The 121,896-nt window shown below is 41.0% G+C and overlaps 2 protein-coding genes across 3 annotated transcripts; one reads left to right on the top strand and one right to left on the bottom strand.

Annotated features, from left to right (window-relative positions):
- Positions 1 to 16,521: 16,521 nt before the first annotated feature.
- Positions 16,522 to 17,356, bottom strand: LOC139758860 (proline-rich protein PRCC-like; the record flags this gene model as incomplete). The annotated part of the gene is given in 4 exon segments (XM_071680725.1): positions 16,522 to 16,556; positions 16,559 to 16,687; positions 16,690 to 17,007; positions 17,053 to 17,356. Coding segments are annotated over 4 exon segments (786 nt in total), but the record flags the coding sequence as incomplete, so codon positions are not given.
- A 31,215-nt stretch (positions 17,357 to 48,571) lies between these two features.
- LOC139758844 (uncharacterized) lies at positions 48,572 to 105,082 on the top strand. 2 transcript variants are annotated; one of them, XM_071680699.1, is made up of 2 exons: positions 48,572 to 48,619; positions 100,920 to 105,082. In XM_071680699.1, exon 2 carries the CDS (start codon positions 102,341 to 102,343, stop codon positions 104,585 to 104,587), a length of 2,247 nt encoding a protein of 748 aa, XP_071536800.1. In that variant the 5' UTR covers positions 48,572 to 48,619; positions 100,920 to 102,340; the 3' UTR covers positions 104,588 to 105,082. The 2 variants fall into 2 exon arrangements, with proteins under 2 accessions (XP_071536800.1, XP_071536801.1); XM_071680700.1 differs by having other exon boundaries at positions 48,595 to 48,613.
- Positions 105,083 to 121,896: the final 16,814 nt, after the last annotated feature.

Below are 121,896 nucleotides of genomic sequence, written 5' to 3' on the forward strand. Positions count from 1 at the left end.
GGCCATGCAACCAGTCAGCATGATTCCATGTTGATACGCCTATCATGTGCCACTCTGTGTGCTTGGTAGAATAGAATAAAGTAGATTAGAATAGAACAGAACAAAATACAATAAGATAGCATTGGTCTACTTACTCATATTTTTGAAAAAAGTACGGAGCAGACTTTGGTCATGACATTATTAAATATGATTTTTGATTTACATTTGAGAAAGTAAATATAATGAGGTATTAGCAATATTTACATTTATTTCTTACAATAATTCATCTACATATACAAAACGCTGTTCTCAATAAGAGCGATAACTTAGTAAAAATACTTACATGATTACTTTCCATTAATGATTCAACTAATTTGGTCAAGATATGTGATAGATTGCATTATACTTATTTCGTAAACTAACGACATAATTATCTTTACGCAGATATAACAAATGATAATCATCACCCAAAACATCAGCATCACATTTTCTGTAAATTCGAGTTACCAAATTCATTTAGTTATCAAAATAAATATCAATCAAATGATCTTTTGACATTACTTCAACTACCTTTCTGAACCAACATGGATAGATAAGTGATATCTGGTGAATACCTCACATCAGACACACCTCAGTCATCACCATTACCTCACATCAGACACACCACAGTCATCATCATTACTTCACATCAGACACACCACAGTCATCATCATTACCTCACATCAGACACACCACAGTCATCATCATTACCTCACATCAGACACAGCTCAGTCATCACCATTACCTCACATCAGACACACCTCAGTCATCATCATTACTTCACATCAGACACACCACAGTCATCATCATTGCCTCACATCAGACACACCACAGTCATCATCATTACCTCACATCAGACACACCACAGTCATCATCATTACTTCACATCAGATACACCACGGTCATCATTACCTCACATCAGACACACCACAGTCATCACCATTACCTCACATCAGACACACCACAGTCATCATCATTACTTCACATCAGACACACCACAGTCATCATCATTGCCTCACATCAGACACACCTCAGTCATCATCATTGCCTCACATCAGACACACCACAGTCATCATCATTACCTCACATCAGAGACACCACAGTCATCATCATTACCTCACCTAAGACACACCACAGTCATCATCATTACCGCACATCAGACACATCTCAGCCTTCATCATTACCTCACATCAGACAAACCTCAGTCATCATCATTACCTCACATCAGACACACCACAGTCATCATCATTACCTCACATCAGACACACCACAGTCATCATCATTACCTCACATCAGACACACCACAGTCATCATCATTACCTCACATCAGACACACCACAGTCATCATCATTACCTCACATCAGACACACCACAGTCATCATCATTACCTCACATCAGACACACCACAGTCATCATCATTACCTCACATCAGACACACCACAGTCATCATCATTACCTCACATCAGACACACACATCAGACACAGCACGGTCATCATCATTACCTCACATCAGACACACCACAGTCATCATCATTACCTCACGTCAGACACAGCTCAGTCATCATCATTACCTCACATCAGACACACCACTGTCATCATCATTACCTCATATCAGACACACCACAGTCATCATCATTACCTCACATCAGACACACCACGGTCATCATCATTACCTCACATCAGACACACCACAGTCATCATCATTACCTCACATCAGACACAGCTCAGTCATCATCATTACCTCACATCAGACACACCACTGTCATCATCATTACCTCACATCAGACACACCACTGTCATCATCATTACCTCACATCAGACACGCCACAGTCATCATCATTACCTCACATCAGACACACCACAGTCATCATCATTACCTCACATCAGACACACCACAGTCATCATCATTACCTCACCTAAGACACACAACAGTCATCATCATTACCTCACCTAAGACACACAACAGTCATCATCATTACCTCACCTCAGACACACCACAGTCATCATCATTACCTCACATCAGACACACCACAGTCATCATCATTACCTCACCTCAGACACACCACAGTCATCATCATTACCTCACATCAGACACACCACAGTCATCATCATTACCTCACCTAAGACACACCACAGTCATCATCATTACCTCACCTCAGACACACCACAGTCATCATCATTACCTCACCTCAGACACAGCAGTCATCATCATTACCTCACCTCAGACACACCACAGTCATCATCATTACCTCACATCAGACACACCACAGTCATCATCATTACCTCATCTCAGACACACCACAGTCATCATCATTACCTCACATCAGACACACCACAGTCATCATCATTACCTCATCTCAGACACATCACAGTCATCATCATTACCTCACCTCAGACACACCACAGTCATCATCATTACCTCACCTAAGACACACCACAGTCATCATCATTACCTCACCTCAGACACACCACAGTCATCATCATTACCTCACATCAGACACACCTCAGTCATTATTATTACCTCACCTCAGACACACAACAGTTATCATCATTACCTCACCTAAGACACAGCACAGTCATCGTCATTACCTCATCTAAGATACACCAGTGTCATCATCATTACCTCACCTTGAACACACCACAGTCATCATCATTACCTCACATCAGACACACCTCAGTCATCATCATTACCTCACCTTAGACACCACAGTCGTCATCATTACCTCACATCAGACACACAACAGTCATCATCATTACCTCACCTCAGACACAGTACAGTCATCATCATTACCTCACCTAAGGCACACCACAGTCATCATCATTACCTCTCCTCAGACACACCACAGTCTACACACGTGTATGTATATACATGTGTATGTGGGTTGGTTGGGCCGTTCTTTCGGCTGTTTCCTTGCGCTACCTTGCTAACGCGGGAGACAGCGACAAAGCAAAATGAATAAATGAATAAATATATATACATATATATATATATATATATATATATATATATATATATATATATATATATATATATATATATATATATATATATATATATATATATATATATATATATATATATATATATATATATATATATATATATATATATATATATATATATATAGTGATGGGTGATTTGAATGCAAAGGTGAGTAATGTGGCAGTTGAGGGAATAATTGGTATACATGGTGTGTTCAGTTTTGTAAATGGAAATGGTGAAGAGCTTGTAGATTTATGTGCTGAAAAAGGACTGGTGATTGGGAATGCCTGGTTTAGAAAGCGAGATATACATAAGTATACGTATGTAAGTAGGAGAGATGGCCAGAGAGTGTTATTGGATTACGTGTTAATTGACAGGCGCGCGAAAGAGAGACTCTTGGATGTTAATGTGCTGAGAGGTGCAACTGGAGGGATGTCTGATCATCATCTTGTGGAGGCTAAGGTGAAGATTTGTATGTGTTTTCAGAAAAGAAGAGTGAATGTTGGGGTGAAGAGGGTGTTGAGAGTATGTGAGCTTGGGAAGGAGACTTGTGTGAGGAAGTACCAGGAGAGACTGAGTACAGAATGGAAAAGGGTGAGAAAAATGGAAGTAAGGGGAGTGGGGTAGGTATGGGATGTATTTAGGGAATCAGTGATGGATTGCGCAAAAGATGCTTGTGGCATGAGAAGCGTGGGAGGTTGGCTGATTAGAAAGAGTAGTGAGTGGTTGGATGAAGAAGTAAGATTATTAGTGAAAGAGAAGAGAGAGGCATTTGGACGATTTTTGCAGGGAAAAAATGCAATTGAGTGGGAGATGTATAAAAGAAAGAGACAGGAGGTCAAGAGAAAGGTGCAAGGGGTGAAAAAGAGGGCAAATGAGAGTTGGGTGAGAGAGTATCATTAAATTTTAGGGAGAATAAAAAGATGTTCTGGAAGGAGGTAAATAAAGTGCGTAAGACAAGGGAGAAAATGGGAACTTCAGTGAAGAGCGCAAATGGGGAGGTGATAACAAGTAGTGGTGATGTCAGAAGGAGATGGAGTGAGTATTTTGAAGGTTTGTTGAATGTGTTTGATGATAGAGTGGCAGATGTAGGGTGTTTTGGTCGAAGTGGTGTGCAAAGTGAGAGGGTTAGGGAAAATGATTTGGTAAACAGGGAAAAGGTAGTAAAAGCTTTGCGGAAGATGAAAGCCGGCAAGGCAGCAGGTTTGGATGGTACTGCAGTGGAATTTATTAAAAAAGGGGGTGACTGTATTGTTGATTGGTTGGTAAGGTTATTTAATATATGTATGATTCATGGTGAGGTGCCTGAGGATTGGCGGAATGCGTACATAGTGTCATTGTACAAATGCAAAGGGGATAAGAGTGAGTGCTCAAATTACAGAGGTATAAGTTTGTTGAGTATTCCTAGTAAATTATATGGGAGGGTATTGATTGAGAGGGTGAAGGCATGTACAGAGCATCAGATTGGGGAAGAGCAGTGTGGTTTCAGAAGTGGTAGAGGATGTGTGGATCAGGTGTTTGCTTTGAAGAATGTATGTGAGAAATACTTAGAAAAGCAAATGGATTTGTATGTAGCATTTACGGATCTGGAGAAGGCATATGATAGAGTTGATAGAGATGCTCTGTGGAAGGTATTAAGAATATATGGTGTGGGAGGCAAGTTGTTAGAAGCAGTGAAACGTTTTTGTCGAGGATGTAAGGCATGTGTACGTGTAAGAAGAGAGGAAAGTGATTGGTTCTCAGTGAATGTAGGTTTTGCGGCAGGGGTGTGTGATCTCTCCATGGTTGTTTAATTTGTTTATGGATGGGGTTGTTAGGGAGGTGAATGCAAGAGTTTTGGAAAGAGGGGCAAGTATGAAGTCTGTTGTGGATCAGAGAGCTTGGGAAGTAAGTCAGTTGTTGGTCGCTGATGATACAGCGCTGGTGGCTGATTCATGTGAGAAACTGCAGAAGCTGGTGACTGAGTTTGGTAAAGTGTGTGAAAGAAGAAAGTTAAGAGTAAATGTGAATAAGAGCAAGGTTATTAGGTACAGTAGGGTTGAGGGTCAAGTCAATTGGGAGGTGAGTTTGAATGGAGAAAAACTGGAGGAAGTGAAGTGTTTTAGATATCTGGGAGTGGATCTGGCAGCGGATGGAAACATGGAAGCGGAAGTGGATCATAGGGTGGGGGAGGGGGCGAAAATCCTGGGAGCCTTGAAGAATGTGTGGAAGTCGAGAACATTATCTCGGAAAGCAAAAATGGGTATGTTTGAAGGAATAGTGGTTTCAACAATGTTTTATGGTTGCGAGGCGTGGGCTATGGATAGAGTTGTGCGCAGGAGGATGGATGTGCTGGAAATGAGATGTTTGAGGACAATGTGTGGTGTGAGGTGGTTTGATCGATTAAGTAACGTAAGGGTAAGAGAGATGTGTGGAAATAAAAAGAGCGTGGTTGAGAGAGCAGAAGAGGGTGTTTTGAAATGGTTTGGGCACATGGAGAGAATGAGTGAGGAAAGATTGACCAAGAGGATATATGTGTCGGAGGTGGAGGGAACGAGGAGAAGAGGGAGACCAAATTGGAGGTGGAAAGATGGAGTGAAAAAGATTTTGTGTGATCGGGGACTGAACATGCAGGAGGGTGAAAGGAGGGCAAGGAATAGAGTGAATTGGAGCGATGTGGTATACCGGGGTTGACGTGCTGTCAGTGGATTGAATCAAGGCATGTGAAGCGTCTGGGGTAAACCATGGAAAGCTGTGTAGGTATGTATATTTGCGTGTGTGGACGTATGTATATACATGTGTATGGGGGTGGGTTGGGCCATTTCTTTCGTCTGTTTCCTTGCGCTACCTCGCAAACGCGGGAGACAGCGACAAAGCAAAAAAAAAAAAAAAATATATATATATATATATATATATATATATATATATATATATATATATATATATATATATCATACAAAGCTCCAACAGCCAGGATCGAACCTGGGACCCCTTGTGCAAGAGGCCTCTTGCACAAGGGGTCCCAGGTTCGATCCTGGCTGTTGGAGCTTTGTATGATATATATATATATATATATATATATATATATATATATATATATATATATATATATATATATATATATATATATATATATATATATATATATATATATATATATATATTGTTGAATGTGTTTGATGATAGTGGCAGATATAGGGTGTTTTGGTCGAGGTGGTGTGCAAAGTGAGAGGGTTAGGGAAAATGATTTGGTAAACAGAGAAGAGGTAGTGAAAGCTTTGCGGAAGATGAAAGCCGGCAAGGCAGCAGGTTTGGATGGTATTGCAGTGGAATTTATTAAAAAAGGGGGTGACTGTATTGTTGACTGGTTGGTAAGGTTATTTAATGTATGTATGACTCATGGTGAGGTGCCTGAGGATTGGCGGAATGCGTGCATAGTGCCATTGTACAAAGGCAAAGGGGATAAGAGTGAGTGCTCAAATTACAGAGGTATAAGTTTGTTGAGTATTCCTGGTAAATTATATGGGAGGGTATTGATTGAGAGGGTGAAGGCATGTACAGAGCATCAGACTGGGGAAGAGCAGTGTGGTTTCAGAAGTGGTAGAGGATGTGTGGATCAGGTGTTTGCTTTGAAGAATGTATGTGAGAAATACTTAGAAAAGCAAATGGATTTGTATGTAGCATTTATGGATCTGGAGAAGGCATATGAAAGAGTTGATAGAGATGCTCTGTGGAAGGTATTAAGAATATATGGTGTGGGAGGCAAGTTGTTAGAAGCAGTGAAAAGTTTTTATCGAGGATGTAAGGCATGTGTACGTGTAGGAAGAGGGGAAAGTGATTGGTTCTCAGTGAATGTAGGTTTGCGGCAGGGGTGTGTGATGTCTCCATGGTTGTTTAATTTGTTTATGTATGGTGTTGTTAGGGAGGTGAATGCAAGAGTTTTGGAAAGAGGGGCAAGTATGAAGTCTGTTGTGGATGAGAGAGCTTGGGAAGTGAGTCAGTTGTTGTTCGCTGATGATACAGCGCTGGTGGCTGATTCATGTGAGAAACTGCAGAAGCTGGTGACTGAGTTTGGTAAAGTGTGTGAAAGAAGAAAGTTAAGAGTAAATGTGAATAAGAGCAAGGTTATTAGGTACAGTAGGGTTGAGGGTCAAGTCAATTGGGAGGTGAGTTTGAATGGAGAAAAACTGGAGGAAGTGAAGTGTTTTAGATATCTGGGAGTGGATCTGGCAGCGGATGGAACCATGGAAGCGGAAGTGGATCATAGGGTGAGGGAGGGGCGAAAACTCTGGGAGCCTTGAAGAATGTGTGGAAGTCGAGAACATTATCTCGGAAAGCAAAAATGGGTATGTTTCAAGGAATAGTGGTTCCAACAATGTTTTATGGTTGCGAGGCGTGGACTATGGATAGAGTTGTGCGCAGGAAGATGGATCTGCTGGAAATGAGATGTTTTAGGACAATGTGTGGTGTGAGGTGGTTTGATCGAGTAAGTAACGTAAGGGTAAGAGAGATGTGTGGAAATAAAAAGAGCGTGGTTGAGAGAGCAGAAGAGGGTGTTTTGAAATGGTTTGGTCACATGGAGAGAATGAGTGAGGAAAGATTGACCAAGAGGATATACGTGTCGGAGGTGGAGGGAACGAGGAGAAGAGGGAGACCAAATTGGAGGTGGAAAGATGGAGTGAAAAAGATTTTGTGTGATCGGGGCCTGAACATGCAGGAGGGTGAAAGGAGGGCAAGGAATAGAGTGAATTGGATCGATGTGGTATACCGGGGTTGACGTGCTGTCAGTGGATTGAATCAAGGCATGTGAAGCGTCTGGGGTAAACCATGGAAAGCTGTGTAGGTATGTATATTTGCGTGTGTGGACGTATGTATATACATGTGTATGGGGGTGGGTTGGGCCATTTTTTTCGTCTGTTTCCTTGCGCTACCTCGCAAACGCGGGAGACAGCGACAAAGCAAAAAAAAAAATATATATATATATATATATCCATGAGGATAGGGGAGAAAGAATACTTCCCACGTATTCCCTGCGTGTCGTAGAAGGCGACTAAAAGGGAAGGGAGCGAGGGAGTGGAAATCCTCCCATCTCATTTTTTTTTTAATTTTCCAGAAGAAGGAACAGAGAAGGGGGCCAGGTGAGGATATTCCCTCAAAGGCCCAGTCCTCTGTTCTTAACGCTACCTCGCTAATGCGGGAAATGGCGAATAGTATGAAAGAAAGAAAGATATATATATATATATATATATATATATATATATATATATATATATATATATATGTATGTATATATAGATATATATAGATAGATATGAGATGCTCTGTGGAAGGTGTTAAGAATATATGGTGTGGGAGGCAATTTGTTAGAAGCAGTGAAAAGTTTTTATCGAGGATGTAAGGCAGATGTACGTGTAGGAAGTGGGGAAAGTGATTGATTCTCAGTGAATGTAGGTTTGCGGCAGGGGTGTGTGATGTCCCCATGGTTGTTTAATTTGTTTATGGATGGGGTTGTTGGAGAGGTGAATGCAAGAGTTTTGGAAAGAGGGGCAAGTATGCAGTCTGTTGTGGATGAGAGAGCTTGGGAAGTGAGTCAGTTGTTGTTCGCTTATGATACAGCGCTGGTGGCTGATTCATGTGAGAAACTGCAGAAGCTGGTGACTGAGTTTGGCAAAGTGTTTGAAAGAAGAAAGTTGAGAGTAAATATGAATAAGAACAAGGTTAGTATGGTTGAGGGTCAAGTCAATTGGGAGGTAAGTTTGAATGGAGAAAAACTGGAGGAAGTGAAGTGTTTTAGAGATCTGGGATTGGATTTGGCAGCGGATGGAACCATGGAAGCAGAAGTGAATCATAGGGTGGGGGAGGGGGCGAAAATCCTGGGAGCGTTGAAGAATGTGTGGATGTCGAAAACATTATCTCGGAAAGCAAAAATGGGTATGTTTGAAGGAATATTGGTTCAAACAATGTTGTATGGTTGCGAGGCGTGGGCTATGGATAGAGTTGTGCGGAGGACGGTGGATGTGCTGGAAATGGGATGTTTCAGGACAATATGTGGTGCGAGGTGGTTTGATCGAGTAAGTTATAATAGGGTAAGAGAGATGTGTGGTAATAAAAAGAGTGTGGTTGAGAGAGCAGAAGAGGGTGTTCTGAAATGGTTTGGTCACATGGAGAGAATGAGTGGGGAAAGATTGACCAAGAGGATATATGTGTCAGAGGTGGAGGGAAAAAGGAGAAGTGGGAGACCGAATTGGAGGTGGAAAGATGGAGTGAAAAAGATTTTGAGTGATCGGGGCCTAAACATGCAGGAGGGTGAAAGGCGTGCGAGGAATAGAGTGAATTGGAACGATATGGTATACCGAGATCGATGTGCTGTCAATGGATTGAACCAGGGCATGTGAAGCATCTGGGGTAAACCATGGAAAGTTCTGTTGGGCCTGGATGTGGAAAGGGAGCTGTGGTTTCGGTGCATTATCACATGACAGCTAGAGAGTGAGTGTGAACGAATCGGGCCTTTATTGTCTTCCTAGCGCTACCTCGCACACATGCGGGGGGAGGGGGTTGTTATTTCATGTGTGGCGGGGTGGCGATGGGAATGAATAAAGACAGACAGTATGAATTATGTACATGTGTATGTATGTATATGTTAGTGTGTGTATGTATATGTATACGTTGAGATGTATAGGTATGTATATTTGCGTGTGTGGACGTGTGTGCATATACATGTGTACGTGGGTAGGTTGGGCTATTCTTTCGTCTGTTTCTTGCGCTACCTCGCTAACGCGGGAGACAGCGACAAATCAAATAATAATTATATAGTATATTTATATTATTATTATTATCATTATATATATATATATATATATATATATATATATATATATATATATATATATATATATATATATATATATATATATTGGAAAGCATCACAATTTTGCGTGTGATCGAGAATATTCCCATGAGTCCACGGGAAAAATGAAACATGATAAGTTCCCAAGTGCACTTTCGTGTAATAATCACATCATCAAGGGAAACAAAAGAGAGAAATATAAGTCAGTTTATATACAACGAAGAGACGTAGCTAGGATGCAACTTGGTAAACACAGACAACGAGCGTATGATAAACTTATCATTTTACAAATGTTATCAACATTGAAGTTATCTGATGTTATTGTTAGTGATGGTCTATACAAATCAGATAACTGAATTGTTCATAGATTTTTAAAATGATAAATTTATTATATGCTCATTGTCTTGGGCAATCGCATGTTTACCAAATGACGTCGTAGCTACGTCTCTTCGATGTATATCAACTAACTATCATATTTCTCTCTTGTGTCTCCCATGATGATGTGATCATAACACGAAAGTGCATTTGCGACCCATTCGTGTTTCATTTTTTCCGTGAAATCATAGGAATATATATACATATTTATTTTATTTATTTATTCATTTATTTTGCTTTGTCGCTGTCTCCCGCGTTAGCGAGGTAGCGCAAGGAAACAGACGAAAGAATGGCCCAACCCACCCACATACACATGTATATACATACACGTCCCCACACGCAAATATACATACCTATACATCTCAAAGTAAACATTTATATATATATATATATATATATATATATATATATATATATATATATATATATATATATATATATATATATATATTTATATTTATTTTGCTTTGTCGCTGTCTCCCGCGTTTGCGAGGTAACGCAAGGAAACAGACGAAAGAAATGGCCCAACCCACCCCCATACATATGTATATACATACACGTCCACACACGCAAATATACATACCTATACATCTCAACGTACACATATATATAAACACACAGACACATACATATATACCCATGCACAAAATTCACACTGTCTGCCTTTATTCATTCCCATCGCCACCTCGCCACACATGGAATACCATCCCCCTTCCCACTCATGTGTGCGAGGTAGCGCTAGGAAAAGACAACGAAGGCCCCATTCGTTCCTACTCAGTCTCTAGCTGTCATGCAATAATGCCCGAAATCACAGCTCCCTTTCCACATCCAGGCCCTAAAGAACTTTCCATGGTTTACCCAAGACGCTTCACATGCCCTGATTCAATCCATTGACAGCACGTCGACCCAGGTACACCACATCGATCCAATTCACTCTATTCCTTGCCCGCCTTTCACCCTCCTGCATGTTCAGGCCCCGATCAATCAAAATCTTTTTCACTCCATCTTTCCACCTTCAATTTGGTCTCCCACCTCTCCTCGTTCCCTCTACCTCCGACACATATATCCTATTGGTCAATCTTTCCTCACTCATTCTCTCCATTTGCCCAAAAATTTCAAAACACCCTCCTCTGCTCTCTCAACCACGCTCTTCTTATTTCCACACATCTCTCTTACCCTTATATGACTTACTCGATCAAACCACCTCACACCACATATTGTCCTCAAACATGTCATTTCCAGCACATCCACCCTCCTGCGCACAACTCTATCCATAGCCCACGCCTCGCAACCATACAACATTGTTGGAACCACGATTCCTTCAAACATGCCCATTTTTGCTTTCCGAGATAATGTTCTCGACTTCCACACATTCTTCAAGGCTTCCAGGATTTTCGCTCCCTCCCCTAACCTATGATTCACTTCCGCATCCATGGTTCCATCCGCTGCCAGATCCACTCCCAGATATCTAAAACACTTTACTTCCTCCAGTTTTTCTCCATTCAAACTTACCTCCCAATTGACTTGACCCTCAACCCTACTGTACCTAATAACCTTCCTCTTATTCACATTTACTCTTAACTTTCTTCTTTCACACACTTTACCAAACTCAGTCACCAGCTTCTACAGTTTCTCACATGAATCAGACAACAGCGCTGTATCATCAGCGAACAACAACTGACTCACTTCCCAAGCTCTCTCATCCACAACAGACTGCATACTTGCCCCTCTCTCCAAAACTCTTGCATTCACCTCCCTAAGAACCCCAAACATAAACAAATCAAACAACCATGGAGACATCACACACCCCTGCCACAAACCTACATTCACTTAAAATCAATCACTCTCCTCTCTTCCTACACGTACACATGCCTTACATCCTCGATAAAAACTTTTCACTTCTTCTAACAACTTACCTCCCAACCATATATTCTTAGTACCTTCCACAGAGCATCTCTATCAACTCTATCATATGCCTTTTCCAGATCCATAAATGCTACATACAAATCCATTTGCTTTTCTAAGTATTTCTCACATACATTCTTCAAAGCAAACACCTGATCCAAACATCCTCTACCACTTCTGGTAGAGAGAGAGAGAGAGAGAGAGAGAGAGAGAGAGAGAGAGAGAGAGAGAGAGAGAGAGAGAGAGAGAGAGAGAGAGAGAGAGAGAGAGAGAGAGAGAGAGAGAGAGAGAGAGAGAGAGCTGAAACCACACTGCTCTTCCCCAGTCTGATGCTCTATACATGCCTTCACACTCTCAATCAATACCATCCCATATAATTTACTAGGAATACTCAACAAACTTATACCTCTGTAATTTGAGCACGCACTCTTATCCTCTTTGCCTTTATACAACGGCACTATACAAGCATTCTGCCAATCCTCAGGCACTTCACCATGAGTCATACATACATCAAATAACCTTACTAACCAGTCAACAATACAGTCACCCACTTTTTTAATAGATTCCACTGCAATACCATCAAAACCTGCTGCCTTGCCGGCTTCCATCTTCCGCAAAGCTTTTGCTACCTCTTCTCTGTTAACCAGATCCTTTCCCCTAACCCTCTCAATTTGCACACCACCTCGACCAAAACACCCTATATCTACCACTCTATCATCAAACACATTCAACAAACCTTCAAAATACTCACTCCATCTCCTTCTCACATCACCACTACTTGCTATCACCTTCCCATTAGCCCCCTTCACTGAAGCTCCCATTTGCTCCCTTGTCTTACGCACTTTATTTACCTCCTTCCAAAACATCTTTTTATTCCCCCTAAATTTCAAAGATACTCTCTCACTCCATCTCTCATTTGCCCTCTTTTTCACCTCTTGCACCTTTCTCTTGAACTCCTGTCTCTTTCTTTTATACATCCTCCACTCATTTGCATTTTTGCCCTGCAAAAATCGTCCAAATGCCTCTTCTCTTCTCTTTCACTAATAATCTTACTTCTTCATCCCACCACTCACTACCCATTCTAATCAACCCACCTCCCACGCTTCTCACGCCACAAGCATCTTTTGCGCAAGCCATCACTGCTTCACTAAATGCATCCCATTCCTAACCCACTCCTCTTACTTCCTTTGTTATCACCTTTTCCCATTCTGTACTCAGTCTCTCCTGGTACTTCCTCACACAAGTCTCCTTCCCAAGCTCACTTACTCTCACCACCCTCTTCCCCCCAACATTCTCTCTTCTTTTCTGAAAACTGATACAAATCTTCACCTTCGCCTCCACAAGATAATGATCACACATCCCTCCAGTTGCACCTTTCAGCACATTAATATACAAAAGTCTCTCTTTCGCGCGCCTGTCAATTAACACATAATCCAATAACGCTCTCTGGCCATCTCTCTTACTTACATACGTATATTTACGTATATGTATATATTTATATATATATATATATATATATATATATATATATATATATATATATATATATATATATATATATATATATATATATATATATATATATTCCCTGGGGATAGGGGAGAACGAATACTTCCCACGTATTCCCATATATACATATATATATATATATATATATATATATATATATATATATATATATATATATATATAATATATATATATATATATATATATATATATATATATATATATATATATATATATATATGCCCCACCCTATGATCCCCTTCCGCTTCCATGGTTCCATCCGCTGCCAGATCCACTCCCAGATATCTAAAACACTTCACTTCCTCCAGTTTTTCTCCATTCAAACTCACCTCCCAATTGAATTGACCCTCCACCCTACTGTACCTAATAACCTTGCACTTATTCACATTTACTCTTAACTTTCTTCTTTCACACACTTTACCAAACTCAGTCACCAGCTTCTGCAGTTTCTCACATGAATCAGCCACCAGCGCTGTATCATCAGCGAACAACAACTGACTCACTTCCCAAGCTCTCTCATCCACAACAGACTTCATACTTGCCCCTCTTTCCAAAACTCTTGCATTCACCTCCCTAACAACCCCATACATAAACAAATTAAACAACCATGGAGACATCACACACCCCTGCCGCAAACCTACATTCACTGAGAACCAATCACTTTCCTCTCTTCCTACACGTACACATGCCTTACATCCTCGATAAAAACTTTTCACTGCTTCTAACAACTTGCCTCCCACACCATATATTCTTAATACCTTCCACAGAGCATCTCTATCAACTCTATCATATGCCTTCTCCAGATCCATAAATGCTACATACAAATCCATTTGCTTTTCTAAGTATTTCTCACATACATTCTTCAAAGCAAACACCTGATTCACACATCCTCTACCACTTCTGAAACCACACTGCTCTTCCCCAATCTGATGCTCTGTACATGCCTTCACCCTCTCAATCAATACCCTCCCATATAATTTGCCAGGAATACTCAACAAACTTATACCTCTGTAATTTGAGCACTCACTCTTATCCCCTTTGCCTTTGTATAATGGCACTATGCACGCATTCCGCCAATCCTCAGGCACCTCACCATGAGTCATACATACATTGAATAACATTACCAACCAGTCAACAATACAGTCACCCCCTTTTTTAATAAATTCCTCTGCAATACCATCCAAAACCTGCTGCCTTGCCGGCTTTCATCTTCCGCAAAGCTTTTACTACCTCTTCTCTGTTTACCAGATCATTTCCACTAACCCTCTCACTTTGCACACCACCTCGACCAAAACACCCTATATCTGCCACTCTATAATCTAACAAATTCAACAAACCTTCAGAATACTCACTCCATATCCTTCTCACATCACCACTACTTGTTGTCACCTCCCCATTAGCCCCTTCACTGAAGTTCCCATTTGTTCCCTCGTATTACGCACTTTATTTACCTCCTTCCAAAACATCTTTTTATTCTCTCTAAAATTTAATGATACTCTCTCAACCTAACTCTCATTTGCCCTCTTTTTCACCTCTTGCGTATTTCTCGACCTCCTGCCTCTTTCTTTTATACATCTCCCTCTCATTGGCATTATTTCCCTGCAAAAATTGTCCAAATTCCTCTCTCTTCTCTTTCACTAATGATATTACTTCTTCATCCCACCAGTCACTCTCCTTTCTAATCAACCAACCTCCCACGCTTCTCATGCCACAAGCATCTTTTGTGCAAGCCATCACTGCTTCCCTAAATACATCCCATTCCTTCTTCACTCCCCTTACCTCCTTTGTTCTTGCCTTTTTCTATTCTGTATTCAGTCTCTCATGGTATTTCCTCACACAAATCTCCTTCCGAAGCTCACTTACTCTCACCACTCTTTTCACCCCCAACATTCTCTCTTCTTTTCTGAAAACCTCTACAAATCTTCACCTTCGCCTCCACAAGATAATGATCAGACATCCCTCCAGTTGCACCTCTCAGTACATTAACATCCAAAAGTCTCTCTTTCGTGCGCCTATCAATTAACACGTAATACAATAACGCTCTCTGGCCATCTCTCCTACTTACATACGTATACTTATGCATATCTCTCTTTCTTAAACCAGGTATTCCCAATCACCAGTCCTTTTTCAGCACATAAATCTACAAGCTCTTCACCATTTCCAGTTACAACACTAAACACCCCATGTACACCAATTATTCCCTCAACTGCCACAATACTCACCTTTGCATTCAAATCACCCATCACTGTAACCCCGTGTCGTTCATCAAAGCTACTAACGCACTCATTCAACTGCTCCCAAAACACTTGCCTCTCATGATCTTTCTTCTCATGCCCAGGTGCATATGCACCAATAATCACCCATCTCTCTCCATCCACTTTCAGTTTTACCCATATCAATCTAGAGTTTACTTTCTTACACTGTATCACATACTCCCACCACTCCTGATTCAGGAGTAGTGCTACTCCTTCCCTTGCTCTTGTCCTCTCACTAACCCCTGACTTTACTCCCAAGATATTCCCAAACCACTCTTCCCCTTTACCCTTGAGCTTCGTTTCACTCAGAGCCAAAACATCCAGGTTTCTTTCCTCAAACATACTACCTATCTCTCCTTTTTTCTCATCTTGGTTATATCCACACACATTTAAACACCCCAATGTTAACCTTCGTGGAGGATGAACACTCCCTGCGAGACTCTTCTTCTGTTTCCCCTTTTAGAATGTCAAAATACAAGGAAGTGAGTGTTTCTAACCCCCCCCCCTCACATCCCCTTTAGTCGCCTTCTACGACACGTGAGGAATGCGTGGGAAGTATATTCATCAAATAACCAAAGGCAAACTGTGTTTGACGTATGTACTAATTTCAGTTGAAAGGAAACACATTTCTAAAATCCATACTTTACTTGTGTTTGCATTTTTTCATACGATTCTGAGCCCAGTTATTTTCAAGCTCAAGCTCCCGTTCTTTAGTTTGATGAGCAAGGTAAGTAATTTGGTGGTTTTGCTTCTGCTTCTGTGTTGGTGAACCTTCCCTCTTTTTGCTGAATCCTTCTCCTCAGACAAAGCCTTTGCCATCCATTCATCACGTGTAAGCAAAACATCATCAGCACTAACATTTATGATGTTGAGGACTTCACCTTTCCCTCGCCGCTTACCAGCAAGTCTAAGCATTGCCTCTTCATCAATAGCACAGTGGCTTTCCAAAGAGATCTCACTGCTTTGTTGTGACTGAAATACTTCCTGCATTTGTACAGCAGGATATTGCTGGGGATTATTTAGAGTGCTCTCAGAAAATGCAGCAGGTTCTTCAAGTACATTCTTGTGTTCTGTAACAATCTGTGTCGCTGGAGGTATCCTACTAGTGAGCTCTACTTCGAGTACATTGACAATTTTCTCAGAAAACTAATTAGTCGTACTAATATGGGATGGGGATTCTGACAGTGAAAAGAAATCTGGGGATTGTGCAGTGTCTTCGTCATCATCAGAATAATTTTCATCAACATGAGTTACACCCTCTGTCACTGGTTTAGTCTTGGGAGGCTTCTGGGCTGGTACTGACCTTTTAGTAAGGATGTGAGGTACAAGAGAACGTTTTGCTTCCTTAACATATACTTGTTTGGGTTCAGGAAGCAAAGAGATGAGACCTGTTCCTGTTGAAGATGGTTTCAGCTTCTTGCGATCATGCATCTGTTCCTCTTCATCCTCATCCTCATCTGCAAATATATATATATATATATATATATATCCTCAAGCACCTCACCATGAGTCATACATACATTAAATAACCTTACCAACCAGTCAATACAGTCACCCACTTTTTTAATAAAATCCACTGCAATACCATCCAATCCTGCTGCCTTGCCGGCTTTCATCTTCCGCAAAAATTTTACTACCTCTTCTCTGTTTACCAAATCATTTTCCCTAACGCTCTAACTTTGCACACCACCTCGACCAAAACACCCTATATCTGCCACTCTATCATCAAACACATTCAACAAACCTTCAAAATACTCACTCCATCTCCTTCTCATATCACCACTACTTGTTATCACCTCCCCATTTGCGCCCTTCACTGAAGTTCCCATTTGCTCCCTTATCTTACGCACTTTATTTACCTCCTTCCAGAACATCTTTTTATTCTCCCTAAAATTTAATGATACTTCTGAGGATTGGCGGAATGCGTGCATAGTGCCATTGTACAAAGGCAAAGGGGATAAGAGTGAGTGCTCAAATTACAGAGGTATAAGTTTGTTGAGTATTCCTGGTAAATTATATGGGCGGGTATTGATTGAGAGGGTGAAGGCATGTACAAAGCATCAGATTGGGGAAGAGCAGTGTGGTTTCAGAAGTGGTAGAGGATGTGTGTTTCCTTTGAAGAATGTATGTGAGAAATACTTAGAAGAGCAAATGGATTTGTATGTAGCATTTATGGATCTGGAGAAGGCATATGATAGAGTTGATAGAGATGCTCTGTGGAAGATATTAAAAATATAAGGTGTGGCAGACAAGTTGTTAGAAGCAGTGAAAAGTTTTTGTCGAGGATGTAAGGCATGTGTACGTGTAGGAAGAGAGGAAAGTGATTGGTTCTCAGTGAATGTAGGTTTGCGGCAGGGGTGTGTGATGTCTCCATGGTTGTTTAATTTGTTTATGGATGGGGTTGTTAGGGAGGTGAATGCAAGAGTTTTGGAAAGAGGGGCAAGTATGAAGTCTGGTGGGGATGAGAGAGCTTAGGAAGTGAGTCAGTTGTTGTTCGCTGATGATACAGCGCTGGTGGCTGATTCATGTGAGAAACTGCAGAAGCAGGTGACTGAGTTTCGTAAAGTGTGTGAAAGAAGAAAGTTAAGAGTAAATGTGAATAAGAGCAAGGTAATTAGGTACAGTAGGGTTGAGGGTCAAGTCAATTGGGAGGTAAGTTTGAATGGAGAAAAACTGGAGGAAGTAAAGTGTTTTAGATATCTGGGAGTGGATCTGGCAGCGGATGGAACCGTGGAAGCGGAAGTGGATCATAGGGTGGGGGAGGGGGCGAAAATCCTGGGAGCCTTGAAGAATGTGTGGAAGCAAAAATGGGTATGTTTGAAGGAATAGTAGTTCCAACAATGTTGTATGGTTGTGAGGCGTGTGCTATGGATAGAGTTGTGCGCAGGAGGATGGATGTGATGGAAATGAGATGTTTGAGGACAATGTGTGGTGTGAGGTGACTTGATCGAGTAAGTAACGTAAGGGTAAGAGAGATGTGTGGAAATAAAAAGAGCGTGGTTGAGAGAGCAGAAGAGGGTGTTTTGAAATGGTTTGGGCAAATGGAGAGAATGAGTGAGGAAAGATTGACCAAGAGGATATATATGTCGGAGGTGGAGGGAACGAGGAGAAGTGGGAGAGCAAACTGGAGGTGGAAAGATGGAGTGAAAAAGATTTTGTGTGATCGGGGCCTGAACATGCAGGAGGGTGAAAGGAGGGCAAGGAATAAAGTGAATTGGAGCGATGTGGTATACCGGGGTTGACGTGCTGTCAGTGGATTGAATCAGGGCATGTGAAGCGTCTGGGGTAAACCATGGAAAGCTGTGTAGGTATGTATATTTGCGTGTGTGGACGTATGTATATACATGTGTATGGGGGTGGGTTGGGCCTTTTCTTTCGTCTGTTTCCTTGCGCTGCCTCGCAAACGCGGGAGAGAGCAACAAAGCAAAAAAAAAAAAAGAAAAAAAAAAAAAAAAAAATATATATATATATATATATATATATATATATATATATATATATATATATATATATATATATATATATATACATGGTTCTGGAAGGAGGTAAATAAAGTGCGTAAGACAGGGGAGCAAATGGGAACCATGGAAGCGGAAGTGGATCATAGGGTGGGGGAGGGGGCGAAAATTCTGGGGGCCTTGAAGAATGTGTGGAAGTCGAGAACATTATCTCGGAAAGCAAAAATGGGTATGTTTCAAGGAATAGTGGTTCCAACAATGTTGTATGGTTGCGAGGCGTGGGCTATGGATAGAGTTGTGCGCAGGAGGATGGATGTGCTGGAAATGAAATGTTTGAGGACAATGTGTGGTGTGAGGTGGTTTGATCGAGTGAGTAACGTAAGGGTAAGAGAGATGTGTGGAAATAAAAGGAGTGTGGTTGAGAGAGCAGAAGAGGGTGTTTTGAAGTGGTTTGGGCACATGGAGAGAATGAGTGAGGAAAGATTGACCAAGAGGATATATATGTCGGAGGTGGAGGGAACGAGGAGAAGTGGGAGAGCATATTGGAGGTGGAAAGATGGAGTGAAAAAGATTTTGTGTGATCGGGGCCTGAACATGCAGGAGGGTGAAAGGAGGGCAAGGAATAGAGTGAATTGGAGCGATGTGGTATACCGGGGTTGACGTGCTGTCAGTGGATTGAATCAAGGCATGTGAAGCGTCTGGGGTAAGCCATGGAAAGCTGTGTAGGTATGTATATTTGCGTGTGTGGACGTATGTATATACATGTGTATGGGGGGGGGGGTTGGGCCATTTCTTTCGTCTGTTTCCTTGCGCTACCTCGCAAACGCGGGAGACAGCGACAAAGTATAAAAAAAAAAAAAATAAAATATATATATATATATATATATATATATATATATATATATTTGTATGTATAATAGGATAAGAGTGAGTGCTCAAATTACAGAGTTATAAGTTTGTTGAGTGTTCCTGGTAAATTATAGGGAAAGATATTGATTGAGAAGTTGAACGCATGTACAGAGCATCAGATTGGGGAAGAGCAGTGTGGTTTCAGATGTGGTAGAGGATGTGTGGATCAAATGTTTGCTTTGAAGAATGTATGTGAGAAATATTTAGAAAAGCAAATGGATTTGTATGTAGCATATATGGATCTGGAGAAGGCATATGATAGAGTTGATAGAGATGCTCTGTGGAAGGTGTTAAGAATATATGGTGTGGGAGGCAAGTTGTTAAAAGCAGTGAAACGTTCTTATCGGGGATGTAAGACACGTTTACGTGCAGGAAGAGAGGAAAATAATTGGTTCTCAGTGAATGTAGGTTTCCGGCAGGTGTGTGTGATGTCTCCATGGTTGTTTGATTTGTTTATTGATGGGGTTGTTAGGGAGGTGAATGCAAGAGTTTTGGAAAGAGGGGCAAGTATGCAGTCTGTTATGGATGAGAGAGCTTGGGAAGTAAGTCAGTTGTTATTCGCTGATGATACAGCGCTGGTGGGTGATTCGTGTGAGAAACTGCAGAAGCTGACGAATGAGTTTGGAAAGGTGCGTGAAAGAAGAAGGTTAAGAGTAAATGTGAATAAGAGCAAGGTTATTAGGTACAGTAGGGCTGAGAGTCAAGTCAATTGGCAGGTAAGTTTGAATGGAGAAAAACTGGAGGAAATAAAGTGTTTTAGATGTCTGGGAGTGGATCTGGCAGCGGATAGAACCATGGAAGCGGAAGCAAATCATAGGGTGGGGGAGGGGGCGAAAATTCTGGGAGCGTTGAAGAATGTTTGGAAGTCGAGAACATTATCTCGGAAAGCAAAAATGGGTATGTTTGAAGGAATAGTGGTTCCAACAATGTTGTCTGGCTGCGAGGCGTGGGCTATGGATAGAATTGTGCGCAGAAGGGTGGATGTGCTGGAAATGGGATGTTTGAGGACAATATATGATGTGAGGTGGTTTGATCGAGTAAGTCATATAAGGGTAAGAGAGATGTGTGGAAATAAAAAGAGTATGGTTGAGAGAGCAGAAGAGGGTGTTTTAAAATGGTTTGGTCACATGGAGAGAATGAGTGAGGAGAGACTGACCAAGAGGATATATATGTCAGAGGTGGAGGGAACGAGGAGAAGTGGGAGACCAAATTGGAGGTGGAAAGATGGAGTGAAAAAGATTTTGAGTGATCGGGGCCTGAACAAGCAGGAGGGTAAAAGGCGTGCAAGGAATAGAGTGAATTGGAACGATGTGGTATACCGGGGTCGACGTACTGTCAATGGATTGAACCAGGGCATGTGAAGCGTCTGGGGTAAACCATGGAATGTTCTGTGGGGCCTGGACGTGGAGAGGTAGCTGTGGTTTCGGTGCATTATTACATGAAAACTAGAGACAAAGTGTGAACGAATGGAGCCTTTATTGTCTTTTCCTAGCGTTACCTCGCACACATGAGGGGGAGGGGGATGTTTTTCCATGTGTGGTGGGGTGGCGATAGGAATGAATAAAGGCAGACAGTGTGAATTATATACATGTGGATATATGTATATGTCTGTGTGTGTATATATACATGTGTACATTGAGATGTATAGGTATGTATATTTGCGTTTGTGGACGTGCATGTATATACATGTGTTTGTGGGTGGGTTGGGCCATTCTTTCGTCTCTTTCCTTGCTCTACCTCGCTAACGCGGGAGACAGCGACAAAGCAAAATAAATAAATAAAAAAAAAGAAATATATGTACATATATATATATATATATATATATATATATATATATATATATATATATATATATATATATATATATATGTGTGGTGTGAGGTGGTTTGATCGAGTAAGTAACGTAAGGGTAAGAGAGATGTGTGGAAATAAAAAGAGCGTGGTTGAGAGAGCAGAAGAGGGTGTTTTGAAATGGTTTGGGCACATGGAGAGAATGAGTGAGGAGAGATTGACCAAGAGGATATATGTGTCGGAGGTGGAGGGAACGAGGAGAAGAGGGAGACCAAATTGGAGGTGGAAAGATGGAGTGAAAAAGATTTTGTGTGATCGGGGCCTGAACATGCAGGAGGGTGAAAGGAGGGCAAGGAATAGAGTGAATTGGAGTCATGTGGTATACAGGGGTTGACGTGCTGTCAGTGGATTGAATCAAGGCATGTGAAGCGTCTGGGGTAAACCATGGAAAGCTGTGTAGGTATGTATATTTGCGTGTGTGGACGTGTGTATGTACATGTGTATGGGGGGGGGGGGGGTTGGGCCATTTCTTTCGTCTGTTTCCTTGCGCTACCTCGCAAACGCGGGAGACAGCGACAAAGTATAAAAAAAAAAAAAAAAAAAAAAAAATATATATATATATATATATATATATATATATATATACATATATATATATATATATATTCCTAGGCGTCCACGGGGAAAATGAAACACGAATAGTTCCCAAGTGCAGTTTCGTGTAATAATCACATCATCTGGGGAGACAGAAGAGAGCAATATAACAGTCAGTTGATATACATCGAAGAGACGAAGCAAGGACGTTTACCTTATATATATATATATATATATATATATATATATATATATATATATATATATATATATATATATATATATTTTCTTTTTGCTTTGTCGCTGTCTCCCGCGTGTGCGAGGTAGCGCAAGGAAACAGACGAAAGAAATGGCCCAACCCACCCCCATACACATGTATATACATACGTCCACACACGCAAATATACATTCCTACACAGCTTTCCATGGCTTACCCCAGACGCTTCACATACCCCGATTCAATCCACTGACAGCACGTCAACCCCGGTATACCACATCGCTCCAATTCACTCTATTCCTTGCCCTCCTTTCACCCTCCTGCATGTTCAGGCCCCGATCACACAAAATCTTTTTCACTCCATCTTTCCACCTCCAATTTGGTCTTCCTCTTCTCCTCGTTCCCTCCACCTCCGACACATATATCCTCTTGGTAAATCTTTCTTCACTCATTCTCTCCATGTGCCCAAACCATTTCAAAACACCCTCTTCTGCTCTCTCAACCACGCTCTTTTTATTTCCACACATCTCTCTTACCCTTACGTTACTTAATCGATCAAACCACCTCACACCACACATTGTCCTCAAGCATCTCATTTCCAGCACATCCATCCTCCTGCGCACAACTCTATCCATAGCCCACGCCTCGCAACCATACAACATTGTTGGAACCACTATTCCTTCAAACATACCCATTTTTGCTTTCCGAGATAATGTTCTCGACTTCCACACATTCTTCAAGGCTCCCAGAATTTTTGCCCCCTCCCCCACCCTATGATCCACTTCCGCTTCCATGGTTCCATCCGCTGCCAGATCCACTCCCAGATATCTAAAACACTTCACTTCCTCTAGTTGTTCTCCATTCAAATTTACCTCCCAATTGACTTGACCCTCAACCCTACTGTATATATATATATATATATATATATATATATATATATATATATATATATATATATATATATATATATATATATATATATATATATATATATATATATATATATATATATATATCTTACTTCTTCATCCCACCACTCACTATCCTTTCTAATCAACCCACCTCCCACTCTTCTCATGCCACAAGCATCTTTTGCGCAATCCATCACTGATTCCCTAAATACATCCCTCCCACACTCCCCTTACTTCCATTGTTCTCACCTTTTTCCATTCTGTACACCTCCCTAACAACCCCATCCATAGACAAATTAAACAACCATGGAGACATCACACACCCCTGCCGCAAACCTACATTCACTGAGAACCAATCACTTTCCTCTCTTCCTACACGTACACATGCCTTACATCCTCGATAAAAACTTTTCACTACTCCTAACAACTTGCCTCCCACACCATATATTCTTAATACCTTCCACAGAGCATCTCTATCAACTCTATCATATGCCTTCTCCAGATCCATAAATGCTACATACAAATCCATTTGCTTTTCTAAGTATTTCTCACATACATTCTTCAAAGCAAACACCTTATCCACACATCCTTTACCACTTCTGAAACCACACTGCTCTTCCCCCAGTCTGATGCTCTGTACATGCCTTCACCCTCTCAATCAATACCCTCCCATATAATTTACCAGAAATACTCAACAAACTCATACATCTGTAATTTGAGCACTCACTCTTATTCCCTTTGCCTTTGTACAATGGCACTATGCACGCATTCCGCCAATCCTCAGGCACCTTACCATGAGTCATACATACATTGAATAACCTTACCAACCAGTCAGCAATACAGTCACCCCCTTTTTAAATAGATTCCACTGCAATACCATCCAATCCTGCTGCCTTGCCGGCTTTCATCTTCCGCAAAGCTTTTACTACCTCTTCTCTGTTTACCAAATCATTTTCCCTAACCCTCTCACTTTGCACACCACCTCGACCAAAACACCCTATATCTGCCACTCTATCATCAAACACATTCAACAAATCTTCAAAATACTCACTCCATCTCCTTCTCACATCACCACTACTTGTTATCACCTCCCCATTAGCGCCCTTCACTGAAGTTCCCATTTGTTCCTTTATTTACCTCCTTCCAGAACATCTTTTTATTCTCACTAAAAATGATACTCTCTCACCCCAACTCTCATTTGCCCTCTTTTTCACCTCTTGCACCTTTCTCTTGACCTCCTGTCTCTTTCTTTTATACATCTCCCACTCAATTGCATTTTTTTCCTGCAAAAATCGTCCAAATGCCTCTCTCTTCTCTTTCACTAATAATCTTACTTCATCATCCCACCACTCACTACCCTTTCTAAACAACCAACCACCCACGCATATCATGGTACGAGCATCTTTTGCGCACTCCATCACTGATTCCCTAAATACATCCCATTCCTCCCCCACTCTCCTTACTTCCATTGTTCTCACCTTTTTCCATTCTGTACTCAGTCTCTCTTCTTACTTCCTCATACAAGTCTCCTTCCCACGCTCACTTACTCTCACCACCCTCTCCACCCCAACATTCACTCTATATATATATACATATATATATATAGATGTTAGAAGCAGTGAAAAGTTTTTATCGGGGATGTAAGGCATGTGTACGTGTAGGAAGAGAGGAAAGTGATTGGTTCTTAGTGAATGTAGGTTTGCGGCAGGGGTGTGTGATGTCTCCATGATTGTTTAATTTGTTTATGGCTGGGGTTGTTAGGGAGGTGAATGCAAGAGTTTTGGAAAGAGGGGCAAGTATGAAGTCTGTTGTGGATGAGAGAGCTTGGGAAGTGAGTCAGTTGTTGTTCGCTGATGATACAGCACTGGTGGCTGATTCATGTGAGAAACTTCAGAAGCTGGTGACTGAGTTTGGTAAAGTATGTGAAAGAAGAAAGTTAAGAGTAAATGTGAAAAACAGCAAGGTAATTAGGTACAGTAGGGTTAAGGGTCAAGTCAAATGGGAGGTAAGTTTGAATGGAGAAAAATTGGAGGAAGTAAAGTGTTTTAGATATCTGGGAGTGGACCTGGCAGCGGAATGAACCATGGAAGCGGAAGTGAATCATAGGGTGGGGGAGGGGGCGAAAATTCTGGGAGCATTGAAGAATGTGTGGAAGTCGAGAACATTATCTCGGAAAGCAAAAATGGGTATGTTTGAAGGAATCGTGGTTCCAACAATGTTGTATGGTTGCGAGGCGTGGGCTACGGATAGAGTTGTGCGCAGGAGGGTGGATGTGCTGGAAATGAGATGTTTGAGGACAATGTGTGGTGTGAGTAAGTAATGTAAGGGTAAGAGAGATGTGTGGAAATAAAAAGAGCGTGGTTGAGAGAGCAGAAGAGGGTGTCTTGAAATGGTTTGGGCACATGGAGAGAATGCGTGAGGAAAGATTGACCAAGAGGATATATGTGTCGTAAGTGGAGGGAACGAGGAGAAGTGGGAGACCAAATTGGAGGTGGAAAGATGGAGTGAAAAAGATTTTGAGTGATCGGGGCCTGAACATGCAGGAGGGTGAAAGGCGGGCAAGGAATAGAGTGAATTGGATCAATGTGGTATACCGGGGTTGACGTGCTGTCAGTGGATTGAATCAGGGCACGTGAAGCGTCTGGGGTAAACCATGGAAGGTTGTGTGGGGCCTGGATGTGGAAAGGGAGCTGTGGTTTCGGGCATTATTGCATGACAGCTGGAGACTGAGTGTAAATGAATGGGGCCTTTGTTGTCTTTTCCTAGCGCTACCTCGCACACATGAGGGGGGAGGGGGATGGTATTCCATGTGTGGCGAGGTGGCGATGGGAATGAATAAAGGCAGACAGTGTGAATTGTGTGCATGGGTATATATGTATGTGTCTGTGTGTGTATATATATGTGTACATTGAGATGTATAGGTATGTATATTTGCGTGTGTGGACGTGTGTGTATATACATGTGTATGGGGGTGAGTTGGGCCATTTCTCTCTTCTGTTTCCTTGCGCTACCTCGCAAATGCGGGAGACAGCGACAAAGCAAAAAAAAAAAAAAAGATATATATATATATATATATATATATATATATATATATGCAAAGAGAGCATTTTTGGCTTGTTCGTTAACTGATAGGCGCGCGAAAGAGAGACTTTCAGATGTTAATATGCTGAGAGGTGCAACTGTAGGTATGTTTGTTCATAATCTTGTGGAGGCGAAGGTGAAGATTTGCAGTGGTTTTCAAAAAAAAAGAGAGAATGTTGGGGTGAAGAGAGTTGTGAGAGTAAGTGAGCTTGGGAAGGAGACTTCTGTTAGGAAGTACAAGGAGAGACTGAAACACAAAGGACATAAGTGGAGTTGGGGGAGAAATGGGATGTACTTAGGAAAGCAGCGTCGGCTTGCGCAAAAGATGCTTGTGGCATGAGAAGTGTGGGAGGTGGGGAGATTAGAAACGGTACTAAGTGCTGGGATGAAGAAGTAAGATTATTAGTGAAAGAGAAGAGTGAGTCATTTGAACGATTTTTGCAGGGAAATAATGCAAATGACTGGGAGATGTATAAAAGAAAGAGGCAGGAATTCAAGAGAAAGGTGCAAGAGGTGAAAAAGAGGGCAAATGAGAGTTGGGGTGAGAGAGCATCATTAAATTTTAGGGAGGATAAAAAGATGTTTTGGAAGGAGGTAAATAAATTGCGTAAGACAAGGGAACAAATGGGAACGTCGGTGAAGGGGGCTAATGGGGAGGTGATAACAAGTAGTGGTGATGTGAGAAGGAGATGGAGTGGGTATTTTGAAGGTTTTTTGAATGTGTTAGATGATAGAGTGGCAGATATAGTGTGTTTTAATCGAGCTGGCGTACAAAGTGAGACGGTTAGGGAGAATGAATTGGTAAACATAAAAGAGGTAGTAAAAGCTTTGCGGAAGATGAAAGCCGGCAAGGCAGCGGCTTTGGATGGTATTGCAGAGGAATATATTAAAAAAGGGGGTGACTGTGTTGTTGACTACTTGGTAAGGTTATTTAATGTATGTATGACTCATGGTGAGGTGCCTGAGGCTTGGCGGAATGCTTGCATAGTGCCATTGTACAAAGGCAGAGGGGATAAAGGTGAGTGCTCACATTACAGAAGTATAAGTTTGTTGAGTATTCCTGGTAAGTTATATGGGAGGGTATTGATTGAGAGGGTGAAGGCATGTACAGAGCATCAGATTGGGGAAGAGCAGTGTGGTTTCTGAAGTAGTAGAGGATGTGTGGATCAGGTGGTAGTAAAAGCTTTGCGGAAGATGAAAGCCGGCAAGGCAGCGTGTATGGATGGTATTTCAGTGGAATTTATCAAAAAGGGGGTGACTGTATTGTTGACTGGTTGGTAATGTTATTCAATGTATGTATGACTCATGGCGAGGTGCCTGAGGCTTGGCGGAATGATTGCATAGTGCCATTGTACAAAGGCAAAGGGGATGAAAGTGAGTGCTCAAATTACAGAGGTATAAGTTTGTTGAGTATTCCTGGTAAATTATATGGGAGGATATTGATTGAGATGGTGAAACCATGTACAGAGCATCAGATTGGGGAAGAGCAGTGTGGTTTCAGAAGTGGTAGAGGACGTGTGTGTGGATCTGGTGTTTGCTTTGAAAAATGTATGTGAGAAATACTTAGATAAGCGAATGGATCTGTATGTAGCATTTATGGATCTGAAGAGGACATATGATAGAGTTGATAGAAATGCTCCGTGGAAGGTATTAAGAATATATGGTGTGGGAGGCAAGTTGTTAGAAGCAGTTAAAAGTTTTTATCGAGGATGTAAGGCATGCGTACGAGTAGGAAGAGAGGAAAGTGATTAGTTCTCAGTGAATGTCGGTTTGTGGCAGGGATGAGTGTTGTCTCATTGGTTGTTTCATTTGTTTATGGATGGGGTTGTTAGGGAGGTGAATGCAAGACTTTTGTAGAGAGTGGTAAGTATGCAGTCTGTTGTGGATGAGAGAGCTTGGGAGGTGAGTCAGTTGTTGTGAATGTGAATAAGAGCAAGGTTATTAGATACAGTAGGGTTGAGGGACAAGTCAATTGGGAGGTAAGTTTGAATGGAGAAAAACTGTAGGAAGTGAAGTGTTTTAGATATCTGGGAGTGGATTTGGCAGCAGATGGAACCATGGAAGTGGAAGTGAATCATAAGGTGGAAGCCGTGGAAGCCGAAGTGACTCATAGGGTGGAGATGGGGCGAAGTTCTGGACGCGTTGAAAATTGTGTGGAAGGCGAGAACGTTATCTCGGAAAGCAAAAATGGGTATGGTTGAAGGAATAGTGGTTCCAGCAATGTTATATGGATATGAGGCGTGGGTTATAGATAGAGTTGTGAGGAGAGTGAATGTTCTTGAAATAAGATGTTTGAGGACAATATGTAGTGTGAGGTAGTTTGATCGAGTAATTAATGAAAGGGTTAGAGAGATGTATTGTAATAAAATGAGTGTGGTTGAGAGAGCAGAAGAGGGTGTGTTGAAATGGTTTGGTAAGGAAAGATTTACAGAAAGGATATATATCAGAGGTAAAGGGAACGAGAAGAAGTGGGAGACCAAATTGGAGGTGGAAGAATGGAGCGAAAAATATTTTGAGCGATGGGTGCCTGAACTTGCAGATTGGTGAAAGGCTCCATCACATATAAATTGTCAAAATGGTTAGTTTCTTTATTAAGACCTTTAGTGGGTAAGATATCAAGTTTTGATATCATGAACAATGTAGATTTAGTTAACAAACTTAACAATATCAATGTTAATTTTGATTTCAAACTTGTTAGCTTTGATGTTTCCTCACTGTTCACAAAACCTCCAGTTGATGACCTTTTAGAATATTCATTTGATGTTTTCGATGATATTCGTTTAACTGTTTCAAAGTCTATTTCATTGAACTGATAAAATTGTGCATAAAAGACTGTGTATTTCAATTTACTGGAGATTATTATGCTCAATAATTTGGTATGGCAATGGGTAACCCTCTTTAACCTGTACTAAGTAATCTTTACATGGAATTCTTTGAAACAAAATTACTAAAGGATGTCTTACCTTCTATCGGAATTTGGTTTAGGTATGTAGATGATGTTCTTTGTGTTTGGCCAAGAAATGAAAATTTACAAACATTTCTCTCCTTACTTAACAATTTAGTACATTCCATCAAATTTACTGTAGAAAATGAAAATAATGGTATGTTACCATCTTTAGATTGCATGATCCATAGGCAAGTGGACAAGTTTAAGTTTAGCATATACAGATAACCTACCAATGTATGCTCACATATCCATTATTACACATCACAACATGACAGAGTTGAATTATCATCATTTCAATCTGTGTTCCTTAGGGCAATGTATTTTTGCAGTCCAGAGTTTATTGATGATGAGTTTGAGAAGATATATTCTATTGGATCTAAGTAAAGTACCCTAGATCTTTCATCAATGAATTCCTTAAGTTAGCAAAGAAATCATTTCATAGAGTTGAACCCAAACCTCCCATTGACACCAAGAATCTTTTACTTCTCCCTTTTGATGATAATTTTACTTTACTTAAATCCTTTTATGTGAACGTTGCCTTCGGCAACAATGATACTAAAAAGAATATCTTAATCAGGAACTCACCTGAAAATTCTCCTGTATTCATATATAAAGTGCCACGTAGAAATTGTGATAAGTTTTATGTTGGACAGACTGGGAAGGAGCTTTCTGTTAGACTTGACCAACATAAATATAGCTTAAGAACAGGACAAGAATCAAATGCTTTGTTTAATCACGTTAAAATCTACGACCATTGTATTGACTGGAGTAACCTTAGTATTAGTGAAGGACTATACAAATTGGATGACTTTATTGTTGATAAATCTTTTTAAGAATTCCCCTTCTTGTCCACATAATAAGTTTATGATACGATCGTTGCCTGTCTTGGAATATCACGTGTTTACCAAATGGAGTCCTAGCTACGTCTCTTCGTTGTATATCAGCTGACTCATATTTCTCTCTTGTGTCTACCCTGATACTGTGATTATTATACAAAAGTGCCCTTAGGAACTTACCGAATTTCATTTTCCCCATGGACTCTTAGTCAGGGGTTGGTGAGATGACAAGAGTAAAGGAAGGAGGAGCATTACTCCTGAAACAGGAGTTGTGGGAGTATGTGATAGAGTGTAAGAAAGCTAACTCTAGATTGATATGGGTAAAATTGAAAGTGGATGGAACAGATTGGTGATTATTGGTGCCTATGCACCTGGGCATGAGAGGAAAGATCATGAGAGGCAAGTGTTTTGGGAGCAGCTGAGTGAGTGTGTCAGCAGTTTTGATGCACGAGACCCGGTTATAGTGATGGGTGATTTGAATGCAAAGGTTAGTAATGTGGCAGTTGAGGGAATTATTGGTGTACATGGGGTGTTCAGTGTTGTAAATGGAAATGGTGAAGAGCTTGTGGATTTGTGTGCTGAAAAGGGACTGGTGATTGGAAATGGTTGGTTTAAAAAGAGAGATATACAAAACGTATGTGAGTAGGAGAAATGGCCAGAGAGCATTATTGGATTACGTGTTAATCGACAGGCATATAAAAGAGAGACTTTTGGGTGTTAATGCGTTGAGAGGGGCAGCTGGAGGAATGTCTGATCTGTCTGATCACTTTTTTGTGGAGGCGAAGGTGAACATTTGTAGAAGTTTTCGGAAAAGAAGAGATGTTTTGGAAGGAGGTAAATAAAGTGCGTAAAACAAGAGGACAAATGAGAACATCGGTGAAGGGGGCAAATGGGGAAGAATAATAAGTAGTGATGAAGTGAGAAGGAAATGGAATGAGTATTTTGAAGATTTGTTGATGTGTTTGATGACAGAGTGGCAGATATAGGGTGTTTTGGTAGGGCTGGTGTACGAAGTGAGAGGGTCAGGAAGAATGGTTTGGTAAACAAAGAAGAGGTAGTGAAAGCACTGCAGAAGACGACTGACGGCAAGGCGGTGGATTTGGATGGTATTGCAGTTAAATTTATCAAAAAATGGGATGACTGTGCTGTTGACTGGTTGTTGAGGGTATCTAATGTATGTATGGTTCATGGTGAAGTGCCTGAGAATTGGCGGAAGGCATGCATAGGGCCATTGTACAAAGGCAAAGAGTATGAAGGTGAGTGTTCATTTTCAGAGGCAAAAGTTTGTTGAGTATTGGGAAATTATATGGGAGGGTATTGACTGAGAGGGTAAAGGCATGTACAATGAATCAGACTGGGGAAGAGCAGTGTGGTTTGAGATGTGGTAGAGGATGTGTGGATCAGGTGTTTGCTTTGAAGAATGTATGAGAGAAATACTTAGAAAAACAGATGGATTTCTACGGAGCATTTCTGGATCTGGAGAACGCATATGATTGGGTAGATAGAGATGCTTTGTGAAAGGATTTAAGAGTATATGGCATGGGAGGTAAGTTGCTAGAAGCAGTGAAAAGTTTTCATAGAGAATGTAAGACATATGTATGAGTAGAAAGAGAGGAGAGTGATTGGTTCCTAGTGAGTGTCGGTTTGCGGCAGGGGTGCGTGATGTCTCCATGGTTGTTTAATTTGTTTATGGATGGGGTTGTTAGTAGGGTGAATGCAAGAGCTTTGGAGAGAGAAGAAAATATGCACTCCGTTGTGGATGAGAGGGCTTGGAAAGTGAGTCACTTGTTCGATGATGATACATCGCTGGTGGCTGTTTCGGGTGAGAAACTGCAGAAGTTGGTGACTGGGTTTGGTAAAGTGCGTGAAAGAAGAAAGCTGAGAGTAAATGTTAATAAGGGTTGAGGAACAAGTTAACTGGGAGGGAAGTTTGAATGGAGAAAAACTGGAGGAAGTGACATGTCTAACATATCTTGGGGTAGACTTAGCAGCGGATAGAACCATGGAAGCGAAAGTGATTCCCAGGATGAGGGAGGGGACAAAGGTTTTGGGAGCGCTGAAAAATGTGTGGAAGGAGAGAACGTTATCTCGAGAGCAAAAATGGGTATGCTTGAAGGAATAGTGGTTCCAACAATGTCACACGGTTGCGAGGCATGGGCTATAGATAGGGTTGTGTGGAGGAAGATGGATGTGTTGGAAATGAAATGTCTGAGGACAATATGTGGTGTGAGGTGGTTTGATCGAGTAAGTAATAAAAGGGTAAGAGAGATGTGTGGTAATAAAAAGAGTATGGTTGAGAGAGCAGAAGAGGGTGTGTTGAAATGGTTTGGACACTTGGAGAGAATGAGTGAGGAAAGATTGACAAAGGGGATATATGTGACAGACGTGAGGGGAAGAAGGAGAAGCGGGAGACCAAATTGGAGGTGGAAGGATGGAGCGAAAAAGATTTTGAGCGATAGGAGCCTGAACATACAGGAGGGTGAAAGGCGTGCAAGGAATACATTGAATTGGAACGATGTGGTATACCGTGGTAGACATGCTGTTAATGGATTGAACCAGGGCATGTGAAGCGTCTGAGGTAAACAATAGAAAGGTCTGTGGGGACTGGATGTGGATGAATCTCTATCAACCCTATCATATGCCTTCTCTAGATCCATAAATGCTACATACAAATCCATTTGTTTATCTAAGTATTTCTCATATACATTCTTCAAACCAAACACCTGATCCATACATCCTCTTCCACTTCTGAAACCACACTGCTCTTCCCCAAGCTGATGCTCTGTACATGCCTTCACCCTCTAAATCAATACCCTCCCATATAATTTCTCAGAAATACTCAGCAATCTTTTACTTCTGTAATTTGAACACTCTCTTTATCCCCTTTGCCTTTGTACAATGGCACTATGCATGAATTCCGCCAATCTTCAGGCAATTCACAATGATCCATACATACATTAAATATCCTTACCAACCAGTCAACAACAGAGTCACCCCCTTTTTTAATGAATTCCACTGCAATACCATACAAACTCGCTGCTTTGCCGGCTTTCATCTTCCGCAAAGCTTTCATTACCTCTTCTCTGTTTACAAAACCATTCTCCCTGACATTGTCACTTCACACACCACCCTGACCAAAACACCCTATATCTACCACTCGATCATCAGACATATTCAACAAAACTTCAAAATACTCACTCTATCTCCTCACTTCGTCACTACTTATTATTACCTCCGCATTTGTTCCCTTTACTGATGTTTCCATTTGTTTTCTTGTCTTACGCATTTTATGTATCTCCAAAACATCTTTTTAGTCTCCCTAAAATTTGATGATACTCTCTCACCCCAACTATTATTTGCCGTCTTTTTCACCTCTTGCACCTTTCTCTAGACCTCCTACCACTTTCTTTTATACATCTCCCAATCATTTGCACTACTTCCCTACAAAAATCATCCAAACACCTCTCTCTTCTCTTTCCCTAAAAATCCTACTTCTACATCCCACCACTTACTACCCTTTCTAATCTGCCCACTTCCCACGCTTCTCATGCCACAAGCACATTTTGCACAAGCCATCACTGCTTCCCTAAATGCATCCCATTCCTCCCCCACTCACCCCATTCTGCACTCAATCACTCCTGGTACTTCTTCATACAAGTCTCCTTTCCGAGCTCACGTACTCTCACCACTCTCTTCAACCCAACATTCTCTCTTCTTTTCTAAAAACCTCTACATATCTTCACCTTTAACTTTTTTATACTTGATCACCGTTTCCCACGTTAGTGAAGTTGCACCAGGAAACAGATGAAGGGTAGTGAGTGGTCGGATGAAGAGGTAAGAATATTAGTGAAACAGAAGAGAGAGGCATTTGGACGATTTTTGCAGAGAAATAGTGCAAAAGACTGGGAGATGTATAAAAGAAAGAGGCAGGAGGTCAAGAGAAAGGTGCAAGAAGTGAAAAAGAGGGCAAATGAGAGTTGGGGTGAGAGAGTATCATTAAATTGCAAGGAAAATTAAAAGATGTTTTGGAAGGAGGTAAATAAAGTGCGTAAGACAAGGGAACATATGGGACATCAGTGAAGGGGGCTAATGGGGAGGTGATAACAAGTAGAGGTGATGTGAGGAGGAGATAGCGTAAGTATTTTGAGGGTTTCTTGAATGTGTTAGAAGATAGAGTGGCATATATAGGGTGTTTTGGTCGAGGTAGTATGCGAAGTGAGGTAGTGAAGAGGAAGTGGAAGCTTTGCGCAAGATGAAAGCCGGCAAGGCGGTGGTTTGGATGGTATTGCAGTGGAATCTATCAAAAAGGGGGTGACTGTGCTGTTCACTGGTTGGTGAGGATATTCAGTGTATGTATGACTCATGGTGAAGTGCCTGAGGACTGGCGGAATGCATGCATAGTGCCATTGTACAAAGGCAAAGAGGATAAAAGTGAGTGCTCATATTACAGAGGTATAAGTTTGTTGAGTATTCCTGGGAAATTATATGGGAGGGTATTGATTGAGAGGGTGTAGGCACGTACAGAGCATCAGACTGGGGAAGAGCAGTGTGGTTTCAGAAGTGGTATAGGATGTGTGGATCAGGTGTTTGCTCTGAAGAATGCATGTGAGAAATTTTTAGAAAAACATGGATTGGTATGTAGCACTATAGATCTGGAGAAGGCATATAAAAGAGTTGATAGAGATGCTCTGTGGAAGGTATTAAGAGTATATGGTGTGGGAGACAAGTTGCTAGACGCAGTGAAAAGATTTTATTGAGGATGTATGGCATGTGTACGAGTAGGAAGAAAGTGATTGGTTCTCAGTCAAAGTCGGTTTGCGGCAGAGGTGCTTGATGTCTCCATGGTTGTTTAATTCTTTTATGGATAGGGTTGTAAGGGAGGTGAATGCAAGAGTTTTGTACAGAGGGGCAAGTATGTAGTCTGTTGTGGATGAGAGGACTTCGAAAGTGAGCCAGTTGCTGTTCACTGATGATACAGCGCCGGTGGCTGATTCGGGTGAGAATCTGCACAAGCTGGTGACTGAGTTTGATAAAGTGTGTGAATGAAGAAAGCTGAGAGTAGACGTGAATAAGAGGAAAGTAATTAGGTACAGTAGGGCTGAGGGACAAATCAATTGGGAGGTAAGTTTGGATGGAGAAAAACTGGAGGAAGTGAAGCGTTTTAGATATATGGGAGTGGGTTTGGCAGCGGATGGAACCATGGAAATGGAAGTGATCACAGGGTGGGGGAGGAGGCGAAAGTTCTGGGAGCGTTGAAGAATGTGTAGAAGGCGAAAACATTATCTCGGAAAGCAAAAATAGGTATGTTTGAAGGAATAGCGGTTCCAACAATGTTATATGGTTGCGAGGCGTGGGCTATAGATAGGGTTGTGCGGAGGAGGGTGGATGTGTTGGAAATGAGATGTTTGAGGACAATATGTGGTGTGAGGTGGTTTGATCGAGTGAGTAATGAAAGGGTAAGAGAGATGTGTGTCAATAAAAAGAGTATGTTTGAGAGAGCAGAAGAGGGTGTTTTGAAATGGTTTGGTCACATGGAGAGAATGAGTGAGGAACGGTTGACAAAGAGGATATATGTGTCAGAGGTGGAGGGAACGAGGAGAAGTGGGAGACCAAATTGAAGGTGGAAAGATGGAGTTAATAAGAATTTGAGTGATCCGGGCCTGAACATGCAGGAGGGTGAAAGGCGTGCAAGGAATAGAGTGAATTGGAACGATGTGGTATACCGGGGTCGACGTACTGTCAATGGATTGAACCAGGGCATGTGAAGCGTCTGGGGTAAACCATACAAAATTTTGTGGGGCCTGGATGTGGAAAGGGAGCTGTGGTTTCGGTGCATTATACATGACAGCTAGAGACTGAAGGTGAACGAATGTGGCCTTTGTTGTCTCTTCCTAGCGCTACCTCGCGCACATGCGGGGTGGAGGGGGTTTTTATTTCATGTGTGGCGGGGTGGCGACGGGAATAAATAAGGGCAGACAGTCTGAATTGTGTACATGTATATGTATGTATATGTCTGTGTGTGTGTATATATATGTATACGTTGAGATGTATAGGTATGTATATGTGCGTGTGTCGACGTGTATGTATATGCATGTGCATGTGGGTGGGTTGGGCCATTCTTTCGTCTGTTTCCTTGCGCTATCTCGCTAACGCGGGAGACAGCGACAAAGTATAATAAAAAAAAAAAAAAAAATATATATATATATATATATATATATATATATATATATATATATATATATTCTATTTTTTCCATACTATTCGCCATTTCCCTCATTAGCGAGGCAGCGTTAACAACAGAGGAATGAGCCTTTGAGGAATATCCTCACTTGGCCCCCCTTCTCTGTTCCTTCTTTTGGAAAATTAAAAACGAGAGGGGAGGATTTCCAGCCCCCCGCTCCCTTCCCTTTTAGTCGTCTTCTACGACACGCAGGGAATACGTGAGAAGTATTCTTTCTCCCCTATCCCTAGGTAGGTAAATAAAGTGCGTAAGACAAGGGAGCAAATGGGAACTTCAGTGAAGGGGGCTAATGGGGAGGTGATAACAAGTAGTGGTGATGTGAGAAGGAGATGGAGTGAGTATTTTGAAGGTTTGTTGAATGTGTTTGATGGTAGAGTGGCAGATACACGGTCTTTTGGTTGAGGTGGTGTGCAAAGTGAGAGGGTTAGGGAAAATGATTTGGTAAACAGAGAAGAGGTAGTAAAAGCTTTGCGGAAGATGAAAGCCGGCAAGGCAACAGGTTTGGATGGTATTGCAGTGGAATTTATTAAAAAAGGGGGTGGCTGTATTGTTGACTGGTTGGTAAGGTTATTTAATGTATGTATGATTCATGGTGAGGTGCCTGAGGATTGGCGGAATGATTGCATAGTGCCATTGTACAAAGGCAAAGGGGATAAGAGTGAGTGCTCAAATTACAGAGGTATAAGTTTGTTGAGTATTCCTGGTAAATTATATGGGAGGGTATTGATTGAGAGGGTGAAGGCATGATTGGGTAACGCAGTGTGGTTTCAGAAGTGGTAGAGGATGTGTGGATCAGGTGTTTGCTTTGAAGAATGTATGTGAGAAATACTTAGAAAAGCAAATGGATTTGTATGTAGCATTTATGGATCTGGAGAAGGCATATGAGAGAGTTGATAGAGATGCTCTGAGGAAGGTACTAAGAATATATGGTGTGGGAGGCAAGTTGTTAGAAGCAGTGAAAAGTTTTTATCAAGGATGTAAGGCATGTGTACGAGTAGGAAGAGAGGAAAGTGATTGGTTCTCAGTGAATGTAGGTTTGCGGCAGGGGTGTGTGATGTCTCCATGGTTGTTTAATGTGTTTATGGATGGGGTTGTTAGGGAGGTGAATGCAAGAGTTTTGGAAAGAGGGGCAAGTATGCAGTCTGTTGTGGATGAGAGAGCTTGGGAAGTGAGTCAGTTGGTGTTCGCTGATGATACAGCACTGGTGGCTGATTCATGTGAGAAACTGCAGAAGCTGGTGACTGAGTTTGGTAAAGTGTGTGAAAGAAGAAAGTTGAGAGTAAATGTGAAGAGCAAGGTTATTAGGTACAGTAGGGTTGAGGGTCAAGTCGATTGGGAGGTAAGTTTGAATGGAGAAAAACTGGAGGAAATAAAGTGTTTTAGATATCTGGGAGTGGATTTTGCAGCGATGGACCCATGGAAGCGGAAGTAAATCATAGGGTGGGGGAGGGGGCGAAAATCCTGGGAGCCTTGAAGAATGTGTGGAAGTCGAGAACATTATCTCCGAAAGCCAAAAAGGGCATGTTTGAAGGAATAGTGGTTCCATCAATGTTGTATGGTTGCGAAGCGTGGGCTATGGATAGAGTTGTGCGCAGGAGGGTGGATGTTCTGGAAATGAGAAGTTTGAGGACAATATGTGGTGTGAGGTGGTTTGATCGAGTAAGTAACGTAAGGGTAAGAGAGATGTGTGGAAATAAAAAGAGCGTGGTTGAGAGAGCAGAAGAGGGTGTTTTGAAATGGTTTGGGCACATGTAGAGAATGAGTGAGGAAAGATTGACCAAGAGGATATATGTGTCAGAGATGGAGGGAACGAGGAGAAGTGGGAGACCAAATTGGAGGTAGAAAGATAGTTTGAAAAAGATTTTGAGTGATCGGGGCCTGAACATGCAGGAGGGTGAAAGGCGGGCAAGGAATAGAGTGAAATGGATCGATGTGGTATACCGGGGTTGACGTGCTGTCAGTGGATTGAATCAGGGCATGTGAAGCGTCTGGGGTAAACCATGGAAGGTTGTGTAGGGCCTGGATGTGGAAAGGGAGCTGTGGTTTCGGGCATTATTGCATGACAGCTGGAGACTGAGTGTGAGCGAATGTGGCCTTTGTTGTCTTTTCCTGGCGCTGCCTCGCGCACATGAGGGGGGAGGGTGATGTTATTCCGTGTCGTAGAAGGCGACTAGAGGGGACGGGAGTGGGGGGGCAGAAATCCTCCCCCCCCTTGTATTTTAACTTTCTAAAAATGGGAAACAGAAGGAGTCACGCGGGGAGTGCTCATCCTCCTCGTAGACTCAGATTGGGGTGTCTAAATGTGTGTGGATGTAACCAAGATGTGAAAAAAGGAGAGATAGGTAGTATGATTGAGGAAAGGAACCTGGATGTTTTGGCTCTGAGTGAAACGAAGCTCAAGGGTAAAGGGGAAGAGTGGTTTGGGAATGTCTTGGGAGTAAAGTCAGGGGTTAGTGAGAGGACAAGAGCAAGGGAAGGAGTAGCACTACTCCTGAAACAGGAGTTGTAGGAGTATGTGATAGAATGTAAGAAAGTAAATTCTCGATTAATATGGGTAAAACTGAAAGTTGATGGAGAGAGGTGGGTGATTATTGGTGCATATGCACCTGGGCATGAGAAGAAAAATCATGAGAGGCAAGTGTTTTGGGAGCAGCTCAATGAGTGTGCTAGTGGTTTTGATGCACAAGACCGGGTTATAGTGATGGGTGATTTGAATGAAAGGTGAGTAATGTGGCAGTTGAGGGAATAATTGGTATACATGGGGTGTTCATTGTTGTAAATGGAAATGAAGAGCTTGTAGATTTATGTGCTGAGAAAGGACTGGTGATTGGAAATACCTGGTTTAAAAAGCGAGATATACATAAGTATATATATATATATATATATATATATATATATATATATATATATATATATATATATATATATATATATATATATATATACATATATATATATATATATATATATATATATATATATATATATATATATATATATATATATATATATATATATATATATATATATTATCCCTGGGGATAGGGGATTAAGAATACTTACCACGTATTCCCTGCGTGTCGTAGAAGACGACTAAAAGGGGAGGGAGCGGGGGGCTGGAAATGCTCCCCTCTCGTTTTTTTTTTTTAATTTTCCAAAAGAAGGAACAGAGGGGGCCAGGTGAGGATATTCCAAAAAAGGCCCAGTCCTCTGTTCCTAACGCTACCTCGCTAACGCGGGAAATGACGAATAGTTTAAAAGAAAGAAGAAAGAATATATATATATATATATATATATATATATATATATATATATATATATATATATATATATATATATATATATATATATATATTTCTTGCCGCTGTCTCCCGCGTTTGCGAGGTAGCGCAAGGAAACAGACGAAAGAAATGGCCCAACCCACCCCCATACACATGTATATACATACGTCCACACACGCAAATATACATACCTACACAGCTTTCCATGGTTTACCCCAGACGCTTCACATGCCCTGATTCAGTCCACTGACAGCACGTCAACCCCGGTATACCACATCGTTCCAATTCACTCTATTCCTTGCCCGCCTTTCACAATCCTGCATGTTCAGGCCCCGATCACACAAAATCTTTTTCACTCCATCTTTCCACCTCCAATTTGGTCTCCCACTTTTCCTCGTTCCCTCCACCTCCGACACATATATCCTCTTGGTCAGTCTTTCCTCACTCATTCTCTCCATGTGCCCAAACCATTTCAAAACACCCTCTTCTGCTCTCTCAACCACGCTCTTTTTATTTCCACACATATCTCTTACCCTTACGTTACTTACTCGATCAAACCACCTCACACCACACATTGTCCTCAAACATCTCATTTCCAGCACATCCATCCTCCTGCGCACAACTCTCTCCATAGCCCACGCCTCGCAACCAAACAACATTGTTGGAACCACTATTCCTTGAAACATACCCATTTTTGCTTTCCGAGATAATGTTCTCGACTTCCACACATTCTTCAAGGCTCCCAGGATTTTCGCCCCCTCCCCCACCCTATGATCCACTTCCGCTTCCATGGTTCCATCCAGCGCCAGATCCACTCCCAGATATCTAAAACACTTTACTTCCTCCAGTTTTTCTCCACTCAAACTTACCTCCCAATTGACTTGACCCTCAACCCTACTGTACCTAATAACCTTGCTCTTATTCACATTTACTCTTAACTTTCTTCTTTCACACACTTTACCAAACTCAGTCACCAGCTTCTGCAGTTTCTCACATGAGTCAGCCACCAGCGCTGTATCATCAGCGAACAACTGACTCACTTCCCAAGCTCTCTCATCCACAACAGACTTCATACTTGCCCCTCTTTCCAAAACTCTTGCATTCACCTCCCTAACAACCCCATCCATAAACAAATTAAACAACCATGAAGACATCACACACCCCTGCCGCAAACCTACATTCACTGAGAACCAATTACTTTCCTCTCTTCCTACACGTACTCATGCCTTACATCCTCGATAAAAACTTTTCACTGCTTCTAACAACTTGCCTCCCACACCATATATTCTTAATACCTATATATATATATATATATATATATATATATATATATATATATATATATATATATATGTGTCGGAGGTGGAGGGAACGAGGAGAAGAGGGAGACCAAATTGGAGGTGGAAAGATGGAGTGAAAAAGATTTTGTGTGATCGGGGCCTGAACATGCAGGAGGGTGAAAGGAGGGCAAGGAATAGAGTGAATTGGAGCGATGTGGTATACAGGGGTTGACTTGCTGTCAGTGGAGTGAATCAAGGCATGTGAAGCGTCTGGGGTAAACCATGGAAAGCTGTGTAGGTATGTATATTTGCGTGTGTGGACGTGTGTATGTACATGTGTATGGGGGGGGGGTTGGGCCATTTCTTTCGTCTGTTTCCTTGCGCTACCTCGCAAGCGCGGGAGACAGCGACAAAGTATAAAAAAAAAAAAAAAAAAAAAAATATATATATATATATATATTGTGATATTGTGACAGTGATTGTGTCAGCGTCGCGTCGCCTCGCCGCAGTGTATCGAGACAGACTTCCCCAGAACTTTTTAAAGGGGAAGTAAATGTTTACAGTTGTGTTACTGGAGTGATAGTTTTCATGCATGGTGTTTTGACAAGAAAATAGTGAAGTTGGAGAAAAATGTAGCTTAGACATTGAAGCTTATTGATTCAGTGGTGAAATTGATGAGAACTGCTATTGACGTTTGTGTGAATAAATTGTACATTTCCTTTTCCATAACCAGAGGTTGAACCATTATGTGACGTTCATTTTTTCATTCATTTCAAGCTAAAAGTTTGTTTTCTAAATTGTTTCTTACATTTTTCATATGTATATATATGTATGTGTGTGTGTGTGTGTGTGTGTGTGTGTGTGTGTGTGTGTGTGTGTGTGTGTGTGTGTGTTTATATATGTATATTATCCCTGGGGATAGGGGTGAAAGAATACTTCCCACGTATTCCTCGCGTGTCGTAGAAAGCGACTAGAGGGGACGGGAGCGGGGGGCCGGAAATCCTCCCCTCCTTGTATTAACTTTCTAAAATGGGAAACAGAAGAAGGAGTCACGCGGGGAGTGCTCATCCTCCTCGAAGGCTCAGAGTGGGGTGCCTAAATGTGTGTGGATGTAACCAAGATGTGAAAAAAGGAGAGATAGGTAGTATGTTTGAGGAAAGGAACCTGGATGTTTTGGCTCTGAGTGAAACGAAGCTCAAGGGTAAAGGGGAAGAGTGGTTTGGAAATGTCTGGGGAGTGAAGTCAGGGGTTAGTGAGAGGACAAGAGCAAGGGAAGGAGTAGCAATACTCCTGAAACAGGAGTTGTGGGAGTATGTCATAGAATGTAAGAAAGTAAATTCTCGATTAATATGGGTAAAATTGAAAGTTGATGGAGAGAGGTGGGTGATTATTGGTGCATATGCACCTGGGCATGAGAAGAAAGATCATGAGAGGCAAGTGTTTTGGGAGCAGCTAAATGAGTGTGTTAGCGGTTTTGATGCACGAGACCGGGTTATAGTGATGGGTGATTTGAATGCAAAGGTGAGTAATGTGGCAGTTGAGGGAATAATTGGTATGCATGGGGTGTTCAGTGTTGTAAATGGAAATGGTGAAGAGCTTGTAGATTTATGTGCTGAAAAAGGACTGATGATTGGGAATACCTGGTTTAAAAAGCGAGATATACATAAGTATACTTATGTAAGTAGGAGAGATGGCCAGAGAGCGTTATTGGATTACGTGTTAATGGACAGGCGTGCGAAAGAGAGACTTTTGGATGTCAATGTGCTGAGAGGTGCAACTGGAGGGATGTCTGATCATTATCTTGTGGAGGCTAAGGTGAAGATTAGTATGGGTTTTCAGAAAAGAAGAGTGAATGTTGGGGTGAAGAAGGTGGTGAGAGTAAGTGAGCTTGGGAAGGAGACCTGTGTGAAGAAGTATCAGGAGAGACTGTGTACAGAATGGAAAAAGGTGAGAACAATGGAAGTAAGGGGAGTGGGGGAGGAATGGGATGTATTTAGGGAATCAGTGATGGATTGCGCAAAAGATGCTTGTGGCATGAGAAGAGTGGGAGGTGGGCTGTTTAGAAAGGGTAGTGAGTGGTGGGATGAAGAAGTAAGAGTATTAGTGAAAGAGAAGAGAGAGGCATTTGGACGATTTTTGCAGGGAAAAAATGCAATTGAGTGGGAGAAGTATAAAAGAAAGAGACAGGAGGTCAAGAGAAAGGTGCAAGAGGTGAAAAAAAAGGGCAAATGAGAGTTGGGGTGAGAGACTATCAGTAAATTTTAGGGAGAATAAAAAGATGTTCTGGAAGGAGGTAAATAGGGTGCGTAAGACAAGGGAGCAAATGGGAACTTCAGTAAAGGGCGTAAATGGGGAGGTGATAACAAGTAGTGGTGATGTGAGAAGGAGATGGAATGAGTATTTTGAAGGTTTGTTGAATGTGTCTGATGACAGAGTGGCAGATATAGGGTGTTTGGGTCGAGGTGGTGTGCAAAGTGAGAGGGTTAGGGAAAATGATTTGGTAAACAGAGAAGAGGTAGTAAAAGCTTTGCGGAAGATGAAAGCCGGCAAGGCAGCAGGTTTGGATGGTATTGCAGTGGAATTTATTAAAAAAGGGGGTGACTGTATTGTTGACTGGTTGGTAAGGTTATTTAATGTATGTATGACTCATGGTGAGGTGCCTGAGGATTGGCGGAATGCTTGCATAGTGCCATTGTACAAAGGCAAAGGGGATAAGAGTGAGTGCTCAAATTACAGAGGTATAAGTTTGTTGAGTATTCCTGGTAAATTATATGGGAGGGTATTGATTGAGAGGGTGAAGGCATGTACAGAGCATCAGATTGGGGAAGAGCAGTGTGGTTTCAGAAGTGGTAGAGGATGTGTGGATCAGGTGTTTGCTTTGAAGAATGTATGTGAGAAATACTTAGAAAAGCAAATGGATTTGTATGTAGCATTTATGGATCTGGAGAAGGCATATGATAGAGTTGATAGAGATGCTCTGTGGAAGGTATTAAGAATATATGGTGTGGGAGGCAAGTTGTTAGAAGCAGTGAAAAGTTTTTATCGAGGATGTAAGGCATGTGTACGTGTGGGAAGAGAGGAAAGTGATTGGTTCTCAGTGAATGTAGGTTTGCGGCAGGGGTGTGTGATGTCTCCATGGTTGTTTAATTTGTTTATGGATGGGGTTGTTAGGGAGGTAAATGCAAGAGTTTTGGAAAGAGGGGCAAGTATGAAGTCTGTTGGGGATGAGAGAGCTTGGGAAGTGAGTCAGTTGTTGTTCGCTGATGATACAGCGCTGGTGGCGGATTCATGTGAGAAACTGCAGAAGCTGGTGACGGAGTTTGGTAAAGTGTGTGGAAGAAGAAAGTTAAGAGTAAATGTCAATAAGAGCAAGGTTATTAGGTACAGTAGGGTTGAGGGTCAAGTCAATTGGGAGGTGAGTTTGAATGGTGAGAGGCTGGAGGAAGTGAAGTGTTTTAGATATCTGGGAGTGGATCTGTCAGCGGATGGAACCATGGAAGCGGAAGTGGATCATAGGGTGGGGGAGGGGGCGAAAATTTTGGGAGCCTTGAAAAATGTGTGGAAGTCGAGAACATTATCCCGGAAAGCAAAAATGGGTATGTTTGAAGGAATAGTAGTTCCAACAATGTTGTATGGTTGCGAGGCGTGGGCTATGGATAGAGTTGTGCGCAGGAGGATGGATGTGCTGGAAATGAGATGTTTGAGGACAATGTGTGGTGTGGGTGGTTTGATCGAGTAAGTAACGTAAGGGTAAGAGAGATGTGTGGAAATAAAAAGAGCGTGGTTGAGAGAGCAGAAGAGGGTGTTTTGAAATGGTTTGGGCACATGGAGAGGATGAGTGAGGAAAGATTGACCAAGAGGATATATGTGTCGGAGGTGGAGGGTACGAGGAGAAGAGGGAGACCAAATTGGAGGTGGAAAGATGGAGTGAAAAGGATTTTGTGTGATCGGGGCCTGAACATGCAGGAGGGTGAAAGGAGGGCAAGGAATAGAGTGAATTGGAGCGATGTGGTATACAGGGGTTGACGTGCTGTCAGTGGATTGAATCAAGGCATGTGAAGCGTCTGGGGTAAACCATGGAAAGCTGTGTAGGTATGTATATTTGCGTGTGTGGACGTGTGTATGTACATGTGTATGGGGGGGGTTGGGCCATTTCTTTCGTCTGTTTCCTTGCGCTACCTCGCAAACGCGGGAGACAGCGACAAAGTATAAAAAAAAAAAAAAAAAAAAAAAAAAAATATATATATATATATATATATATATATATATATATATATATATATATATATATATATATATATACGGAAGATGAAGGCCGGCAAGGCAGCAGGTTTGGATGGTATTGCAGTGGAATGTATTAAAAAAGGCGGTGACTGTATTGTTGACTGGTTGGTAAGGTTATTTAATGTATGTATGACTCATGGTGAGGTGCCTGAGGATTGGCGGAATGCGTGCATAGTGCCATTGTACAAAGGCAAAGGGGATAAGAGTGAGTGCTCAAATTACAGAGGTATAAGTTTGTTGAGTATTCCTGGTAAATTATATGGGAGGGTATTGATTGAGAGGGTGAAGGCATGTACAGAGCATCAGATTGGGGAAGAGCAGTGCGGTTTCAGAAGTGGTAGAGGATGTGTGGATCAGGTGTTTGCTTTGAAGAATGTATGTGAGAAATACTTAGAAAAGCAAATGGATTTGTATGTAGCATTTATGGATCTGGAGAAGGCATATGATAGAGTTGATAGAGATGCTCTGTGGAAGGTATTAAGAATATATGGTGTGGGAGGCAAGTTGTTAGAAGCAGTGAAAAGTTTTTATCGAGGATGTAAGGCATGTGTACGTGTAGGAAGAGAGGAAAGTGATTGGTTCTCAGTGAATGTAGGTTTGCGGCAGGGGTGCGTGATGTCTCCATGGTTGTTTAATTTGTTTATGGAGGGGGTTGTTAGGGAGGTAAATGCAAGAGTCCTGGAAAGAGGGGCAAGTATGAAGTCTGTTGGGGATGAGAGAGCTTGGGAAGTGAGTCAGTTGTTGTTCGCTGATGATACAGCGCTGGTGGCTGATTCATGTGAGAAACTGCAGAAGCTGGTGACTGAGTTTGGTAAAGTGTGTGGAAGAAGAAAGTTAAGAGTAAATGTGAATAAGAGCAAGGTTATTAGGTACAGTAGGGTTGAGGGTCAAGTCAATTGGGAGGTGAGTTTGAATGGAGAAAAACTGGAGGAAGTGAAGTGTTTTAGATATCTGGGAGTGGATCTGTCAGCGGATGGAACCATGGAAGCGGAAGTGGATCATAGGGTGGGGGAGGGGGCGAAAATTTTGGGAGCCTTGAAAAATGTGTGGAAGTCGAGAACATTATCTCGGAAAGCAAAAATGGTTATGTTTGAAGGAATAGTGGTTCCAACAATGTTGTATGGTTGCGAGGCGTGGGCTATGGATAGAGTTGTGCGCAGGAGGATGGATGTGCTGGAAATGAGATGTTTGAGGACAATGTGTGGTGTGAGGTGGTTTGATCGAGTAAGTAACGTAAGGGTAAGAGAGATGTGTGGAAATAAAAAGAGCGTGGTTGAGAGAGCAGAAGAGGGTGTTTTGAAATGGTTTGGGCACATGGAGAGAATGAGTGAGGAAAGATTGACCAAGAGGATATATGTGTCGGAGGTGGAGGGAACGAGGAGAAGAGGGAGACCAAATTGGAGGTGGAAAGATGGAGTGAAAAAGATTTTGTGTGATCGGGGCCTGAACATGCAGGAGGGTGAAAGGAGGGCAAGGAATAGAGTGAATTGGAGCGATGTGGTATACAGGGGTTGACGTGCTGTCAGTGGAGTGAATCAAGGCATGTGAAGCGTCTGGGGTAAACCATGGAAAGCTGTGTAGGTATGTATATTTGCGTGTGTATGTACATGTGTATGGGGGGGGGGGGGTTGGGCCATTTCTTTCGTCTGTTTCCTTGCGCTACCTCGCAAACGCGGGAGACAGCGACAAAGTATAAAAAAAAAAAAAAAAAATATATATATATATATATATATATATATATATATATATATATATATATATATATATATATATATATATATATATATATATATAATACATACTTGCTGCCTCTATTCATATAAATATAATCCATTAATCATATAAGATGTAATCCATTAATCATATAAGATGTAATCCATTAATCATATAAGATGTAATCCATCAATCGTATTAGATGTAATCCATTAATTATGTAAGGAGTAATTCATTAATCATATGATATGTAATCCATTAATCATTTAAGATGCAATTCGTTCATCATATTAGGTGTAATCAATTGACCATATAAGATGTATCCCATTGATCATATAAGATGTAATCCATTAATCATATACGATTTTATCCATTAATCATATAAGATATAATCTATTGCTCATATTAGATGTAACCCATTAACCATATGAGATGTGATCCATTGATCATATTAGATGTAATCCATTAATCATATAAGATGTAATCCATTAATCATATTAGATGTATTCATTTAAACATATAAGTTGTGATCCGTAGATCATATTAGATGTAATCCATTAATCATATAAAATGAAATCCAATAATGATATTAGACGTAATCTATTGCTCAGATGTAATCCATTGATCATAGAAGATGTAATCCATTGACCATATTAGATGTAATCCATTAATCACATAAGATATAATTCAATAATCATAGATGTAATCCATTAATCATATTAGATGTAATCCAATAAACATATGATGTGATCCATTGATCATATGATGTGATCCATTGATCATGTTAGATGTAATCCATTAATCTTATAAGAAAGTAATCCATTAATCATATAAGATGTAATCTATTTATCATATTAGATGTAATCCATTGATCATATAAGCTTTAATCCATTAATCATATTGATGTAATTCATTAATCATATGATGTAATCCACCAATCACATAAGATGTAATCCATTGATCATATGAGATGTAATCCATTAATCATGTGATGTAATCCATTAATCATATAAGATGTAATCCATGAATCATTTATTATGGTATATATATTATCATGTTATCTATTAATCATATAAGATGTAATCCATTGATCATATGTGATCTATTTATCATATGTGATCCATCGATGGTATGTGATCATGGCCGACGTGTTTACATTATGGCGTCTCCCACACACGGTACAGGTCAGGGAGTTTCCCTCTACAACTACGTTGTTCACATCTTACAACTAAAGTGTTTTTGTTGTGATTTATGTTTGTTACGTATTATGATGTAACTTTATAAGTGTACAGTGTGATGGACATCCGTCAAATATGTGTATTTATGTCAAATTTGATGAAGTTGTCATCTTGGCGAAGTTGCAGTGTATAGATAACAAAAATCATGTATGAATTTGTCTCAATTACATCAGTAAAGTTGTTGTTTTAGTAAGAACAAATATATATAACATTACCTCAAGCATTTGATACAGACAAAGATGGTTACAGCTCGGAAGAGAAGTGGAAATTATCTAGTAAAATACAAGAAATGGTTAATGTACCAAACCACTAAAAACTATAACTTATCACGACTTACAACAACATTTGGTTGTTATAGTGATGTTGTAAGTGATATATATATATATATATATATATATATATATATATATATATATATATATATATATATAATGAGTGTGTTGTTGCCCATCAAGTTAAAAGTTAGAGGTTAGGTTAGGTTAGGTTAGGTTACATTAATTAAGGTAGGTTAGGTTACTCATTTGACAATAACGAACAAACTTGTTATATGTTTGATAAAATAAACATATAAATTACGTCAACATTATAGTTTAAGAGTCATCATATAAATCTTTAGTCATGAACAACAAACTCTACAACAGATCAAAGTTATATTTACGATAAACATTGTTGAAGTTACGTATAAGATATATATGTGAAGCCTGTGCCCAGCTGGACCTCCCTCCAGGGGGACTGCAGCCACAACTGTTGTATTATAATATTAGTAAGTTGTTGCTTGCCCGGCTCAACACCAGACTTGTATCTTTGTAATATAATCTCACAACAAGCTTGATATATGATCTCACAACAAGCTTGAAATATAATCTCACAACAAGCTTGATATATAATCTCACAACAAGCTTGAAATATAATCTCACAACAAGCTTGATATATAATCTCACAACAAGCTTGAAATATAATCTCACAACAAGCTTGATATATAATCTCACAACAAGCTTGATATATAATCTCACAGCAAGCTTGATATATAATCTCACAACAAGCTTGATATATAATCTCACAACAAGCTTGAAATATAATCTCACAACAAGCTTGATATATAATCTCACAACAAGCTTGAAATATAATCTCACAACAAGCTTGATATATAATCTCACAACAAGCTTGATATATAATCTCACAGCAAGCTTGATATATAATCTCACAACAAGCTTGATATATAATCTCACAACAAGCTTGATATATAATCTCACAATAAGTTTGATATATAATCTCACAATAAGTTTGATATATCTTCCTAGGTATGTTCAGCTCTAAGATTCATGTTGCTTCATTGTGAGGAGATTGTGAAACAAATTCATGAAAATAGATACAGAGAAGCAGTAGTTCAAATTTACTTAGATTGTGATAGCTGACTTGGTCTCGTATAGTAATACAGATGTATTTCATGGACTGTAACACAGTATGTCGGTGGTAATGCTGATGAACAGCATTCCTAATAAGGAGGCAAATTAAATAAGAAGAAATTTAGGTAAAATTAAGATATTAGTAGAAAGTAGTACATTATGAAATTAGGTTAAACAGCATTCAGGTAATGTGAAGTTTTCCTGTGGTAACTATTAAATATAATTCACCCTTCTTGATGTTTACCCATTTCATGCTAGAAGTAACGTAATTAGGTTTATTTTGCTTTCATTGGATGATTTTATAAAGAATCAGTAGACACAAGTTAAAGCTATTGCTTGAATGTTATTGGCTATATTATGTCAAGAAAACATATAAGAAACTCATTAAAGAATCCTTTTACATCACTTGCTAGTTTACCAACACTTTGGCCTTACTGACACTTCAAGCCTAGCCAGCTAACACTTTGACCCCTACTGTTGTGTTCTATATGATATATGAAATGTTCATATAATTTCATATTGATATTATAGTATTGTGGTATTATTGTATATATATTATCATACCTGACTTCTCTCCCACTTCTCACCATTAAAATAACTTAAAACTCAGGCACAGCTTTACCATGAATTTCACGAGTTGTGCCACAATACTGACCCCTCAGAGGAAAGGTGGCCACAGGACAATGTTAGAAATCATAACTCTAGGCCAGTGTTCATTCTAACCATCAGACATTTGCACAACCTCTCTTAGAACATTATACATCGTACTTGATCTCAGTCTCATCAAGTTGCCTGCAAGGATAGTGTTTATCATGAGCAGTCCAGTTCACTCTTCACCCTAACATAACCTTCAAACTTGTGTACAACCTCACCTTTACCTTAGCCACAACATTATACATCACCCTCACCCAACCTCACTCTTAACCTGAGCAGTCCACCTTGCTCATTATCTTAAGATAGTCTTTAAACTCTTACACCATTATTGACAGTCTCTCTCCCTTTATCTTATTTGTGGCAATATGGTGAGGTTGGTGTATATTTTTGGTAAAGCGCAAGTGACTGATGGTCAGGTTAGGGTGAACATTGGTCTGCATTGGTCCCTTTTCATATTTTCCTTTGCACAGCCTCTCCTCCAAAGGGGCCACAAGCACTTCTTCATTGTGGCATAATTGTTAAAGTTGTGTCTTAGTTTGAAGATTATGTTTGTGTGAGGAGTGTGTTGGATAGCTCACTTTCAACTTTATGCACTGTGGCAAGTGGATGGATTTAAGAGTGAGGTTGGGGGTAAGATGGTATATAATGTGACTTAGGTAGGACTGAAGTTGTGCATCAACTTGAAGGTCATGTTCCACCTAATCCTTCCTTGTAAATTGGTAAAGTTAGGAGTGAGGTTGGAGTGATGATGATTACGCACAATTGGTGTGGATAGCATAAGGGTCAGGTTGTATATTAGTTTGAAGGTTATGCTAGGGAAGAGGGAAAGAAGGATTTGTAATTGTGCTATCACCGAAAATAAGAGAGGATGTTATAGAGCTTTAATGGAATGAACCAAGAATAGAGTGGATGAAAGGAAGGATTGTAATACTGAAGTGTGCATGGGTATGTGTATTTACCCCTGTGACTATGAAGTCTGTGCGAGACAAGGATGAAATAGAGCATTTCTGGAGAAATTTCAATAACTGTATATACTGTTTTGTGAAGGAAAGAAAGGTGTGTAGTGGGTGATTTGAATGAAAGGTGGAATGTGATGTAATTGGTGAGATAGTTGGTTAATAGGGAGTGAATGGAGTAAATGAGAATGGAAAGTATCTTGTGTTTGTCTGTGCTGAAAGTTGTTTATTCCTAGCAAACACCGTTTTTCATCACAAGATGATCCACTGGTATATAGGTTGAGAAATAATGAAAGAGAAGATGAAAAGGGTTTGATTGGCTATGTGGCAGTGGATGAAAAGTTGAGAAAGGTTGTGCTATATGCTAGAGTTGTAAGAGGAATCTTTGGAGACTGACTGTTTTGTGGTTCTTGGTGGGGTTAAGATCAGGGAGAAGTGAGATATGGTGTAAAGAATGCAGAGGTAATGTGTTGGCAAGCGAGTTGATTCAGAAAGAATGCAAGTAAGAGTGTGAAAAGAGGGTGTCAGAAAGTTTAGATGGAAGCACTGTAAGTACAGGGATGCTGTCGTATGTGAATGAGGTGTTAAAATTTTAAGAAAGACTGTTAAGTTAGTAGAATTTGGAGTTGGATACTAGGTTGTGAGATATAGGAATTTAAAAGAAAATTCATGATGGACAGATGAGGTAAGAAATGGTATGGAAGAGAAGAGAAAGGCATATGGTAGATTGCTCAAGATTACTGTACCAGTTGAAGTTTGGCAAATGAGGAGAGAATAATATAAGATGTGTTGGCATAATGTTAAGAAGCTAATGGAGGAAAGCAGAGAAAGAGAAGGTGAAGATTTTGGAAGAAAGTTGAGTGAAACATTTAGAGAAAATAAATTATCCCTGGGGATAGGGGAGAAAGAATACTTCCCACGCATTCCTCACGTGTCGTAGAAGGCAACTAAAGGGGATGGGAGCAGGGGGCTAGAAACCCTCCCCTCCTTGTATTTTAACTTTCTAAAAGGGGATACAGAAGAAGGAGTCACGCGGGGAGTGCTAATCCTCCTCGAAGGCTCAGATTGGGGTGTCTAAATGTGTGTGGATGTAACCAGGATGACAAAAAAGGAGAGATAGTATGTTTGAGGAAAGGAACCTGGATGTTTTAGCTCTCAGTGAAACGAAGCTCAAGGGTAAAGGGGAAGAGTGGTTTGGGAATGTCTTGGGAGTAAAGTCAGAGGTTAATGAGAGGACAAGAGCAAGGGAAGGAGTAGCACTACCCCTGAAACAGGAGTGGTGGGAGTATGTGATAGAGTGTAAGAAAGTAAACTCTAGATTGATATGGGTGAAACTGAAAGTGGATGGAGAGAGATGGGTGATTATTGGTGCATATGCACCTGGGCATGAGAAGAAAGGTCATGAGAGGCAAGTGTTTTGGGAGCAGCTGAGTGAGTGTGTTAGTAGTTTTGATGCACGAGACTGGGTTATTGTGATGGGTGATTTGAATGCAAAGGTGAGTAATGTGGTAGTTGAGGGAATAATTGGTGTACATGGGGTGTTCAGTGTTGTAAATGGAAATGGTGAAGAGCTTGTAGATTTATGTGCTGAAAAAGGACTGGTGATTAGGAATGCCTGGTTTAAAAAGAGAGATATACATAAGTATACGTATGTAAATGGTTTGATCGAGTAAGTAATAATAGGGAAAGAGAGATGTGTCGTAATAAAAAGAGTGTGGTTGAGAGAGCAGAAGTGGGTGTTTTGAAATGGTTTGGTCTCATGGAGATAATGAAAGAGGAAAGATTGACAAAGAGGATATATGTGTCAGAGATGGAGGGAACGAGGAGAAGTGGGAAACCAAATTGGAGTTGGAAAGATGGAGTGAAAAAGATTTTGAGTGATCAGGGCCTGAACATGCAGGAGGGTGAAAGGCATGCAAGGAATAGAGTGAATTGGAACAATGTGGTATACCGGGGTCGACGTGCTGTCAGTGGATTGAACCAGGGCATGTGAAGCGTCTGGGGTAAACCATGGAAAGTTCTGTGGGGCTTCGATGTGGAAAGGGAGCTGTGGCTTCGGTGCATTATTACATGACAGCTAGAGACTGAGTGTGAACGATTGTGGCCTTTGTTGGCTTTTCCTAGCGCTACCTCGTACACATGAGTGGGGAGGGGGTTTTTTTATTTCATGTGTGGCGGGGTGGTGATGAGAATGAATAAAGGCAGATAGAATGAATTATGTACATGTGTATATATGTGTATGTCTCTGTGTGTATATATATGTATATGTTGAGATGTATAGGTATGTATATTTGCGTTTGTGGACATATATGTATATGCATGTGTATGTGGGTGGGTTGGGCCATTCTTCCGTCTGTTTCCTTGAGCTACCTTGCTAATGCGGAAGACAGCGACAAAGCAAAATATAAAAAGAAATAACGTATGTAAGTAGGAGAGATGGCCAGAGAGCATTATTGGATTACTTGTTAATTGATAGGCGCGCGAGAGAGACTTTTGGTTGTTAATATGCTGAGAGGTACAACTGGAGGGATGTCTGATCATTCTCTTGTGGAGGCAAAGGTGAAAATTTGTAGAGGTTAGGTTTGTAGAGAGAATGTTGGGGTGAAAAGAGCAGTGAGAGTAAGTGACCTTGGGAAGGAGACTTATGTGAGGAAGTACCAGGAGAGAATGAGCACTGAAAGGAAAAAGGTGAGAACAAAGGACATAAGGGGAGTGGGGGAGGAATGGGATGTATTTGGGGAAGCAGTGATGGCTTGCGCAAAAGATGCTTGTGGCATGAGAAGCGTGGGAGGTGGGCGGATTAGAAAGGGTAGTGAGTGGTGGGATGAAGAAGTAAGATTATTAGTGAAAGAGAAGAGAGAGGCATTTGGACCATTTTTGAAGGAAAATCATGGAAATGACTGGGAGATGTATAAAAGAAAGAGGCAGGAGGTCAAGAGAAGGCTGCAAGAGGTGAAAAAGAGGGCAAATGAGAGTTGGGGTGAGAGAGTATCATTAAATTTTAGGGAGAATAAAAAGATGTTTTGGAAGGAGGTAAATAAAGTGCGTAAGATGAGGGAACAAATGGGAACTTCATTGAAAGGGGCTAATGGGGAGGTGATAACAAGTAGTGGTGATGTGAGAAGGAGATGGAGTGAGTATTTGAAGGTTTGATGAATGTGTTTGATGATAGAGTGGCAGATATAGGGTGTTTTGGTCGAGGTGGTGTGCAAATTGAGAGGGTTAGGGAGAATGAATTGGTAAACAGAGAAGAGGTAGTAAAAGCTTTGCGGAAGATGAAATCCGGCAAGGCAGCGGGTTTGGATGGTATTGCAGTGGAATTTATTAAAAAAGGGGTTGACTGTATTGTTGACTGGTTGGTAAGGTTATTTAATGTATGTATGACTCATGGTGAGGTGCCTAAGGATTGGCGGAATGCTTGCATAGTGCCATTGTACAAAGCTAAAGGGGATAAAAGTGAGTACTCAAATTACTGAGGCATAAGTTTGTTGAGTATTCCTGGGAAATTATATAAGAGGGTATTGATTGAGAGGGTGAAGGAATGCACAGAGCATCAGATTGGGGAAGAGCATTGTGGTTTCAGAAGTGGTAGAGGATGTGTGGATCAGGTGTTTGCTTTGAAGAATGTATGTGAGAAATACTTAGAAAAGCAAATGTATTTGTATGTAGCATTTATGGATCTGGAGAAGGCATATGATAGAGTTGATAGAGATGCTCTGTGGAAGGTATTAAGAATATATGGTGTGGGAGGCAAGTTGTTAGAAGGAGTGGAAAGTTTTTATTGAGGAATTAAGGCATGTGTACTTGTAGGAAGAGAGGAAAGTGATTGGTTCTCAGTGAATGTAGGTTTGCGGCATGGGTGTGTGATGTCTCCATGGTTGTTTAATTTGTTTATGAATGGGGTTGTTAGGGAGGTGAATGTAAGAGCTTTGGAAAGAGGGGCAAGTATGCAGTCTGTTGTGCATGAAAGAGCTTGGGAAGTGAGTCAGTTGTTGTTCGCTGATGATACAGCGCTGGTGGCTGATTCGGGTGAGAAACTGCAGAAGCTGGTGACTGAGTTTGGTAAAGTGTGTGAAAGAAGAAAGCTGAGAGTAAATGTGAATAAGAGCAACGTTATTAGGTACAGTAGGGTTGAGGGACAAGTCAATTGGGAGGTAAGTTTGAATGGAGGAAGACTGGAGGAAGCGAAGTATTTTAGTTATCTGGGAGTGGATTTGGCAGTGGGTGGAACCATGGAAGTGGAAGTGAATCATAGGGTGGGGGAGCAGTCGAAAGTTCTGGGAGTGTTGAAGAATGTGTGGAAGTCGAGAACATTATCTCGGAAAGCAAAAATGGGTATGTTTGAAGGAATAGTGGTTCCAACAATGTTATGTGGTTATGAGGTGTGGGCTATAGATAGAGTTGTGTGCAGGAGGGTGGATGTGCTGGAAATGAGATGTTTGAGGACAATATGTGGTGTGAGGTTGTTTGATCGAGTAAGTAATACTAGGGTAAGAGGGATGCGTGGTAATAGAAATAGTGTGGTTGAGAGAGCAGAAGAGGGTGTTTTGAAATGGTTTGGTCACATGGAGAGAATGAGTGAGGAAAGATTGACAAAGAGGATATATGTGTCAGAGGTGGAGGGAACGAGGAGAAGTGGGAGACCAAATTGGAGGTGGAAAGATGGAGTGAAAAAGATTTTGAGTGATTGGGGCCTGAGCATGCGGGAGGGTGAAAGGCATGCAAGGAATAGAGTGAATTGAAACGATGTGGTATACCAGGTCGACGTGCTGTCAATGGATTGAACCAGGGCATGTGAAGCATCTGGGGTAAACCATGGAAAGTTCTGTGGGGCCTGGATGTGGAAAGGGAGCTGTGGTTTCGGTGCATTATACATGACAGCTAGAGACTGAGTGTGAACGAATGCGGCCTTTGTTATCTTTTCCTTGTGCTACCTCGCACATAGGGGGGGGGAGGGTTGTTATTTCATGTGTGGCGGGGTGGCGATGGGAATGAATAAAGGCAGACTTTGAATTATGTACATGTGTGTATATGTATATGTCTGTGTGTGTACGTATATGTATACATTGAGATGTATAGGTATGTATATTTGCGTGTGTGGACGTGTATGTATATACATGTGTATGTGGGTGGGTTGGGCCATTCTTTCGTCCGTTTCCTTGCTCTGCCTCGCTAACGCGGGAGGCAGCGACGAAGGCAATATATAGAAAAAAAATTATATTGGATTGTGGTGAAAAAGGAGAGAAAAGAATGTAAGATTGATAATGTAGATATGAGAAATAATGAAGGGGAGTATCTGAATCAAAAGGAGGAAATGAAAGGAAGATGGAGGATTTTTTTTGAAGAAATGACAAACATGAATGAAGGGAAGGCAGCAGTTGTTACATGCATGGGTATGGAGGATGAAAGGAAGATAAAAGTGAAGAGAGGAGGTGAATAGGGCAATAATGAGGCTAAAGGTGGGAAAGGCACCTGAAGTGGATGGGATTATGGCTGAAATGCTGAAGTATGAAGGAAAAAGAGGAAGAGAGTGGATGCATATGATGTGTAATTTAATATGGAAGCAGATGATTGTGGCAGAGGAGTGGGTGAAAGTTATTATTGTTCCTTTATTCAAAGAAAATGTACTATGGATGTATGTAGCAGTTATAGTGGAATAAGTCTGTTAATCATACCAGAAAAAGTGTTGATTGATAGTGATGGTAGTGACTAAATGCAGAATAAATGAGAAGAATGGGAATTTTAGAAAAGGTTGTACTGATGAGATTCTTGTGGTGAAAATTACTGGAAAAGTATCTGGCAAAAGGTAAGAAGTTGTATGCAGCTTTTATGGATCTTGAGAAAGCTTAGGGAAATGCTTTATGGGATGTGGTAGGAGGACAACTGTTAGATGGTGTGATAGCCATCTACAGAGTAGCAGATGCATGTGTAAGAGTGGATGGAGAGTTGAGCAGAAGTTTCGGTATATATGTGGGTGTGGATCATGGCTGTGTGATGTTACCATAGCTTTTTAACATATGTATGGATGGAGTGATAAGAGAGGTGAAAGCAAGACTAGGGAAAGGAGGTGCAGAGATGGAGTGTGGTGATGAGGTATGATGGTTAGTGACAGGCCTGTTTATGGATTAGACTGTGTTGTTTGCTGAGAGTGAAGAGGAATTGCAGAAGGTTGTGTAAGCACAGGCAATTGAAGGTAAATGCAAGTAAAAGTAATGTAATTGTGTTTGACAGGAAACATACTGAAGGTAGAGATTTTCCAAAACCATATAGAGCAAAAGAAGAGAGTGTATTAAACTGTTATAGATATGAGTAGAAGAAAAACTGGAAAGGTAAGAGAATTTAAGTATTTAAGAGATATCTTGGGTACGTTTGGTGAGATGGAAGGAGAGATAAGGGAAAGAGCAGTACAGGGTAAAAGAATCATTGGTTACCTTAATCAGATGATGAAGGGTGGAGGTGTAAGTATGAAAGTGAAGAAAGGATGAAGGGACAGCATAATCTTCCCACTTCAGACAAAACATGGACATGGAATGAGTCATAGAGGTCAAGCATCCAGGCTGTGGGATGAGCTATTAGAGAGGAGCATGTGGTATGACTAGGTGGAATGAAGAAAGAAATGACAGGGTGTATATGAGATGTGGTATGTCTGGAAATGCAAAGGGAATTAATTTTGGAATGGTTGAGTTGGTGAAACGTGCTTTGAGGTGGTTTGGGCATGTGGAAAGAATTTGAAGATGGGGAATTTACAAGGGGAGTGTATGACAGTACAATTAAAGGGGTTAGTGTGAGAGGAAGACTACCTTTGACATAAGGAAATAGAGCAGAAGAATACTGGAGGGTGAGAAATGGTGGAAGAATGGATGGACTGGTGCATGCAAGTGAGGCATGTAAGGGTGGGGATAAATGGAGACACTTTTGCCATGTCCACCCCCTGATGAGAATTTTTCGAGGGAAGGGGCATCAGAGATATAATTAGATATATAGCTAGGGGATAGGGGAGAAAGAATACTTCCCATGCATTTCTCACATGTCATAGAAGGCGACTAAAGGGGACGGGAGCGTGGGGCTAGAAACCCTCCCCTCCTTGTGTTTTAACTTTCTGAAAGGGGAAACAGAAGAAGGAGTCATGCGGGGAGTACTCATTCTCCTCGAAGGCTCTGATTGGGGTGTCTAAATGTGTGTGGATGTAACCAAGATGACAAAAAAGGAGAAATAGGTAGTATGTTTGAGGAAAGGAACCTGGATGTTTTGGCTCTGAGTGAAATGAAGCTCAAGGGTGAAGGGGGAGAGTGGTTTGGGAATGTCTCGGGAGTAAAGTCAGGGGTTAGTGAGAGGACAAGAGCAAGGGAAGGAGTAGCACTATTCCTGCAACAGGAGTTGTGGGAGTATGTGATAGAGTGTAAAAAAGTAAACTCTAGATTCATATGGGTAAAACTGAAAGTGGATGGAGAGAGATGGATGATTATTGATGCATATGCACCTGGGCATGAGAAGAAAGATCATGAGAGGCAAGTGTTTTGGGAGCAGCTAAGTGAGTGTGTTATTAGTTTTAATACACAAGACTGGGTTATAGATGATGGCTCATTTGAATGCTAAGGTGAGTAACATGGCAGTTGAGGGAATAATTGGTGTACATGGGGTGTTCAGTATTGTAAATGGAAATGGTGAAGAGCTTGTAGATTTATGTGCTGAAAAAGGACTGGTGATTGGGAATACCTTGTTTAAAAAGAGAGATATACATAAGTGTATGTATGTAAGTAGGAAAGATGGTCAGAGAGCGTTATTGTATTATGTGTTAATTGATAGGCGCGCGAAAGAGAGACTTTTCGATGTTAAAGAGCTGGGAGGGGCAACTGGAGGGATGTCTGATCATTATCTTGTGGAGGCAAAGGTGAAGATTTGTAGAGGTTTTCAGAAAAGAAGAGAGAATGTTGGGGTGAACAGAGTGGTTAGAGTAAGTGAGCTTGGGAAGGAGACTTGTGTGAGGAAGTACCAGGAGAGACTGAGTACAGAATGGAAAAAGGTGAGAACAAAGGACATAAGGGGAGTGGGGGAGGAATGGGATGTATTTAGGAAGCCGTAATGGTTTGTGGAAAAGATGCTTGTGGCATGATAAGCGTGGGAGGTGGGCAGATAAGAAAGGGTAGTGAGTGATAGGATGAAGAAGTAAGATTATTAGCGAAAGAGAAGAGAGAGGCATTTGGACCATTTTTGCAGGGAAATAATGCAAATGAGTGGGAGATGTATAAAAGAAAGAGGCAGGAGGTCAATAGAAGGGTGCATGAGGTGAAAAAGAGGGCAAATGAGAGTTGGGGTGAGAGAGTATCATTAAATTTTAGGGAGAATAAAATTATGTTTTGGAAGGAGGTAAGTAAAGTGCATTAGACAAGGGAACAAATGGGAACATCAGTGAAGGGGGCTAATGGAGAGGTGATAACAAGTAGTGGTGATGTGAGAAGGAGATGGAGTGAGTATTTTGAAGGTTTGATGGATGTGTTTGATGATAGAGTGGCAGATATAGGGTGTTTTGGTCGAGGTGGTGTACAAAGTGAGAGGGTTAGGGAGAATGATTTGGGAAACAGAAAAGAGGTAGTAAAAGCTTTGCGGAAGATGAAAGCCAGAAAGGAATTTATTAAAAGAGGGAGTGACTGTATTGTTGACTGGTTGGTAAGGTTATTTGATGTATGTATGGCTCATGGTGAGGTGCCTGAGGACTGGCAGAATGCTTGCATAGTGCCATGGTACAAAGACAAAGGGGATAAAAGTGAGTGCTCAAATTACAGAGGTATAAGTTTGTTGAGTATTCCTGGGAAATTATATTTATTTATTTTGCTTTGTCGCTGTCTCCCGCGTTAGTGAGGTAGCGCAAGGAAACAGACGAAAGAATGGCCCAACCCACCCACATACACATGTATATACATACACGTCCACACACTCAAATATACATACCCATACATCTCAACATATACATATATATACATACACACACAGACATATACATATATACACATGTACATAATTCATACTGTCTGCCTTTATTCATTCCCATCGCCACCTCGCCACACATGAAATAACAACCCCCTCCCCCCTCATGTGTGCGAGGTAGCGCTAGGAAAAGACAACAAAGGCCCCATTCGTTCACACTCAGTCTCTAGCTGTCATGTAATAATGCACCGAAACCACAGCTCCCTTTCCATATCCAGGCCCCACGGAACTTTCCATGGTTTACCCCAGACGCTTCACATGTCCTGCTTCAATCCATTGACAGCACGTCGACCCCGGTGTACCACATCGTTCCAATTCACTCTATTACTTGCATGCCTTTCACCCTCCTCTATGTTCAGGCCCCAATCACTCAAAATCTTTTTCACTCCATCTTTCCACCTCCAATTTGGTCTCCCACTTCTCCTCGTTCCCTCCACCTCTGACACATATATCCTCTTTGTCAATCTTTCCTCACTGATTCTCCCCATGTGACCAAACCATTTCAAAACACCCTCTTCTGCTCTCTCAACCACACTCTTTTTATTACCACACATCTCTCTTACCCTATTATTACTTACTCGATCAAACCACCTCACACCACATATTGTCCTCAAACATCTCATTTCCAGCACATCCACCCCCCTGCGCACAACTCTATCCATAGCCCACGCCTCGCAACCATACAACATTGTTGGAACCACTATTCCTTCAAACATACCCACCTTTGCTTTCGGAGATAATGTTCTCGACTTCCACACATTTTTCAAGACTCCCAGAATTTTCGCCCACTCCCCCACCCTATGATTCACTTCCGCTTCCATGGTTCCATCCGCTGCCAAATCCACTCCCAGATATCTAAAACACTTCACTTCCTCCGGTTTTTCTCCATTCAAACTTACCTCCCAATTGACTTGACCCTCAACCCTGCTGTACCTAATAACCCTGCTCTTATTCACATTTACTCTCAAACTTTCTTCTTTCACACGCTTTACCAGACTCAGTCACCAGCTTCTGCAGTTTCTCACATGAAACAGCCGCCAGCGCTGTATCATCAGCGAACAACAACTGACTCACTTCCTAAGATCTCTCATCCACAACAGACTGCATACTTGCTTCTCTTTCCAAAACTCTTGCATTCACATCCCTAACAACCCCATCCATAAACAATTAAACAACCATGGAGACATCACACACCCCTACCGCAAACCTACATTCACTGAGAACCAATCACTTTTCTCCCTTCCTCCACGTACACAAGCCTAACATCCTCAATAAAAACTTTTCACTGCTTCTAACAACTTGCCTTCCACACCATATATTCTTAATACCTTCCACAGAGCATCTCAATCAACTCTGTCAAATGCCATCTCCAGATCCATAAATGTTACGTACAAATCCATTTGCTTTTCTAAGTATTTCTCACATACATTCCTCAAAGCAAACACCTGATCCACACATCCTCTACCACTTCTGAAACCACACTGCTCTTCCCCAATCTGATGCTCTGTACATGCCTTCACCCTCTCACTCAATACCCTCCCATATTATTTACCAGGAATACTCAACAAACTTATACCTCTGTAATTTGAGCACTCACATTTGTCCTCTTTGCCTTTGTACAATGGCACTATGCAAGCATTCCGCCAATCCTCAGGCACCTCACCATGAATCATACATACATTAAATAACCTTACCAAGCAGTCAACAACACAGTCTCCCCCTTTTTTTAATAAATTCCACTGCAATACCATCCAAACCCACTGCCTTGCTGGCTTTCATCTTCCGCAAAGCTTTTACCACCTCTTTTCTGTTTACCAAATCATTTTCCCTAATCGTCCCACTTTCCACACCACCTCGACCAAAACACCATATATCTGCCACTCTGTCATGAAACACATTCTACAAAACTTCAAAATACTCACTCCACCTCCTTCTCACGTCATCACTACTTGTTATCACCTCCCCATTTGCCCCCTTCACTGAGGTTCCCATTTGTTCCTTTGTCTTACGCGCTTTATTTACCTTCTTCCAAAACATCTTTTTATTTTCCCTAAAATTTAATGATACTCTCTCACCCCAACTCTCATTTGCCCTCTTTTTCACCTCTTGCATGTTTCTCTTGACCTCCTACCTCTTTCTTTTATACATCTCCCAGTCATTTGCACTATTTCCCTGCAAAAATCGTCCAAATGCCTCTCTCTTCTCTTTCATTAATAATCGTACTTCTTCATCCCACCACTCACTACCCTTTCTAATCTGCCCACCTCCCACGCTTCACATGCCACAAGCATCTTTTGCGCAAGCCATCACTGCTTCCCTAGATGCATTCCATTCCTCCCCTTAACTCCTTTGTTCTCACCTTTTTCCATTCTGTACTCAGTCTCTCCTGGTACTTCCTCACACAAGTCTCCTTCCCAAGCTCACTTACTCTCACCACTCTGTTCACCCCAACATTCTCTTTTCTTTTCTGAAAAACTCTACAAATCTTCACCTTCACCTCCACAAGATAATGATCAGACATCCCTTCAGTTGCACCTCTCAGCACATTAACATCCAAAAGTCTCTCTTTCACGTACCTATCAATTAACTTGTAATCCAGTAACTCTGTCTGGGCATCTCTCCTACTTACATACATATACTTATGTGTATCTCTCTTTTTAAACCAGGTATTCCCAATCACCAGTCCTTTTTCAGCACATAAATCTACAAGCTCTTCACCATTTCCATTTACAACACTGAACACCCCATGTATACCAATTATTCCCTCAACTGCCACATTACTCACCTTTGCATTCAAACCACCCATCACTATAACCCAGTCCCGTGCATCAAAACACTAACACACTCATTCAGCTGCTCCCAAAAACTTGCCTCTCATGATCTTTCTTCTCATGCTCAGGTGCATTTGCACCAATAATCACCCATCTCTCTCCATCAACTTTCAGTTTTACCCCTATCAATGTAGAGCTTACTTTCTTGCACTCTATCACATACACCCACCACTCCTGTTTCAAGAGTAGTGCTACTCCTTCCCTTGCTCTTGTCCTCTCACTAACCCCTGACTTTACTCCCAAGACATTCCCAAACCACTCTTCCCCTTTACCCTTGAGCTTCGTTTCACTCAGAGCCAAAACATCCAGGTTCTTTTCCTCAAACATACTACCTATCTCTCCTTTTTTCTCATCTTGTTTACATCCACACACATTTAGACACCCCAATCAGAGCCTTCGAGGAGGATAAGCACTCCCCGCATGACTCCTTATTCTGTTTCCCCTTTTAGAAAATTAAAATACAAGGAGGGGAGGGTTTCTAGCCCCCCCATTCACGTCCCCTTTAGTTGCCTTCTACGACATGTGAGGAATGCGTGGAAAGTATTCTTTCTCCCCTATCCCCAGGGAAATTGTATTTTATTATACTTAGTTGCTGTCTCCCGCGTTAGCGAGGTAGCGCAAGGAAACAGACGAAAGAATGGCCCAACCCACCCACATACACATGTATATACATACACGTCCACACACGCACATATGCATACCTGTACATCTCAACGTATACATATATATATATATACACACAGACATATACATATATATACTCACACAGACATATACATATATGTATACACACAGACATAGACATATATACACCTGCACATAATTCACACTGTCTACCCTTATTCATTCCCGTCACCACCCTGCTACACATGAAATGAAAACCCCCTCCCCCTTATGTGTGCCAGGTAGCGCTAGGAAAAGACAATGAAGACCACATTCGTTCACACTCAGTCTCTAGCTGTCATGTATAATGCTCTGAAACCACCGCTCCCTTTCCACATCCAGGCCTCACAAAACTTTCCAAGGTTTACCCGGACACTTCACATACCCTGGTTCAATCCATTGACTGCACATCAACCCCGGTATACCACATCGTTCCAATTCACTCTATTCCTTGCATGCCTTTCACCCTCCTGCATGTTCAGGCCCTGAGCACTCAAGATCTTTTTCACTCCATCTTTCCACCTCCAATTTGGCCTCCCACCTCTCCTTATTCCCTCCACTTCTGACACATATATCCTCTTTTTCAATCTTTCCTCACTTGTTCTCTCCATGTGACCAAACCATTTCAAAACACCCACTTCTGCTCTCTCAACCACACTCTTTTTATTACCACACATCTCTCATACCCTTTCATTACTTACTCGATCAAACCACCTCACCTTGCTTATTGTCCTCAAACATCTCACTTTTAGCACACCCACCCTTCTCCGCACAACTCTATCTACAGCCGACGCCTCGCAACCATATAACATTTTTGGAACCACTGTTCTTTCAAACATACCCATTTTTGCTTTCCGAGATAATGTTTTCGACTTCCACACATTTGTCAATGCTCCCAGAACTTTCGCCCGCTCCCCCACCCTATGATTCACCTCTGCTTCCGTGGTTTCATCCGCTGCCAAATTTATTCCCAGCTATCTAAAACACTTCACTTCCTCCTGTCTTTCTCCATTCAAACATACCTCCCAATTGACTTGTCCCTCAACCCTACTGTACCTAATAACCTTGTTTTTATTCACATTTCTCCCAGCTTTCTTCTTTCACACACTCTACAAAACTCAGTCACCAGCTTCTGTAGTTTCTCACCCAAATCAGCCACCAGCTCTGTATCATCAGCGAACAACAACTGACTCACTTCCCTAGCTCTCTCATCCACAACAGACTGCATACTTGCCCCTCTTTCCAAAACTCTTGCATTCACCTCCCTAACAACCCCATCCATAAACAAATTAAACAACCATGGAGACATCATGCATCCCTGCCGCAAACCAACATTCGCTGAGAACCAATCACTTTCCTCTATTCCTACACATACACATGCCTTACATCCTCGATAAAAAACTTTTCACTGCCCCTAACAACTTACCTCCTACACCATATATTCTTAATACCTTCCACAGAGCATCTCTATCAATTCTATCATGTGCCTTCTCCAGATCCTTAAATGCTACATACAAATCCATTTGCTTTTCTAAGAATTTCTCACATACATTTTTCAAAGCAAAAACCTGATGCATACATCCTCTACTGCTCTTCCCCGATTTGATGATCTGTACATGCCTTCACCCTCTCAATCAATACCCTTCGATATAATTTTCCAGGAATACTCAACAAACTTATACCTCTGTAATTTGAGCACTCACTCTTATCCCCTTTGCCTATGTACAGTGGCACTATGCAGGCATTCTGCCAGTCCTCAGGCACCTCACCATGAGTCATACATACATTAAATAACCTTACCAACCAGTCAACAATACAGTCACCCCCTTTTTTATTAAATTCCACTGCAATACCATCCAAACCCACTGACTTGCTGGCTTTCATATTCTACGAAGCTTTTACTACTACCTCTTCTTTGTTTACCAAATCTTTCTCCATTCTCCATAACCCTCACACTTTGCACACCACCTCGACCAAAACACGCTATATCTGCCACTTTATCATCAAACGCATTCAACAAACCTTCAAAATACTCACTCCATCTCCTTCTCACATCACCACTAGTTATCACCTCCCCATTAGTCCCCTTTACTGATGTTCCAATTTGTTCCCTTGTCTTACGCACTTTATTTACCTCCTTCCAAAACATCTTTTTATTCTCACTAAAATTTAATGATACTCTCTCACCCCAACTCTCATTTGCCCTCTTTTTTGCCTCTTGCACCTTTCTCTTGACCTCCTGCCTCTATCTTTTATACTTCTCCCAGTCATTTGCATTATTACCCTGCATAAGTTGTCCAAATGCCTCTCTCTCTTCTCTTTCACTAATAATCTTACTTCTTCATCCCACCACTCACTATCCTTTCTTCATCCCACCACTCACTACCCTTTCTAATTTGCCCACATCTCACACTTCTCATGCCACAAGGCGTGTACAGAGCATCAGATTGGGGATGAGCAGTGTTGTTTCAGAAGTGGTAGAGGATGTGTGGATAAGGTGTTTGCTTTGAAGAATGTATGTGAGAAATACTTAGAAAAACAAACGGATTTGTATGTGGCATTTATGGATCTGGAGAAGGCATATGACAGAATTGATAGAGATGCTCTGTGGAAGGTATTAAGAATATATGATGTGGAAGGCAAGTTGTTAGAAGCAGTGAAAAGACGGGCAAGTATGCAGTCTGTTGTGGATGAGAGAGCTTGGGAAGTGAGTCAGTTGTTTCGCTGATGATACAGCACTGGTGGCTGATTCATGTGAGAAACTGCAGAAGCTGGTGACTGAGTTTGGTAAAGTGTGTGAAGGAAGAAAGTTCAGAGTAAATGTGAATAAGAGCAAGGTTATTAGGTACAGTAGGATTGAGGGTCAAGTCAATTGGGAGGTAAATTTGAATGGAGAAAAACTGGAGGAAATGAAGTGTTTTAGATATCTGGGAGTGGATTTGCCAGCGGATGGAACCATGGAAGCGGAAGTGAATCATAGGGTGAGGGAGGGGGCGAAAATTTTGGGAGCGTTGAAGAATGTGTGGAAGTCGAGAACATTATCTCCGAAAGCAGAAATGGGTATGTTTGAAGGAATAGTGGTTTCAACATTGTTGTATGGTTGTGAGGCGTGGGCTATGGATAGAGTTGTGTGCAGGAGGGTGGATTTGCTGGAAATGAGATGTTTGAGGACAGTATGTGGTGTGAGGTGGTTTGATCGAGTAAGTAATAATAGGGTAAAAGAGATGTGTGGTCATAAAAAGAGTGTGGTTGAGAGAGCAGAAGAGGGTGTTTTGAAGTGGTTTCGTCACATGGAGAGAATGAGTGAGGAAAGATTGACAAAGAGGATATATGTGTCAGAGGTGGAGGGAACGAGGAGAAGTGGGAGACTAAATTGGAGGTGGAAAGATGGAGTGAAAAAGATTTTGAGTGATCAGGGCCAGAACATGCAGGAGGGTGAAAGGCGTGCAAATAATAGAGAGAATTGGAACGATGTGGTATACCGGGGTCGACGTGCTGTCAATGGATTGAACCAGCGCATGTGAAGCATGTGGTGTAAACCATGGAAAGTTGTGTGGGGCCTGGATGTGGAAAGGGAGCTATGGTTTCGGTGCATTATTACATGACAGCTAGAGACTGAGTGTGAACGAACGGGGCCTTTGTTGACTTTTCCTAGCACTACCTCACACACATGAGGGGGGAGGGGGTTGTTATTTCATGTGTGGTGAGGTGGCGATGGGAATGAATAAAGGCAGACAGTATGAATTATGTACATGTGTATATATCTATATGTGTCTGTGTGTATATATATGTATACTTTGAGATGTATAGGTATGTATATTTGCGTGTAGACATGTATGCATATACATGTGTATGTGGGTGGGTTGGGCCATTTCTTTTGTCTGTTTCCTTGCGCTACCTCGCTAACGCGGGAGACAGCGACAAAGCAAAATATGTAAAATATAAATAAATATATATATATATATGTATATATATGTATATATATATATATATATATATATATATATATATATATATATATATATATATATATATATATATAATTTTTTTTTTTTCATACTATTCGCCATTTCCCGCGATAGTGAGGTAGCGTTAAGAACAGAGGACTGGGCCTTTGAGGGAATATCCTCACCTGGCCCTCTTCTCTGTTCCTTCTTTTGGAAAATTAAAAAAAAAAACGAGAGGGGAGGATTTCCAGCCCCCCCCGCGCCCTTCCCTTTTAGTTGCCTTCTACGACACGCAGGGAATACATGGGAAGTATTCTTTCTCCCCTATCCCCAGGGAATATATATATATATATATATATATATATATATATATATATATATATATATATATATATATATATTCTTTTTCTTTCATACTATTTGCCATTTCCCGCGATAGCGAGGTAGCGTTAAGAACAGAGGACTGGGTCTTTGAGGGAATATCCTCACCTGGCCCTCTTCTCTGTTCCTTCTTTTGGGAAAAAAAAGAAACGAGAGGGGAGGATTTCCAGCCTCCCGCTCCCTTCCCTTTTAGTCGCCTTCTACGACACGCAGGGAATACTTGGGAAGTATTCTTTCTTCCCTATCCCCAGGGAATAAATATATATATATATATATATATATTTTTTTTTTTTTTTTTTTTTTTGCTTTGTTGCTGTCTCCCGCGTTTGCGAGGTAGCGCAAGGAAACAGACGAAAGAAATGGCCCAAACCACCCCCATACACATGTATATACATACGTCCACACACGCAAAATATACATACCTACACAGCTTTCCATGGTTTACCCCAGACGCTTCACATGCCTTGATTCAATCCACTGACAGCACGTCAACCCCAGTATACCACATCGCTCCAATTCACTCTATTCCTTGCCCTCCTTTCACCCTCCTGCATGTTCAGGCCCCGATCACACAAAATATTTTTCACTCCATCTTTCCACCTCCAATTTGGTCTCCCTCTTCTCCTCGTTCCCTCCACCTCCGACACATATATCCTCTTGGTCAATCTTTCCTCACTCATTCTCTCCATGTGTCCAAACCACTTCAAAACACCCTCTTCTGCTCTCTCAACCACGCTCTTTTTATTTCCACACATCTCTCTTACCCTTACGTTACTCACTCGATCAAACCACCTCACACCACACATTGTCCTCAAACATCTCATTTCCAGCACCTCCATCCTCCTGCGCACAACTCTATCCATAGCCCACGCCTCGCAACCATACAACATTGTTGGAACCACTATTCCTTCAAACATACCCATTTTTGCTTTCTGAGATAATGTTCTCGACTTCCACACATTCTTCAAGGCCCCCAGAATTTTCGCCCCCTCCCCCACCCTATGATCCACTTCCGCTTCCATGGTTCCATCCGCTGCCAGATCCACTCCCAGATATCTAAAACACTTCACTTCCTCCAGTTTTTCTCCATTCAAACTCACCTCCCAATTGACTTGACCCTCAACCCTACTGTACCTAATAACCTTGCTCTTATTCACATTTACTCTTAACTTTCTTCTTCCACACACTTTACCAAACTCAGTCACCAGCTTCTGCAGTTTCTCACGTGAATCAGCCACCAGCACTGTATCATCAGCGAACAACAACTGACTCACTTCCCAAGCTCTCTCATCCCCAACAGACTTCATACTTGCCCCTCTTTCCAAAACTCTTGCATTTACCTCCTAACAACCCCATCCATAAACAAATTAAACAACCATGGAGACATCACACACCCCTGCCGCAAACCTACATTCACTGAGAACCAATCAGTTTCCTCTCTTCCTACACGTACACATGCCTTACATCCTCGATAAAAACTTTTCACTGCTTCTAACAACTTTCCTCCCACACCATATATTCTTAATACCTTCCACAGAGCATCTCTATCAACTCTATCATATGCCTTCTCCAGATCCATAAATGCTATATACAAATCCATTTGCTTTTCTAAGTATTTCTCACATATATATATATATATATATATATATATATATATATATATATATATATATATATATATATATATATATATATATTTTTTTTTTTTTTTTTTTTTATACTTTGTCGCTGTCTCCCGCGTTTGCGAGGTAGCGCAAGGAAACAGACGAAAGAAATGGCCCAACCCCCCCCATACACATGCACATACACACGTCCACACACACAAATATACATACCTACACAGCTTTCCATGGTTTACCCCGGACGCTTCACATGCCTTGATTCAATCCACTGACAGCACGTCAACCCCTGTATACCACATCGCTCCAATTCACTCTATTCCTTGCCCTCCTTTCACCCTCCTGCATGTTCAGGCCCCGATCACACAAAATCTTTTTCACTCCATCTTTCCACCTCCAATTTGGTCTCCCTCTTCTCCTCGTTCCCTCCACCTCCGAGAGAGAGCAGAAGAGGGTGTTTTAAAATGGTTTGGGCACATGGAGAGAATGAGTGAGGAAAGATTGACCAAGAGGATATATATATATATATATATATATATATATTTTATTTTATATTTATTATACTTTGTCGCTGTCTCCCGTGTTTGCGAGGTAGCGCAAGGAAACAGACGAAAGAAATGGCCCAACCCCCCCCCCATACACATGTATATACATACGTCCACACACGCAAATATACATACCTACACAGCTTTCCATGGTTTACCCCAGACGCTTCACATGCCTTGCTTCAATCCACTGACAGCACGTCAACCCCGGTATACCACATCGCTCCAATTCACTCTATTCCTTGCCCTCCTTTCACCCTCCTGCATGTTCAGGCCCCGATCACACAAAATCTTTTCCACTCCATCTTTCTACCTCCAATTTGGTCTCCCTCTTCTCCTCGTTCCCTCCACCTCCGACACATATATCCTCTTGGTCAATCTTTCCTCACTCATTCTCTCCATGTGCCCAAACCACTTCAAAACGCCCTCTTCTGCTCTCTCAACCACGTTCTTTTTATTTCCACACATCTCTCTTACCCTTACGTTACTCACTCGATCAAACCACCTCACACCACACATTGTCCTCAAACATCTCATTTCCAGCACATCCATCCTCCTGCGCACAACTCTATCCATAGCCCACGCCTCGCAACCATACAACATTGTTGGAACCACTATTCCTTCAAACATACCCATTTTTGCTTTCCGAGATAATGTTCTCGACTTCCACACATTCTTCAAGGCCCCCAGAATTTTTGCCCCCTCCCCCACCCTATGATCCACTTCCGCTTCCATGGTTCCATCCGCTGCCAGATCCACTCCCAGATATCTAAAACACTTCACTTCCTCCAGTTTTTCTCCATTCAAACTCACCTCCCAATTGACTTGACCCTCAACCCTACTGTACCTAATAACCTTGCTCTTATTCACATTTACTCTTAACTTTCTTCTTCCACACACTTTACCAAACTCAGTCACCAGCTTCTGCAGTTTCTCACATGAATCAGCCACCAGCGCTGTATCATCAGCGAACAACAACTGACTCACTTCCCAAGCTCTCTCATCCCCAACTGACTTCATACTTGCCCCTCTTTCCAAAACTCTTGCATTTACCTCCCTAACAACACCATCCATAAACAAATTAAACAACCATGGAGACATCACACACCCCTGCCGCAAACCTACATTCACTGAGAACCAATCACTTTCCTCTCTTCCTACACGTACACATGCCTTACATCCTCGATAAAAACTTTTCATTGCTTCTAACAACTTTCCTCCCACACCATATATTCTTAATACCTTCCACAGAGCATCTCTATCAACTCTATCATATGCCTTCTCCAGATCCATAAATGCTACATACAAATCCATTTGCTTTTCTAAGTATTTCTCACATACATTCTTCAAAGCAAACACCTGATCTACACATCCTCTACCACTTCTGAAACCACACTGCTCTTCCCCAATCTGATGCTCTGTACATGCCTTCACCCTCTCAATCAATACCCTCCCATATAATTTACCAGAAATACTCAACAAACTTATACCTCTGTAATTTGAGCACTCACCCTTATCCCCTTTGCCTTTGTACAATGGCACTATGCACGCATTCCGCCAATCCTCAGGCACCTCACCATGAGTCATACATACATTAAATAGCCTTACCAACCAGTCAACAATACAGTCACCCCCTTTTTTAATAAATTCCACTGCAATACCATCCAAACCTGCTGCCTTGCCGGCTTTCATCTTCCGCAAAGCTTTCACTACCTCTTCTCTTTTTACCAAATCATTTTCCCTAACCCTCTCACTTTGCACACCACCTCGACCAAAACACCCTATATCTGCCACTCTATCATCAAACACATTCAACAAACCTTCAAAATACTCACTCCATCTCCTTCTCACATCACCACTACTTGTTATCACCTCCCCATTTGCGCCCTTCACTGAAGTTCCCATTTGCTCCCTTGTCTTACGCACTTTATTTACCTCCTTCCAGAACATCTTTTTATTCTCCCTAAAATTTAATGATACTCTCTCACCCCAACTCTCATATATATATATATATATATATATATATATATATATATATATATATATATATATATATATATATATATATTTTTTTTTTTTTTTTTCAAACTATTCGCCATTTCCCGCGTTAGCGAGGTAGCGTTAAGAACAGAGAACTGGGCCACTGAGGGAATATCCTCACCTGGCCCCCTTCTCTGTTCCTTCTTTTGGAAAATTAAAAAAAATTGAGAGGGGAGGATTTCCAGCCCCCCGCTCCCTCCCCTTTTAGTCGCCTTCTACGACACGCAGGGAATACGTGGGAAGTATTCTTTCTCCCCTATCCCCAGGGATATATATATATATATATATATATATATATATATATATATATATATATATATATATATATTTTTTTTTTCTTTTTTTTTGTCGCTGTCTCTCGCATTTGCGAGGTAGCGCAAGGAAACAGATGAAAGAAATGGCCCAACCCACCCCCATACACATGTATATACATACGTCCACACACGCAAATATACATACCTACACAGCTTTCCATGGTTTACCCCAGACGCTTCACATGCCTTGATTCAATCCACTGACAGCACGTCAACCCCGGTATACCACATCGCTCCAATTCACTCTATTCCTTGCCCTCCTTTCACCCTCCTGCATGTTCAGGCCCCGATCACACAAAATCTTTTTCACTCCATCTTTCCACCTCCAATTTGGTCTCCCTCTTCTCCTCGTTCCCTCCACCTCCGACACATATATCCTCTTGGTCAATCTTTTCTCACTCGTTCTCTCCATGTGACCAAACCATTTCAAAACACCCTCTTCTGCTCTCTCAATCACGCTCTTTTTATTTCCACACATCTCTTTTACCCTTACGTTACTTACTCGATCAAACCACCTCACACCACACATTGTCCTCAAACATCTCATTTCCAGCACATCCATCCTCCTGCGCACAACTCTATATATATATATATATATATATATATATATATATATATATATATATAGAAGGGACAGGAGCGGGGGGCCAGAAATCCTCCCCTCCTTGTATTTTTTTAACTTTCTAAAATGGGAAACAGAAGAAAGAGTCACGCGGGGAGTGCTGATCCTCCTCGAAGGCTCAGACTGGGGTGTCTAAATGTATGTGGATGTAACCAAGGTGTGAAAAAAGGAGAGATAGGTAGTATGTTTGAGGAAAGGAACCTGGATGTTTTAGCTCTGAGTGAAACGAACTCATGGGTAAAGGGGAAGAGTGGTTTGGGAATGTCTTGGGAGTAAAGTCAGGGGTTAGTGAGAGGACAAGAGCAAGGGAAGGAGTAGCAATACTCCTGAAACAGGAGTTGTGGGAGTATGTGATAGAATGTAAGAAAGTAAATTCTCGATTAATATGGGTAAAACTGAAAGTTGATGGAGAGAGATGGGTGTTTATTGGTGCATATGCACCTGGGCATGAGAAGAAAGATCATGAGAGGCAAGTGTTTTGGGAGCAGCTGAATGAGTGTGTTAGTGGTTTTGATGCACAAGACCAGGTTATAGTGATGGGTGATTTGAATGCAAAGTTGAGTAATGTGGCAGTTGAGGGAATAATTGGTATACATGGGGTGTTCAATGTTGTAAATGGAAATGGTGAAGAGCTTGTAGATTTATGTGCTGAAAAAGGAATGGTGATTGGGAATACCTGGTTTAAAAAGCGAGATATACATAAGTATACGTATGTAAGTAGGAGAGATGGCCAGAGAGCGTTATTGGATTACGTGTTAATTGACAGGCACGCGAAAGAGAGACTTTTGGATGTTAATGTGCTGAGAGGTGCAACTGGAGGGATGTCTGATCATTATCTTGTGGAGGCTAAGGTGAAGATTTGTATGGGTTTTCAGAAAAGAAGAGTGAATGTTGGGGTGAAGAGGGTGGTGAGAGTAAGTGAGCTTGAGAAGGAGACTTGTGTGAGGAAGTACCAGGAGAGACTGAGTACAGAATGGAAAAAGGTGAGAACAATGGAAGTAAGGGGAGTGGGGGAGGAATGGGATGTATTTAGGGAATCAGTGATGGATTGCGCAAAAGATGCTTGTGGCTTGAGAAGAGTGGGAGGTGGGTTGATTAGAAAGGGTAGTGAGTGGTGGGATGAAGAAATAAGATTATTAGGGAAAGAGAAGAGAGAGGCATTTGGATGATTTTTGCAGGGAAAAAATGCAATTGAGTGGGAGATTTATAAAAGAAAGAGACAGGAAGTCAAGAGAAAGGTCCAAGAGGTGAAAAAGAGGGCAAATGAGAGTTGGGGTGAGAGAGTATCATCAGATTTTAGGGAGAATTAAAAGATGTTTTGGAAGGAGGTAAATAAAGTGCATAAGACAAGGGAGCAAATGGAAACTTCAGTGAAGGGCGCAAATGGGGAGGTGATAACAAGTAGAGGTGATGTGAGAAGGAGATGGAGTGAGTATTTTGAAGGTTTGTTGAATGTGTTTGATGATAGAGTGGCAGATATAGGGTGTTTTGGTGGAGGTGGTGTGCAAAGTGAGAGGGTTAGGGAAAATGATTTTGTAAACAGAGAAGAGGTAGTAAAAGCTTTGCGGAAGATGAAAGCCGGCAAGGCAGCAGGTTTGGATGGTATTGCAGTGGAATTTAGTAAAAAAGGGGGTGACTATATTGTTGACTGGTTGGTAAGGTTATTTAATGTATATATGACTCATGGTGAGGTGCCTGAGGATTGGCGGAATGCGTGCATAGTGCCATTGTACAAAGGCAAAGGGGATAAGAGTGAGTGCTCAAATTACAGAGGTATAAGTTTGTTGAGTATTCCTGGTAAATTATATGGGAGGGTATTGATTGAGAGGGTGAAGGCATGTACAGAGCATCAGATTGGGGAAGAGCAGTGTGGTTTCAGAAGTGGTAGAGGATGTGTGGATCAGGTGTTTGCTTTGAAGAATGTATGTGAGAAATACTTAGAAAAGCAAATGGATTTGTATGTAGCATTTAGGGATCTGGAGAAGGCATATGATAGAGTTGATAGAGATGCTCTGTGGAAGGTATTAAGAATATATGGTGTGGGAGGCAAATTGTTAGAAGCAGTGAAAAGTTTTTATCGAGGATGTAAGGCATGTGTACTTGTAGGAAGAAAGTGATTGGTTCTCAATGAATGTAGGTTTGCGGCAGGGGTGTGTGATGTCTCCATGGTTGTTTGTTTATGGATGGGGTTGTTAGGGAGGTGAATGCAAGAGTTTTGGAAAGAGGGGCAAGTATGAAGTCTGTTGTGGATGAGAGAGCTTGGGAAGTGAGTCAGTTGTTGTTCGCTGATGATACAGCGCTGGTGGCTGATTCATGTGAGAAACTGCAGAAGCTGGTGACTGAGTTTGGTAAAGTGTGTGAAAGAAAAAAGTTAAGAGTAAATGTGAATAAGAGCAAGGTTATTAGGTACAGTAGGGTTGAGGGTCAAGTCAATTGGGAGGTAAGTTTGAATGGAGAAAAACTGGAGGAAGTAAAGTGTTTTAGATATCTGGGAGTGGATCTGGCAGCGGATGGAACCATGGAAGCGGAAGTGTATCATAGGGTGGGGGAGGGGGCGAAAATCCTGGGAGCCTTGAAGAATGTGTGGAAGTCGAGAACATTATCTCGGAAAGCAAAAATGGGTATGTTTGAATTAATATTGGTTCCAACAATGTTGTATGGTTGCGAGGCGTGGGCTATGGATAGAGTTGTGCGCAGGAGGGTGGATGTGTTGGAAATGAGAAGTTTGATGACAATATGTGGTGTGAGGTGGTTTGATCGAGTAAGTAACGTAAGGGTAAGAGAGATGTGTAGAAATAAAAAGAGCGTGGTTGAGAGAGCAGAAGAGGGTGTTTTGAAATGGTTTGGGCACATGGAGAGAATGAGTGAGGAAAGATTGCCCAAGAGGATATATGTGTCGGAGGTGGAGGGAACGAGAAGTGTGAGACCAAATTGGAGGTGGAAAGATGTAGTGACAAAGATTTTGTGTGATCGGGGCCTGAGCATGCAGGAGGGTGAAAGGAGGGCAAGGAATAGAGTGAATTGGATTGATGTGGTATACCGGGGTTGACGTGCTGTCAGTGGATTGAATCAGTGCATGTGAAGCGTCTGGGGTAAACCATGGAAAGCTGTGTAGGTATGTATATTTGCGTGTGTGGATGTGTTTGTATATACATGTGTATGGGGATGGGTTGGGCCATTTCTTTCGTCAGTTTCCTTGCGCTACCTCGCAAACGCGGGAGACAGCGACAAAGCAAAAAAAAAACAAAAAAAAAATTATTATTATTATTTTTTTGCTTTGTTGCAGTCTCCCGTGTTAGCGAGGTAGCGCAAGGAAACAGACGAAAGAATGGCCCAACCCGCCCACATACACATGTATATGCATACACGTCCACACACGCAAATATACATACCTATACATCTCAATATACACATATATATACACACACACAGACATATACATATATACACATGTACATAATTCATACTGTCTGCCTTTATTTGTTCCCATCGCCACCTCGCCACACATGGAATAACAACCCCCTCCCCCCTCATGTGTGCGAGGTAGCGCTGAGAAAAGACACCAAAGGCCCCATTCGTTCACACTCAGTCTTTAGCTGTCATGTAATAATGCCCCGAAACCACAGCTCCCTTTTCACATCCAGGCCCCACACAACTTTCCATGGTTTACCCCAGACGCTTCACATGCCCTGGTTCAATCCATTGACAGCATGTCGACCTTGGTATACCACATCGTTCCAATTCACTCTATTCCTTGCACGCCTTTCACCCTCCTGCATGTTCAGGCCCCGATCACTCAAAATCTTTTTCACTCCATCTTTCCACCTCCAATTTGGTCTCCCACTTCTCCTCGTTCCCTCCACCTCAGACACATATATCCTTTTGGTCAATGTTTCCTCACTAATTCTCTCCATGTGACCAAACCATTTCAAAACACCCTCTTCTGCTGTCTCAACCACACTCTTTTTATTTCCACACATCTCTCGTACCCTTACGTTACATACTCGATCAAACCACCTCACACCACATATTGCCCTCAAACATCTCATTTTCAGCTCATCCACCCTCCTGCGCACAACTCTATCCATAGCCCACACTTCGCAACCATACAACATTGTTGGAACCACTATTCCTTCAAACATACCCACTTTTGCTTTCCGAGATAATGTTCTCGACTTCCAAACATTCTTCAAGGCTCCCAGAATTTTCGCCCCCTCCCCCACCCTATGATCACTTCTGCTTCCATGGTTCCATCCGCTGCCAGATCCACTCCCAGATATCTAAAACACTTTACTTCCTCCAGTTTTCTCCATTCAAACTTACCTCACAATGGACTTGACCCTCAACCCTACTGTACCTAATAACCTTGCTCTTATTCACATTTACTCTTAACTTTCTTCTTTCACACACTTTACCAAACTCAGTCATCAGCTTCTGCAGTTTCTTACATGAATCAACCACCAGCGCTGTATCATCAGCGAACAACAACTGACTTACTTCTCAAGCTCTCTCATCCACAACAGACTGCATACTTGCCCCTCTTTCCAAAACTCTTGCATTCACCTCCCTAACAACCCCATCCATAAACAAATTAAACAACCATGGAGACATCACACACCCCTGCCGCAAGCCTACATTCACTGAGAACCAATCACTTTCCTCTCTTCCTACACGTACACATGCCTTACATCCTCAATAAAAACTTTTCACTGCTTCTAACAACTTGCCTCCCACACCATATATTCTTAAAACCTTCCACAGAGCATCTCTATCAACTCTATCATATGCCTTCTCCAGATCCATAAATGCAACATACAAATCCACTTGTTTTTCTAAGTATTTCTCACATATATTCTTCAAAGCAAACACCTGATCCACACATCCTCTACCACTTCTGAAACCACACTGCTCTTCCCCAATCTGATGCTCTGTACATGCCTTCACCCTCTCAATCAATACCCTCCCATATAATTTACCAGGAATACTCAACAAACTTATAGCTCTGTAATTTGAGCACTCACTCTTATCCCCTTTGCCTTTGTACAATGGCACTATGCAAGCATTCCTCCAATCCTCAGGCACCTCACCATGAATCATACATACATTAAATAACCTTACCAACCAGTCAACAATACAGTCACCCCCTTTTTTAATAAATTCTACTGCAATACCATCCAAACCTGCTGTCTTGCCGGCTTTCATTTTCCGTAAAGCTTTTACTACCTCTTCTCTATTTACCAAATCATTTTCCCTAACCCTCTCACTTTGCACACCACCTCGACCAAAACACCCTATATATACCACTCTATCATCAAACACATTCAACAAACCTTCAAAATACTCACTCCATCTCCTTCTCACATTACCACTACTTGTTATCACCTCCCCATTAGCCCCCTTCACTGAAGTTCCCATTTGCTCCCATGTCTTACGCACTTTATTTACCTCCCTCTAAAACATCTTTTTATTCTCCCTAAAATTTAATGATACTCTCTCACCCCAACTCTCATTTGCCCTCTTTTTCACCTCTTGCACCTTTCTCTTGACCTCCTGCCTCTTTCTTTTATACCCCTCCCACTCATTTGCATTTTTTCCCTGCAAAAATCATCCAAATGCCTCTCTCTTCTCTTTCACTAATAATCTTACTTCTTCATCCCACCACTCACTACCTTTTCTAATCAACCCACCTCCCACGCTTCTCATGCCACAAGCATCTTTTGCGCAAGCCATCACTGCTTCCCTAAATACATCCCATTCCTCCCCCACTCCCCTTACCTCCTTTGTTCTCACCTTTTTCCATTCTGTACTCAGTCTCTCCTGGTACTTCCTCACACAAGTCTCCTTCCCAAGCTCACTTACTCTCACCACTCTCTTCACCCCAACATTCTCTCTTCTTTTCTTAAAACCCCCACAAATCTTCACCTTCGCCTCCAGAAGATAATGATCAGACAACCCTCCAGTTGCGCCTCTCTGCACATTAACATCCAAAAGTCTCTCTTTCGTGCGTCTATCAATTAACACGTAATCCAATAACGCTCTCTGGCCATCTCTCCTACTTACATACGTATACTTATGTATATCTCGCTTTTTAAACCAGGTATTCCCAATCACCACTCCTTTTTCAGCACATAAATCTACAAGCTCTTCACCATTTCCATTTACAACACTGAACACTCCATGTATACCAATTATTCCCTCAACTGCCACATTACTCACCTTTGCATTCAAATCACCCATCAGTATAACCCAGTCTTGTGCATTAAAACCATTAACACACTCATTCAGCTGCTCCCAAAACACTTGCCTCTCATGATCTTTACATACATACATACATACATACATACACAGCCATATACATGTACACACATATACATATTCATACTTGGTTCATCCATCTCTGGTGCCACCCCACCCCACAATAAACAGGATCACTACCCTCTACGTCAGTGAGGTAGTGGTGGGAAACAGAGAAAAATGCCTCATTCGTTCACACTCAGTCTGTAACTGTTGTGTGATGCACTGAAACTACATCTTATGCACATCCAGGCCCCACAGACTTTTCCATGGTTTACTCCAGATGTTTCACATGCCCTGGTTCAGTCCATTGACAACACATTAACCCAGGTATACTATGTCCTTCCAATTCAGTCTATTCCCTGCACACCTCTCATCCTTCTGTATGTTTAGGCCCCAATTGCTCAAATTTTTTTTAATTCGTCCTTCCACCTCCAATCTGGTCCCCCACTTCTTGTTCCCTCCACCTCTGACACATATATCCTCTTTGCCGACCTTTCCTCACTCATTCTCTCCATATGTCCAAGTCATTTCACCACACCCTCTTCTGCTCTCTCAACTACACACTTTTTTATTACCACCCATTTCTTTAACCCTTTCATTGCTTACTCGATCAAACTTTTCATATCCAATACGTTTTCCCTCCTCCATATAACTCTGTCTATAGCCCATGCCTCACAATCATATAATACTGTTGGAACTACTATTCCTTCAAACATACCCATTTCTGTTCTCCAAGGTCTTGTTCTCTCCTTCCCCACATTTTTCCTAGCTCCCAGAACATTCGCCATCTCCCCCACCCTGTGACTCACTTCCACTTCCATGGTTCCATTCGCTGCTAAGTCCACTCCCAGATATCTAAAACATACCCAGTTTTGTTTTTCGAGATAACGTTCTCTCTCTCCACACATTTTTCATCGTTCCCAGAACCTTCGCCTCTCCCCCATGGCTCATTTCTGATTCCATGGTTCCATTCACTGCTAGTCCACTCCCAGATATCTAAAACACCTCACTTACTTCAATTTTTTTTTCATTCAAACTTACATCCCAACTAACTTGTAACTCATCTCTGCTGAACCAAATGACCTTGCTCTTATTCACATTTACTCTCAACTTTCTCCTTTCAAATACTTTTCCAAACTCAGTCACAAACTCGCAGTTTCTCACTCAAACCAGCCACCAGTGCTGTATCATTGGTGAATAACATCTGATTCACTTCCCTGGCCCTCTCATACCCAGCAGGCTGCATACTCGCCTCTCTCTCCAAAACTCTTACATTTACCTCCCTAACCACCCCATCCATAAACAAATTAAACAACCATGGGGACCTCACACACCCCTGCTGCAGACCGACCTTCACTGTGAACCAGTCACTCTCCTCTCTTCCTACTCATACAAATGCATTACACCTTTGATAAAAACTTCTCACTGCTTCTAGCAGCTTACCTCTCTCAGGTACCTATTTTATTGACCAACCCCTAGGGGTGGATGAACAACTGGGTCAACTGTGGACTGACTGCCACAACCAGAATTTGAACCTATGCACTCGATCCTAGGCAGCCCTTGAGTGTGTCACGATCAGGAACATTAACTGCTACACCATGGGAATCCATAAGTGTTGTCAAAATCGGTGATATGAATACAAAAATAGGATGTAATGGAATTGGTTAGATAGTAAATGGGGAGTGCTTGGAGTAAATGAGAATGGAAGCTATCATGTGGATATTTGTGCTGAGAGGGCTTTATTCCTTGCGAACACTTTTTTTTAGTACAAGGTGATCCAGAGATATACATGGATGAGGAATAATGGAAGAGAAGAGCAAAAGGATGTGGTTGATTATGTGGCAGTAGATGAAAGATTGTAAAGGCTGTGCTGGATGCTGGAGTCATGAGAAGATTTCTTGGAGACTCTCATCATTTTGCAGTTCTTGTGGGGATGAGGATCAGAGAGAAGTGGAAGTATGGTGTAAGAAAGAATGTAGAGGTAAATGTGTTGGCAAGCAAGAAGATGAATCAGGAAAAATACAGGGAGGAGTATGAAAGGAAGGTAACTGAAAGCTTGGATGGAAGTGCAGTAATTGTAGGAATGCAGTCATGTGTGAATGAGTTGTTTAGAATGTTTAGAGAAATACTAGTAAAGGTTGTAGAATCAGTAGTTGGATACAAAGTAGTGAGATACAGGAATAAAAAGAGGAGTGAATGGTGGATAGAAAAGATTAGAAATGCTGTGGAAGAGAAGAAAAGACATGGCAGATTGCTCAGTAGGAATGTTCCAGTGGAAGTTAGCAGAAGAGGAGTGAAGAATACAAAATATGAAAGTGGAATGTTAAGAAACTGTTAGAGGAAAGCAAAGGAAGAGTAGATGAAGATTTTTGGGAAAAAGTTGAATGAAAAGTTTTGGGATAATAAGAAACTATACTGGTAGGAGTTGAAGAAGGAAAGAGGTGGATGTAAGAATGGAAATGTTGATGTGAGAAGTAAAGAAGGGGAATTGCTGAATCAAAAGAAGTGAAAAGAAGATTTTTGAAGAAGTGATGAATGTGGGAGAAGGGGAGGCAGCAATTGTTGTATGCATGGGTATGGAAGAGGGAAGGAAGAGGATACAAGTGCAGGGGCCTGTAACAAAGATGGAGGTAAGAAGGGCAGTAAGGAGGCTGAAGGTAGGAAAGGCACCTAGAGTGGATGAGATTATGGCTGAAATGCTGAAGTATGGAGGAGAATTTGTGATAGAGTGGATACATGAAAACAGAAGGTTGTACCAGAGGATTGGATGAAAGCTATTATTGTTCCTTTATTCAAAGGAAAAGGTGTGAAAGATGTATGTAGCAATTATAGGGGATAAGAGTGAGTACTCAAATTACAGAGGTATAAGTTTGTTGAGTATTCCTGGGAAATTATATGGGAGGGTATTGATTGAGAGGGTGAAGGTATGTATAGAGCATCAGATTGGGGAAGAGCAGTGTGGTTTCAGAAGTGGTGGAGGATGTGTGGATCAGGTGTTTGCTTTGAAAAATGTATGTGAGAAATACTTAGAAGAGCAAATGGATTTGTATGTAGCATTTATGAATCTGGAGAAGGCATATGATAGAGTTGATAGAGATGCTCTGTAGAAGGCATTAAGAATATATGGTGTGGGAGGTAAGTTGTTAGAAGCAGTGAAAAGTTTTTATTGATGATGTAAGGCATGTTTACATATAGGAAGAGAGGAAAGTGATTGGTTCTCAGTGAACGTTGGTTTGCGGCAGGGGTGCGGAATGTCTCCATGTTTGTTTAATTTCTTTATGGATGGGGTTGTTAGGGATGTGAATGCAAGAGTTTTGGAAAGAGAAGCAAGTATGCAGTCTGTTGTGGATGAGAGAGCTTGGGAAGTGAGTCAGTTGTTGTTCGCTGATGATATGGCACTGGTGGCTGATTCATGTGAGAAACTGCAGAAGCTGGTGACTGAGTTTGGTAAAGCGCGTGAAAGAAGAAAGTTGAGAGTAAATGTAAATAAGAGCAAGGTTATTAAGTACAGTAGGGTTGAGGGAGAAGTCAATTGGGAGGTAAGTTTGAATGGAGAAAAACTGGAGGAAGTGAAGTGTTTTTGATATCTGGGAGTGGATTTGGCAGCGGATGGAACCATGGAAACTGAAGTGAATCATAGGGTGGGGGAGGGAGCGAAAGTTCTGGGAGTGTTGAAAAATGTGTAGAAGTTGAGAACATTATCTTGGAAGGCAAAAATGGGTATGTTTGAAGGAATATTGGTTCCAACAATGTTATATGGCTGCGAGGCATGGGCTATAGATAGAGTTGTGCAGAGGGTGGATGTGCTGGAAATGAGATGTTTGAGGACAATATGTGGTGTGAGGTGGTTTGACCGAGTAAGTAATGAAAGGGTAAGAGAGGTGTGTGGTAATAAAAAGAGTGTGGTTGAGAGAGCAGAAGAGGGTGTTTTGAAATGGTTTGGTCACATGGAGAGAATGAGTGAGGAAAGATTGACAAAGAGGATATATATGTCAGAGGTGAAGGGAATGAGGAGACGTGGGAGACCAAATTTTAGGTGGAAAGATGGAGTGAAAAAGATTTTGAGCGATCGGGGCCTGAACATGCAGGAGGGTGAAAGGTGTGCAAGGAATAGAGTGAATTGGAACGATGTGGTATACCGGGGTCGACATGCTGTCAATGAATTGAACCAGGGCATGTGAAGCGTCTGGGATAAACCATGGAAAGTTGTGTGGGGCCTGGATGTGGAAAGGGAGCTGTGGTTTCAGTGCATCATACATGACAGCTAGAGACTGAGTGTGAACAAATGTGGCCTTTGTTGTCTTTTCCTAGCACTACTTTGGACATGTGAGGGGAGGGGGGTTTTCATTTCATGTGTGGCGGGGTGGCGACAGGAATGAATAAGGGCAGATGGTATGAATTATGTACATGTGTATATATGTATATGTCTGTGTGTGTATATATATATGTATACGTTGAGATGTATAGGTATGTATATTTCATTTCATGTGTGGCGGGGTTGGCGACAGGAATAAATAAGGGCAGACGGTATGAATTATGTACATGTGTTTATATGTATATGTCTATGTGTGTATATATATATATATATATATATATATATATATATATATATATATATATATATATATATATACATTGAGATCTATAGGTATGTATATGTGCTTGTGTGGACGTGTATGTATATACATGTGTATGTGAGTGGGTTGGGCCATTCTTTCGTCTGTTTCCTTGCGCTACCTCGGTAACGTGGGAGACAGCGACAAAGTATAATGAATAAATATATAAATCTGTTAAGTATACCAGGAAAAGTGTATGCAAGAATATTAATTGACAGAGTGATGGAAGTGACTGAATGCAGAATAAGTGAAGAGCAAAGGGATTATAGGAAGGGTAGTGGGTGTGTGGATCAGACTTTTTTTTTAGTAAAGATGACCATGGAAAAGTATTTAGCGAAAGGTAAGAAGTTGTATGCAGCTTTTATGGATCTGGAAGAAGCATATGATAGAGTCCAGTGGAATGCTTAATGGGATGTATTAAGGATATATGGTATAGCAGAAAACTGTTGGATGCTGTAACAGCCTTCTATAGAGGAGTAAATGTGTGTGTAAGAGTGGATGGAGAGGTGAGTGATAGAGAGATGAACGAAAGTTTTGAGATACATGTAGGTGAGAGGTAGGGCTGTGTTATATCACTGTGGCTTTTTGATGAATATATGGATTGAGTGGTGAATGAGATGAAGCAAAATTAGGGAAAAGGGGTGCAGAGATGGAGTATGGCAGTGAGATATGGTGGCTAGTGGCAAGCCAGTTTGCTGATGATACTGTGTTGCTTGCTGCTGAGATGATGAGGAGTTGCAGAAGGTTGTAAGTGTGTTTATGATGTGTGTAAACAGAGGAGATTGAAGATAAATGCAAGTACAAGCAGAGTATGGTGTTTGAAAGGAAATGAAGTGGAAGTATAGATTTTGTAAAGCCATATAGAGTGAAAGAAGAAAGTGTAGTGAATTGTGCTGTGGATATGGAGGAAAAAGACTGGAAGTGAGGGAATATAAGTATCTGGGAGCTGTCTTGGGTAAGTGTGGTGATATGGAAGGAGAGATAAGGGAGAGAGAACTACAGGGTAGAAGAGTCACTGGGTCCCTTAATAGAATAATGAAGGGTAGAGGTGTAAGTATGGAAGTGAAGAGAGTGGTAAGGGACAGCATATTACTCCCAACCCTGACCTATGCAGCTGAAACATGGATGTGGAATGAGACACAGAGATCAAGAATCCAGGCTGTGGAAGTGAGCTATTTGAGAAGAGCATGTGTTGTGACTAGATGCAATGAAGAGAGAAATGAAAGGGTGTATGAGATATGCGGTATAGTAAGGAATGCAAGGGGAATGAATTGTGGAGTGGTAGAGTGGGTGAAACAATACTTTGAAGTGGTTTGTGTATGTGGAAAGAATGCAAGACTGGGAGTTTACAGGGAGAGTGCATGATAGTACAATTAAGGGGGTTGGTGTGAGTGGAGGACCACTTGTGACATGGGCAAATAGGGTGGAGGAATACTGGACTGATAGAAACAGAGGAAGAGTGTGTGGAATGGTGTATGCGAGGGAGGCATGTAAGGACAGGAATAAGTTGAGACTTGCCTTGGCCTCCTCTTGATGGGAGTTCCTGGAGGGAATGGGCATCAGAGATATAGATAGATAGATAGATGGGTAGGTAGGTAGATAGTGTGGATTGTGTAAGGTGCCTGAGGATTAGTAGAATGCATATATAGTGCTTCTATATCAAGACAAGGGGGCAAGGGTGAGTGTTCGAATTTCAGGGGTTTGAGTTTGTTGAGTGTACTTGGAAAGTTGTATGGAAGAGTGGTGATTGAGAGGGCGGTGTCATACCTGATGTATATCTGTTGAAATATTTGGAGGTCTTCATTCTGACAGCTTGAGTTGGGCTTAGGCTGTTGGATTTGGCATTGGTTAGCCAAGCTTTCGGAAGCCACAGCCCTCAGGCCTACATGGCTCCCACAGCCTGGTTGATTTGATACACTTTGTAAGCACTTGTCCAGTGAACTCTTAAAGTTCCTTCCTGCGCATCCCATCCTGTTTCTGATGGTAGCTGGCAGGGTGTTGAAGAGTTCTAGTCCCCAGATGTTTAAGATGTTCTCTCTTTTTGTGCATGTTGCTCTTTTGGATTTCAGAAGTAGTTTTCTGCAAAGTCTTCTTGGCACTTCATGCTAGTATGTTGTTATTTCTGATTGTAAGTTGGTAACCATACCTTCTAGGATTTTCCAGGTATAGATAATGATATACCTCTCACATTAGCACTTCAGGGAGTAAAGCCTCGGAGATTTCAACCATTCGCTGTAATTTAGGTTCTTTACCAGATTGATAGGGCCGTGAAAAGTTTCTGAACATTTTCTAATTTCACTATTCCACAATGTGTTTTGAAGAGGCTGTTTAGCCTTCAAATTTGTTTTTACTTCAATCAGATTGTTATCAGAGTATAGGTTTGTTTTAGATGAGATTGACGTTATTTGTAAAATATTGAATGTAGGGTATCATATTCTTTTGTTAGTTTTGTTATTTGTTGGCTGAGGGAGAACTTTTCACAGTCTGAATAAGTCCATTTTGCATCCATTTGTCCAAGCTGCTTCCAGTGTCAACATTTTCAGCTACGATTGCATTTCAAACCTGAGTCCATTCCATGTGTGGTAGGTTCAAGACTCTTAATACAAGTTCATTAGGGGCTTGATTTTTTAGGAGTTCAAGACATGATTCTTTGTTTCTTCTTTGTTCCATAAATTCATGAGACTTTGCATCTGGTGGTCCATAGATTAATGCAGTGACCAGATTGGGTTCTCATCCATGACAACAAGTATTTCTACTACATCATTTGGGGAATTCAGGAGTTCAGTTGTTACAAAAGTATGTTCCATATACAGTCCTACTCCTCATGGTCTTCTATTCTTGTCACTTCTATACAGGTTATAGATTGGAATCCACATTTCACTATTCATTTGGTCCTTAGTGTGTTTCAAAGAAGGCTGCAAATTTGCATTTGACTCATTTAGCAAGCCTTTTATAAATGAGATTTTATTTGTTCTGTGTGACTTAAGTCCCCGTATGTTGGCATATATGAAGGACATTACATAGTTTGTCTCTGTGTTGTTTTGGGTGATTGATATGCTCCATATGAAAATTACCAGGGAAGTGGGGTGTGCAATTGTTCTGTCTCTGAGAGTACAGAAGTTTTATGAGTGTGAGTAGAATGGATCAAGAATAGTGTGGGTAAAAGGAAAGATGGGAATGGTGAAGTATGCATGGACATGTGTATATGACCCTGTAAATATGATTGTGTGAGGTAAGAATAAAATAAAATGACTGTATGAATAGAGTTGACGTGAAAAAAGAAGGAACAGAGAAGAGGGCCAGGTGAGGATATTCCCTCAAAGGCCCAGTCCTCTGTTCTTAACGCTACCTCGCTATTGCGGGAAATAGCGAATGGTATGAAAAAAAAAAAAAAAAAATGGGTGGTATGAATGCGGAGTATGGGGATGGGATGTGATGAAATTGGTAAGATGGCATGTGAATGGGGAGTACCTAGTGTAAATTAGAATGGAAGTTATCTTGTTGATTTCTGTGCTGAGAGGGATTCATTTATTGCAAACACCATTTTTCAGCACAGGATAATCTGCAGATGTAAATGGATGAGAAGTACTGAAAGAGAGAACAAAAGGGTTTGATTGCTTAAGTTGGAGTGGATGAAAGGTTGAGGAAGGCTGTGCTAGATGCTGGTGTTGTGGGAGACTGACCATTACAGTTGTTCTGGAGGTGAGGATCAGGGAGAAGTGGAGGTATGGTGTAAGGAAGAATGAAGAGGTAAAAATGTTGGCAAGAGGTGAAATGAATCTACAGATTGTATGGAGGAGTTGCAAGAAGGGTGGGAGAAAGTTTAGATGGAATTACAGTAAAATTTAGGGATGCAGTCATGTGTGAAACAGATATTTAAAATGTTTAGAGAAAGACTGCAGAATTAGTACTTGGATACAAGATTGTGAGATATAAGTATAAAAGTGGAAATGCATGGTTGATGGATGACATTAGAAAGGCCGTAGAAGAAAAGAAAAAGGCTTATGTTAGATTGCTTGAAAGGAATGTTCCAGCAAAAGTTCAGCAAAGGAGGATGTGGAAAGGGAGCTGTGGTTTTGGGCATTATTGCATGACAGCTAGAGACTGAGTGTGAACGAATGGGGCCTTTGTGATCTTTTCCTAGCGCTACCTCGCACACATGAGGGGGGGAGGGGGATGTTATTCCATGTGTGGCAAGGTGGTGATGGGAATGAATAAAGGCAGGCAGTGTGAATTGTGTGCATGTGTATATATGTATGTGTCTGTGTGTGTATATATATATATATATATATATATGTACATTGAGATGTATGGGTATGTATATTTGCGTGTGTGGACGTGTATGTATATACATGTGTATGGGGGTGGGTTGGGCCATTTCTTTCGTCTGTTTCCTTGCACTACCTCGCAAATGCGGGCGACAGCGACAAAGCAAAATAATGATAAAAAAATGTGAGATTAAGAAGCTGATAGAGGAAAGCAAAGAAAGAATAGTTTTGGAAGAAATTTAAGTGAAAAGTTCAGGGAAAATAAGAAATTGTACTGGAAGGAGATGTAAAAGGAAAGAGGTTGATGTAAGAGTGGAAATCTTTATATGAGAAGTACGTAAGGTGAGTTGCTGAATCAAAAGGAAAAAGTGAAAGGAAGATGGGAAGAGCATTTTAAAGAACTAATGGATGTGGGAGATGAGGCAACAGTTTTTACATGCATGAGTATGGAGGATGGAAGGAAAAGGATGGGTTTACAGCTGAAATGTTGAGGTATGAAGGAAAAAGTGCAATAGAGTGGATGAATTTGATATGTGATTTAGCATGGAAGCGGATGGTTGTGCCTGAGGATTGGGCGAAATGAATTATTTCTTTATTTAAAGAAAAAGGTACTAAGGATATATTTGGTATTTATTGGGAAATGAATCTGTTGAGTGTACTTGGAAAAGTGTATGCAAGAGTGTTGCTTGATAGGGCAATGGAAGTGAATGAATGCATAATAATTGAGGAGCAAGGAGGTTTTAGGAAAGGTAGGGGATGTGTGGATTAGATTTTGTGGTGAAAATGACTATAAAAAAGTATCTGGCAAAAGGTAGGAAGTTGTTTGCAGCTTTTTTGGATCTGGAGAAAGTGATGTAAGAGATGAAAGCAAAACTAAGGGAGAGAGGTGCAGAGATATACTGTGTGGTTAGGAATGGTGGCTAGTGACATGCCTGTTTGTGGATGATATTGTGTTGTATGCTGAGAGTGAAGATAAGTTACAGAAGGGTGTAAGCATGTTTTATGATGTGTGTAAGCATAGGCGATTGGAGGTAAATGCAATTAAGTAAGGTAATGATGTTTGAAAGGAAGCAGAGTGAAATTATAGGTTTTGCAAAACCTTATAGAGTGAGAGAAGCAAGTGTACTAAACTGTGTCATTGATATGGAGGAGAGAGACTGGAAGAGATGAAAGAATTTATTTAGGAGCTATCTTGGGTAAATTTGGTGATATAGGAGAGATAAGGGACAGAGTAGCGCAGGGAAGAAGAGTCATTGGGTCCCTTAATCAAATAATGAAATGGAAAAGTGTAAGTATGGAAGCAAAGAAATGACTATGGCACAACATAGTCCTCCTGGCCCAGACCTGTGCAGCTGAAACATGGACATGGAATGAGTCATAGGGGTCAAGAATGCAGGCTGTGGAAAGAAGCTGTTTGAGAGGAGCATGCATTTGGACTAGAGGAAGTGGAGAAAGAAATAGGGGGGTGTATGAAAGATTTGGTATGGTAGAGATTGCAAAGGGAATGAATTGTGGAGTGGTAGAATAGGTGAAACATAAGATTTTAAGGTGGTTTGGGCATGAAGAAAGAATGCAAGATGGTTATTTTATTAGGAGATTGCATGTTAATACGATTAAATGGGTTGGTGTGAGAGGAAGACCCCCTGTGACTTGGGGAATTAGAGTGGAAGAGCACTAAAGGGAGAGAAAATGAGAAAGAATATGTGAAATGGTGTATATGCGAAAGGCATATGCTGATAAACACGGGGAAGATGAAACAAGTTCCCAAGTGCACAAGTTGTTTACTAATGGTGTATTAGCTTTGTCTCCTCCTTTTATGTTAACTTACTGTTCTAAGTCTTCTATCTCATACTTGTATCTCCCCTGACAATGTCATCGTTGCATGAAAGTGCATGTGGGAACTTATCATGTTTCATTTTCCTCACTTTATGAACTATTGCAATGCAGAAGGCATGTAAAGACAGAAATTAGTAGAATTTTTTTGCATTGGTCACCCTTTACATGGAATATCCTGTTGGGAATGGTCATGAGAGATATATATAGATAGATAGAATACTCTGTTATGTTGAAGTTGGCAAAGTGCTATCAATTCCCTCATCATTCTAAAGAGGGAAGTCAGTGTCATATCTTTCTCTGGTAGTTCTTCCTTGCCTCTGTTTAGCTTTATGTCTCTGGATGAAAAAGGACATGTATTGTGATGTGCATGAAGTATATATCTCATTGTCCATGATATGTGGTAGTTTTCACAGTACTTTTTCAGGCATTGCCTAGCCTCAATTGACTGTTTACACAATTTTGGATGATAGAAATTACATCCATTTCTAGTATTTTTTTCTATATTATACTTTGTTGCTGTCTCCTGCGTTAGAGAGGTAGCACAAGGAAACATGAAAGAATGGCCCAACCCACCCACATACACATGCATATACATACATGTTCACACATGCACATATACATACCTATACACTTCAATGTATACATATATATACATACACAGACATATACATATATACACATGTACATAATTCATACTTGCTGCCTTCATTCATTCCCATCGCCACCCTGCCACACATGATATGACACCCCCCCTCCCAATGCACGTGCACAAGGTTGTGCTAGGAAAAGAAAACAAAAGCCACATTCGTTCACACTCATTCTCTAGCTGTCATGTATAATGCACTGAAACCACTGCTTCCTTTCCACATCCAGGCCCCATAAAACTTTCCATGGTTTACCCCAGACGCTTCACATGCCCTGGTTCAATCCATTGACAGCACATCGACCCCAGTATACCACATCATTCCAATTCACTCTATTCTTTGCATGCCTTTCACCTCCTGTATGTTCAGGTCCTGATTGTTCAAAATCTTTTTCATTCCATCCTTCCACCCCCAGTTTGGTCTCCCACTTCTCCTCATTCCCTCCACCTCTGACACATATATCCTCTTTGTCAATCTTTCCTCACTCATTCTCTTCATGTGACCAAAACATTTCAAAATACCCTCTTCTGCTCTTTCAACCACACTCTTTTTATTACCACACATCTCTCTTACCCTTTCATTACTTACTCGATCAAACCCCCTCATACCACATATTGTCCTCAATCATTTCCTTTCCAGCACATCCACCCTCCTCTGCACAACCCTATCTATAGCCCATGCCTCACAACCATATAACATTGTTGGAACCACTATTCCTTCAAACATACCCATTTTTGCTTACTGAGATAATGATCTTGCCTTCCACACATTTTTCAACACTCCCAGATGTTTTGCCCCCTCCCCCACCCTATGACTCACTTCAGTTTTCATGGTTCCATCCGCTGCCAAATCCACTCCCAGATATCTAAAACATTTCACTTCCTCCAGTTTTTCTCCATTGAAACTTACCTCCCAATTGACTTGTCCCTCAACCCTACTGTACCTAATAACCTTGCTCTTATTCACATTTACTCTCAGCTTTCTTCTTTCACACACTTTACCAAGGTCAGTCACCAGCTTCTGCAGTTTCTCACCCGAATCAGTCACCAGCGCTGTATCATCAGCGAACAACAACTGACTCACTTCCCAAGCCCTCTCATCCACAACAGACTGCATACTTGCCCCTTTCTCCAAAACTCTTGCATTCACCTCCCTAACAACCCCATCCATAAACAAATTGAATAACCACGGAGACATCACGCACCCCTGCCACAAACCAACATTCACTGAGAACCAATCTCTTTCCAGTATTCCTACTCGTACATATGCCTTACATCCTCTATACAAACTTTTCACTGTTTCCAACAACTTGCCTCCCACACCATATACTCTTAATTCCTTCCACAGAGCATCTCTATCAACTCTATCACATGCCTTCTCCAGATCCATAAATACTACATACAAATCCATTTGTTTTTCTAAGTATTTCTCACATATATTCTTCAAAGCAAACACCTGATCCATACATCCTCTACCACTTCTGAAACCACACTGCTCTTCCCCAGTCTGATGCTCTGTACATTCCTTCACCCTCTCAGTCAATACCCTCCCATATAATTTCCCAGGAATGCTCAGCAAACTTATACCTCTGTAATTTGAGCACTCACCTTTATCCCCTTTGCCTTTGTACAGTGGCACTTTGCTTGCATTCCGCCAATCCTCAGGCACTTCACCATGAGCCATACATACATTAAATATCCTCACCAACCAGTCAGCAACACAGTCACCCCCTTTTTTTAATATATTCCACTGCAATACCATCCAAACCCACCGCCTTGCTGGCTTTCATCATCTGCAAAGCTTTCACTACCTCTTCTCTTCTTACCAAATCATTCTCCTTAACCCTCTCACTTTGTACACCACCTCAACCAAAACACCCTATATCTCCCACTTTATCATCTAACACAATCAACAGACCTTCAAAATACTCACTTCATCTCATTCTCACACTACTTTTTATTACCTTCCCAGTAGCCCCCTTCACCGATATTCCCATTTGTTTTCTTGTCTTACGCACTTTATTTACCTCCTTACAAGACACCTTTTTATTCTCCCTAAGATTTAATGATGCTTTCTCACCCCAACTCTCATTTGCCCTCTTTTTAACCTCTTGTACCTTTCTCTTTACCTCCTGCCTCTTACTTTTATACATCTCCCAGTCATTTGCATTATTTCCCTGCAAAAATTGTCCAAATGCCTCTCTCTTCTCTTTCACTAATAATCTTACTTCTTCATCCCACCACTCACTACCCTTTCTAATCTGCCCACCTCCCACGTTTCTCAAGCCACAAGCATCTTTTGTGCAAGCCATCATTGCTTACCTAAATACATCCGATTCCTCCCCCACTCCCCTTATGTCTTTTGCTCTCACCTTTTTCCATTCTACACTCAATCTCTCCTGGTACTTCCTCGCACAAGTCTCTTTCCCAAGCTCACTTACTCTCACCACTCTCTTCACCCCAACATTCTCTCTTCTTTTCTGAAAACCTCTACAAATCTTCACCTTCGCCTCCACAAGATAATGATCAGATATCCCTCCAGTTGCACCTCTCAGCACCTTAACATCCAAAAGTCTCTCTTTCACGCGCCTATCAATTAACTTGTAATCCAGTAACGTTGTCTGGGCATCTCTCCTACTTACATACGTATACTTATGTATATCTTTCTTTTTAAACCTGGTATTCCCAATCACCAGTCCATTTCTGTACTGGCATTTACCTTTCTTAAGTCAGTCCAAACAATTTCTAGGCTGTTCAAATCTACATGTTCATCTGTACAACAAGCTAATCTTGCCATACATGCAACTTTTCTTTGTATTTTTTTTGACAATCTATTTGTTGCAGACCCCTCTTTGGACAAAACGGCACTTGAAGGTCGGGCCTTAATTGAAATTTAGAAAAGTTAATGAAAAGGAAAAAGAAGAGGCAAGGTAAAACTTTTACAAACTTTGGATGAAGTGGAGAGCATGTCTTTAAAGAGTGCCACATCATAGTTACAAGGACATGAGAGGATAGAGTTCCAAAGCTTTGTGGTGTTAGGAAAGAAACAATTATGTGATGCAGCAGCTTGCAGAGTATTGCATGGTCTTGCTAATGGTGAGGGCACACAAACAGGCAGCTCTCAAAAGCAAAAGCCAGAGTAATACTTATATAAAAGAGGAAAAGTGAACCAACATTGTGGCATAAGGCAAGTAGGTTAAGTTTTGAGTTACCCTGGGAGAGTTGATAAGTTGGATCACTTTTGACTCAACTCTGTCAAATTGGGGGCAGAGCTAGAACTGCTCCAGATGTCAGAGCAGTACTTCATACAAGAATGGCTCAGTTCTTTTTATAAACAGAACAACTGTTTGGAAGAAAAGAAATTTCTACATCTAAAGAGGAATTCCAATTTCTTAGTAGCAGACTTAGCTATTTCCAAAACGTTATGTTTCAGAGATGATATGGATGTTATGATGATACCAAGCATGTTCATTGAGTCAAGAAGTGGAACTTCAGTTTTGTCAAAGGAGAGAGAAGAGTTATGGGAAATTTTCGATTAAGAGATGGGCAGAAATCAGGTCTTGGAGTCATTAATCTCAACCAGATTTCTTTCACCCCACTGAGACATCCTGTCAAAGTCTGCATTTATTGGGGAAGTTATTTTGAGATGAGGTGCACATCAAGTGAGAGGAGGAGCAGTTTTGAAGGATGTGGAAGAATACAGTGGTAAATTGTCATCATATGAATGCATTTGTGTTTTTATAGAAAAAAGGAAATTGTTGATGAAATGGAGAAAAAGTGAAGGAAACAGGACAGAACCCTGAGGGACATCAAAGTTGATGGAGAGGTTGATCCATCAACAACCATGGAGATAGACTGGCCAGAGAGGAAGCTAGATATGATGGAGCAAAGTGAGGGAGGGAAGCCTTAAGAGGGGAGCTTAGAGATGAGATCCTAATGCTACACCCCGTCAAAAGGTTTGTATATATCAAGGACAATTTCAAAGGATTCCCTAAAGTTTTTCAGGGATGATGACCTGTCCTTAGTAAAATAGGAAAGAATATCACCAGTGGATCTTGTGTTGCAGAAGCCATACTAGTGATGGGTAACAAGGCTGTGAGATTCAAGATGGCCTAGGATATGGGAGTTAAGGAGGAATTCAAGGACTCTAGAAATAGCAGATGTCAAAATAACAGAACGATAGTTAGAGGAGTTAGGGTGATTTTCGGTATTAGGGATGGACTGTATCAGTGCTTGCTTGCAGGAAGGAAAAATCCTGGTCTGCAGTCTTTGCCCATCCCTTAGATTTGTTTTGTACATTTATTGTGTCTCACTCTCTCCTTGTCTGTGCTGTGGCATGAGAGTTTCCTGGCTTTCACTTTCTTCCTAACCATTCCTTCCATATGTGAGTCAGCATCAGTATCCCTTTCTACATCCATATCTTTGCTAGAAGTTACCCAGCTTCATTTTCTCTCCTTCAGCACCTGAGTCATTGTCCCTTTTTTATTCTACAATCATATCTGTGCTTGCCATTTCGTGGCTTTCACTTTCTCCCCCTCCTTTCATTCTTCAATCAGTGTCTGTTTCTTTCTGTGCTCATGCCAGGCTGATTTCTCTGATCTCTTCTTTCAACGTACATCCACAGTGGACTCATCCCCTATAGCTGTGTCCAGGTCCACTAGGCATAGAAAAACACTTTCTTTTAAAGCATTTCCCATATCTGATTTTTCATTTGAGCTTACAATGAAAGTGTTGTGCCTTTCAAAACTTTTCCATATCTGCCTCAGTTTCCTGTTTAATATTTCCAGATGCAGTAAGATTTTTGTCTGCAGTACTTAGCCAGTACATACTGTCAGCCTTTAAGGTAGTCCTGACATTTTTTATTGTGTTACAGCTTATGTTTGCACAACTGATGTGACGGGTTTTCTTATAAGATGAGCAAGCAATTCCTTTTTGGCTGTTTAGGGTGTTCTCACATTGAAAGCAATTTTCAGTTTTTTTCATCTTATTTTTATTATTTTTCCTATTATATAATGTTCATGCTCTCTGGTACACCTCAGTAAATACATATGTATGTATTATTTTCTTCTGTTCATTAAATTTCAAATTATCTTTCTCCTCTTCAGCAACAATTTATATTTATATAAATTCCTTCTAGTCTTCCGTTTGGTATCTCTATATCCCTTTCTTTATTTTCCCTCTATCAGCATCTCTGATACCTTTTCCCTCCAGGAACTCCTATCAAATGGGTAGCTGCAGCAAAAGAGTCTCCATTTATCCATCCTTTCTTGCGTCCCTCATATACACCATTCACACATTCTTTCCCCAATACTTTTCCATTCTGTTTCCCCATGTCCTGGGTGGTCTTCCTCTCACATCAACTCCTTTGATTGTACTATCATACACTCTTCTTGTAAACTTTTCATCTTACATTCTTTCCACATGCTCAAATCATCTCAGTGTTATTCATCCACTCTACCACTCTACAGCTTATTCCCTTTGTATTCCCTGTCATACCACATCTCTCATACACCCATTCATTTCTTTCGCCATTCTATCTAGTCATACAATGTGCTCCTCTCAGATAGTTCATTTCCACAACCTAGATTCTTGTCCCATATGACTCATTCCTTGCTCATGCTTCAGTTGCATAGAACAGGATTGGGAGGACTGTGCTGTACCTTAATCCTTTCCTTACTTCCTACATATGCCTGCCCTTTATTATGTGATTAAGGGACCCAATGACTCTTCTACTTTGTATTGCTCCCTCTCTTATCTCTCCTTCCATATCATGAAACTTACCCAAGATAGCTCCTAAATACTTAAATTCTCTCTCCTCTTTCAGTCTTTCTCTCCTCCCCCCCACCCCATATCTGTAACACAGTATAGTACACTTGTTTTTCATGCTATAGTGTTTCACAAAATCAATACTTTCACTCGGTTTCCTTTAATACCATTACTTTACTTTAACTTGCATTTACTTTCAGTCTTCTGTGCTTACATACATTGTAAAATACACTTACAACCTTCCACAACTCCACTCAACTCACAAACAGGCTTGTCACTAGCCATCATGTCTCACTGTCGCACTCCATCTTTGCACCCGCTTTCCTTAGGTTTGCTTTAACCACTTCACCTCACTTCTCAATCCATCTATATGTATGTTTAAAAAGCCATAGTGATATCACAGAGCCCTGCTTCACACCCACATGTATACCAAAACTTTTTCTCAACTCTCAAGCCACTCTTACTCATGTATTTGCTACTCTACAGAAGGCTTCCATACTATCCATTAGTTGTCCCCTTACCCCGTATATCCTTAACACATGCCATAAAGCATTCCACCTGACTCTGTCATGCAATTTCTACATATTCATAAAAGCTGCATATACTTCTGACCTTTTGCTCGTTACTTTTCCACAATCATTTTCATCACAAAATTCTGATCCATATATCCCTGACCCTTCGTAAAATCCCCTTGCTCCGAACATATTCTGCCTTGTCACTTCGATCACCCTGTCAGTCGACACTCGCATACTTTTTCCTGTTATGCTTAACAGACTTATTCCCCTATAATTGCTACAAACATCTTTATCACCCTTTCTGTTTCCATGTTAAATTACTCATCAAATGCATTCACTCTTTCTCACTTTTAGCCATAATTCCATCCAGTTCAGGTGTCTGTCCTACCTTTATCTTCATTGTTTCCCTCTTTACATTCCCTCTTACCATAGACTCTTGCACTTGTATCCTCTTTCTTCCATTCTATATACCAATGCATGTAAACACAGCTGCCTCACCACCTCTGAATTCATCAGCTCTTCAAAATACTTTTTCCATCTTCCTTTCACTTTTTCCTTTTGATTCAGCAAGCAACCCTTTCCTTACTTCTCACATTAACATTTCCACTCTTACTTCCACCTCTTTCCTATTTCACCTCCTTCCAGTACCATTTCTTATTTTCCCTAAACTTTTCTCATAACTTTCTTCTAAAATTTTCATCTACTGTGTCTTTGCTTCCTTCCATTAGCATCAACATTCCACTAACACATTTTATATTCTTCCCTCCTCCATAGCTGAACTTCCACTTCTACAATGAAGCAACTATCTCTCTTTCTTCTGCTCCTTCACTATCATCGGTTTTGTTCTGACACATCCAAGCCCTGTGAGCCATTACTCCTTAGTCCTGTGACCTATGTGGAGTTTGCTTGCTCTGAATTTTTCTCTATCTGTGTGTGTGTTCATTTTACACTTCTTCCCTTATGGTTATTCAGAACGATTTATTCATCATACCTGTTTTCCTGACAGCTTCTCATTTACGATTATTTAAAAAATACCTATTTTAGATACCATAATCTTGGTCTTGTGCACCATTGGCATGAAGTTTATGGCTCATCTGTGGTAGTGTTGCCAAAGGATATTCTTTTTTCACTTTGATTAACATTTTACTAAGAACACGGAAATGATGTAATATCAGTCTACAGGATTTCTTTTTCTTTTTCTCTCACTGTACTTTGAAACGCAGAAATAGGAAAACTTTATCCCAGTGGCATTGCCCCCTGTTTGGGTGAAATATTTTTTTTCTTCTATTTCTTAATAACCACTTGACATTTTAGAGATTTAGCAATAATAAATGTTACAGTGTAACTAGTCCAACCCAGATGAGGCAGAAACCAAGCACAGGTTTTGAAGGTGATGAGATATTCAATGTTTTTTGCACAGACACTTCCACCCGACAAACTCTGTCTAATGCACAGAGCATCATACTGGGGAGGAGCAGTGTGGTTTCAGGAATGGAAGAGAATGTGTGGTTTGGATGTTTGCCATAGAGAATGCTGTGAAAAATACATGGAGAAAGAGAATATGTATGTGGCATATATGGATCTCAGAAAAAGCATAGGATAGGGTTGATAAAGATGCTTTGTGGAAGGTGTTATGGATATATGTTGTGAGAGGAAAGCTATTGCAGGCAGTGAGGAGTTTTGCTAAGACAATAAGGCATGCATTTGAGTAGTTATAGAGGAGAGTGAATGGTTCCAGTTGAAGGTGAGTCTGCAGTAGCGGTTTGTTTGATGTCACCATGGCTATTCAGTTTGCTTATGGATGGACTAGTTAGAGAGGTAATGCAGGGGTCTTGAAAAGAGGAGAGGGTAAACAGTCTGTAGGGGGTGAGGGGGCTTGGGAAGTGAGTCATTTGTTGTTTGCTGATGGTACAGCATTGGTGGCAGATATGAATGGGAAACTGCAGAGATTGATGTCTGTTTGGCAATGTTTGAAAGGAGAAAGTTGAGAGCAAATGTGAATAAAAGCAAGGTTATGAAGTTTAGCTTTGCAAAGAGACAAGTTACTTGGGGTGTGATTCAATGGAGAAAAGTTGGAGAAACTTTACATCTTAGATACCTGGGAGTGGACATGACAGCAAATAGAACCATGGAAGTAGAGGTAATTCAGAGTGTGGGCGCAGGTGCAAAAGTTTTGGAAGCATTTACAAGTGTTTTGAAAGGGGTTTTACACTATCTGGTTAAGGGGAAAATGGATATGTTCAAAGGAATAGTAGTCCTAGTGATATTGTGTGGATGCAAGGCATAGGCTATCAGTGAGAATGTATGGAAGAGGTTGAATTTTTTGGAAATTAAATGTTTGAGGACAACATGTGAGGTGAAGAGGGTTGATCAAGAAAATAATGATAGGATAAGAGAGAGTTGTAGTAATAAAAAGAGTATGTTTGAGACAGCTGAAGAGGGTGTGTTGAAATTGCTTGGACATATTGAAAGAATAAGTGAGAAGAGGTTGACAAAGAGGATATATTTCTTCAGAAATGGAGGGTACAAGAAGGGGTAGACTAAATTGGAGATCAAAGGATGGAGTGAAAAAGATAAGTGCTCAGGGCCTAAATATGCAGAAATATGAAAGGCATGCATGGGATAAAGCAAATTGGAGCAATGTATTAGACAGGGAACAATGTGCTGTCAGTGGACAGAAAATTAGGGCATATGAAGCAGCCAGGGGAAACCATGTTAAGGTCTCTGTGGCCTAATCCTGGATAGGGGCCTATGGTTTTGGTGCATTACACATAACAGCCAGAGAATGGAAGTGAGCAAATGAGGCCTTTTCTTTGTCAAATCTTGGCAGTACCTCACAAATAAAGGAATTGGCAAACAAGTATGAAAGAAAAAAGCATTGGTTTTGATATCTTTGTAATATTGACACTTAAACTGAAGGATCTGTAGGGTATTCATTGTCAGATTTTAATCTATGAATTTCTATCTTCATATATCATCATGGTCTGGTGTTAGAGATCTCATGTTTATGTACTGAAAGTGCCTTTTGTTCATGATTTCTCCTCTATGTGATGTTGATTGTGTAAGTTAAAGATGTGGGCTTTCTACCTGATCAGCACTTTATGTTAATGACCTCTTCATGGTATAATGTAAAATCCCATGTAAAAATCTTTTCTTTGTTCGTTTTTAGCACTTTATACAAAGGGTCTCGTCTTCATTACCTTCAGCATTCAATGTTAATGTTTAAGGGTCTCATCTTTAATTCTTTCATCATTCAGTGCGTATGCTTAAGGTCCCATCTTTCTTACCTTTAACATCACCTTTAACATCTAATGCTAATGTTTATTCTCCTATTATTGGCAGCTTTCTGTGTTGAGCACAAGAATATGTGTATCTTCGAGCTTTCCTTACAGAAAAACTGCTAACAAGTAGCAGCACGAGGAGCCATACAGCATCATGCAATTGATATATAGTGAACCACAGAGAAAGTTAAGGAACATTAGTAAAAGAATATTATTTTGAGAATATCAGTAACAAAAGAAGTACCTCAAGAAGATCAGTGAGAGTAAGAGTGTACATTAATGCAACAGTAACAGTAGAGGCAATAGGAACTTTATTAATAACAGCAATAGTGACAGTAACATAAAAAGAAACATCAAAGACTGTGAGGAAAAGATTTCCCTGTAAATGAGGACCATAGTTAATGTTTAGTACCATGAAACAGTGTAGTAGTTATCAAAATTGTTACCATTAGCCTCATTTTTCTGTGACATGGATCATTGTTAATCATATATATATACATATATATATATATATACATTTTGTATATATATGTATATGTATATATATATATATTCATATATATGTATTTATATATATATATATATATAATCAAACCTTTCAGTTCATGATACTAAGATATTTATAGCATTTTGTATATTTTCTCAGGTCATCTCACTTTGTGGCAAAGTCAGATTATCCCAGTTAACAAGTGCATGTTATTCAAGAATTGCTACTGGTACCAGGTTAATTTTCTGTTAAAAGTTTTGACATGAACTTTGAAGTAGCATATTATGCATGGAGAATCTGAAGTGTAGGTACTTGATATCATCTTTAGATGGTGAATATAAAGTGCTGTATTTGTAAAGAATGTTTATTGGCATTAACCTTAAAGGTATAAATTAGCTCTTGTCATCAGTGGTTGAGACTAGGGATAAGCAACAGATTTGATGTAAAAAAAAGTTGACAGTCTTCCAGAAAGTGCATGCACACAGTCTACCGAACTGTAACTAGTTCTTGTGGGAATGTAGAATGAATTGGTTTGAAAGTAGATTGTAAGCCATGAGAATTGCCATTGCAAGCAGGTTGTACAGTGATGTAGGGTGTAGTTTTTCATTCAGAAAGAGGATGGGAGGACTTTACCTCATATAAATCAGAAAGAGGATGGGAGGACTTGACTTCTCACAACCTTATTCAAAAAGCAGAAGCCAACAGATTTTCAAACAAGGACGGATTTTGAACAATTGATCTTGATGTATTTGTTTGTCACAGGGTGACCAGTCGTCAGTTATGTTATGAATTATCACTCGACTCTCCACAAGGAATGGGTTGTGGTAGTTCCTGTTGTTGACCCTGTGTGATGTAGGGTAACATAGGTTAGCCCATCTCTCATCAGCACTTGCTACACCAACTGGAATCATTCATTTCACCCCACTCACTGAATATCTAAGGTTATCAAGGGCTGCACTTTTGGTTACAATACTCATAGCTTAGAAGATTTCATTATGGAGAGCAAGCAAGTTGCATGTTCACAGTACAATGTAACATTTTTTGAGGATTGTGACATGAAAAGCCATATGCTCAAACACACAGGTGAGAATTCTTTTAAGTTTTCACAGTATCAGGAAAGCTGCAACAAACATCATAACTCTGAAGGTTGCACAACAGTTTGCATAAATGAGAAACAACATGAATGTTCACAGTGCCAGCAATCCTTCTTTGACGGTAATGATTTAGCGCAGCATATGGCTGTTCATGCAGGAGAGAAGCTGCATGAATGTTCAAGTTGTCTGAAAACCTTCAGTCAGAGGAGTACTTTGATGCAGCATATGACCATTCATAGTGGAGAGAAGCCATATGAATGTTCACATTGTCCAAAGACCTTCAGTAAGAAGGGTAATTTAGTGCAGCATATGACTGTTCATACAGGAAAGCCATATGAATGCTCATATTGTCAAAAGACCTTCAATCAGAAGAGTACTTTAGTGCAGCATTTGACAATTCATACAGGAGAAAAGCCATACAAATGTTCACAATGTCAGAAGGCCTTCACTCAGGAAAGTAATTTAGTGCAACACATGACTACTCATACCAAAGAGAAGCCATATAAATGTTCACAATGTCAAAAGACCTTCAGGAGGAGGAGTCATTTAGTGCAGCACATGACTTCTCATACAGGAGTGAAGCCATATAAATGCTCAAAATGCCTGAAGTCCTTCTCTCAGAAGAGTGTTTTAGTGAAACACATGGCTGTTCATACAGGGGAGAAGCCATATGAATGTCCACAGTGCCAAAAATCCTTTTCTCAAAGGGGTGGTTTAGTGCGGCACTTAACTATTCATACAGGAGAAAAGGCACATGAATGTTCAGAGTGCCTCAAGACTTTCAGGGAGAAGAGTCATTTAGTGCGGCACTTGACTACTCATACAGGCGAAAAGCCATATGAATGTTTACAGTGCCGAAAGTTTTTCTCTCAGAGGAGTGGTTTAGTGAAGCACATGAATATTCATACAGGAGAAAAGCCTTATAAATGTTTGCAGTGCCTAAAATCCTTCTCCCAGAAGAGTTATTTAGTGAAGCACATGATTGTTCATACAGGTGAAAGGCCATATGAATGTCCGCAGTGTCAGAAAACCTTCAGTCTGAAGATTACTCTAATGCAGCACATGACTATTCATACTGGAAAAAAGCCATATAAATGTTCTCATTGCCAAAAGTCCTTCTCTCTGAGGAGTTATTTAGTGCAGCATATGAGTGTTCATACAGGAGAGAAACCATATGAGTGTTTACAGTGCTTAAAAGCCTTCTCTCAGAAGGGTAATTTAATGAAGCACATGAGTATTCATACAGGAGAGAAGCCATACGAATGTTCACAGTGTCAAAAGAGATTCAGTATTAAGAGTACTTTAGTGCAGCACATGAATACTCATACCGGAGAAAGACTCTATAAATGCTCACATTGCCAAAAGTCCTTTTTTAAGAAGAGTGTTTTAGTGAAGCACATGACTATTCATACAGGAAAGAGGCCATTTGAGTGTTTACAGTGCTTAAAGGCCTTCTCACAGAAGAGTAATTTAGTGAAGCACATGATTGTTCATACAGGGGAGAAGCCATATGAATGTTCACAGTGTCAAAAGACCTTCAGTCTGAAGAGTACTTTAGTGAAGCACATGACTATTCATACAGGAGAGAAGCCATATGAATGTTTACAGTGCCAAAAGACCTTCTCTCAAAAGAGTCATCTTGTGCAGCACACGACTGTTCATACAAGAGAGAGGGTGTATACATGTTCACTGTGCCAAAAGACCTTCTCCCAGAGGAGTCATTTAGCACAGCATAGGACTGTTCATACTGGAGAGAAGCCATATGAATGCTCTCAGTGCCCTAAGTCCTTCTCTCGGAGGGGTAATTTAGTGCAACACATGAAAAATCACAAAGGAGAAGAGCTCTCTACAAATGTCCAGTCTAATCAGGATTTCCATTACAAAGCTGATCAGACATGCCACATTTCCCTCTACAGTAAACATAAGCATGATGAGATGATATCCTGCAAGCAAACATATGAAAACAATTTGATGACTCTCTTGGTGGATGAGAAGTCTTTTAGCCCTGAGCAAGTGAGGCAGGATGTTACTTATGCAGAATCAGTCATATGTAAGACAGACCATTTTTCTCAACCATCCAGAATTGCCCCTGTTTCACCCATAAAGACTGAGGTGGCTGAATGTGACGTTGTTGTAGACGAGTTCTGAGCGTTAGGAAATTATTTTCTTTTCTAAAGAAAACTCTTCCTTTCATTACTTATTATTTATATAGTGACTTCAATGAAACTCAGCCACTCTTTGATTCATCAAACTGAATTAGCGACTTACCTGACCTGACTGCAGATTCATCTAGAAAATCTTTTATGTAATATGTTCATGGGAAAATATTTGTCCATTCTAATAATTCCCTGTGTAAATTGGTATCATAGATTAATGTAAAAGGTAGCATATATACTTTATATAGGACTTATTTAGTGGAATGCAATTCCAACATCTGGGATGTTATTGATGGTAGTATAATTCTCAATTCATGTGCAGCACTGCTTGCTTTACTCGTATGATAAGTATTATTGTAAAACTATAGTTAGAAGAGCCAGGGTTAAGTAGTGTAGGTTACGTGAGCTTTGTAAGTGTACTGATCAACACAAATATTATGTATGACTTGTAAGTAATGCAAATAAACTTTGAGTTTTTTCTATCTTTCATACTTGTTTACTGTTTCCTATGTAAGTAAGGTAGCATTGAAAACAGATAACTGAAAAAATATCCTCATTTGGCTCTTTCCTCTGTTCCTTTATTTGGAAAGTAAAAGAGGAAGGAAGGATTTCATCCTTCGCTACTCCTGTCCTTCTTAGTCACCTTCCATAACATGCAGGAGATTTGTGGGCAGAATTCATTCTCCACTATCCACAGGAATATTTTGAGAGTTTATAGATAAATAGTTGTCAGTTTTGTCACATGATTACATCACCATTGAGAATGATGCTTATACTTCAGATTTAGAATTTGGCAAGCCAGTTTTTTTAATTTTGTTTCTCCTGTTTACCAGTGAATGTTCTAGTAATAGAATTGAAATTATCTCTTACAAATTTCTCTGGTGATGAGACCTCATCTCCCTTCAAAACATTGCTGGGTATGTTCAGACAGTTTTAGAAAATTATGGCACATATAAATTTAATGATGAAAGGAAACTATACTAGAAGTCCTTGTTACTTTTAGGGATGACATATGTAATTTTTGCTTCTGTGCAAAGACTTTGTTCTTTCCAAACATCATATTTGTTTGGAAAGCTCATTTTTATGTGGTCAGTGTAACTGTGCATACTGTGACACAATTGCCATATGTGGTGCATTGTGAGACTGAGACAGAACCATGCTTTCTACCTGCATGCCTTCCCTCAGTCATGCATTATTTGCTGCTGCACCATGTTGATATGTGCCAGTGCTTGTATTTTGTGCTTTGTCGAAGGTATCAGCTGTTTTTGATATGGCTTCTGTGCTTCCTTCTAGCTCATCTGTTCCTCTTCCTGTTACATTTATGAAATGGAAGAGGACTACAGTAACACTGCAAATGAAATTGGAAATTTTGAAGTGTGCAGAAGCTGGTGAGGGGCCCTCTGCATTTGGTCAAACATATTACCAGTTATATCCTACATAAGAGCTCGGACAAAATGAGGTATTTGGTTATACTAGTTATTCTCTTTCTGTCAAGGTAGCTATAAAAGTAAGGATTTAGTGTTAGAAAAGATGAGGCTTAGAAGAATGAGGAGGACCGGAAGATGAGTCAGGGGTAATTCAGTGGGAAAGTGGCCCTGAAATGTCCTCTACAGCCATAAGACTAGATTGATAAGTTCCTCTTCTGGCAAAACTTGCAAAATCTTAAAGCAACTGGAAAATTGGTAAGTGCTGGTCATACAGCTCCTGCCAAGTTTCCTAATGAGCTTAAAGAAGTCTAAACAAGTTTTTAGTACAGATGAGAGAAGGTTGTTTTGAAAGGGGATGTCATTTTGTGATACTCATCTGTAAGGAAGAGAAAGTTGCATTGGGGTGTAAGGCAACAGAAGACAAGCTGATTGTCCTACTGTATGAGAATGCAAAAGATTTTAAGTTGAAGCCCACTTTAGGTGTACCTTTCCCTCAAACCACAGACAATAAGAAACAAAGCAAAAATATGCTGCCTGTCACTGGACTGTTTTACAGAAGGCTGGGTGACAGACCAAATTTTCAAAGGCTTATACACCAATTATTTTGTTGTGGAGGGAGGATGTTCTTGCAGGGAGCTAAACCTTGCATTCAGGGTGCTGCATACTCATTATGATACCCCAGGATACTTTAAGCAAAAACATTAACCCCAGTGTTAGCATTTAGTTTGTCTCCCCTATTATGTGATCACATGGTTATGGTTATAGCAGCATTCTGGGCCTGCTACCTAAGAAGGACCGTCTCTCAGCCTATGGATGATACTGATGGACTTCATAAGCCTACACTTTATGAATAGTGAAAAGCCTATGTGAGAAATACAACTGGCAAAATTAAATATTTCCCAATTTTTTTACAACAGTATGAGAGGTTACTGACCTTGAACATAAGGTGTATGAGGAGGGCATCTTAGACCTTAAGGAAACATAATGGTATTCACTGATTCCCATGATTATATACATGTGGATGATGTGATGGTAATTGCCACTGTTAACAAGGGAAACAAGGAACAGAAGCAAGAGGTAATTCTTGAGGTCAAGGAAATTACCACAAAAATGGTTTAGGCTCATGCTCAGGTTGTATTTCGATATGGACCTTGGTCTGAAAAGGAAAATGTAGTACAAACATAGTTTAAACATTGTCCTTACTCCTAACCAAGAGGTGTATGCTCAAAATCAATGAAAGAAAAAGCAGTCTACCCTGTTTCAATTCTTGAAGCCTCATTCTTGCACCTCCAGCCCTACTCCAGTTGCATTGCTTAGCCCATCAACCTCCACTTGCCAACCTTATGCCATAAACCGTTGCTTCTCCATTGATGGTGTAAGTTGATTACAACCCCATGTCTGTGCATTCTCCTCCGGATATCATCTTGCTTACTTCCCTTACAAGTAATAAGGAAATAGCGCACAAAAACCCACCATTTTATCATAACAGAGAGACCACCACCAACATACACTTCCTCAGTTTTGCTTATATGTCCGTTTTTGTGGGTCAGTAATTATTTCAGTGTTTAGAATAATACATTTTACTGTACTTAGATACCAGTACGTTATCAAGATAGAATTTGTATTTGTAGACTATTTTCACTGATATAACCAGCCATTTCCCCAAAAGCTCTAAACCACTCTTTTCAACAAATCTTGTTCCACAGAGCATAGCATATTCTATGCAAGACTTAAAATGGCACCCTTTTCCTTTCAAAGAATTAGAAGGGTCAGTCAAAATTATATGTAATAAGTTTTTGCAGTCTCTTGTGGATGAGAGGGCTTGGGAAGTGAGTCAGTTGTTATTCGCTGATGATACAGTGCTGGTGGCTGATTCGTCTGAGAAACTGCAGAAGCTGGTGAATGAGTTGGGTAAAGTGTGTGAAAGGAGAAAGCTGAGAGTAAATGTGAATAAGTGCAAGACTATTATTAGGTTCAGTAGGGTTGAGGGACAAGTCAGTTGGGAGGTAAGTTTGAATGGAGAAAAACTAGAGGAAGTGAAGTGTTTTAGATATCTGGGAGTGGATTTAGCAGTGGATGGAAACATGGAAGTGGAGTGAGTTACAGGGTTGAGAAGGGGCCGAAGGTTCTGGGAGTATTGAAGAATGTGTGGAAGGCGAGAACATTATCTCGGAGAGCAAAAATGGATATGTTCCAACAGTCTTATATGGTTGCGAGGAATGAGCTATAGATAGGATTGTGCGGAGGGGGTGGATGTGTTGGAAAGGAAATGTTTGAGGACAATATGTTGTGTGAGGTGGTTTTGATCAAGTAAGTAATGAAAAAGTAAGAGAGTAGTGTGGTAATAAAAAGAGTGTGGTTGAGAGAGCAGAAGAGGGTGTATTGAAATGGTTTGGTCACATGGACAGAATGTGTGAGGAATGATTGACAAAGGGGATATAAGTGTTAGAGGTGGAGGGTACGAGGAGAAGTGAGAAACCAAATTGGAGGTGGAAGGATGGAGTGAAAAATATTTTGAGTGATCAGGGCCTGAACATACAAGAGAGTGAAAGTCGTGCAAAGAATAGAGAGAATTAGAACGATATGGTATACCGGAATTGACGTTCTGTCAATGGATTGAACCAGGGCATGTGAAGAGTCTGGGGTAAACCATGGAAAGTTTTGTGGGGCCTGAATATGGAAAGGGAGCTGTGGTTCTGGTGCATTACACACGACAGCTACAGAGTGAGTATGAATGAATGTGGCCTATATTGTCTTTCCCTAGCACTACCTTACGTGCCTGCGGGGGGAGGGGGTGCCATTTCATGTGTGGCATGGTGGCGATAGGAATGGATGAAGGCAGCAAGTAGGAATATATACATGTGTAGAAATGTATATGTCTGTGTATGTGTATGTTTGTATACAGTGAAAAGTTTATACATGTATATACATGAACGCCCACACACACGCACATTTACCTACCCATACATTTCAACGTATACGTACATATACATACACAGACATATACGTATATACACATGTAAATATTCATACATACTGCCGTCATCCATTCTCGCCGCCACCCCGCCACACATTAAATGCCCCCCCCCCCCACCCCCGCGCGTGTGGCAAGGTAATATTACGAAAAGACAACAAAGGCCACGTTTGTTCACACTCATTCAGGAGCTGTCATGTGTAATACATTGAAACCACAGCTCCCTTTCCACATCCAGGCCCCACAAAATTTCCATGGTTTACACCAGACGCTTCACATGCCCTGGTTCAATCCATTCACAGCACGTCGACCCTTGTATACCACATCGTTTTAATTCACTCCATTCCTTGCATGCCTTTCACCCTCCTGTATGTTCAGGCCCCGATCGCTCAAAATCTTTTTCACTCCATCTGTCCACCTCCAATTTGGTCTCCCACTTGTCCTCATTCCCTCCACCTCTGACACATATATCTTCTTTGTCAATCTTTCCTCAAACATTCTCTCCATGTGACCAAACCATTTCAATACACCTGCTCTCTCAACCGCACTCTTTTCATTACCAAACATCTCTTTTACCCTTTCATTACACTCGATCAAACCACCTCACACCACATATTGTCCTCAAACATCTAATTTCCAACACATCCACCATCCTCCGCACAACCCTATCTATAGCAAATGCCTTACAACCATATAGCATTGTTGGTACCACTATTCTTTCAAACATATCCATTTTTGCTCTAAGATAACGTTTTCACCTTCCACACATTCTTCAATGCTCCCAGAACTTTCACCCTCTCCCCAACCCTGTGACTCACTGCCGCTTCCATAGTTCCATTCGCTGCCAAATCCACTCTCAGATATCTAAAACACTTCACTTCCTCCAGTTTTTCTCCATTCAAACTTACCTCCCAATTAACTTGACCCTCAACCCTACTGTACCTAATAACCTTGCTCTTATTCACATTTACTCTCAGCTTTCTTCTTTCACACACTTTACCAAACTCAGTCAACACCTTATGCAGTTTCTCACCCAAATCAGCCACCAGCGCTGTATCATCAGCGAACAACAACTGACTCGCTTCCCAAGCCCTCTCATCCACAACAGACTGCATACTTGCCCCTCTCTCCAAAACTCTTCCATTCACCTTCCTAACAACCTCATCCATAAACAAATTAAACAACCATGGAGACATCACGCACCCCTGCCGCAAACCGACATTCACTGTAAACCAATCACTTTCCTGTCTTCCTACTCGCACACGTGCCTTACATCCTCGATAAACACTTTTCACTGCATCTAGCAACTTGCCTCCCACATCATATACTCTTAATACCTTCCAGATAGCATCTCTATCAACTCTCTCATATGCCTTCTCCAGATCCATAAATGCTCCGTACAAATCCATTTGTTTTTCTAAGTATTTCTCACATACATTCTTCAAAGCAAACAACTGATCCACACTTCCTCTACCACTTCTAAAACCACACTGCTCTTCCCCAATCTGATGCGCTGTACATGCTTTTACCCTCACAATAAATACCCTCCCACACTGGGAATACCTGGATTAAAAAGATATATATATATATATATATATATATATATATATATATATATATATATATATATATATATATATATATATATATATATATATATATTATTCATTTATTTATTTTGCTTTGTCGCTGTCTCCCGCATTAGTGAGGTACCACAAGGAAACAGACAAAAGAAATGGCCCAACCCACCCCCATACACATGTATATACATACACGTCCACACACGCAAATATACATACCCATACATCTCAATGTATACACATATATACACACACAGACACATATATATATATATATATATATATATATATATATATATATATATATATATATACACATGCACACAATTCACACTGTCTGCCTTTATTCATTCCCATCGCCACCTCGCCACACATGGAATAACATCCCTCTCCCCCCTCATGTGTGCGAGGTAGCGCCAGGAAAAGACAACAGAGGCCCCATTCGTTCACACTCAGTCTCTAGCTGTCATGCAATAATGCCCGGAACCACAGCTCCCTTTCCACATCCAGGCCCCACACAACTTTCCATGGTTTACCCCAGACGCTTCACATGCCCTGATTCAATCCATTGACAGCATGTCGACCCCGGTATACCACATCGATCCAATTCATTCTATTCCTTGCCCGCCTTTCACCCTCCTGCATGTTCAGGCCCTGATCACTCAAAATCTTTTTCACTCCATCTTTCCACCTCCAATTTGGTCTCCCACTTCTCCTCGTTCCCTCCACCATCAACACATATATCCTCTTGGTCAAAATTTCCTCACTCATTCTTTCCATATGCCCACACAATTTCAAAACACCCTCTTCTGCTCTCTCAACCACGCTCTTTTTATTTCCACACATCTCTCTTACCCTTACATTACTTACTCGATCAAACCACCTCACACCACATATTGTCCTCAAACATCTCATTTCCAGCACATCCACCCTCCTGCGCACAACTCTATCCAGAGCCCACGCCTCGCAACCATACAACATTGTTGGAACCACTATTCCTTCAAACATACCCATTTTTGCTTTCCGAGATAATGTTCTCGACTTCCACACATTCTTCAAGGCTCCCAGGATTTTCGCCCCCTCCCCCACCCTATGATTCACTTCCGCTTCCATGGTTCCATCCGCTGCCAGATCCACTCCCAGATATCTAAAACACTTTACTTCCTCCAGTTTTTCTCCATTCAAACTTACCTCCCAATTGACTTGACCCTCAACCCTACTGTACCAAATAACCTTGCTCTTATTCACATTTACTCTTAACTTTCTTCTTTCACACACTTTACCAAACTCAGTCACCATCTTCTGCAGTTTCTCACATGAATCAGCCACCAGCGCTGTATCATCAGCGAACAACAACTGACTCACTTCCCAAGCTCTCTCATCCCCAACAGACTTCATACTTGCCCCTCTTTCCAAAACTCTTGCATTCACCTCCCTAACAACCCCATCCATAAACAAATTAAACAAACATGGAGACATCACACACCCCTGCCGCAAAACCTACATTCACTGAGAAAACCAATCACTTTCCTCTCTTCCTACACACACACATGCCTTACATCCTCAATAAAAGCTTTTCACTGATTCTAACAACTTTCCTCCCACACCATATATTCTTAGTACCTTCCACAGAGCATCTCTATCAACTCTATCATATGCCTTCTCCAGATCCATAAATGCTACATACAAATCCATTTGCTTTTCTAAGTATTTCTCACATACATTCTTCAAAGCAAACACCTGATCCACACATCCTCTACCACTTCTGAAACCACACTGCTCTTCCCCAATCTGATGCTCTGTACATGCCTTCACCCTCTCAATCAATACCCTCCCATATAATTTACCAGGAATACTCAACAAACTTATACCTCTGTAATTTGAGCACTCACTCTTATCCCCTTTGCCCTTGTATAATGGCACTATGCACGCATTTTGCCAATCCTCAGGCACCTCACCATGATTCATACATACATTAAATAACCTTACCAACCAGTCAACAATACAGTCACCCCCTATTTTGATAGATTCCACTCCAATACCATCCAAACCTGCTGCCTTGCCGGTTTTCATCTTCCGCAAAGCTTTTACTACCTCTTCTCTGTTTACCAAATCATTTTCCCTAACCCTCTCACTTCGCACACCACCTCGACCAAATCACCCTATATCTGCCACTCTATCATCAAACACATTCAACAAACCTTCAAAATACTCACGCCATCTCCTTCTCACATCACCACTACTTGTTATCACCTCCCCATTTGCGCCCTTCACTGAAGTTCCCATTTTCTTCCTTGTCTTACGCACTTTAATTACCTCCTTCCAGAACATCTTTTTATTCTCCCTAAAATTTAATGATACTCTCTCACCCCAACTCTCATTTGCCCTCTTTTTCACCTCTGCACCTTTCTCTTGGCCTCCTGTGTCTTTCTTTTATACATCTCCCACTCATTTGCATTTTTTCCTGCAAAAATCGTCCAAATGCCTCTCTCTTCTCTTTCACTAACAATCTTACTTCTTCATCCCACCACTCACTACCCTTTCTAATCAACCCACCTCCCACGCTTCTCATTCCACAAGCATCTTTTGCGCAAGCCATCACTGCTTCCCTAAATACGTCCCATTCCTCCCCCACTCCCCTTACCTCCTTTGTTCTCACCTTTTTCCATTCTGTACTCAGTCTCTCCTGGTACTTCCTCACACAAGTCTCCTTCCCAAGCTCACTTACTCTCACCACCCTCTTCACCCCAACATTCTCTCTTCTTTTCTGAAAACTCATACAAATCTTCACCTTCGCCTCCACAAGATAATGATCAGACATCCCTCCAGTTGCACCTCTCAGCACATTAACATCCAAAAATCTCTCTTTCGCGCGCCTGTCAATTAACACGTAATCCAATAACGCTCTCTGGCCATCTCTCCTACTTACATGCGTATACTTGTGTATATCTCGCTTTTTAAACCAGGTATTCCCAATCACCAGTCCTTTTTCAGCACATAAATCTACAAGCTCTTCACCATTTCCATTTACAACACTCAACACTCCATGTATACCAATTATTCCCTCAACTGCCACATTACTCACCTTTGCATTCAAATCACCCATCACTATAACCCGGTCTTGTGCATCAAAACCACTAACACACTCATACAGCTGCTCCCAAAACACTTGCCTCTCATGATCTTTCTTCTCATGCCCAGGTGCATGTGCACCAATAATCACCCATCTCTCTCCATCAACTTTCAGTTTTACCCATATTAATCTAGAATTAACTTTCTTACATTCTATCACATACTCCCACAACTCCTGTTTCAGGAGTAGTGCTACTCGTTCCCTTGCTCTAGTCCTCTCACTAACCCCTGACTTTACTCCCAAGACATTCCCAAACCACTCTTCCCCTTAAGCTTCCTTTCACTCAGAGCCAAAAGATCCAGGTTCCTTTCCTCAAACATACTACCTATCTCTCCTTTTTTCACATCTTGGTTACATCCACACACATTTAGACACCCCAATCTGAGCCTTCGAGAAGGATGAGCACTCCCCGCGTGACTCCTTCTTCTGTTTCCCATTTTAGAAAGTTAAAATACAAGGAGGGGAGGGTTTCTGGCCCCCCGCTCCCGTCCCCTCTAGTCGCCTTCTACAACACGTGAGGAATGCATGGGAAGTATTCTTTCTTCCCTGTCTCCAGGGATAATATATATATATATATATATATATATATATATATATATATATATATATATATATATATATATATATATATATATATATATATATATATATATGAAAAATGTAAGAAATAATTTAGAAAACTGAAACTTCTATCTGGAAATGAAATGAAAAAAGAATTGCACTTAATGGTTTAACCTCTGGCTATGGAAAAGGGAAATGTATGATTTATTTACACAAATATCAATAGTGGTTTTCATCAATTTAACCACTGTATCATACTGCCTGGTCCACTTCTCTTATCATGAAACTGGAAATATTGGCTTATGATGTTTCTCAATTGTCTTCCCTACACAAAGTACAACCATATCTTGGATACACGAGGGTTGGTATTTGGTCATCCGCCATAATAAAGTCTTGACAGACCAAAAGTTTATCTGGACCTCAAGTTTTCCAGTACATTCATGAAAAACACCTTTTTGCTTTCCATCTCTATCACTTTTAAAAAATAATGCTCCATTTGTTCACATTTCAATGAAAGAATAAGCTTCAGTGTCTAAGCTACATTCTTCTGCAGTTTCACTATTTTCTTGTCAGAGCACCATGTATGAAAACTATCATTCCAGTAACACAACTATAAACATTTACTTCCCCTTTAAAAAAGTTCTGGGGAAGTCTGTCTTGATACATTGCGGGTCACTCTACCACTTGGCGAGGTTTGTGGTTAAAGACTTAATCCTCATGGGGCCTAGGAATGTAAAAGGGAGCAAACTAGAGTGACGATGTGCACGGAGAGGTCAAGAGAAAGGAAGCTACGAACAGCTACGGAGGCAGAGGATACAAGAGATGGACGAGACCCAAGAGACTCGTCTCAGCACGGGAAAATAGCTGATCTACTTGTGCATTCCCCTACAGAATTCAGATATATATATATATATATATATATATATATATATATATATATATATATATATATATATATATATATATATATATATATATATATATATATTTTTTTTTTTTTTTTGCTTTGTCGCTGTCTCCCGTGTTTGAGAGGTAGCGCAAGGAAACAGACAAAAGAAATGGCCCAACCCACCCCCATACACATGTATATACATACGTCCACACACGCAAATATACATACCTACACAGCTTTCCATGGTTTACCCCAGACGCTTCACATGCCCTGATTCAATCCACTGACAGCACGTCAACCCCGGTATACCACATCGATCCAATTAGCTCTATTCCTTGCCCTCCTTTCACCCTCCTGCATGTTCAGTCCCCGATCACACAAAATCTTTTTCACTCCATCTTTCCACCTCCAATTTGGTCTCCCACTTCTCCTCGTTCCCTCCACCTCCGACACATATATCCTCTTGGTCAATCTTTCCTCACTCATTCTCTCCATGTGCCCAAACCATTTCAAAACACCCTCTTCTGCTCTCTCAACCTCGCTCTTTTTATTTCCACACATCTCTCTTACCCTTACGTTACTTACTCGATCAAACCACCTCACACCACACATTGTCCTCAAACATCTCATTTCCAGCACATCCATCCTCCTGCGCACAACTCTATCCATAGCCCACGCCTCGCAACCATACAACATTGTTGGAACCACTATTCCTTCAAACATACCCATTTTTGCTTTCCGAGATAATGTTCTCGACTTCCACACATTCTTCAAGGCTCCCAGGATTTTCGCCCCCTCCCCAACCCCGTGATCCACTTCCGCTTCCATGGTTCCATCCGCTGCCAGATCCACTCCCAGATATCTAAAACACTTTACTTCCTCCAGTTTTGCTCCATTCAAACTTACCTCCCAATTGACTTGACCCTCAACCCTACTGTACCTAATAACCTTGCTCTTACTCACATTTACTCTTAACTTTCTTCTTTCACACACTTTACCAAACTCAGTCACCAGCTTCTGCAGTTTCTCACATGAATCAGCCACCAGCGCTGTATCATCAGCGAACAACAACTGACTCACTTCCCAAGCTTTCTCATCCCCAACAGACTTCATACTTGCCCCTCTTTCCAAAACTCTTGCATTTACCTCGCTAACAACCCCATCCATAAACAAATTAAACAACCATGGAGACATCACACACCCCTGCCGCAAACCTACATTCACTGAGAACCAATCACTTTCCTCTCTTCCTACATGTACACATGCCTTACATCCTCGATAAAAACTTTTCACTACTTCTAACAACTTGCCTCCCACACCATATATTCTTAATACCTTCCACAGAGCATCTCTATCAACTCTATCATATGCCTTCTCCAGATCCATAAATGCTACATACAAATCCATTTGCTTTTCTAAGTATTTCTCACATACATTCTTCAAAGCAAACACCTGATCCACACATCCTCTACCACTTCTGAAACCACACTGCTCTTCCCCAATCTGATGCTCTGTACATGCCTTCACCCTCTCAATCAATACCCTCCCATATAATTTGCCAGGAATACTCAACAAACTTATACCTCTGAAATTAGAGCACTCACTCTTATCCCCTTTGCCTTTGTACAATGGCACTATGCACGCATTCCGCCAATCCTCAGGCACCTCACCATGAGTCATACATACATTGAATAACCTTACCAACCAGTCAATAATACAGTCACCCCCAATTTTTAATAAATTCCACTGCAATACCATCCAAACCTGCTGCCTTGCCGGCTTTCATCTTCCGCAAAGCTTTTACTACCTCTTCTGTGTTTACCAAATCATTTTCCCTAACCCTCTCACTTTGCACACCACCTCGACCAAAACACCCTATATCTGCCACTTTATCATCAAACACATTCAACAAACCTTCAAAATACTCACTCCATCTCCTTCTCACATCACCACTACTTGTTATCACCTCCCCATTTGCGCCCTTCACTGAAGTTCCCATTTTCTCCCTTGTCTTACGCACTTTATTTACCTCCTTCCAGAACATCCTTTTATTCTCCCTAAAATTTAATGATACTCTCTCACCCCAACTCTCATTTGCCCTCTTTTTCACCTCTTGCACCTTTCTCTTGACCTCCTGTCTCTTTCTTTTATACATCTCCCACTCAATTGCATTTTTTCCCTGCAAAAATCGTCCAAATGCCTCTCTCTTCTCTTTCACTAATAATCTTACTTCTTCATCCCACCACTCACTACCCTTTCTAATCAACCCACCTCCCACTCTTCTCATGCCTCAAGCATCTTTTGTGCAATCCATCACTGATTCCCTAAATACATCCCATTCCTCCCCCACTCCCCTTACTTCCATTGTTCTCACCTTTTTCCATTCTGTACTCAGTCTCTCCTGGTACTTCCTCACACAAGTCTCCTTCCCAAGCTCACTTACTCTCACCACCCTCTTCACCCCAACATTCACTCTTCTTTTCTGAAAACCCATACAAATCTCCACCTTAGCCTCCACAGGATGATGATCAGACATCCCTCCAGTTGCACCTCTCAGCACATTAACATCCAAAAGTCTCTCTTTCGCTCGCCTGTCAATTAACACGTAATCCAATAACGCTCTCTGGCCATCTCTACTACTTACATACATATACTTATGTATATCTTGCTTTTTAAACCAGGTATTCCCAATATATATATATATATATATATATATATATATATATATATATATATATATATATATATATATATATATATTTTTTTTTTTTTTTTTTCTTTTTTGCTTTGTCGCTGTCTCCCGCGTTTGCGAGGTAGCGCAAGGAAACAGATGAAAGAAATGGCCCAACCCACCCCCATACACATGTATATACATACGTCCTACACACGCAAATATACATACCTACACAGCTTTCCATGGTTTACCCCAGATGCTTCACATGCCTTGATTCAATCCACTGACAGCACGTCAACCCTGGTATACCACATCGCTCCAATTTACTCTATTCCTTGCCCTCCTTTCACCCTCCTGCATGTTCAGGCCCCGATCACACAAAATCTTTTTCACTCCATCTTTCCACCTCCAATTTGGTCTCCCTCTTCTCCTCGTTCCCTCCACCTCCGACACATATATCCTCTTGGTCAATCTTTCCAAACCATTTCAAAACACCCTCTTCTGCTCTCTCAACCACGCTCTTTTTATTTCCACACATCTCTCTTACCCTTACGTTACTTACTCGATCAAACCACCTCACACCACACATTGTCCTCAAACATCTCATTTCCAGCACATCCATCCTCCTGCGCACAACTCTATCCATAGTCCACGCCTCGCAACCATACAACATTGTTGGAACCACTATTCCTTCAAACATACCCATTTTTGCTTTCCGAGATAATGTTCTCGACTTCCACACATTCTTCAAGGCTCCCAGAATTTTCGCCCCCTCCCCCATCCTATGATCGACTTCCGCTTCCATGTTTCCATCCGCTGCCAGATCCACTCCCAGATATCTAAAACACTTCACTTCCTCCAGTTTTTCTCCATTCAAACTCACCTCCCAATTGACTTGACCCTCAACCCTACTGTACCTAATAACCTTGCTCTTATTCACATTTACTCTTAACTTTCTTCTTTCACACACTTTACCAAACTCAGTCACCAGCTTCTGCAGTTTCTCACATGAATCAGCCACCAGCGCTGTATCATCAGCGAACAACAACTGACTCACTTCCCAAGCTCTCTCATCCACAACAGACTTCATACTTGCCCCTCTTTCCAAAACTCTTGCATTCACCTCCCTAACAACCCCATCCATAAACAAATTAAACAACCATGGAGACATCACACACCCCTGCCGCAAACCTACATTCACTGAGAACCAATCACTTTCCTCTCTTCCTACACGTACACATGCCTTACATCCTCGATAAAAACTTTTCACTACTTCTAACAACTTGCCTCCCACACCATATATTCTTAATACCTTCCACAGAGCATCTCTATCAACTCTATCATATGCCTTCTCCAGATCCATAAATGCTACATACAAATCCATTTGCTTTTCTAAGTATTTCTCACATACATTCTTCAAAGCAAACACCTGATCCACACATCCTCTACCACTTCTGAAACCACACTGCTCTTCCCCAATCTGATGCTCTGTACATGCCTTCACCCTCTCAATCAATACCCTCCCATATAATTTGCCAGGAATACTCAACAAACTTATACCTCTGTAATTTGAGCACTCACTCTTATCCCCTTTGCCTTTGTACAATGGCACTATGCACGCATTCCGCCAATCCTCAGGCACCTCACCATGAGTCATACATACATTAAATAACCTTACCAATCAGTCAACAATACAGTCACCCCCTTTTTTAATAAATTCCACTGCAATACCATCCAAACCTGCTGCCTTGCCGGCTTTCATCTTCCGCAAAGCTTTTACTACCTCTTCTCTGTTTACCAAATCATTTTCCCTAACCCTCGCACTTTGCACACCACCTCGACCAAAACACCCTATATCTGCCACTCTATCATCAAACACATTCAACAAACCTTCAAAATACTCACTCCATCTCCTTCTCACATCACCACTACTTGTTATCACCTCCCCATTTGCGCCCTTCACCGAAGTTCCCATTTGCTCCCTTGTCTTACGCACTTTATTTACCTCCTTCCAGAACATCTTTTTATTCTCCCTAAAATTTAATGATACTCTCTCACCCCAACTCTCATTTGCCCTTTTTTTTTTACCTCTTGCACCTTTCTCTTGACCTCCTGTCTCTTTCTTTTATACGTCTCCCACTCAATTTCATTTTTTCCCTGCAAAAATCGTCCAAATGCCTCTCTCTTCTCTTTCACTAATACTCTTACTTCTTCATCCCACTACTCACTACCCTTTCTAATCAACCCACCTCCCACTCTTCTCATGCCACAAGCATCTTTTGCGCAATCCATCACTGATTCCCTAAATACATCCCATTCCTCCCCCACTCCCCTTACTTCCATTGTTCTCACCTTTTTCCATTCTGTACTCAGTCTCTCCTGGTACTTCCTCACACAAGTCTCCTTCAAAAGCTCACTTACTCTCACCACCCTCTTCACCCCAACATTCACTCTTCTTTTCTGGAAACCCATACAACTCTTCACCTTAGCCTCCACAAGATAATGATCAGACATCCCTCCAGTTGCACCTCTCAGCACATTAACATCCAAAAGTCTCTCTTTCGCGCGCCTGTCAATTAACACGTAATCCAATAACGCTCTCTGGCCATCTCTCCTACTTACATAAGTGTACTTATGTATATCTCGCTTTTTAAACCAGGTATTCCCAATCATCAGTCCTTTTTCAGCACATAAATCTACAAGCTCTTCACCATTTCCATTTACAACACTGAACACCCCATGTATACCAATTATTCCCTCAACTGCCACATTACTCACCTTCGCATTCAAATCACCCAACACTATAACCCGGTCTCGTGCATCAAAACCACTAACACACTCATTCAGCTGCTCCCAAAACACTTGCCTCTCATGATCTTTCTTCTCATGCCCAGGTGCATATGCACCAATAATCACCCATCTCTCTCCATCAACTTTCAGTTTTACCCATATTAATCGAGAATTTACTTTCTTACATTCTATCACATACTTCCACAACTCCTGTTGTATATATATATATATATATATATATATATATATATATATATATATATATATATATATATATATATATATATTTTTTTTTTTTTTTTATACTTTGTCGCTGTCTCCCGCGTTTGCGAGGTAGCGCAAGGAAACAGACGAAAGAAATGGCCCAACCCCCCCCCATACACATGTATGTACATACGTCCACACACGCAAATATACATACCTACACAGCTTTCCATGGTTTACCCCAGACGCTTCACATGCCTTGATTCAATCCACTGACAGCACGTCAACCCCGGTATACCACATCCCTCCAATTCACTCTATTCCTTGCCCTCCTTTCACCCTCCTGCATGTTCAGGCCCCGATCACACAAAATCTTTTTCACTCCATCTTTCCACCTCCAATTTGGTCTCCCTCTTCTCCTTGCTCCCTCCACCTCCGACACATATATCCTCATGGTCAATCTTTCCTCACTCATCCTCTCCATGTGCCCAAACCACTTCAAAACACCCTCTTCTGCTCTCTCAACCACGCTCTTTTTATTTCCACACATCTCTCTTACCCTTACGTTACTCACTCGATCAAACCATCTTGTGGAGGCTAAGGTGAAGATTTGTATGGGTTTTCAGAAAAGAAGAGTGAATGTTGGGGTGAAGAGGGTGGTGAGAGTAAGTGAGCTTGGGAAGGAGACTTGTGTGAGGAAGTACCAGGAGAGACTGAGTACAGAATGGAAAAAGGTGAGAACAATGGAAGCAAGGGGAGTGGGGGAGGAATGGGATGTATTTAGGGAATCAGTGATGGATTGCGCAAAAGATGCTTGTGGCATGAGAAGAGTGGGAGGTGGGTTGATTAGAAAGGGTAGTGAGTGGTGGGATGAAGAAGTAAGAGTATTAGTGAAAGAGAAGAGAGAGGCATTTGGACGATTTTTGCAGGGAAAAAATGAAATTGAGTGGGAGACGTATAAAAGAAAGAGACAGGAGGTCAAGAGAAAGGTGCAAGAGGTGAAAAAAGGGCAAATGAGAGTTGGGGTGAGAGAGTATCATTAAATTTTAGGGAGAATAAAAAGATG

This window comes from Panulirus ornatus, chromosome 31, assembly GCF_036320965.1.
Source record: "Panulirus ornatus isolate Po-2019 chromosome 31, ASM3632096v1, whole genome shotgun sequence".
Lineage (NCBI taxonomy): Eukaryota > Metazoa > Arthropoda > Malacostraca > Decapoda > Palinuridae > Panulirus > Panulirus ornatus.

What these genes read in the sequence shown, in the direction of transcription:
- LOC139758844 (XM_071680699.1), top strand. Translation starts at nt 102,341, where the DNA reads ATGGAGAGCAAGCAAGTTGCATGTTCACAGTACAATGTAACATTTTTT.